The following is a 140,831-nucleotide window of genomic DNA, read 5'->3' as shown; positions in this document are numbered from 1 at the left end:
GTGTGTGGTTGGATGTGTGCGGAATTGTCCACTATAAGCTCCTATCAAGCAACCAAACGACCAATACGGACTACTGTACTGTCAGGAGTTTGACAGAGTTTAAACAAAACTCAAGGAGCTCCGGCTCCAACTTGTCAGCCGTAAAGGTATCTTCTTCTACCAGGACAATGCTCGCCTCCGTATAAGCGCATCCACGTTGAGAAAAAGTGGAGCTTAATTGGGAACTTCTCCAACACCTACCATATTCTTCTGACCTCGCGTCATTTGACTATTATTTTTTCAGACCTCCTGTAAAATTTGCTTAACGGAAAAAAATTTGGCAAAGTTCAAAGAGAGTTAGATCTTTCCTTTAATTTCAGAACTAATGCTTTTTTTTAATGGCGGAATTTTTTAACTTGTAGATCAATGGGAGAAGGTCATTAGACCGAGGCGGAGACTATATTGACGATTAAAATAAAAGCGTTTTCCGTGAAAAACAATTTTTTCCCTTTTTGCATAAGATACGAACAGACTTTCTCACCAACCTGATATAATAGGTGCCACAAAATTCATGAAACACTTGGATAAATGCCTTATACATATATAAAGAGTCCATATGTTTTTATAACTCAATATTTCATTATCCTCGATGTTATATCCCGCTCGATATTTTGAAATAAACTTGATGATCTCGCATAAGATGCCTCCTACCTCCTTTTACGCGATGTTCAAAGGCGACGATTTTGAAGTTTCTAACTGGACGTCAATCTATTCTCTTTAAAGGTACAGGATATGGAATAGGTTGATTGAATTTCCGTTGTAATGCTTTAATGTGTTTATTGATTTGTTCGCGATACATGCTGAGACCGAAGTCGATTGTGTTAATGCGTTCTTTATTATACAAAAAATAGTTTTTTTTATTTTACAAATAAAATATTTATAACTGTTACATCACGTTGTTACGTTAGTAATGATCGCAATTTGGCAAAAGGAAAGATGTTGATGTCGCTGTCTAAGGTAAAAGCGCCATGCGCGACATTTAATAATTAATATGCTCGATAATGGACAAATAATATGCGTTACAGAACTTTACTCATTAGGCTTAACATCACTGAACTCTTTTGGATTTTGAGTGGAAACCTTAAAATTCTCTAGGGAATGCAAGAGTCCCTGATATTATCAGAAGCATGTGGCGTTTTTGAACATCAACCTTGAATGAATCTAAGTTACATTTCGAAGTTAAGATTAATTATCTGAACAAGTATCTGATCTTTTCGTAGTGTCCTTTAACATAGACTATTTGCCAGTTTTATTTAGAACATCATATCGAATATTTTACCCTCACTCTTTCTATATAAGACTCTTTCTATAGAAAAATATCAACGATCTTTTTTCCTCCCTCTACGGCCATCTCTGTACCCTTCTGTACTCCATCGCCCAGATTTTTCACACCCTCTCCCACCATATTTCCTGTCGATATCAATATATTTCCGAATTCATCCACTCCTTTCCGTAACAAAAGCCTCTTTATATCCAACATTTTGGCAAGTCCTATCCCTCTGAATATATTATTGTCTTCCAGCTCATTAAATCTCGGTCTCGTTTGCCTTTTAAGTCTGAGCATTTCTTTATTAAGGTTTTGCAAATTTTCTACAGTTCCTTGAGCTTCTTCGTAGACTATTTTTGGTATACGAAGGATTCCGTCAAAAATTCCGCCCACCATTCCGCCGATACTGCTGCCGACATTGCTGCCTATGCCGTATTGTTCGCCTTGTTCGTTATAACCAGTTGCTGCGGGCACATTTATTTCTTCCAACTTGTTTTCAAGGATTTCTCTCGATATTTCTATCTGTTTTTCTGACAATGGTTCGGCCTAGCGATTTCAAACAAATAAAAGCAATTGTTTATATTTCAAATAAGTTTTATAACTAATATTATTAGATATAGAATAATAAAAATTGAAGTACTATATATTTTAAAAGACACTTATCATATATCATATTATAGAGTAATAAACTATATATTGTGAAACGCGCACATGTTACAACATAAGCTGGCAATGTCAATTTATAGCTTCAACAATTTAGCTTCTTTTAACAGTATACTTTACGATATTCTGTAAGTGCGGTAAATTTCGTTCGAATTTAGACTTAGCTCAGTCGTTTCTTGACACTCTCATTGAATCGTTAATACTTGCTTTTATATTATGATGATTATTATTATCACGACTTGCCTGAATGGTATAACACAAGGCCATCAGTACAATTGTTAGGAAAATGACACGTGCCATTGTGGATACTGTCTGATGAAGACGATAAAATTGAAAAATCGTGGAGGAATACCGTCAGTTCGATCTAATATCCTTATATATTTCTCGAAATTTATTTACCAGGCCTCTCGCTTGTATCCATGACTTTATTCTAGCGATTATTTGTCGACATGTTATTTAAAATGGACCATTTATACCAATTCGGTTGAATAGCGTTTACGCCTTGCACACGATAACGATACATCATACATTGAAATGGTTAATTATCGATTCGATGAAATCATGCCAAACATGGTAACGTCTGATATAACAGCGTTTTTTATTCTGATGAGGTGGTATGATGACGTATATCGTTGACTGTTCAAGCATGGCAGTCTGTGAAGAAATATTGTCAATAATTTATATTAATTGTCTACTGACTTAATCGATGATGTTTATTACGGCTGCGATATCTCGTGATACCGCGTGCAATGATAACTTCTCACTTATCATAGGCCACAAAATAGCACCAAAGAATTCAAAAAGTATTTGAATGAAACTTTTATACATAAGAGTCCATATAGTTTTTTATAACTCAATATTTCAGTATCTTCGAGGTAAACTTGATAATTGTCTTTCGACACGCATGAGATGCTGAAGAATTAACTAGCCGATAACAGTGTGCGTTGCAATAATCATGCTATAATCGAATGGTGAAGGTACTTTTACGAACCTGGCAATCAATATGAGTAAGCCATCTCATGACATCCTCTCGGCTCAATTACGATAATTCGTTAGCGAATTTTTCATCCAGCCTGCTTACAAAAATGCATTAACCGTGCGATAATCCGATTAACTGCGTGTAATGGCATGGAGTACTATCTATACAAATTGATAATTTAAAATATTTCTACGTAGTTTTTATTAATTACGTGAAACACGTATTATTCATAACGCAATTGCGCATTATGATGTACGTAAAATGTTGGATCATTGTTCAAACTTAAACTAAACCTATATATTTTCGACTGATTTATTTTCGACGTGCTGCGAAAATAAACATCTATAAGATGGCAAGTTTCTTATTTACAACAGATAATAATATCTTTCACACTCGGTACATAATTTCGTAACATTTGTGTAAATACACTCGTATCAAACACGTGCAGATCCTTTGAAAAATACCAAATCTGTTTCCAATCGATTTAACTAAAAATTCCCGCAAGTGGTTCGAGGAGTGCGTATGAAGATAATAAATGATGTTAACAGCTGAAGGTTATTATATGCTACGTAATATTGAATCTTTAGCTGTTTTCACTCTTAACACTTAAGAGCTTAGGCCATCTTGACGCATAAAAAATCGAAATTCCGTTTGTTGCTTTAAATTGAGGTTTACAAATCTAAATATAGTTTTGAAAATAATATACAAGTGGTTTGATTTGAAGATTTGCAGTTACAATCATTACCAATTGTGACCAATGTCGTGCATAACACAGCGAGACACAGAAATTTATAAAGATCTAAGCAGAGATGGTTTACTTGAACGTTATTTAGATACATGTATCCAATTAATAAGAAAGCTTGAATTGTATGATTTGAAAGTATGTCTTCAAAACGACTTTCAGTGGCCTAGAAATAGTTGAAATTACCAAATTGCAAGACTTTGAATGCGTTTATCTTAAAATCATGTTTCTCAAGCTACACGATAATTCGAAAACTATTTGTCTGATTTATATAATACATCGAATAATACATCGAAATATTCATAACTAATGTTTTTATGCACTGACACAGAGGTAGAAAAAAGTATTAAATCTTTTTTAATTAGTAAGAACCACGAGAATTTTCGACGGAAGAAGATTTTTCCTTAAATTTGTATCAATTCTTTATTTCTTCGAATATTTTAAATTGGCTACGTCAGTGCATAGACAAAAGTGTTCTGAACATAAATTTTTTTGATAATTTGGTTTCAGATAACTCTGCTCGGAGAAAACAAGTAGACCAAACCGTCTGATAAAATTCGTCTTGTAATAAGTTTAATTAATATTAATATATAAACAATATCCAAAAACTGTTTCTTGCTGTTTAAGATTCAATTTGACTCATATGTTTGATGAATTCTGTATCATTTTACTAAAATAAATTATAAAAAATGGACTTCATTGCGGGAGTTGTCCAGGTAGAAGGATTAATGCGATCATTTTGAGGACAGGTCTTTATTTGCAAATGACCAGATTATAATTGTTTAATACATGTTGATAGTCGGTAATGATTTAAGACTAGTTGCGAGACACCGTGTACGGTATCTGAAACCTAATAGATGTTCAAGAGCGCAGGGTCGTTGAATATCCCGATGCATTCGGGATCCTTGAAGTCGCTGTGCAGGATGTTCCAGTATCGAGCGCCGCTCAGATTCGGCCTGAGGAAGCTGAAGTTGATCGGACTGATGGCGTCCAGCACGCTACCGTACAAGACAGACTTGTTCTTCAAGGTGACGGTCACGACGTCTCCCGGCACAATGCAGTCGCTGCCTAAGACATCGATGATCTTTTCCCTGGGCAAGGCGAAGCTGAAGTTGCGCTTGGTAATGACTGTGCTGGTCGTCGACGAGACAGTTGCGGCGGGAGCCCGATACGCAGGGTAGAATCCTTGGCCATAGGGGTAGATCAGAGAGAATCTGGGGTAGTCGGCGACTCCGGAGTATGGAAGCGGCTCGGCCACATCGTTGATCGCGGAGACGGTCGCGCTGCTGGAGGCGGCCGCGCTAGCCGCCGCAGTCGTGGCGGGCGCGAAGCCGCCGTTGTACGGAAGCGCAGGGATTGCTTCCGAGACTGAAGAGGCGGACGCTGTGGCGGACGCGGCAGCTATGGTGGCAGTGGGAACCGGTGCGCAGTCGACGACTTCGGGAACTGCTTCCACGACAGCGGGTTCAACCACGGCAGAGCTCGCTGTCGCCACCGCCGTGGTCTCCGAGATGGAAACTGGAGCGGCTACCGGAACTACTATGGGTGCTTCGACAGCGATCGCTGGTTGCGATTCAACGACGGTGGTGGTGGTGGATGAACTGGACGCGGAGGAACTGGTGACAGCGGTATCCACAGGGTGGGCAATGGGCGCTACTGGGCCATAACCATAGCCGTAGCCAGGACTGACCCCTGGACCCGCTACTACTGGGCCGCCGACGGTGGACGCCGAGCTGGACGCGCTAGCCGCGGCAGAAGCTACTGTTCCGACGGGAACAGCGGCTGCTACCGGGTTTACGATAGGGTTGTAACCGTAACCATAGCCGTAGCCAGCTAGAGGACTGAACCCTGGACCATAGCCATAGCCGTAGCCAGCTAGAGGACTGACCCCTGGACCCGCTGCTACCGGGCCGCCTACGCCGACGGTGGACGCCGAGCTGGACGCGCTAGCCGCGGCAGAAGTTGCCGTTTCGCTTGCGACGGGAACACCGGCTGCTATCGGGTTATAGCCGTAACCATAGCCGTAGCCAGCTAGAGGACTGATCCCTGGACCCGCTGCTACCGGGCCGCCTACGCCGACGGTGGACGCCGAGCTGGACGCGCTAGCCGCGGCAGAAGTTGCCGTTTCGCTTGCGACGGGGACACCGGCTGCAATAGGGTTATAGCCGTAACCATAGCCGGGGCCAGCTAGAGGACTGATCCCTGGACCCGCTGCTACCGGGCCGCCTACGCCGACGGTGGACGCCGAGCTGGACGCGCTAGCCGCGGCAGAAGTTGCCGTTTCGCTTGCGACGGGGACACCGGCTGCAATAGGGTTATAGCCGTAATCATAGCCGTAGCCAGCTAGAGGACTGATCCCTGGGCCCGCTATTACCGGGCCGCCTACGCCGACGGTGGACGCCGAGCTGGACGCGCTAGCCGCGGCAGAAGTTGCCGTTTCGCTTGCGACGGGAACACCGGCTGCAATAGGGTTATAGCCGTAACCATAGCCGGGGCCAGCTAGAGGACTGATCCCTGGGCCCGCTATTACCGGGCCGCCTACGCCGACGGTGGATGCCGAGCTGGACGCGCTAGCCGCGGCAGAAGTTGCCGTTTCGCTTGCGACGGGAACACCGGCTGCAATAGGGTTATAGCCGTAACCATAGCCGGGGCCAGCTAGAGGACTGATCCCTGGGCCCGCTATTACCGGGCCGCCTACGCCGACGGTGGATGCCGAGCTGGACGCGCTAGCCGCGGCAGAAGTTGCCGTTTCGCTTGCGACGGGAACACCGGCTGCAATAGGGTTATAGCCGTAACCATAGCCGGGGCCAGCTAGAGGACTGATCCCTGGGCCCGCTATTACCGGGCCGCCTACGCCGACGGTGGATGCCGAGCTGGACGCGCTAGCCGCGGCAGAAGTTGCCGTTTCGCTTGCGACGGGAACACCGGCTGCAATAGGGTTATAGCCGTAACCATAGCCGGGGCCAGCTAGAGGACTGATCCCTGGGCCCGCTATTACCGGGCCGCCTACGCCGACGGTGGATGCCGAGCTGGACGCGCTAGCCGCGGCAGAAGTTGCCGTTTCGCTTGCGACGGGAACACCGGCTGCAATAGGGTTATAGCCGTAACCATAGCCTAGAGGACTGAACTCTGGACCATATCCATAGCCGTAGCCAGGACCGAATCCCGCTACTATCGGGCCGCCTACGCCGACGGTGGACGCCGAGCTGGACGCGCTAGCCGCGGCAGAAGCTACTGCTTCGGTTGCAACAGTAGAAGCTATTGGATAAGAGTCATAGCCGTAGTCGTAGTCAGCTATAGGACCCTCTAATATTGGACTGTCCAATACTGGACCGTTGATGTCGACCTCGCTAGTTGCGCTGGACACGGAAGTACTCACGGTTTCGGTCTCGACGGGTTCTCCTATAGAACCGTAGCCAACTTCCGGACTGATCACTGAGCCTAGGCCGCCTATCACTGGAGCGAATAATGTACCGAAGCCGTGGACTACCGGACTGATTGCGTCCACGTCGATGGACGGCACGAAGTTGTTGAAGAAGGGTATCGTCGACAGGAACGAGCTGACCGCTGAGGTCGACGTGACCGAGGATAAGCCGCTTATGTCAGATTTGAAGAAGTCGTGTATTCCGGACGCGAAGTAGCCGTCGTAGAAGCCTCGGATGGAATGGAGTATCTCATCGAACGAGTTGTAGTAGTCTGGGATGTAGATTTCGCTATCGTGTTCGGTCACAGCGGGCAGGATCGGTTCTGCGACCTCGTTCAGCGGAAGTTTCAGGCCAAGAATCTCCAGTAAATGGAAGTGTCCTAAGTGGTGTATCAAGCGCAGCAGGTGGTGGCCCAAGTGATGATGGAGAAGGATGTGCTCTAAGATGTGGTGCAGGTGTTCTCTAACCAGCTCGTGTACGAAGTGCAGCACCTTCAGCAAGACGTGGAAGATTCGGTGAATGGCGCGGAAGATGCCGTGGAACGGCACGATGTCGCAGATGATTCCCGGTAAGGACAGCAGATGATGGGGCTCCTTGATGATGGTCTCGATCAGTTCCGGAGTGTGGCGGTAAAAACTGCCGAAAAGGTCGCCTCTGAACTCGTCGCCGATCAAAGGTCCCAGGCTGACCTCGGATTTCAAGTGACGGTAGGAGTGCAGCAGGTAGTGGTGCAATATCCTCATCTCGCAGAATAACTGGTGGCTCAGCAAGCCCGAATGGTGCACGTGGCCGAAGTCGAAGGCTTCGACCTCGCAGGAGTGCGCGTCCAATCGTTCCAAGGGGACGTCTTCGAAGAAGTTCGCTCCCAGGATACCGTCGGATAACGCATCGTCGATATGACGTTTCAGTAATTTGTCGTTGAGTTTGTTGTCGGCATCGGTGGAGTTCTGCAAGGCATTCCGCTTAATCGCGCGTGCTTAATTTTATCATTTTCGAGTGAATCTAATGAACGTCTCGTGAGTTCCGATTTCCGTTAAACATCCCGGCAAGAAATGTATCGTCTACGTCAAATCGACGTTAAAAAGATCGAAATTGCGTCAAGTCGACGTCGATTCGATGTTCATTTTTCGCTGGGCTTGTGCTGACCGATTTTATTCGTTTGAATAATAAACAACATTTATCAATAGTTTCACTTGAAATAATTAAATTGATATGGTCTTAACTCGTTAGTAGTGAAATATTGATTTCTATCTTTCTTTCTACTGCAAATAATATAGTTTTATGCTATATTGCGTGTGAATTTCAGTCGAATACCTCTCGTAATTCTTGCAGCTTCTCGACCAAGTCCAGGTCCTTCGTGTACAACAAGGCGTGGACAACGTTGTGCACGTTTTTGAATGGAGCTGCGTCGACCTGCAAGAAGAAACATTAGAGTTATTCTCGTTCCGAGACTCCCGTTCTCTCAGTTTTCGGTAGTAAAGTAAAATTAATATTGTAATAATTACCTGAATATTTTCCTCAGCGTCGCTGTTCTCCTTGTGCGCACTTCGTTTCTCCTCACCCTTCTCGAGCTCCAGGCTTGTCTCCTTGATCTCTTCCATGATCGACCTCTTGTCGAGCGATTCCGACAGATCATCTCCCGCGGCATCTTTCTCAGCCGCGAGAAGATCGAAATGCTCGCTCTGATGCCTCTTATCGCGGAAGGTCTGTGGCAAATCGAGATGTTTGTCCAAGTTCTCAAAGCCAAAATCTTCCTTGATGGAAGCCGCCGAGCTCAAGGATAAGAAGGCCGCGAAAGCGAAGGCCACAAGGATTTTACACTTGTGCTCCATGATGTGTCCCGATGGGAACTCGATGACTCCGATTGCACCAGGCTGCTTCATATACCTTGAGGACCCTTATTATCACGTGCAGATACGGCACGAAGATCGTGACTGCATCAGGCAACATCGAAGATTGTTGGATGAAGAAGATCGACAATTCAGATATGAGCCGACGTTGCGTGAGATTATCCATACCGATCTGCGATGTTCCTCGTAACCGAGCACGATCTATCAACATTAGCACGGTTGATTGTTCATTTATTTGTGCTCGGTGCACCAACGCTCATCTCAGTATTCGCGTTTGTGAATAATCACAAATCAGCGCTCTAACGTGAAAGTATAAAAAAGCGTAACTTAAAGTGTGAATGTAAAAAAGAGTGAAGGGATATCGAAGATCGACGTATCGTATTTTCTCACATTTTTTTTTCATTTATTTCCTTCGTGTTGGATCGTCATATATTTTATTTTCGCATAAGACGAAAAGTACGGTCTTATTAAACGTAACTTAAAGCTCTACAGAATCTACAGCTACAGGATGGATTTTCACAAGCGGGAATTACAATTCTGTCGATTCTGCTGGTGAGTCCGTTTAAAAGTGGAGCGAAATCTCGATTATACGACCAATCCATTTTCGCTTCCGTTCTGAAATAAGATCAAATATATTAATAGTCATATATTTAAAGTACAGAGAAACGTTTGATCACTTGGAAAGACTTTTGTTATTATCCTGAAATGATGTAAAACCGATATATTACGTAGATAAATCTCAGGACGGTAAACCACGTGATCCAGGTATGATTTATTTTTTCAAGAGTTGAATGGGTAATAAATACTTTCAGGATACTTACGGATTGGACGGAAGCACTTGAAAATCGAAGTTGTAACAAGTTGGGATTTGTTCGGTCGGTGGAATCTGGATGTCGTAATCGTAGGATTTCCTAGGAAGTGAAATGTACGTGGCGATTTCCCGAGGCTGCACTTCGGGTACTTCAATAGAGATTGGATATTCTTGACATAAATACTGCGGTCGAGGCAGCGGGTTGATCGTTTCGTATTTCAATCTGAGCGGTTGATATAATTTTTCCGATGCGGTCTTTTCCGCGATTGCAGCTTGAGCAGGCTTCTGCACATTATTTCATTCGCGAATGCAAACTTAATCGTTACGTGAAGCTATGCGTTCGATTAAAAGACACGATAAAATATCGACGCCTTCGGAAAATAAAAAAAATTTGCAACTTAATCTGAATTTGCGTTAATGCGTGTTGACCAGAGTTAAATTAATCTTTATTTTTAACTGAGTTATATAATTAAAAAATTAATGATCTATAAAATTAATTAATTAAGTTAAAAGTTATGTAAGCAAAAATTAACTTAATTAAAACTCAAGTTAAAATTAAATTAACTTATTAAAGTTAAAAGTTAATTAAACAAAACTGTATATGTATACATATAGTTATATACATACATGTGTTTTTTACATAAATAACATTTTTATCGTAGATTAAATTTATGTGAAATAATGAAAAGATAGTCTATTATAAGAAATTATCGACTGTCTTGTGCATAGAATTTTATACAAAGAATTTCATACAAAGAAGAGCACTCAGAGAGACTAAAAGAAAGTTTTTCTGACATTATTTTTATTTATCTTGTTCTCTATTATAAGCAACTCGCGAAGACTTTAATAATATTAATGAATTATTTTAGCTTGTACAAAACAAAATCAATAAGTTAAAATTAACAACTTTGAAGTAACTAGTTTAAGTTAAAAGCAAATTCATGTAAAATTAACTACGTTAAGTTAAAAGCTATTAACTTTTTAACTTAATCTTTAACTGATTAACTAGTTGTTAACCAACCCTGGTATTGGCGTATTGAAAGAGAACGTTAGATTTCAATGGATCGATCTAATCGGTGTAATGTTTGCACGAGAAATGTCTTGACACTTTCACTGGTGAACTAACGACAAGGCAATTTAAGTATAAAAAATTTAATCTTTGATATTTTTTCTGTAACATCCGTGTTGCATAAGGTTATCGTAATTTATATTATCGCTTATAAAACTTGGGAAATAATATATTTCCACTGCTGTCTCTCAAGTCACGATAAGATACTAATATATATTGCCTAGAACGATAAGTTATCAATATATATATATATATATATATATACCTCGATCCTGACAGGCAGATATCGCGGTTCGGGACACGGTTCCCCGCGCGTAACTACTTTAACTCCTTCGTACGGTGACTCGTTTAGCTCATGAAACAAACCGTCAGAAAATCTCGGAAATGAGCTGACGCCAATAATAACAATGAAGTATCGTAATCTCAGTGCTGTCGCCATTATCATAGTGATTTACTGGATGCAATGGAGAGTGAACTAACTCATGTGTGGCATATCGCACTCTTGATATAGGAGTCTCGTCGGAAGTAAGCGCTTATGGGATGCTTCCTGTTTAGCGGAAAACAAATATCTCACAAAACCAGAAAGCTGAATTTAAGAACGTTCAACGACAAAATACCGACAAAATACTCTCTTTGTTGCGCGTTGTTTGATTAAAAGGTACGCGTTTCTTCCTCGTGGCGTGTCCGCGCAAAGTTTGTCACTTCCTGCATCACCCAGGCGGAATTACGGTCTTCATCGAGGAATTGTTTATCGACGCACAACGGAAAACGTCGTTTACCGATTTGCGAATTAATATACATCTTGAACTAGTAAATAAGTGAGTTCCGTGAAAACAAAAATTCTTACATAACACCAGCGGCTCATCCTTCATCGTTCATAACTCAGAAACCGGGATTGGAAAAGTTACTTTTTAAAAGTAACTAGTTACCGTTATTCACAAAATAACGTTAAAAGGAATCGTTATTATCTTCGTTACTTTATTTAATGTAAGTCCAAGAGTATGTCTATTCGTTAAAGATAAATTTATCAAAGACAAGTTAAGGATAAAAAGTCATATTTTCCAATGGTTTTTTGTTAAATAAAGTCGTTGAATTTTATCAAAACTCTGTATTAATTTTTAATAGGAGTTAACGCTTCATTGTATCGTCGTAAAAACATCCTCTGTATATACGAAATACGTCTGTTAATATAAAAATTCCAACACTATAATCGCTCTACTGAAAAAAAGTAATGTGTTGTATTAAATAAAAAATTTTTCAATATTTGAGTAGTCGTTCAACATTTTGATATTACAAGGTTCAGATTTTAAAAAATTGTTGCAGTTCCTCTATTTCAAATCGAAAAGACGTTGTTTTTTGATAAAAAGTAAAATAATCATCTTTATCATCGGATATTTTATCGTTGTTTGCGGAATTTTCTTTCGATCGGACGTCTAATAAATCTTCCAAGTAACTTGCAACAAGATTTCTCTCATCTTTGCTTCACCAATCTAATTTGAATTTCGGATGTAAACATATTGCGATTATTAATTCCTTTTTTTAAAACTGTGATAAATCTCAAAGGAAATATATTAAGTTAGTGATATGTACGTAATGTCTCTTCCTTATTATCAAATGAAATAATAAGTATTGTTTCTTTATTTGCAATTAATAAATACACATTAATCAAATAAAGTAACGATTAAAGTAACTGTTCGATGGTTACCGTTAAAACGTTACCAAAAATGTAACTGCGTTGCAGTTGTTACCGAAAAAAATAACGCCGTTATCAAATCGTTACTGGAAAAAGCAACTTGCAACGATACCGTGTTATTTCTAAACTCTGTCGGAAACTATCGTGATCACGACGTTTTTGCACCAAGATTCTCTGCCCCAATTAACACGTCCAGAATACGCTCTGTATAATGAACCGTAGAATTCGCGTTTTTAATAGAGGTCACGTTGTGAGATTTACGTCGTAAATTAATATTTCATTCGCTCGCGGTCGTTTCGCCCGGCTCCTCGTTTCGTTCACTTCGCCGCCTGTAACTTATGCCGCGTATGTAAATGAAATAAATCAGCTCGGATGCGTGCGTACGCATCGTAAATTTCACGTGCGCGTCCGCGAGGAAAGAAAAGAAGAAGAGAAGACGTTCGGACGAGTAGGAGTGCGAGAGAGCTCCTCCGTAGCGTCTCTAAATAGCAACCGCGTGGCGGGCCCGTTCTCACTCTTGGAGATACATTATGTTTCCTTCGTGGCGATCATCGTGCATCACCATGTGGTGCTTCCCTTTACTCGGCCGAAACACTTTATGACGTGCTGACGGTCGTGCTTTAGCCACGGAAGTTGAAGGGAGATTATAAATCTCATTGGCGGCGTTGCCCTGCGCATTCGCTGGCTATGCAGAAAGTCGTCCGACTTTTAGCGATACACCAGCAAACATTGTATATTCTTTCTTATATATATAAATTATATATATAAATATAATACTTGTCCTTGGAATATTATATTGTATGTACAAAAACTGATCGGTATTTAAAAAGTGCGGACAGCAAACATTGTTTTTTTTATTATATATATTTTTAACTATATATTGCATTTTTATATAACGGAAAATATAATATTTGTTCTTATAATTGTATTATATGTACAAAAACTGAAGACAGTGATACTACATATTTTACGATTGAATCAGTATTTAAAAAGTGCGAGTGATGAGGCATATTTGATCTTTGAAGTGGAGGGACTCAATTTGTCGGATAAGCTCTGAATTTGTTACAACGATCTGTGTGCATTTCTATTAGATTATTTATTATTATTCCATTAGATTATTTATTATTATTCCACGATTATTATTCCAAGTAGAACTTTCAGTGAACTTTTTATTCGTGGAACGGAAACTGTAATTATTATCAATCATTAGTCAGTTAAGTTTAATTTTATCGTTTTCACAAGAGGACAAATATGATTGAGGTTCCAATAATAAATTGCATTTGCTTAGCTTCGTATAATTATTATATTATCTGTGTAACAATAAGGTCATAAAGAGAGAGACACGGGACTAGGACTAGTATAATTTTGAAGGTTGTGCCCGTATCTAAAATCGAGACGACGAATGAGAGATTGGTCTTGATGATCGTGAGTCTTCAAACTGGAGGAAGCCATATCTTTGTCATTTCCTAAAAAAAAAAGAGATCACCTAGGACACATGACTGGCCCGTATTTCTGAGCGGTGCTCTTCAGTTTAGCGAATATCCCAGACGTCGTATCATCGATATCGTCTTCCTCGTCGCTCACGTCGTCCAGGTAGTGGCGAATGTTGTCCTCGCTCCTCTGGTTGTCATTTTCGTCCTCTCCTTCGATTTCTACGACCTCTCGATTGACCACGATTGTACCGGGAACGTAGCCGGGAAGCGGCGGTCCCATCGGACCGCAGCCTTCGCCGATAACGTCTTCGGTATTGCTCAAACCGATTCCGGAGTTTATTTGTCCGGACTTTGTTAATCTCCCTGGCATTATGAATCCGTCTACTGGCGCGTATCCTAGGTCTCTAAAACAAATTGCACGGGGAAAATGCGTGAATATTCACGAATGCGATCGCTGGATTGGTCTATCAGAAGAAAATGTCAATTTGAAATGGAGAACACTTGTCATCTACGTGGCTAATCCGAGGGTTAATCCAAGAATGCACCGACATTGCACATTTCTTAACTCTCCGCGCTTCAAAAATAATGTCGAATACTAAGAAGTTCGCGACGTGCGTTCAGGAAGATCGCAAAACACAAACAGCCGAGTTTAAGTAGAACGTCACGTCTGACAGGTGACCGATCGCACGTCAAGTATTTCGCTCACCCGTACGTGATGAAGTTCCCCCGCGGCTGGCTGGCGGTCTCTTCCTGATTTATCCTCTCGCGCTCGATGGCCTCGAGCTCCGCCAGCTTGGCTTCTTCCTGCTCGTTGTAAACGCCGAGGCTCACTGAAATCGGCGCCGCAGGTTTCAGCTCCACGATTGGCTTATCGAGGATCTGCAGCTGCTCCTCAGGTATATCCGACGGCTTCTTGCTGGGTAGCGATTCGACCGGCACCGTTCTGTGCCCAAATGCCAGCTTATCTTCCGGCACGAACCACCTCTTGTTGTGCACCACGGTGTACGGGAAGAGATTCTTGTAGGCCAGAGTGAGCGAGACCGCGTCCGCTGGTTGCCGAGGGTACGAGTAGTCCTCGGGAAGCTCTGAAGCACGCACGAACGAACGTCATTTCGATTCGGCGATCTCATCACACGCGAATACAACGGAAACGTACCGAGATCTTCGCCGAAATCGGTGCATCCGTTGCGATCGATCGGCTCTTGCGCGTAAACGCTCCCGTACGACGTGCCGTATCCACCGAACCTGCTTGTCCCGGAGTTCAGTTCTATGCCGACATTAGAACCTATATTAGAACCCGTGTACGATTTTTTTATCCGATACCAGCCTGTGTCGAGACTGCCCGTCGTACCTGACCTATCGATATTACCCCATCCGTCTTTATATCCCAATGAGAATCCGCTTGACGAGCTTGATCCGTAACTACTCGAACCACCGTATTTGTATCCAAGTGTGTTGCTGACGATGTTGGAAGTGTAGCCACCAAGGCTACCAGTCGTACCGATGGGACCACCGAACAGTCCACCGGTGCCGCTGTACGAGGCGAGTTTGCTCAAATCAGCTTTGTCGATTTGACCGTTGACCACGTTCACGCAGACAGGCTCGACAGTTTGTTGGAAATTGAGTTTGGGATACGCCGGGGTCACTTTGGTGGACACTTCGTCTCTGGTCAGTTTGTTCGGGGTGCACAAGTCGCCGATTGGCGGGAACCTGTCGAGTGAACGGCGCGCATGAAATATTCAAAGAAGATAGGAGAGTAGACAGTTTTAAAGTTCGGAAAAATTGTTTCCTTCATATTTCTCCGCCAGTTTTTTTAGTTTCTTCTCTTCTTTGCGGAGAAAAGTAAATCAACCGAACACACATGAATTCTTCTGAACGAATTTTCGCGGGCCCTCGAGGCAGAAGCCAAAGGAATCCGTGGAAAAATGACGAAAGAATGTTCAAACTTTTAGTTTCTTCCAACTTTTAGGTTTTTCCAAAATTTTGAAGCTATACAGAGGAGGAAAGAGAAGTAAATACGTGAATCGCCGATCAGCGGTCGATAGTTGGGATGAAGAGTAAGCAGTGCCAATACCTGGGTACAATCTGCGCCTGAGTGTTAGACGACAAGAGGCTGTTTAGTTCCACTTTGGACTTGCTCCCGCATCCGCAGCCGGACTCGTACTTCCTTGCGAAGGGGTCGAAGCTACTCAGGTCTCTTCCAACAGATCCTCCCAGAAAATTGACGGTAGACGAGGAACTCGCAGAGCTGCTGCTACTGCTACTGCTACTACTGTGACTAATACCACTACTGACTCCATATAATCTGCTAGTCTGACTATATTGAGAAAAGGGCACGACGTTCCCGGGAAACGTTGTAGTGGACCCTGACTCGCGCACGGCCGCTGCTTCGTTGATCGCCTCCGGAGTCGCGTGATACAACGGCTTCTGCACCTTAGCTGCTTTCACCACCACGTCCTCGCACTTGCAAGGGTTAGTACCTGGAGTTAAAAGTTTGAGACGTCGAGATTTGTATCGTTACATATTTTCGTCTATGCGAAAGTCGGAGCTGTATTAAAAATCTCCCCATCTCGAGGCTCCTTTCGAGGATTGATATCACTTTGAGCGGATGAAATATACGTTGTTTTGGTAGCAAGTTTAGGCCAATTAGTGATCTTGACGACGGATAATTTGCAATGGAATACGATTTACATACCTGAGCTTAAACCTCCTCCGCAAGAGGTGCATCCTAACTTGCGTGCCTGAGCAATATGCGTTATCGTCAGTAGCAAGGCGACCCTCAGGATCAAGGAGGACTTCATATCTGTCCCGTCAACAATTCTCTCTTTTTCTTCTTCTCTTCCTGGCGTTACATTTATATAAGTCGCCGGTTCTTCTGCGAGCGGGATTTCGCAATCGATCAATGTTTGTTTTCGACGGCTCGGGAATGCCCGAACACTTCCTGCTGCAGCGTTTCACGCGGCTGACTTATTTTGATTTTATCGTCGCTTCCTGAAATCACCGGTGTTCCAATACGCTTCAACGTCACAACGCATTTTATAGTTTCATGACGCACAACCGCGCAGGAATATCGTGATTACCGGTTTCGGTTGAAGAGGAAACAACCATCTCGTTGACATAATTTGACTTCCGTATTTGCAACGAAAATAATGAAACGAAATGCGGTAGAATTGATGTGGAGACAGTTGTGTACAGGCTACAGTGAATGATGAAAGAGTTAGGTCAAGGATGTTATTCCCATGATCGAGAGTAGTTTTCACTATTATGCGTTGAAAAATAATACTGTGAACATTTTAGATGAGACTTGCGAGATAAATCGTCAAATTGAGGAAAACTTATTACATAAATATAAATTAATATAATTAAAGAACATATACTACAAGTGCAGTAGGCAAATCAGAATTAATTAGATTATAAAATTATATAAAATGTTATAAAACATATCCTCCCTCTCTCTCTCTCTCTCTATCTCTCTCTCCCTCTCTTTTAAACTTTTTATTCAAAACAATTTATAAAATATTAAAAGTTATTACATGTGGTAAATTTGTATAAAAAATAAGATGACTCAAGTGCTTCGTTCAAGAAGACTTAACATTCCTAACATAAAAAAGATTTTATCTTCAAAATATACTTTATTACCGTTCGGAAACAAACTTAGCAGCCGATAATTATTGCAGCTACCTATACGATGATAAGTTTGTACTTTTATCTAAATTAAGATGCCATATAATTAAATGCGATTAAATAAAAGAGTAATAACGTGTTTTCAAAATGTAAAATACCAGTCATTTAAATTATAGATCATCACACACATAATTTCTTGAGACAGCAAACCAGCAGTGAAATTCGAACACCAAACAATATGAAAAAGTAATATTATAGCAAAAAATTAATATATTATCAAGGTTATTTTTACGTCAAAAAACTTAAATTAATAGTTATATTTATAATAGAAGTTATATTAAAAAAAAATATATGTAACATTATTATAAAAATGTTCAGAAAATACACATGAAGTCAACATTTCTAAAGGTTTTTTTATATTTTTATTTGTTTATTGTCGACGTAGATAGTGAAAAAAATTGGTAATTGAGCGACCCGAATTTGGTACAAGATAAACATTATATTTTATATTAATGTTCTAAGTAAGTACGCAAATGTTATGTACAGACATTTTGTAGCTGATTTTTTCAAGTTATATAATTAAATACTTAGATCCGTATTCTGAACGTGTTAATGTGCTGATAAATCAAATTACTAGTTGTTCTAAAGAGGAAATTTGCTATAAATATCACGCGTGATTATCGATTTTTTCTAATACAGCTGTTTTCACCGCGTTTAGAATACGAGCAATTCTGAGAATGTTCATATTTTATATTTTATATATTTTTGATTTGTCAGCATGCTAACATCGTTGTATATACGTTCTCGGGCTTTAATCAGCTAGAAAAGTGAAGCTCCAAGTTTTAGAATAAATAACATTCAGTGGGTTATAATTTTGAAACAAATTAATGATAATAAGATGGTTTAGAAGCATTTTACAGGGAAAAGCCTCCAGATTTCAGATATAATTACAGACATAAAGTTTAATTATTTTTACAATATTACACGAATATAAATCGAGATCCGTCAATTGCTAATATTTTTTATGAAATTTGTTGAGTATCGTGTAAGTGAAAAATTGCAAAGAAATGCTATTTATATCATTTGTGTGAAAACATGAACCTTCTCCTTTAATTTGCGTACTTGCAGGTTACGATTCAATTATTTTTCAATTGAGTTATTCAATATTGAAGTAAAAATGGAATTCTGAACTTTAATCGTTCACAGTAATTGAACGAATCGATGTACGGTGACCACTAAGCATTGAATGAAAAAGATAAAGTTCCCTCATCAAAGTGTATTCATCGAATTAGGAGATTTCGAGTTTGGTATTAGGAGAACACGATCAGCGAGGAAGTTACAGGAGGCGTTAAATCCTGCGAGCTCCTCGCACATTATATTCTCCCGCTAAGAATTTGTGAAAATTCCGCGCCACCGTGGTCTATGGAAATTTAGCTTGGTATTAGGAGAACACGATCAGCGAGGAGCTCGCATGACTTGACTCCTCTTGTAACCTCCTCGCTGATCGTGTTCTCCTAATACCAAGCTAAATTTCCGTAGACCGCAGTTCCGCGGAATTTTCACAAATTCTTAGCGGGAGAATATAATGTACGAGGAGCTCGCACAACTTAACTCCTCCCGTAACCTCCTCGCTGATCGTGTTCTCCTAATACCAAGCTAAATTTCCGTAGACCGCAGTTCCGTGGAATTTTCACAAATTCTTAGCGGGAGAATATAATGTACGAGGAGCTCGCACAACTTAACTCCTCCTGTAACCTCCTCGCTGATTGTGTTCTCCTAATCACAAGCTAAATTTCCGTAGATTCTCGACGCCGCGGAATTTTACTTATCTGAGTCATAACTACAACTTGAAGCGCAAATTTATCGCACGCTGAACCAGCGTCGAACGTAGTCACGTGGCTACACTCGACGCCGAGTTCAGCATCCCATGAATTTGCACCTTCAACCGTAGGGTTAACCACGGAGAATTGCAGATTGAGAATTTATTTTTTCAAAATTGCTATTCGTTGAATTTTAACTGTTTTAGAAATTGATGATTCGTATTTCTCCATCACAGTAGATACAATTCAACGGTCTGTTATTTCAGCAAAATTTACAATGAAGCGGTCAAAAAATATTTTGTAACTTTAAGTCTCTAGTTTCTCAGATGCTAAAGGGGAATATTGGTTAAAATATGTACTTGCGTGCCAGAAATTTTTTTGAATATATCTTATTAGAAACATGTTTAGTCATTTCATGTATATACATATATATTATAAATACATCCTCTTCGTCTCGAATTATAAATACATTTTCTGCATCATATAGTGATTTCATTAACATTAATATAACCAAAAAAACTATAATATTTATACAGTATTATTAAAATTACTCTCGAGATCGTTTACCAAAAAAAAAGAAATAAAGTTACTCCAACAATGTAAGTTTTTATTTGTTAAAGAAGTCCGATGCTCGTTGCCGCTGCGGAGGTAGATTGAGCAAGTTATCAGTGAGCACGGGTCCTTGCATCCGTGCGACACTGGTATCCAATTTCTGCGAAGCCGCTCGCTTAGCTGGTGTACTCGCACGCGGTGTGTTGGGTGTCCTGACGCCTACGGACGGGGTCCTCGACGATGGTGTTAGCCGGGGCGACGGTGTGCCCGAGATCCGCAATTTCTGGGTTGCTAATCTTCTCGCCGCAGGAGACATTGTGCTCAAACGATCTATAGTCGACCTCGGCGATGGCCTGAAAGATTATCATATCTTATGATCTCTTACGAATTTTCCAATGGTGTATATTACACGGTCAGATGTTTATTCATATCCGGTAGAAGCAAGAAATCATTAACACAACGTTGTTACGATATTTTGTAACATGCAACGCCTTCAAATATGTAGCTTTCAATGTTGCACACAACGATATTGTTGGCAATATTTGACCCAAACATTAAGAATAACATTTCGACACTAAGATTTTAATATTTCGAAATATTATATCATCAAGTAGCAGTTTAAAAACATTTACAATATATTATATGAAAATATTTATAAAATCTATATAAAATCAATATTTCGAAAAATTGATTTAGTGTTTCTTGCTTACTATAAACTAATGATGCAAATCACATGATCGTACGTTACACGAGCAATTGCTTACGTGGCTAATGACTTTCTGGCAGCTTCCAAGGCCTTGTTCTTTCGATCCCTGTGTCTCTCACCGGCTTTCTCTGCCAACTGTAACGCCAATTTCTCCCTTTTCGGCGGCTCTGCCATCCTAAAGGAAGGTCCCTGACTCGTCCTGAGCAACGGAGTGTCTCCACCGTCCAATCGGAAAGGAGTCCCTTCAATTTGACCCCACGTCATCAAAGGACTCTCGCACTCTCCCGGCCTCGGGCTCGGTGTCGCCACGAAACTGTAGCCGTTCACTTGGGGCGTCGCATTTCTAACGACCTCTTTACCGTCCACACCGATCTTGCCGTCGTTAGCCTTGGACTGTGACTTTGCCAGTTCATTGATGGTTTCTTTGTTTTGTTGTTCGTTGAAGGGATTTATCCTTAGCCTCGTGTTCTCATGCATCACCGTCTGCTTCTTCTTAGCCAGTTCTATCTTCTCCTCGGCCGTGGGCTCCACTCCATCGGGGATATACATGATGTAATTCTTATTCCTATAAGCCCAGCTGTCCACCTGCTTGGGCCTGGAACTCGATCCTTCGATCGCCAATGTCGCGTCGGTTGTGTTGTTAATAGCGAGCCACGCCTTCGACTTCTCTTCCGCCTCGTAGAGCCACGCGTGCTTCAGTCTACGTTTGTTTTCTGCTTCGACCATCATCTCTTCGAAACTAGCGTTGTCCTCGCTCGTGTGAGTGCTTAAGTAATCGTCCAGACCAGTCTTGTTCTCCTCTTTACCATCCTTCTTCATCGTCTCCGCGGATGCTTCTTCTTGAGCAGCTTCTTTTGGAGTATGCGGCAATTCGTCCAACTCGACCCTACGTTGAGGAGTCTCAAAGGTCGCCGGGCTGACTGGCCTCTCCGTGACGGGCCGGCCGGAGCTATACTTTGCGTACAATTCTCTCATTCTTTTCACATCGTTTTGCTCCAGAGCATCCAGGTATTGGTTCTGCGCCTGTAACCTTTCCAGGTGTGGAAAGAAGTCCCTCTGTATGATCTCACCCATCTTCTCGATGTACATATCTTCGTCCAGGATCTTTGGTTGACTGTACTTCCTCTTTTTCGCAGAACCAATAGGCTTCTTGAATATAGCTAAGTCCTTCATATTCTTGGCAGCCTCCAGGGCTTTGGAGCCTGGAGTATCTGTCACAGTGTCTAAGAGAACAGAACAATACGAACTATAACAACCTAACTCAAATCATCATCAACTCGGAAAAATCATCTACTTGACAGTTCGTTGTTGAGTGAATTAAATTAATGGTTAAATTTGCGATCATACTTACCATTCATTCTAACTGATACTGCGCATCCAATCTCCAGAAGTGAGGTTATGATAGACAGAATTCAAGCTTTACGTTACCGTTAACCCATGAACGGGCCTTCGCAACGGTGAAAAATATTCTCCTGTTGTGGATCTCGTCAATGCAAACTCGTACGCGCTTGGTCACGTCGTATTTCCTTACGCACAACGTTCCCGTGCTGCGAGATTATTTACACTTTGCTGTCGAAAGGTAACGCATGCGGATCAGCTGTGCGAAGTGCGACATTATCGACGCGAGACTACGCAGCAAATAGCGTCATCTCGCGTCATTCGTTCAACTTACGAATCGCGTGAAGCGGAAGTCAACAGCTGGATAAATTCATAACCTACATTTCTCGCGCGTAATAATTCATGTAAAAATTGAGGCGTAACATTATTCTTTTCCCCTGCGCGTTTTAACTAGGATCTCGTTAAATTATCCCAGGTAGGCAGAAATGCTGAACTGAAATGTTTTGTGAATGTTTTTATATATTAATATATTATTAATAGATAGATTAAGGATATAAAGATATTGATATATTAATATTTTTTAGCAATTAATATATTTTTTAAATAATTTGTTGTAAATAAACATAATCAAACTTCAAGATGTATATATTTTAATTAAAAAATGGAATTGTAACAGAGCAGCATAATTGTAATACTGCGATACTTTTGCTACGTAAAATATATATTAAAGGTTCTAAAATGTATGTTTTTTGAACGTTTCCACTTTGTTTGAATATAAACAAACCAACGTAAAGCGAACGTTCCTCGAACGTTTACGTGCTGCTTGGGTATGTATGATATACTCGAAGTTTCCTCCTTTTCGCAGTTATTTTAGATTTCAACTTTCGAGGAAAATGGCGAAAAGATACCGAAATATTAACTCCAAGCCAAGAACATTCGAAACCTTCGCCGATTCGACGACTTCTGTAATTGAAGGCTGAAGAAGCGGGCATACGAGTTTCTCTTCAGCACATGCACACGTCAGGTATCTTCCTCTCCTTCGCTCATTATTATATTTAGAGAGAGAGAGAGAGAGAGAGAGAGAATGCAGAGCATAAAATTGTAAATAAAATTCCAGCTGGAATTATAAATCTGCCGAAGTAGGTTAGAGACAGGATCAAAGTGACATGTCAAAGAGTTAAACGGCAGTCGTTCGAGCGCGTCGACGTTCCCGGGTTAATAACTCTTTCCTTCTATTCGCAGGCGCCGCGGCGAGTGCACGGCCCTGAGTCCTGGCCACTAGTCGCCGGTGATATTTTCGTCCAGCTGGGACAGCGGGATGGGACACGAGATATCGCCTCGCGCCTCGCCTCTTGTATTGCCGCGCTCGTACGCTCGCGTTCGCGCGAGCAAAGTGATCCGAGGCCCCGAGGTGTTGGGGAGCCACGTTGACAGACATATGAGGATTCCAGCGGCGAGATAGGATGTGCGTGCCGACTGTACGCCACGGCAGAAAACCTGAGAGCACCGCCAAAATGTACATCGCCTAGTTTCCTGCGTTTCCTCTCTCTCTCTCTCTCTCTCTCTCTCTCTCTTATAGCGAATATTTGATCGCCCACGCTGCACCGGATTAGTGCATACTAAAGGCCTGTTACACACAAAGTATACATACGGAATGGCATAAGCACTTTGACGATGAAATAATTCACGTGTACTCTCTGCTAAATCACGGTGACATTATTGGGCGTTTAATCGCTCCAAATCGCTTGTATGCTTTTTCATTTAAACAAGCAAGAAATATCAAATTGATCTTTCGAAACATTGATTTTATGTGGATTTCATAAACATTTTGACGTAATATTTTATATATGTTTTAAAACTGTTGTTTAATAATGTTAATTAATAATATAATATAATGTCTCTAAATATTAAAGTCATAATGTGGAAATATTACTTTTAACGTTTGGGTCAAATATTGTTAACGATAACAGGGTTAACGATAATCGGGTTTACTTGACTCGATATCTTTTTTTTAAATTTTTATTTCATAACTTCTTTTTATAGTTGAAGAATATTAATTTAAAAGTAAGTTAAAATCATTAACTAAAATTATGAAATGCCGAAACACTCATTCACCACATAAAAATATAATAAGAAAAATAATTTTTCCTGTTGTAGTTTATATGGATTATGGTCCCACTTAATATTATTATTCTATCTGATGTGTACATATGAAAGGCTAAAAATTGTATAATACTAAAAATTTCAATTTAAGATATGATACAGCATACTTGATTGGATAACAGCAGGATAACAGCTTTCAGCGAGCACTAAATCGGTGTAGTACGGGTGATCGAATTCGCCATTATTCTCGAGGCGGATGTTCCGAGGGAACCAAATCGATTGGTCGATCACACGTCGGTGGTCCAGCTCTCTCCGGGCAGACTGTCCATTGTATCCCGACAAATTCTGAAATTAACCAAGCAGGAAAACAGAGATAGAAATCGTTGGAAATTATCGGAGTCTCTGAGGATAGTGCGCGAGTTATGTTAACAAGCGTTCTCGTTATTTACAAGCTGATTAACAATGACGACGAAGCGCGCGGCTATTTAGCACGGTTTTGGTTTCGGCCGGGTAATTAGATGGGCGACGATTGGCACACTACTCGCGTATGACTTGTAATTCCGGATCTCGCTGTAAATTGCGTTTCTTTCTGTGCCAAAGAACCGAAATGTCGTGCCCTCCGCGTGATTTTATCTGCTCGCGCGACGCTTTGCTGGATCGTTTCCACGCCGTTTCTCCTCCTCCTTTCTTACGCTTTCACAGTAAAATAATTATTTTGCCGACTTTAAAATACTTGATAATAATAATTACAAAAAAAATTTGTTTAAATCAAAACATTTGATAATAATAAATATACACCGATAAGGAAATAGATAATGAAAAGAGAGCAAGGTGTATTTCAAGAGAGAACCGAAANTATATATATATGTATGTATATATCTCTGTCTCTTTTTTATTTGTAGACAAACGCGGAATCTTTACGGAAGCACGAAAAAGGTGGAAGACGGACATGTCTGTCGGCGAGAGTGAAAACTGTCCAAGCAAGCGGAGCACGCGAAGACAGACGCTGACCGTGAATGCCACGGGTGTCTAGAAGAAGTTTACCTTACGTCGTAAATAGAGGGGACGATCCTCTGCTGTTGCAACGTTGGCCAAAGCCGATGACGACGCGTGTGCGTCGCGTTTACTGCAATTTCAAAGTCCCCTCTGCATACTTTCCTTCTTGTAAAAAGTATACATCTCTTACATATTTTTTATAAATAAGTTATATATCCTATATATATATGTGTGTATATACACACATACAATGTATGTATATATATAAAATTTATGTATATCATTATTCGACAGACGATCGGCGGATTAATAAGAGACTCGAACGCGAAGGTAACTCCGTGAAAGTACTGTGAAAGCGTCCAAGTCGCGGGGAAGTAACCCGAAGAGAGAGAGAGAGTCGTCGGGATGCCTATCTTCGTCGATAGTCGAAGTTCCTCGGAGCACATCGAAACATTCACCCGTGGCGGTATCGTTTTCGCGGCGACGTTCGCCGCCGGGTTTAAATAACTACATAAAACGCGCGGGACCGCGGAGGAAAGTCAAAATACGACTGGAGAAGAGACTGGGAAGGGGGTGGAGACGGTGGCAAAAGTGGAAGTGGGCACTAGACGAGGGGGACGAAAAGGTTGCGGACATAAAGCGTAAACAGTCGAGGTGTGATTTGACGTGCGCTCCGGCCGTGCCCGCGCGCGTCCCGCTTTAAGAATCGTCCCGTGGAAGAGGGCGATGGCGATGGCTGGAATCTGTAAATCTGTCATTGCGGCCGTATTCGTGCGCAGGATATGAACTTCTGGCCGTCGTGTCGGTCGCGTCGCCCCGCGCCGCGATGCGTCCCCGGCAGACTCTGGCCGGTTGACTTCTGCGGGTTTCGATCTTTCCGAAAGTAACACGTGTCGCGTGCGAGTAACGCCAGCGAACTCGACGAAATCGCCGCCCTCGATAAAGAGTAGGGTAGACTGCGAAAATTAAACAAATAGAGGGGGTGATAATGGACTCCCGTCGTGAGAAAATGATTCTCCTCTGCGCTGTATGGTCAGCACCACGAAAAGGTCGCAACCCTGTTGAGAAAAATCAGATGGGAATCCACGTGGGAAATCCATGTGAAATCCCATGTTCAGCGAGAAATGAATTATCGATATAAACCGACATCGAAACAATAGAAATTACATCGAGTGGACGTCAAATCGATTCGGTTCTCGCTGGTTCTCGTTAAAATTGATATTTTAGTCATTCTCAGGAGATACATTTTCCCATTGGATGCGAGATACTTGGCGAAACTCGTTGAAAAAGAAAGTGTTGCAAATGCGTTTTTTCAAACAGAAAACAGCTGTTACGGTTTAATATACACCTTGACCGCCCAGAGTCTTCTTTCTCCCTCGTTCTCATTCTCAATTAGTCGCATGGGGTCGCATCCGCTGCGCGGAAGAAATGCGCCGACGCAAACAAAACGGAGTTGCGTTTGCGACGGTTAACGCCTATTTCGAATCGGTCTTCTTCGAAAATTCAGAAGGCGTTTCGAGCCGCTCGCCGACGACGTGGAAACTATAAAAGCCCCGCCACACCGTGTACGCGCGAATCGTACACACACGGGCCACGATACGCGGCGATGACGGATTCATGGGTAGCGGGATAGCGCCTTCCTCTAGCAGACGCACGCCCGCGTTTCCTCCTTCCTCTTTTTTCCCTCCACCTACCGAGCGATTCATTTGTCGGTCTTTGATCCGCGACCAACGAGCCACCGCCGGAAAATTAGAGAGATTTATTAAGCACTCTCCGCACGAGCACGCGCGCTGCCTGCTCCATTGCCTCTCGTCGCGCTCGGTCGCGTTTGGTAATTGACAGGACGCGTTAAAGATCGGTATCGGCGAATGAATGGCGATAATGAAGAAGCCGAGGGCTTACGATGCGATTAATAATTATCTTAATAGCTCGTTCCGAGATCCGGGAGAGAGAGGGAGAGAGAGAGACGCATTCTGCGCCGGCAACAGTAAAGCCTTTCTTTCTTTCTCGCATCGACAGTTTCCCAAAGAACATTGTGAATTCTTAAAGTATTCCTGAAATTTTCTCCTTCCTCGAATTGCAATTCTTTCAAAATCAATAGAAGAATACTATAAAAATGATCCAAGAAATTACCATGATTAGAATTCTTGAAAAGTGTAAAGACGAATTTGATTGCGGTTAATTCTTTAAAACAATGTTCTGCAGATATTCATTCCTTTTTTTAATTCTGTAAGTACCCAATTAAAAGGATCAATTGAATTCTCTTCAAATTTCTATTCGCCGCGATGCTATCTGGATTCTCGCATCGACGAGGAGATGACGTTTCTTTCGTTTTTTTCCCTCAATGTTAAACCGATAGACTACGTTGCCTTTGACTTTCCGACATAAACTCAGGAGAGGTGTCACCGATGGTGTCAGCTGACCCCTCGGGTCGGTTGACCTCGGTTAGTCGCGCAGCATCATCCACGAGGAAGATGAAAGAATACGGAGTGGCTTTTTATTACCGGCGCCGTCACGCGCCGTCGATAAGCGCGGCTTCTCTGTAGGCCGTGAGTCTCGCGGCTTTATATTACTCTCGGGTTAGGGTGTCAAAAGTACAGTGCGATGGGACCTCCCTTGTGCGGACCGCACAGTGTACTTTTACAGTGTGCGGCGTAACGCGCCGTCATTTCTTCGCGGAATAAGTTAATAAGTTAAGCCCGGACGTCGCGAACCGAGTTAAGTTTGACTCTTATTTTTAATCCTTTCATTTACGATCGCGAGCTAATCGTTGTTCATCTCTCTAATTTTGCGAAATAAAATGGTAAATTTTTTAATGTCCTTTATCACCCCTTTATTACTACTTTTTTAATCTTAATCGATGTGTCTCGCAAATTGCACGGTTCCCTGTAATGAAAATAATAATAACAAGAATAAAGCATGATAATGGAATATAAGTACATACAAAGAAAAAAAGTGCTACAATCGAACGTAATTAAAATGTTTTTCAGTCTCTTAATCAAGTAATATTTTTATCTCAATTTAAGCACATTTTGATGGCTTATGTAATAAATATTTACTTTGACGAAGTGATACTGTAATTTGTAAATGGATTATTAATTTTGAGTCAATTGTTCTAAATTTAGGAGAATATTTATTCGAATTATATAATAATTCTTTTTCATTAAAGAAACTTAGTGTTTCAAATTTCAATTTTACAGTATAATATTTTCCAAAGTTAAAATTCTGACATTCTCAATATTATAAATTTAATACTTGTCGGAATTGTTTTAACATGCACAAATAAATGTCTAATTATACGAAGGAGATATGTATATAGCAATTATATATTTCTACTTTTAGTACATAGGAGATATTAGCAATTATATATTTCTACTTTTAATACATATTTTCCAAGTATTGGAATAACCATTTTATTTGGACCAAGTAAATATGTAATGTACTGAATATTAATTGAATGTAGACATTTTTTAATCAGTATATATATAGCAGTTTTCTATTATAATAAAGTCGACGCTTGCGAAATATTATAGTTTATATATATAAGTACCAAAAGACCCACTTCTCCTCTTTTTCTTCTCTTCCTCCTTCAACTGGAGACGGGGACATTTTTGAAAATACGGATGACTGCAAAACGTTTAGCTCAGTGGAGAGATCGTTGGCGGTCATTAAGCATACGCCTATAATATGTTTACACAGCGTTGTTCCTCCTGTGCAGTCATCAATCACGGCGAATGTCGCGTCCATCCATCCATCGTGCTGCGGGGACTTCAAACATTCGAGTTCCTGTCTCACTTCATTGCCACTGGCTCGTCATTTCTGACAAACTTGACGTTCAGGTTTCTCGTGATTGTCGGCGAATCGTAAAATTGACAAATGATCCCGCGAAAAATTAAACAACCTTAAAGGTAAGTCACGCTATTATTAAATATTTGCATTTCCAATTACAAATTCAAACGTACGTAATATACGTACGAAGGGAAATAAAAACGGAGCAAATAAAGAAGCGATGAGCATTGTCAACATGTAGAAATTACATCGAAGAGTACTCGATCTCATAGGGAGAAGGAAGTGAATTCGGGGAAAATAAGTCTCGCGTGTGCGTGCGTTGCGTTCTTCTACTGTTTATTCCTTGTTTGGGCCATAAAACGCCCCTCTAATACTATCAAACACTGTACGAGAGTCTTAAAAAGTTAAACGTACAATGGCACGATACCCGGAGGCATAATTTATTAAGACACTTAGCAGCCACGCACTCTCACGGAGTGTCACGGCGCGTTTACTTTCCCGTCTTGGCTCGAGAACCTTTTAGGCTCGTTCGGCATTTGAGACACCCAGTATAAATAGACGCACTTTGCTCCTACAAAAGGCACTTTCTTCCTTGGCCTTCCGCAAGTTTGCCAGCATCGATCGGCCGATTCGTTTCTCATGAGTGATCCCGATTCGGGACATTCGGGAGAAAAAAATTTGCGTGTAGACCGACAATAGAATATTTGATGAAACAAACAAATTTACATGCCGACAAATCTTTGACTTCCGTCTGTTTTTTTTTTATTCATGCAGACGTGTGAGCAATTTGTGAAAGTGAATATTGCATATATCACAATGACTAAATGTAATCGTTCAATTTTAATGTTGTTTGTTTTGACGAAAACAACGTCGGATATCGTGTGATTGAGCCGATAGAAGAACGATCTTACTGAACGTAAAACTTAAAGATAGACACTTCACGTCGAATATTAGCGTAATCTTTGGTACAACAATCTTTGGTTAGAGTATCAAGTGTTAACATCCAGCGCAATGCCGTTATCCGTTAATTACTAAATCTTACCTCCGATTAAGTGAACTCGTATTAAAAAACCGTCCTTATACACAAAAATATAAATATACACTCGCTCGTGAACTCGTTTCATCACTTTTAATTTTAACTCGAAATGATTTTGTGACGAACCGTGCTTAGGCCCGCAAAAAATAAGCAGGACGCGCGATATAAGGCACACATCTGTTTTGTCCATCATGTCCCATTGTTCACAAGGCACTACGAAGGCACTCCGACAGCCCGATAATAAATACACGCAACGATCGTCGTGTGATTCACGAGAAGAAAGTACACGAACGATACGGCGAATGATACGACAATACATATTTACCTCACACTGTGTAAGCGCGCATTGAATCTTCGCCGATGGAAGTCCACACAATGCTCGGCTATCCATGATAAATAAGAGCCAAGAAGATGCAGATCGCGTTTCACTGAAACGTCTCTCACATTCTTCGTCGAGGACACGTTGGGTCTTGCACGAGGTTTGATAAGATCGGTCGCCGAGTCTTCGGCACGTACAAGAACTGATAAGAGAGATTACACAGTGACCGAAGAACAATCAACGACGATCAACGGCTTTCTTATCGCGGCCCGTAGAGCGAAGCGCCCGGATGCGTCGGATAATGGACCGAGTTGACGTGCGCCGACGGCTGGTGCCCATGGTGGTTCGGATAAGTCCAGTGGCCGGCTGCGCCGGGTGCACCGTAGAACTGGTGATGCTCCTGACCGGGTATGCCTGTGATCTGCATCCCCGGTACGGTGTTGTAACCCGCCGGCAGCACGCCGCTTCCGGCGCTTCCTGTGGCCGGCCTCTTCGCCGGATTCTGCATCCCGCTGATGGCCACGCTATCGCACTCGTCCGACTCGCAGTCCCGGAAGCCCTTAGCGAACGGGTTGCTGGCGATCTTCAGCTGCGTTATCCGGTGATTCTGATAGGCGGTGACCGCGGTGAATCGGGTCTCCGGGAAAGAGAATGTCTTAAAGTTTTCCGTACGTGGGTCCGGCGCCGCACCCGGCGGCGAGGGGGCGACTACCACGTGGCAGCGTGGCTGATAGCGGTGCATCGAGTTCAGGATAATCTGCAACAGGAAAGGGTTACATGGTCACGACTGACACGGGAGATTACTCGTTCATCTCGTGAAATACCTTATGACGTAATATCGGCCATTAAGCTCTCGTTTTTCATGAAGTAATGCTTTGTTTAATTTCGTGACATGTACGTTGAAGAAACAAGTGCTACCGTTCAAGTAGTGTTTATTTGATCCAGATAGAATGGTTATTCCAGTACTTCTTGGAAAATATTTATTGAAAATAGAAATATAATTGACTGCATATACAATATAATATTTCCCTCGTATAAGCAGACTTTTACTGTGTTAGAACAGTTGCGGTGAGTATTAAATTCATAATATTGAAAATATCAGAATTTATTTCGAGCAAATATTTACTAAGTAGAACATTCTAATTTAAAACCACTAGGTTTCTTCTCAATGGAAAAGAAGTAATTCTAGCAAATAGAATCTCTTTTTTCAATTTAAGGCCATTTTACTGTGCTCAAATAAGCATTTGTTATAAGCTATTAAAATATGCTTCAATTGATGAAAATATTGCTTGATTTAAGAAGTTGGCAAACAAGTAATTACGTTTACTTGGTTGCAGCACATTTTTCCGTATATGTTGTACCATTTCCTAGATCAAAATTTACACGATTTTGGACTGTTATAATTAGAACCAATTTAATCCCATTATTACAATCAGATATTGAATGTTGAGTATTATTGAATATTTATTTATTCGTGCGATTTTCAATTCTTATTGGTTATATATAACACTGAAAAATATAATTATCCGTCCAGGGAAGCGATAGAGCATGTCATGGACTGTACAGTTTGACGATAAGGTAACATGGCGTTACAAATGTTATGACAGGGCGACAAACACTCTCACGGAGTGAGATTTGATCGGCGCGCGTAATCCGGTAAAGTCGTCGTCTCACGAAAAATCGACGACGGGGAGAAAAAACGTCAAAGGGGGAGGAAGACGCGGGGTGAAACGGGGGACACGTGAGGCTCGAATTCGGCAGAAGGAAGGAGCGCCACGGGGGGGCGGTCGCGATGTTTGACAGCCAGAAGAGAACCGGTGACTAATTAGTGTAAAAACTAACCCCCGACCCGCAACCCGACACCCACGTCCTTCCCTCGCACGATCGCGCACTCACGCGCATATGCTTCACGATGGCATGTGTGTCACTGGGCCCCGAAGAAGACGTGCGTGCCCGCATCAACACACGTACGATACGTATATATCTTACACAGACAATGAGCAGGGGAACGCGTGTGGCCCCGAAAATCGAGAAGACGTTTCTACGAAGCGCGCATTTTCCTCTACCGGTGCTTTTCCCCGACGATTCTCTTCCGAGATCGGCTGGTCCCTTCTCATCTTCACGGTGATTCCTCGTGGTCAGCACTTGAGTATTGTGTTCCACACACTCGTGTTGTATTGCGAACACACCACGGGGAAATCCCACGCAAAACGCTTTCCCTACCATCCAGGGACCCTCCGAGAGTGGTCGGAATTTTTCCCAAAAATTGATTGAAAAATTTAATGTCGTCCGCGAACTTTTACATTCGACTTCAGATATCACCGTCGAGTGGCTTTTTATCTGAGTGAGGTCTATCTGAAATTGAATGGACAAAGAAGGAAAGTCTTGACTCTTTGGTAAACAAATTTTCATATATAATCATACACAACTATATAAAATCATATAGAAATCGCTTAGAAACATATAAAATCATATGTAATTCCTTATATGATTATATGTAATTTTACACGACTCTATACATAATTATATATATATAGTGCTGCCTGATTTCTTTAAACGTGTTATTTTACCATCGAAATCCTATTGTCGCGCTGCGTTCACTTCTCGGATATAAACTTCGGGATGCCTCCGACAGTTTTCCCCAGACATCGGAGGACGTCTCGCGATAGCGCGAGCGCGTCAATTAAGGACGAGCATCAGCAGGCATTCCCAACCCGCCCACGGATTTTTTACACGGCCCGGTGCCACATATTTCGGTGCGCAATTAAAGGAACAAACTGCTCTGTGTAACGGGAGAAAAAGAACGGCCTCTCGCCATGGGTCAGAGGTCTTCTCGCGCGAGAAGAGCGACACATTCTTGCGGAGGAGACTCCCCCCTTCCTCGGGGAGGAAACGTTTCTGTCGCAAAATAAATCTCATCTCTCTCTCTCTCTCTTTCTCCTGCGAGTGTATAAACTTCGACGCGCGATATACCACGCGGGCGAGTTTATCTGAAACACATCTTCGAGGAATTTACACGCGCAACGAGTGCTCTGTGAATAATGTAATAAACTCTCTCCGCTCGTTACACGCTTTGCGTTTCCACCGTGCCGATGGATTCTCGTCCGAGACGGGAAATGTTTGCCTCGGATAGATGTATTAATGAGTTATACTATACTAAGAGCGAGCATTAGCAGACATTCCCGGGTCGCCCACGGACCTCTCACGCGGTCCAAATACTGTGTACCCTTGAAATTCCGTTCGTTTATCGGACTTGAATCGACGGCCGATCGATGCGTCGCCAGGTACGTTCGTGCGAGTGTCGTCGCGACTCAATCGATTCGAGGAGGTGCCGCGTCAGGGCCGAGCTTTCAAAGAGGCGCAGAAGCGCGATAAGGAACAGCCAGGCGACAATCAGTCGCAGAAATATGAAGCGTGACATGATGACTCGCCGGCCTCCTTCGAAATTGCGACTGACACGTGCGCACACGGCGTCGGCATGTCGCCGTTTCGTTTCATTGGCATACCCGATACATCGCAACACTGAACCCATTTCGCGCCCGTCTTGATGGATTTGGCACGGGCGCGACCGCGAGGGATTATTTTCGGCGATGCGACGACCCGCAGGTGCATCGTGCGCGCCATCGAGAGAATTGAAAAGCGACCGCGGCGAGATCGGCCGACTTTGTCGCGCGTGACATTTAATGTCATCGAGGTTGACTCTCGTCAAACATTGTTTCAACTAATTGACGATTTTTAATTGTCGCTTGTTATCATTCGTCGATCAGCTTAATCGGAGTTCGGCGAAGTCACTCTAAAAGTCTCGATAATTAATTATCGATATTATCTAATAAAGTCGCTTTATATCGACGTTATCTTTCTTTCTTTAACTTTGTCAACAACTCACCGGGGTGCCGATTTATCGGAATACACTGTTAACCTCGTGTTTTCATCACGTGCGAAGTTATCATCGATGAGCGGAGATTTCGTTATCATTCGTTTCGACGAACGATAAGCAGCTCCGCCGGAGATTTCGCAATCGAGATCTGGAGTCGAGATCGACGTTGCTCGCCGCATTTGCCAATGTGCTGACCGCTGCTAATTCTTTCGGCGTTAAAGCGGCGCGTGTTACAAAGTGTATGGCTTCTTTCCCAGGCCTCTACGGTGTGGGTTTACGCTACATCTGTTTACATTACTTTACACACGATACTCTCGCTCTCGCCCGTGGCGACAGGAGGGTGAGATTAATACGCCGCAGACAGGATATCTCGAAGCGTACAAATAACATTAATCCTTAAGCGCGCCGCACCGTCAAACTATTGCAGTCTATTTTCCTACGAGAATAATTCTACCGCTTTTGAAACGCCCGGGGGAAAACAGCTGGAATAAAGATCTCGTTGAAAGAATACCGTCATTGTTCGGGACGCGCGATGAAATACTGTTGGACACTTAGAGGAATAAATAAATGAAAAAAACAAAGAAAACATTTAGAGCGCAATCTCGTGATTACACGTGCGAATGTAGCTCTGGAATCGTCGTGACACATCGATGCTAATAATATAGTGTATAAAAATATAAGAAAATGCAAGATTGCCGTAAAAATAGATATCGAGAAAAAAACAAGTTCACTCTGAACGGAGCTCCCGCGGATCGGAGAGGGTACTGAAGTCTCCCAGGAAATCCTCTATGTTTTCACGTACGGTCAATCGATGAATTTTGCAACGCAAATTCTCGTACCCAAAATATGTCTCTCGCACTGGTAAAAAATTATAATTGAATTAATCAGAAAGTAGACAATGAAACGCGTTTTCGTCGAAGAACCAAGAACTGAATTTGACAGAACAGAATTTCTGCTTGTAAGAACCATTATTATTGTTGAATGACAAGCTAAAAAACATTGATGTGCTGGCAATTCTTATTATTATTCATCGATTAGCTTAATCGGAGTTTAATTATTATCATGGTTCCTACAACCAGAAATTCTGTTTCCTCCAACCGAGGCGCGTTTGGTTGCCCACTTTCCGGTTAAACTATAATTTTCCATCAGTGTGAGAATGATTGAGAAACAAATTCTCCCATTAGAAACTTATTAAAAAAGAAAATCTTTTGTTGCAACCTTTGTGACTGACCGCGTACGATACTTCATGTTGTTCGCACGCACACGAGCGCGCAGCTAATTGTTTTAAGACAAGCACGACGACGCGAGACGCCTCGGTAGGGAAGAAAAGCGGCGAGATGAACGGGACGGATGAAACGTACGACCGGCGGTCTTTAAACGACGGTTGATCCCAGGGAAAACGCGTCGTAGCGATGCGACGCGTCGCGCTTCTCTCCGTAATTTCTCGCGAGCGACGAGCTCGTATCTCAGGTCAATTAAAGCGAACTCGTCCGCAAACGACAAACACGTGGAAGCCGCTGCATCTCTCATTCTACTTTATTGCGTAGGTGTGTGCTTTATGAAACGAGCGATGCGACGGTCGCGTGTGAACAACCGAGAGGAACGCAAGGGACACCAGCGGCGAACTTACGTCGTAATAAAATCATTGGCCGAACGATTCTGTAATGCGAACTTATATTTTACATAGTTGCTTCTTGTGACGCGCATCGCCGGATAGTTCAGCGAATAATTCAACGAGGATGAGACAAAAAGAGGGAGAGAAAGAATCGACACTCACGTGTCCATTGTCGTCGAGTTGATTGTTCGTCAGCTTCAGTTTGTCGAAGGAGATCGGCTGCTTCATCCAGTGCGCGCCGCTCGCAGGACTGTCGGGGTGCATGTGGATCCTGGGAGGTGACACCGGGTCAGCGCGACCCGCCACCACCCAGGCGCTGTTATGGAAGGCGTATCGGTATCTCTTGTCGTCGCACGGCACAAAGTCCATTACCATCAGGTATTCCGTATTGGGGTCCAAGCCGAATAGCCGACACTGCGATGATTAACGAGATCCCCGTTATTTTTCTCAGGTTCGTGAACTCACGGAAAAAGCTACTTTGTTGAAAAATGAACTTGAATTTTTCGTTGCTCGGGACTGGATAAAAACTCGGTTGCAGGAAGGGAAAGATTCCCGCAGGAGGTTTCTACTCGGTTAATTATTCTTAGTTGTCTCGAGCAGGTTTCAAAGCAAATGTTCCCCTTAGAGTAACAACGAGAGCATTTTTCGAAGAAGCTTCTTGTTGTTGCTCCAATGGGAAAGTAGCCTGATGGAGCTGAATGTTCACACGAATCGGTCACGATAATGGATACGTCACTTCTTATCACCGAATTTTTGTCTGATCCCTGTTCAGTTGTGGGAACTGCATTTCTTTTCCGCGCAATTAAAGGAAATCGTAATAAAATCGCACGTCCTCAGTGAACACCAATTAATTGTAACATAACGTCAACGTTATAATTTTCCACTCGACCAATGCAAATGCGATATAACGCGCGTGTTGTGTGAACAGTTACACCGTTGAGTGGGAAATTATAACATTGATATTATGTTATTGTTAGTTCGTGAGGTAGTGATTTGATTTTTCTATGCAAGAGTCACGGCACACGGGCGACTTATAATCACGTAACGATTCGTTCTCTTATGAGAAAAATCCCAATAAATAGAGGCACTCTATGGGATACTTGAAACGTTCTTCCCGCTCTAGAAAGCTTCCCCAAGCTTCCCTCGAAGCTCCTCATGGCCGAGACGACTTCTGCAACCTGAATCCGCGTGCTACCGACGGCGCGTTTCTCGGAGTTCGAACGAGCGACGAGGAACCTTCACCTGGAACGTGGGGAACATTCTCCGTCCGGCTTTCGTGACGATCATCTCGGTACCCAACTGATGGAATTCCTCCCAGAGCGGCTTCGCCTCCAAGGCGGCGCCGGCGCCGACCAGCGCCGGGTGAAGCGGTCGTTTAGCACCCAACTCCTCGACGGAGGACGCACCGTCGTTGCTCGGATGATGATCACCGTGATGACGATTGTTGTTGTTGCTGTCGTTCCGCGGCTCCACCGTGGGGGCCGACGAGGAGACCGGCTGGACCAGCACGGCGGTCTTCGTCGGATTGGGGCTCAGCGATCGCTTTCCTCTCCCGGCGCTCTGCAAGCAAGCTGAGAGAATGACGGATTCAGCACGGAAGTACTTCGACATTTGACCGAACGTGCGAAGGATACGAGTACCTCGCAAACAACACGATCTAGTTCACTCTCGCATCTTTCTTCCGGTTTCGTCTGAACCGCAGACGGGGGTGCGAAACTACGGATCAACTGCGGATTTATACATTGCAATTTTTATTTGACATGCCAGGAAAGCGGAAGCGAGTGAGCCTCCGGGGCCACTTTTCGCACGAGGAAGCTGCGCAGCAAGCGGCAACGTTAACGTTCGTTATCGTTTCTCCCGCGAAGGATTACTCGCGGCCGACCTTGTCGTACGCGGAGCCGCGAATTCAAAGTGAGTACAGAAATCGCCGGGAGACGACGCGTTCCTCGCGGAGCAGTCGTGCGGGACCGCTTTCTTTGTCCCCGAAGAAGGAACTGACAAGGCCCGTGGGTAGAATGCAATGAAAAAGCTCGGAAAGCACGACGTGCGCGGAGAGCGAGAGCGAGAGAGCAAAAAGGAATAGCCGCGAGAAACGCGCGTCGGCTTTAATGCGTCCGCCGCTTCGACGCGCCGGGCAAATCCGCGCGACGTCCGCTTAAAAGCGTCTCCTCTCCTCGCAAATCACTCGCGCGTACCTCGTCGCGGGGAACACGATCTGGGTGTCACTTTTGCATTCCGGTCATCGGGATCGGTCGACCGGTGGGGTGTAAAACTACCGCGGATTTACGCGAGACCACGCGGTTCACCTTCCATCTGCTGCATCGGCGACGGCACGGCCGGCAGCTGCTGATGATGATGCTGGTGATGGTGATGATGATGATGGTGGTGGTGCGACGGCCACTGCTGATAACAGCAATCGGTGGCAAGCTCATGTCGTTGCTCGTGCTGCGGCTGCATCCTCGTCGGTATCGGTATCAGTGATCACCGCGGCAGGAAACACGCATTATCCATGCGGGCCCGCGTAGCAACCCATGCCGCGACGTTTACCTCAACTTGGCGCGCACTGCGATTCGTCGACACATTTCCGGTATGGGGAACAATCAGACGAAGAAAGGAAACACCCTCGTTCGCCCTCGTGGATCCTCCTCATCTTCCGGTGGTGCCGCGCTCGACCGTCGGTGGACCCTTATTTCCAAAGGTGCGATACCTCTTCTTCAGCCGAAAGGAAGCGAATTTTATCGAGAATCATCATCTGGATATTTATGTACGCACACACACACACACACACACACACACGTCTGTATCACTCTTCGCCGATGATCGTTGATGACTGACCATTAATTAATTGTGAATATCTGCTTGGTCTAGAGACCGCTTCGCAGAGAACAGGTGTGCTTTCATCGGGGAACCATCCAGCTCCTCTATTTTCTTTTTTCTGTTTCCCCCCTCTCTCTCTCTGCCTCAGTATTAATGTCGCCGGTGGTGCGGTGTGAAACGAGCGATCTTCTTCAGCATCTCACGTGGCTCCTCATTGAAAGAAAGAAAGCCATCGGCTTTCGTCCGTCACGTTTCTTATCGCGCGGCCGCTCGTCGTGGTTTTTAGCACCCGCGCGACGATCCTGACCGACGAGTATCCGACGAGCCTCGACATCATCGTCGCAAGACGAGCGGGCGCTCTACCGTCAACAGGACTTGTCCGCACCTCCGTGCTCCCGATGCTGACAAGGACGCTCAAAGCCGCGCGCCTCGAATCCCCGGATGAATCAGAAAGAACTCGCCCGAGGCGACTACCCCGCTGGCTTATCATCAAGACATCATTCTCCGTCTCTCTCTCTCTCTCTTTTTCTCTCTCTCGACAGCCGAGAACGTGCCCTCTCTCCCGCATCTCTCTTCCCGGGCTCCTCTCTCGGTGAAGAACCGTCTCGCGGAAGAAGGACGGAGCGAGGGGCGACGTAGAGAGGGATGCGGAAGAAAGGAGGGCTTCTCCGAGGATCCTCCTACACGAGCACCCACGCTGGTCAGGGGTGGACCGCCGTGGGATGCTGAATCTTTGGCTCCTCTGCTTCGTACACCAGAAGGCGGAGTCTCGGTGAGCCAGAAACCGAGTAAGTGCAATGGACTCAGGAACGGGTCTTCGCGTCGTGGTGCCTGGGAATATCCGCTTCCTCCATCCTGACACACGGGCGGCGATAAAAGTCCGTCTTCGAGTCTCGCCGTCCTGAAAGTTTTCCCGAGCAATTAAATCGCACGAGGATCAAAATCGCCTCGAGCATAGAGTTTTAAACCGGGTCTTCGAGAGATCTCGAGAGTCTCGAAGGTACATATCTTGGGGACAGGTGCCTGTGCAGGGAAACGAAAGAGCTAGAGGGTCGCGATGAGATGCCGAAGTTCCAAGCATTCGAATTCAATTACAGATTGTTTTTTTTTCTTTTTCACATACTTATTTAATAATACTTGTACTACATACAGTATAGTGCCAAATGGAGTATAATTACGCTGTAACGTTCTTCGAGTGCACGTCTCGCCGCGTATTATACACGCTTTATCCCGTTAATCACAAAATCCTGCATTGTGTTAGTATATCTCTGATAATACTAATATATATGTACAACGTCCGAAAAAACGTGTGTGATGTATGTAGCGCGCGTAAGATCACTTTTCCGTTCCCCGTTTCCCTGAAACTTTATCTCAAACTCGACCAAATCCTTGGCAATGTGCGCAAAAGGGACGCAACGTTCGAGCTTTTTTTTCATTGTCTCTCGCGACGAGTGCCGAGAGGAATCTCAATTTTGGCATATCGAACATTACGACACAAGTCAGAGCCGCAACGCTGTGACAACGCTGTGTGTACGAATCAAAACGATTAGAATTTTACGCAAAATGTCGCATCTCCTCGTCTTCGGAATCACAGAGACCAGCGTAAGTATTCCTCAATGTCTCGCACGACTATAATTAGATCCGTCCGTTCCAATCACCTTTCTTGCGCATTATTCTTTTTTGCCCCCCCCCCCTTCCCCCTCCTGTCTGACACCATGTGCTTATTTCACCTTGGATAAAGATGAAACTGACAAATGAAAAATTGGCACTTCTCACGAGAATCACGAGCGGTGATCCGAAGTGCTAACGAGATAACAATTGGTGTTATCAGTTTAGCCCTTATATACGTATACGCCTTTCTGCGTGACGCAAGTAAAATTATCGTGTCTCTCTCTCTAAATACAATACAGTTAATAGCAAAGTTCGAGACTACGTCTATATGTACCTCCTGACGCGCGAATGCTTACGCAGAGAGGATATGAACGTTATGGACGTCACGTATTCGTTACTTTCTAAGCATCGAATAGTACCTGTAACATACGATACACTTACATACATACGAGATATTCGTAATGGACAGTGTGGCGCTATAAGAACTGTTCGCACTAAGATAGATATCAGGGTAAAACCTTTCCTTCTTCTCCAAGGTCGCACGTTCGAGAATCGCTCGCTGGGATGCCGGATATGTACATCTACTGAAGAGAGATGACAGGTATTTTTATGTGAATTTTATTTATAAAAAAGAAATTAATGTACAAGTATGACGAGGAGACTAAACATGATTGGTCTGAATCCGGAGTAAGATACTCACGTCGAGGTTTTTTTCACACGGATGCGTGTTCCTTCTCTTTTTTCTTTTTGCTTTCATATCATCGAGGATGGATATGTGCTTCGTGATGTGCACTGGGCTAATAGAAACTGTACTGACCATGATGTAGGGAGATCAGGAAAAACTAAATGAAAAAGAGCGTTATCGTGGTGAGAGTGAACCGTGATAAGGATGAGGATGATGATAATGATAATGATGATACGTCCCATGATTGGAGACCGTCTCGATAGCGAGAATGAAACCCATGCTGCAGGAGGACACATCTTCCTCCCCTTTTCTTATTATCTCGGAATTAGACGCCTATATTACGGTGACATCGATCGCTGTGCGATTCGCGCGCTCGCGCTTGTCTATGTGTGCCCGTTAGTCGCACGATTAATACCCTCCTAGATTTACAGATTATATAATGTTATTAAGACGTTTTTTTTTTCAGAGAAGCCTTGCCGACTGTAATAATCGCAATACGAGTGCTTTTCCGTTCGTCCCACGAGAGGCAAAAATGATAACACGTATATGAGTAGTAATTACGATTTGTCAAACGTTCTGACATTTGCCTTTAGGATGAAATCTTTCGTTCTCTCCCTATCCCCCCCCCCCCGCTCTCTCTCTCTTTTGTCCGCTCACTCACTCTCTTTCTCTCTCTACATTTCACGATTCATATAAATTGTATATTTATAAAATTGATGTAATAGTATGACGTAATAGATGTCGTTTACAAATTTGTGCAACTTATAGAAATATCAAGCGCTATAAATATCTATTATACTTTAAAGAATTATGTCTAGGCGATCGCTAGTTACTTGTGTATCGATATCTTCGTTAACGGCGTACTTATATAATGAAATGAAGCGAAATTGATATATGTGTGTATAAGTATGCGCGTGTATGTGATTCGTACGTGTATGAGACATTGCCCTAATTATCGTGTTGGTTTTCGTCACAGTGTGAAGTGGTCGAAAGAGATCTTAGCAAATGATGCTGACAACACCGATGAATGAATCCGAATAGCAAATGAACTAAAAGACACAGATGTTATGATTGACGAATGCGAAAGGTGAATTACAGTAAATATGGCTGTCCGTTTCCTCTTACTTTTTTGCAATTGTTATTAAGAACGTCGCGGCAGCCACATCGGTTTTAATCTTATCGTCGAGATAAATTGATTTTATCACTACTACAGTTTGTTTTTATACAGTAACACATTTAGCTACAAACATACGCTATCACTTACTACTTTCGACAACGATCTCTGTGAAAAGCAACGCCCCTTCAGATTTTCTGTTTCATGTATTCTTCACGATACTCCGTGACTTATCTCTGCAAGGCTTCGTAGTCAATTGAAAATAATAATAATAATTATAATAATATTGATAATAATAATAATTATTATAACTTTTTTTTCTCTCTCGCTCTGTCTCTCCCTTTCTTACAAGGACTTAACGTTATAACAGATGGTGAATCGGGGGTAGCGGTCGTAAGGTCCTAAGTGTCGCATTCGAAAAGATAAGTCTAAGGGTTTCACTTCTTCTTGTTCTTATTATTCGCGCCTCGTGGTGGCGTTACGGGCCGTCCTGCATTCAAACCGCCGTACGTGAATTTCCTCTTGTCGGCTGGCTTCAAGATTTGGAAACTGCACATAAGCGTCTCATCGACCGACATCATGGCACCCGCATTGTCGAATTCGCCACAGTAGTTTGGAGCGGAGAATAGTGTTACCAACTGTCGCTTGGCAAAGAATTCGTAGCCATCTTCCACTACCTATAATCATAATTTGCAATGCAACATTTTTACTAGAATTCAGACAAGAGTGTCCCACAAATATATATACATATACGTGTACACACACACACACACACACACACACACACACACACACACACACACACACACACACACACACGATAAATGTGTATATGTGCAAAATTTTACCTGATGGGCACGGCATATAAGATCAAAGTCATGTTTATGTAAAAACTTGGCAACGACTTCTGCACCAAACGTAAATGATACACCACGATCATTTTCACCCCAGCCCATAGTATCCTTATCGGGATCCGACCACAATAAGTCACAAAGTAATCCCTGATCAGGTACATCCGTTGGTCGCATGATACGCCTGATCTGCTCCATACTCTGCAGATCTGGACTCAATCCTCCATGGCAGCAGAATATTTTTTCATCCACTATCGCAGCAACAGGCAGACAATTGAAGCAATCGGTAAACGTTTTCCATAGCTTAATGTTGTAACGACGTTTACCTGGAATATTTTATTCACAGAAATGACAACCATTATTAATAAAAACAATTAGGTCAACGAGATTATATCGCGAGAAGCGCCATTTCTCTACTCGGAATGGAACTCACATTCATCATAAAATCCATATATCCTATTAATGGACGCACACTCATGATTTCCTCTTAACAAGAAAAAATTTTCTGGATATTTGATCTTATAGGCAAGAAGAAGACAGATAGTCTCTAACGACTGTTTTCCTCTGTCAACATAATCTCCTAGGAAGAGATAATTGCTTTCGGGTGGAAAACCACCATATTCAAATAATCGCAACAAGTCATAGTATTGGCCATGAATATCACCTAAACACATACAATTCATTTAAGTTATGTTAAATAATTAACATTTCTACTTCTTTAAATTTTGTATGAGTTTAATGTATTCGTCTACTTACCACATATTTTCAATGGTGCTTCGAGTTCTAACAAAATGGGTTGTGATAGAAAAATTTCACGTGACTTAAGACATAGTCCTCTGATTTCCACTTCTGTCAACTGAACATTTTTGCCTGGTCTGGCTCCTCGTACTATAAAGATGCAAAAAGGTGGTGTTTTAATGACAATATTAATACAAGTACTACAACTTTATATCATAAAAATTAACCTCATTTTCTAATATATACATACATGTATATATATATATATATATATTCTCTCTTTTATTTTTTTAACGTGATTATAATAATCTAAGTATAAAACAGATGAAAAAGTAGATATGTATTCCTTGTGATGACACATATTGCTATAATAGTACGAGTATTATACAATTTCATAATCAATTTACATCATCCTGAATGTTCTTAAGGTTTCCAAGATGTTTGTAGATAATAAGCTAAATAATATATCTTTTGGAAAATAAAAAACATAGAATAATTGCATATCATTTTATCAGCCATTTTGCAGTGAAAGAATCCATATAAATAAAAATATAACTCATCAACATAATCGTCCCACTAACTCAATTGCTCTTCTTATGGAGCAGAGAGCATTCATTGGCGGTGCTCTCCTATTTTTCAAAGAGTCAACAGAGCGCGAATGAATCAGCCTAGATGTCTAATATAGCTCATAAATATAATAAACCAACTCTAAAACCGTTCTATGACGTATGACGGTAGTGAAAAGATGAATTATACCGCGAGAGAGATAGAGAGAGAGAGCTCCCTCGCTCTCGGCCGAGGCGTGTACGCGGGTTGTCAACCTCGTTTTGTGTAAACAAACTAACGCGAGCAACGTCCGCCGCACGGCGAAAGTCCATGACAACTAGATGCGTACATCGGTTTTGTTGGCATTGCGTAACGACGGGGACGAGACAGGAGTGTCAGGGCGTTGTTTTGTCGTGCCCTTGAAAGAGCAGTAGGGATCGGTAAGTCGGGCGTCATCATCACCCCCCGAAGTCGTCGTCGTCGTCGTGGCACCATCGAGCAGGCGAATCACGGAAAGCCACGCAAGAAATAACGCGAAGATGCACGTACAAGATGACGCTCACGGGAGCGATCGAGTCTCGATGTTCGAGCCGCGTTGCGTTGTCGCCATCCCCCCCTTTTTTATTTCCGCAGCGCGAGACAGCGCACGGCGATCGACCAGTTTTACCTTCCAAGAGCCGAGCTATGATGTTGTCGATGTTTAACTTGTCGGTCTCAGCCATTGGGCCGGAGTCTCGGTGCGTGTTCCGAGCTTCACACGCAGCACCTTGTTACGGAGATGGCCGTCGATCCTTCCGGATTTCTCGATCTGCGTGCCGTACGACACTCGGGATCGGGCTCACGTTCAGAGTTTCGCACAAGGTACCCGCAATGGCCGCCCGGACAACCGCGCACTCCACTCCCTTTTGCCTCTTTTCCTCTTCCCCTCTCGTTCCCGCCCTTCCCGCACCGGTCGCGCGAGAAACGCTCTCACAGCCGTTCGTCTCGATCTCTCGAGCATGCGCGTAGCCGCGTTTTTTCGACGCCGGCGGCGAAACGCTCGTCGATGTTGCCAACGTGATGTGAGCTGTGCGACTAGATCAAAAAGAGTAACTAGCACGAGTTCGACTAGGGAGGATCCGTTTCTTCGCTTTAGCAGCACTGCGGTTCGGGTTGCCAGCGTTTATCAATTGCAGCCAATTACGACACAATACACGTTACAAAACTGGCCGTTGAACGTCTTGTGTGATCATCGGCGAACGTTTTACTTTGTACGATACTCCAGCCAACCGCCGAAGATGCCAGAAAACGTGGTACATATATTTCGCCGCATCCCATTGTCTTTTTTGTGCTTAATCTTAATTGGAGAATTATTCGGTTAATAACCCATTATTATATAGCATCATTGGCAATAGGTTATGTTCACGTTTCCCCCTCCCCCCTCTTTTTTTTGCGAAACCAAATCAGGAAACAAAAATTGTATATTCTTTAATAGTACAATCTAATTTTTTAAATTTTGTTATAGATTTTATGTGTATCCAAAAATGTCTTCCTTTATGTTGCATTTTGGTTGAAATATTCTGTTTTACAATTTGACACTTGAGTTTGAATGCTTTAAAGAGATATTTTTTTGTAAGATGATGTTTTCTTTTTTGTTTTATTTTTTTAAGCTTAATGGTGACCACGTTGACGTAAAAGGTGCCAACTGTGAACCTCAAGACAATGATGAAGAGAACACTGAAAATGATGTACACTTTGAACCCATAATATCTTTACCCTTAATAGAAGTATCCAACAATGAAGAGGACGAAATAGAGATGTTAAAATTGTAAGTTGATATATTATTGCACATATTATATCGAGTAAATTATAAAAATATTTTACGGAACTGTACAATATACATATACCAATTCTAATAATTTTTAGGAGAGCAAAATTATATCGTTATGATACATCCAGTAATCCAGCCGAATGGAAGGAACGTGGCACAGGAGAGGTTAAGTTATTAAGGCATAAAGTGAAAAACACAGTCAGAGTTGTCATGCGCAGAGACAAAACTCTTAAGATCTGTGCTAATCATTTTGTAACCCCATGGATGGAATTGAAGCCAAATTGTGGCAGTGATAGGGCTTGGGTCTGGAGTGTACTTGCTGATTATGCAGATGAACAACTCAAGCCAGAATTGCTTGCGATACGTTTTGCAAATGCTGAAAGTAAGTTTTGAAAGGATACGTTTAAAATACAAGTGACAAGAGATAATATTGGAGAATATTTTTACATTGATACGTTTTAATTTGCTATACAGATGCTTTGGTGTGGAAGGAAGCATTTGAGAAAGCTAAGAAGATTGTAGGATCCGAATGCGAGATTTACGCCGGTAAAAGCAATCCGGAACAGAAACGCGTGGAGAGTGACAGCGAGTCAAGTAGTGACGTAAGTTACAGCGAAAGTACCGATAATGAGGAGCCAACGAAATCGCCCGTTAAACATATCGACGGGAATAACACTACCTCTCAGCAAAAGGAAACTGAGAAAGAGGTGACGAAGTCAGCGGAAGATAAATGCGAAGTAACAAAGAGCGAGGAGAAACTAATCGAAGAAATTAAGAAGTTAGAGGTGAAAGATGAAGACGAGAAAAAGTAATGAACCCCGCAATATATCCACGGACAATGGACTTTGTTAACAGACAGCACATTCCGATATTATGTGCGCCAATGTGCATATATTACATGCCACCAACGCTTCATTATTCAAGCATTGAATATACATAGATACATTTTTTAGCGACGACGTTGTGGACGAGTTGAATAAATTTCCATGTTACTCGATATAAGATAGTATTTGTACAAGCGATGCATATTATCTGTGATTTTTTTAAACCGGGAGTAGAAGAGGAATCGATGCGAGATAGTATCTTTACCGGAATGAACGCGGGGGAAGGTGCGTCAAGCATTAGGGAATGCTGAACGAATAAATACAACGACAAACTGCACGCACAAGAAACTTCTCGCGTTTTATTTCTTATTATTCTAGAAATTACTCTTTCGAGAATTCAAGACGATTTGCGGATTATATCACATGTTCGTTCGTTTGTTAATGATTACATCGTGTATGCTTTGAAAAATAGCAAACAGCGTGTTGAGGAGACCGCAGATATTAGTGTGTGTGCGTAAATGTGAGCGTGTATCACGATATCGGTATAAAATTGATGAAATTTTTATTTACTTTGTTTACAATATAACATCTTAACCCACAACCTATCAAAATTGTCCTTTTCTTTTAGAGAATTTTCAGTTTTTTTGATTGTATGTAATTTTTATGCGATAGATTAAACTGTAGTATTACTTAACTGATTTGACAGATATCTCTAAATATAGAATCCTATACATCTATAATGCTTATTGGCCTAGTTGTTTTGCATTTATATCATCTATATAACAGGATAAAGCGTTTAATACAAAGGAACAAATCGCACGCAAGAGAGTGTCTCAAATAATATTGCATTTTTTCCTGTGCATATATACATACACATACAACGCGACAAAAAATAAATGTAAAGAAATACTGCGGTGTTTGGAATATCAGGCGATAGTAATTCTATTCCTATCGTCGCTCATATAACATTTTATCCAGCATATAAGATAATTCAGAGTAACAATTAAACAGTCGGTATTTGTACTGAAACTGAATTATCAGATGATGCTTGGATGATCATTGAAAAGTCGAATTTTCGCTAAGTCCTCTAAAGTTCGTCCCTGGCCGAGAAAGACTGCAAAATGTTTCGTCTCTCCTCCATCTTGCGTTTCTTTTGGTTCGATAGTTTTCCCTGGTAAAGAAGTCCCTGCACTCGCGTCTCTTCCGTTTGCACGAATATATCTCCTCGCTCCAAGATCTTCTCCATAGTTTTCACGTAAACTTTCGCAGCCTCTCGTTGCTCCTCTGGTAAAGTCTCCTCGAAGATTCTAGCCTTTTTTAATATTTCCTGCATAAAAAAGAAAATTATTAAGTATATATATTAACAGATAATAACAGATAACAAGTACATATTAACAGGTGAAATAATAAATATATATTAACAAATGAGATAATAATTAACAGATTTTTGCAAACTTTCCTGTGAGAAGTCACTTCTTTACTTTCCATCTTCTTTATGAAAACTTTAGAACTGTTGAACTCAACGCTTATTATCTGATCATGTCATACCTGTCTTTCTTGTTCTCCTGCAAGTTTGAATTCTTCGGCTAGCCTATCCAGTCGTTCCACACATCCTGGCAGACCCAGGTATACTCTCGAGTTGGATCGGATAAACCGTTTCAGATATTCGCCAGTGAAGTCGTAATCTCTCTCAGTGACGAATTTGAATGGCTTTGACTTGCCCTGCACGAACAGTAAAACTACCGGGAAGTCCTCCTTCTTGATATTATAGCGCTGTGCCAGGTCGGAGTTGTCTTTATCACCAAAGTCCTTCACGCCTACTGTCGCTACTAGAAGGTCATATGAGTCCCTTGTGTCGGCTGCTACAGTTGCATACTGCTCGTGCTTGCCACCGTATGGAAATGCAACATCGAACTTAACGAGCACTGCTTTGAACTTGGGGATCACCTACGACATTTTTTATAGCTGTCATAACTTAGATGCCTTAGAAATATTTTTCTTCTGCTTTCATCTTTTTTGAACATATATCCTTTAATTATTTCAAACTTTAATAAATGATATTTTAATAAAAATGCTTAGAAAGGTCATCTCTTATTTGCTTATTTATTTATTGAAAATTTCAAAAAATGCATAACATTTAATATTTCTCTGATTTGTTTGCGTTCAAATCGATATCTGCGCGTTATGATGAATAAATGATGGTTATGAATTAAAATGCGATGGGAACGGAACCAAATATTCGCCAACGTGGCCGATGGCCTGGTAACTATAGCAACGACGGCTGATCGCAATAAGAAGGAAATCACAACATGTTCGGTGTAGAGGATGAATATTAGCTAATGATACCGGATGAGTATCGGAAATTTTCCGGAAAAATGTAGGGAAAACATATAGAAAATATATAAGAAGCGTCAAATTACTCTCCATCAAAAATCCTACGAATAACTTTCTCCTCGACCAAACTTATACATAAATTATATACTATTTATAATGAAGTTCATATATATAAATAAAGTTGAGAGACTAGAGTCATTAAATCGATGTGTATTTTATAACATCGTTATATCAAGAGTCTCACAAGTTTCAATTATTACATCCGGATATGTTATATCTCCTCCCCGAGATTCCAGAAGTTTCCGCGATTCTCGTTACCTTGTCAAACGAGTAGGAATCCAGAGGAACACATCCTTTGCAATCCTCGCCGGTGGAAACGTGCGAACCGGCGACGATAAGAAGCACGAGCGTGAGGCTCAGTCGCATCATGATCTGCCAGAATTTCGGCGATCGAACAATCAAATAACAATCACACCTGCCGACACGAAGTCAACCGTCAGTCTTTTTGTTTCCTCCGCGAGATCGCACGAACGAGACTGTTTCCTTCGCGAACTCGTGGACGACACTCGCGGAATGCGCGCGCCTAACATACAAGCCAACGTGGCAAAGAATTCATTTGACAAGCTAATTCTTGTCCCTGTTGACGTTTACCGGTTCGGAATGTAAATGTAACTAATAGGTGCATTAACCTCTTGCGTCACGGCGTCGTGTATACCGGCTAAATCGTAACAAGTTGCACAGTCAAGATTCGAACCCGGAACTGAGTCGATATAATACCTGATCACACAAACCTCTAGTCTGATTCGGGTGTTTTCCGACATCGTCAGATGGCGCCAGGCAGACCACATAGGTTGTCATAACCTAAAACCACATCTAGCATTGTATAGTTTAATCACAAAAACACAAATCGGCGTTGTAAAAAATGAATTTAGAACTATTAGGTAACTATATTTTCAATACGAAAAGTGTATTGTTTAATTTTAGTACAAATTATTTGTAAATTTTCTCATAAGTTAGATGATAAAGAAACAAACCTTTGTTTATATTTTAGTTTAATAATTTTTCAAGTGTATTTTTTAATGTATGTAAACTTTATGATATTTATTTAATTTTAACGCTTGTATTTTTACAGAGTCTTTCGGACAAAATTATCCAGAGGTATGTGTTCAATGTTGATTATATTTTCATCTCAATGAAACAATGAGAGATTATGATATCATTTTTAATTATTACCTTTCTTTTATTAGGAATTTGATGGTACACTGGATTGTATATCTCTTGCTGTTACTTGTACATTTAATAAGAGAGGAACACTTCTTGCTGTTGGTTGCAATGATGGAAGACTTGTGATTTGGGATTTTCTAACCCGTGGTATAGCCAAGATTATCAGTGCTCATGTACATCCTGTATGTTCATTGAGGTAAGATGAGATTATCAGAATGTGTCTGTTTTATAATAAAATCAAGTAGAACAGATAGAGGAAAGTAAACATGAAGTCAAGACATAGTAAATTTATGGTATTTTTCAGTTGGTCAAGAAATGGTCATAAATTATTAAGTGCTTCTACAGACAATAATGTATGTATTTGGGATGTTCTATCTGGAGAATGTGATCAAAAGTACAGATTTCCCTCTCCAATATTAAAAGTACAATTTCACCCAAGAAATCTCAATAAATTTTTGGTATGTCCGATGCGTCACGCTGCTGTCATGGTTGATGTTGAAGGCACACACAGAGTTATACCACTCGATGAGGACGTATGTATCATGTGACACGTGTTTCAGACTTAATAGAAGGCAGATATAAAATATTTTTCACATAAGCTAAATGAGGTTTAGAAATGTATTTTCAGCATCAATAATTTCTACAAAAATGGAAACAATATTCTTGAAAATTATATCACTCTGATTTCAGAGCGACTTAAACATAGTAGCATCATTCGACCGACGTGGAGATTACGTGTATACAGGGAATGCTCGTGGTAGAGTTTTAGTTCTTGATGCTGAGACACTAACAGTGAAAGCCTCTTACAAAATTTCGCAAGGTACTGCCAGTAATACGGCGGTGAAGAGTATAGAGTTCGCACGGCGAGGCTCTTGTTTCCTAGTTAACACATCTGATAGAGTAATTCGTGTGTACGACAGTACTGAAATATTAGCGTGCGGCAAAGACGGCGAACCTGAGCCGATTCAGAAGCTGCAAGATCTTGTAAATAAAACGATGTGGAAAAAATGCTGCTTCTCCGGTGATGGAGAATACGTTTGTGCTGGATCGGCAAGGCAACATGCCTTGTATGTGTGGGAAAAGAGTATCGGAAATTTGGTGAAAATTCTACACGGTACCAAGGGTGAACTTTTACTTGACGTTGTGGTAAGAAAATTGAATTTAGATTTATCGTAGTATTTTTCTTTTCTAAAATTTTTCAACTATAATGTATAGAACGAGATTACAAGATATTTTCTTCGTTTCTATCGTAGTGGCATCCAGTAAGGCCGATAATTGCATCCATATCATCAGGAGTGGTTTCTATTTGGGCGCAGAACCAAGTGGAAAATTGGTCTGCGTTCGCGCCAGATTTCAAGGAACTGGATGAGAATGTCGAATATGAGGAAAGAGAAAGCGAATTTGATTTGAGCGACGAAGATAAGTCTGTGGTGCAAGGAGAGGAGGCTCAGGATGAAGAAATAGAGGTTGATGTCGCATCAATCGATAGAGTCGCCGCATTCTGCAGCTCGGACGAAGAAACTGAGGATATCGGCTCTCTTCAGTTCCTACCTATATCTCCAGATGTGGAAGATTCGGAAGACAATCAAGTGACACCGCATGAACCACCGCTGAAGAAACATCGTTCGCACGATATAAATTTACAGGGGGCACCAACCGATGGTAAAATTTCGACGGCGTAATTTTAACATGCGTATAGCTTATTTAGGAGCAAGTGAAACAAAATACTAACGTAATTTGCATTACAGAAACTCATCCCTTGTTAAATAAAGGAAAGGATAAACCAACCACGAAGAAGGGGAGGCCGAGATTGGAACACAGAAAAGGGAAATGATTTAACATATAAAATAATTGACACACATACACACACACAAGGAAATATATTTATTATTTATAAAATGACGAAAAGTTACAAGACTGTAATTTTATATGAATTGTAAAATTGGGTAGAATCAAGAGTAATTAATTATGTACGATGTAATCTTCCATATATGTATCATATAGAAATTTTTAATAACTTTATTTAGGAAAAAACAAATTCTGCCATTGTTAAGACTTATTATTATACATAGAAACAATTCACGTATTCTCTTTTCCTTGAAATAAAGTTTTAGAGTATATTGCTATACTAACGAAAGTTACGTAATTATTTTACATTATGTAATTATTTTACCTTCGTCATCAACGAGTTCTTTTCGAAGAAGCGCGTGCATTTGTTTCCGCGTGCGCCGTCGCCCGATATAAACAAAATCTCCCTTCCACTCCACTATTCGCGTCGACGGAATAACTGGTAAGAAACTTTAGGTAGTGCATCTCGAACTGCCCGACTGAAAAGGTAACTTTAAAGTGTAATGTTAATTTAGCAATGGAGATCTCGTGTGGGTGTTTTTACTAATATTAATTGTTAGTATCTTAATATTCTCGTAGCAGATACGAACATTATAATATTTGTTATTAATATTTTACAACATGAAATATTCGTTCGCCTTCGGAGAAAAGAAGAAGCGAACGTTTTGAACTCAAAAATATGTTCATCATAGTTCCTATTTTTTCGTTTAAAATCGAACTTTTTCCTCGTTTTTCGATTATTGTTTTCGTCAATTAAATAAACGCTGAGATATTTTTCACAATTAGAAAATTGCTCAGAGTTTTACAAGATTGTATCATTATATGGTATTCATTTTATCCTATTGCTTCTCAACCCTAGAACATTGAGATTATTATTTTATTTCAAAAAGGAGAGAAATAGCAAAGAAATAAGTAATAAATTTACTTATGTCTACATAATATGCGAAAGATTACGGCGTCTTTTAGGTCACTGAGTTGTCTGGAAGACGAGCAGCGTCTCAAAATGAGAACGTTAAATATGAAAGGAGAGCGAAAGAGAGTAAGAGAGAGAGAGAGAGAGAGAGAGAGAGATTCGAGCGACGAAAATAAGTACAAGGAGAGGAAGCTCAAGTCGGAGAAGTAGAGATTGCCTTTGCAAGAATCCGTCGAGTTGCGGCACTCCGCACCTCGGCAGAAGAAACCGAAGATATCGGTATTTTCCGACGGTCCTCTCGCTAGCTTTAGAAATGTCATAGTTTGACGAGCGAAGGCTTTGGCTTTCCGTGAAGTTCTCGTGAAGTTTGCGAGAAAACGGTCGCAGAAAGAGAGAAATAGAAGGACGGAGACGGAACGAGCGAGCATGTCGTTCCTCTCTAAAATTAGAGTGATGAGGAAGAAGAGAAGGGGATGGCCCCTTATAGAGCTTGGGACGCCGAGTTTGTGACCAGGGTTAGCAAACTGGCATTTTCTCTCTCCCGTCTCGGAATATCGGATTACTTCGACATCGTCGCGTCGGTGCACGCCGTCCGGTTCATTCAATTTCGACTTTTCTTCTCGTTTCTTTTTTCACCCCCCGCAAGGTGCGGCTCCGTCATATTTTTCTGCATTCGAGTGTTTTCCCTGCTTGCCCTCTCCTGCCCTCTCTTTCTCTGTCTCGCTCCTTCCGCTAGTTCTTCCGCCTCGTAGTGCGAGTTAACCGGTGAATCTTTTGGTTTTCCACTTCTTTCCGCTCCAGTGACTGTTTCTTTTTTTAAATTCGTCACATCGTGGATAAGTTATGTAAGTGACGTTAACGGGAGATCTCCATTGTGACGATTCCTTATCCCGATCTTAGGTCGATCGAGATAGTCCCAGATTACACCTGTGATTAAGTTGTAAGTTGTAAATGTAGTGATATAGTAGACGTAAATCCGTAAGTACTGCAATAGAATTACACGTGCAAACCCAGGCTTTCCTGTGTTTCTCTCCCATTAGATTCTCCGTTTCGATCTCGTCCAAAAATTCCTTAGACTCTTAAAATGGCTACTTTCAAACTCTGAAATGTTACGAGAGCTTTGTTGATAAATATTCGATATGTTTGTCGCGGAGTTGATTCTCGAGAAAATATTTACTGGGATTATACAGAGTTGACGAACACTCGTTAATTAATATTTCGTTTTGTTTCCGTGTTGCAGCACTAAACAACCGCCAACATGTCTGACGACGAGGACCAATACTCGTAAGTAACTCAGTTTTCACTTAATCGTTACTTTCGGATTACAATCGATCAAATTGTCGATTATTATTCACATTTACACTTTTTCAATCCGTAATTTATCTTTCATCATGAAATTACACCAACTGCAAATTCTAGCAGCGTTAAGTCAAATTTTAAAACATCACAAACTTCAATGAGACGCTCTTGCAAAGACCAATATGAATGCACCCCTTCGATTCTAGCAAGATGTAAGATAAATTTGTACATAATTTGCAAAATGAAATATTTATTAAGTATTGTAATATAGAGTACCTGCGTTGATACTGTTACCCTTTGAGATGCATACAGTAAATCGAAATGCAAGACTCAAAAGATGCGTCAACGACGGCTCCCAGATATGAGAGAATCCCCCACTTAGTACAGCTATGGCCCAAGATCACGGTTAAAACTCGTTGATCGTAGATCCCAATGTATAGAACATGTCCGAACACATCTAGAACACATCTAGAACATCTAGAACATATCGCCCACGTAAGAATACTTGAATACTGCCCATTGTCTCTGTGGCTTCGTCGTGTTTCAATGTGCTGTTCTACACTCTTTTCTAACTGTGCTGTTTTCAATGTCCGTTCTCTTGGTACATTCCCTTGAGAAAAAGAAGTGATTAGATGCGTCAGTAACTGATACATAAATGTTCCAATTAACTGATGATATTCTATCAGTGACTGATAGAACATCACAAGTTACTGACGCGAACTGATCCAACATCATCAGTTAATTGAAACATCATTTATCAGTTACCGATACAGCTGATCAGTACTTTTTCTTAAGGGTTACAACACGATCGTGTACGCACTCAAAAAGCAAAACCACATTTCTCTATGTTGTACTTTGGAACGAGGTTGCAGATTGTAATGGTACTCTCTCGCGAAAATGAATTTGAGCTTCGAGCAACTCCAAAAGCTTGAGCCCCCTGGTCCCCCCCCGCCCCTCGTATGTTACCCTTCTGAACGATCACCCTCACCGTGTTCGCCCCAACTAACCGGAGCTTTTTCCGTTTTCTCTTTTGCAGCGGCGAGGAGGAAGTCGAGGACGTGTAAGTGTTCACCTTCGATCACGTAGAATCCTTGTAATGTCTCGCTCCTGAAATATCTCTCTAACGTCTGGCTTTCGTTCCATTTTTTTCATTTCAGGAAGTAAGTCGCTGGAGTCTCGTAACGAGCATTGTAGAGCTACCGCGAAGACGCGTTGCGACGCCACGAGTTCGCTTCGGTTGTCCCGGTCAAAACCTCGGATTTCCGACGGTTCTCTCGGCGGAGAAATTCGTTGCGCTCGTGTCTCGTTCTTAGCTGGAAGATTTTCATCCAAATTTATTTAGCGTTTAGACTTAGATACGACCTTTTTTTTTTTACCAATCACAATCGCGCGAAAGAATGGATTTCTCACCTGCACTTTGTTTCTCCATGTCTACCTTCGTCCTCGTCATGTCTGTCACTATGTCTGTCGCCTAATCAGCCTCTGTTACCTCGCATTATCAACTGGGCAACGAAATACTCTGCAAAGTGTCGTTACGTTACATATATACACTTACACGTGTGACTGATTGTGCCGATATCCACGTTGAGTTTCTATGGTGATTTGTTTAATTGTCAAAATAAATCATGTATCTGTATTTTGGAAAAAAAGGTCCACTTCTTCAGTCTTCGATTACAGGAGTCTTAGGATTTGTAAATGTTCTCAAGACTCAAAAGTTCTCTGTGTATTTCTTTGATCACACTGAAGCGTTAATATATTCGTTTGATATTAAATACTCAAATAATCAAATTATTCCTCTAAAACTCTTGCGGGCTAGAGAAATAAATGTTGGATCTGTTCCTTCCAAAGCACGGATAAACGCATCCGATTGCGCGATACATGTTGAAACGACCGGATTTCGCGTAGGCCAACAGTCGAGGAAGCAATTTGTACAGAAAGAAAAAGAAAAGGAAGGCGCAATTTGGAGAGAGACGAACGATATAATTTACACGCCGATTATAATAATTTACACGCAGCTTTGTGCAGTCCTAAGTAAACGATTCATCACACGAACTTTATTAATGAATCTGTACTTTCTTTTTTTATAGGGGTAGGGCGTCCCAAAAGTAAGTTCATTATATATCGAGGTGTTCACGTCAATAATATATCCTTCCCTGTTCTTCGGCCGCTCTCTCACACTCCCAGAGATCCCGGTTTCCCCGGCGTCGATTAAATTTAATCTTCGCTTCTCTTGCCCGATTTGTCCTCCTCGGACACAGCTGCTTAAATTATACACGAAGATACAAATTTACCGAACTTCATTTGCCCACCAGGCTTAAGAACGATCAGTTTACGAGCCGAAGGCACGTTCGTATATATGCAACTGTCTCCGAAGAGGTCTCTGAATTGTTGGCTCGCATTTTCAGGCAACATATTTTAATACCGAGTTTCTAATCTTGAACTTTGTTTTGACGGAAGGCTAAGACGAAGATGGAAATCGAAAGAACGTAGTTAACGTGTAAACGCGCGATGATAGTAACGCATCTTGAACTTTATCCTTTTCTCTATAAGAAGAGAATGAGCTGAGTACCGTCTAAATTATAGATCAAAGATAATCGACGTCGACGAGACCGGCCGCCAGACCTTTAAATTTGTATCACGACAGGAATGAGATCGTAGCCTCACGACGTTTCACGTTCCGGCTGGCCGATGCGTCGCACGAGTTGGCCAATTTCTATCTATGCCGAGGAATCTTATTTCGAGATACGCGGCAGATCGAGCGATCATTGGCCTGTAGTTTTGGCAAAATAATAATATAATAGTGCATTTTCCGAAAACAACGTTTACGGACCTTTCATAAAGATTCCGCGGCGATTGCATAATGCGCGACGATACTTGAGCCGTTTGGTAGTCTGCCAGGCGTTTCGTAAATACATGCACAATAACGTAACGCGGTTTATTCTGAGACCGACGTCTGCTCAAAACGTATCATACGCCCCAACGCCGACGTGATCTAATTAATAGCTGACCGTTTAATACGTAGTATCCTCTAATATCACATACTTAGGCTTAATTTCTTAATGCGTTCTTTTTATATCACCCAAATAAGATTACATAACGCGATCACTAACGTGGTCGCTGGCACTTGGAAAAAAGACAACATTGTATCATCGGAGGAAATTTCTCAAAACAAATTCGGAGCACCACAGGAATGAATTCGATAGTTATTTTCTGCCGGAGAAATTGCGACCGCGCTCATATGCATCTTATATCGCGTCGAAAGCCAAAACTGCATCCTCAGAACTTAATTAGTGCCGTTATGGTGAATGAATCTCGATCCTGCCGGTGATACGTGATCATTCGTTGTCAGTCCACGAAGCCATCCTCTCCTAATCGTGTTACAATATGTCCCCCTCGTACTTTCGCGTCTTTTACGTTTTTTGCCTCTTTGATTAATAAACGAGTTTGATTAATAAACGAATTAACGTGTAACGGCGTTGTACGTAATCACGTCTTGTTCGAGTTACGTCAAAGTGATGTCATGTCCTTACATTTGAAGACTCGTTATTGTGCCCGATCCCCCCTTATTAATTACGTTGACCCTGTGCCATAATTGATTGGGTTGCAAGCAATAATCGTAATACCTATGTCTGTAGTTCCTGTCAGCCGGAGCGGTTTTACGCGATACTTCACGACACGAATCGCACGGAAAATATCGAAAGTTCCGAGCTCAAAACGCTTTCAGTTTGAATGGAACGATCGAAATCCCCCATAACGATCTATCTTCTCACATCTGGCATTTTCTCTGAGCGATCTGTCTTTCGAAACAAAGACCTGTGCTCCCGTATATTATCTCGAGTTGATCTCTGATTCAGTCCACGAAGTCGATGGAAAGTTTTCGAAATTTTTGAAAACTCTCAGAGTTAATTTGCTTCTTTTGCGGTCACTGACGGCCGAGAAATTCACCTAAACCACGTGGGATTTTTTACAACTGTCATTAATGCCATCTGCCATGAAACGCACTTTGGTTTCTTTTTCCTACATGCTTGCACATTACTTGCCTGATTCTTTTTTCTCTCTTCCTCTCTCTCTCTCTCTCTCTCTCTCTTTTCTCTTTTTCATATCACTTCTGACTCTTCCTCTCTGTTCCTCGTTTCACTTTTTCTCTGACCTCCCGTTTGTCCGTCCGTGTATTTATCTGTCTGATTGTGTCCGCTCACGTGTTGTCTGTGTGTGAATACGTGCGATGAGCGGCATTAAATAATATGCACTACGAGAGAGAATACGTGGATGAGTTGTAATAAACGAGGTGGGGACGTGGACGGGAGAGCCGCGTACTGGGTTCTGGAAGATCTCGAGAGAGAGAAAGAGAGATCTTCCAGAGAACGAGCTCAATCGTCGTGATTTAAAGCGAGTGACTTCTGTTTTCGCTCCGGCCTCCTTCAGGGAATCTGGCGAGAGTATCGAGTTTATGAAGGTGAGTACTGGTATCCGCGCGAATATATCGAATGCAGTGTCCAACACCCTCTGCGGTCGCAACCCTCGAAAATTCTCTTTTAAATCAATCCCCTTTTTATTGGCGATATTTTTTGTTGAAACTTTCTGTTTCGAAATCTGCCTTTGTCGGTAAAAAAATAGAAGTTCGCAAAAAAGACAGTAACGATTTGTTTGTTTCTTCTATCGCCTAAAAATTCTCAGGACAGGAAGGAAGAAGCATTTTAATTGTTTTGCTTTGGATCGCGAGATATATCGGCACGCTGCTTTATTTTTCTTTCGCATCGGGATACGTTGGGCCCTGGCACGATCGTTAGGAAGAATTTTAATGCGTATACGCGACTAATTCATTGTTAAAATAATGTAGAAACAAGAACAGAAAAGAAGTGAACTCGACGAACAGCTTAAAGAATATATAGCGGAATGGCGAAAGCAGAGAGCCAAGGAGGAGGAGGAGTTGAAGAGATTAAAGGTGCAGTTCTTCTCGATTCTCGTATTTTTCTTTCCCACTTAGTTTCTACATATTTAATGTTTTATCTAAAAAACATAACATAATGTTCTTTTCTTTAGGAGAAACAAGCCAAGCGCAAGGTCACCCGTGCGGAGGAGGAGAAGAGATTGGCTCAAAAGAAGAAAGAAGAGGAGGAACGTCGTCAACGTGAAATCGGTAAATGCGATTACCCCGATTCTCCTCCCGCACCCTTCCAATGAAACTAGAAACTCAATCGAGGCATCTGAATTTTTTCAGAGGAGAAGAAACAACGTGACATCGAAGAGAAAAGGAGGTAAGTGTGTGCAACTTTGTATCTCAAAACTGTCGTGCGATATTTTTAACGTGTAACCTTTAAATTTAATTAAAATCAAAAATTTTAATATGAAAATGTTACGATAGATTTCAAATTATACGATACGTATACTGTTTTACGTTACTTATCACATTTTAGGCGCTTGGAGGAATCGGAAAAGAAGCGTCAGGCTATGATGCAAGCGGTGAAAGAACAGAGCAAAAAGGGCCCCAACTTTACTATCACTAAGAAAGATCTTTCGGTGGGTGTTTGAACATTTAACTCGAACGAATTAAACTTTTTTCATTCTTACTGAAAATGGATTCATACAAATACAGGGCAATCTTTCATCGGCGCAACTCGAGCGTAACAAGACTAAGGAACAGCTCGAGGAGGAGAAGAAAATTTCCCTTAGCATTCGCATCAAACCCTTGGAAATCGAGGGTATGTCGATCGACAAGCTTCGCGTCAAAGCGACCGAATTGTGGGAGAGCATAGTAAAACTTGAAACCGAGAAATACGATCTGGAAGAGAGACAAAAGCGTCAGGAGTATGACGTGAGTTTTTACTTATAGCCTGCACAAACTGCACAAGCAATCGACAATTCTTCTAATCATATTCTTAAGGGAAAGAAAGGATGCGTCAATAATTTCCGTTCACGAAACAAAAATTAACGTAGTTCTTCATATATGTCGTAGCTTAAAGAGCTGAAGGAACGTCAAAAGCAGCAACTGAGGCACAAAGCTCTGAAGAAGGGTCTCGACCCTGAAGCTTTAACCGGCAAATATCCTGTATGTATTCCGTATCTGACTGATCGTATGTAAAAGCAAGAGAGGATTGATCTCGAATCGTTTCTTCACAGCCGAAAATCCAAGTCGCCTCAAAGTATGAACGTCGCGTCGACACCCGATCTTACGATGACAAGAAGAAACTCTTTGAGGGCGTAAGTATATACGCACGTACATTTCGATCCGTTAAAATCCACTTGACGATATTGATTCGGAACATAGGAATTAAATCCCCCAAAACTCTCATTCCATGATGCTCTTTATGCGAGATGATTTTTACACACAGTACCGAACATGTCTAGAGATGCTGTCAGGTACGAACATATTACCTAAAAATAGGGACTTCTATGCCCCGCTGTACAATATATAATAGACCGGACACAACACGATAGGAATGACCCCATGCGAAAATAGCGATTAGTGAGCCATATGAATCGATTGAATCGCAGGGCTATGACACGCTTTTAGCGGAGACCAACGAGAAAATATGGAAACAGAGAGCAGAACAGTTTATGAAGCGCAACAAAAGTGAGTCCAACCGTGATCCCTCTGTCACTGTAGCTTTATCGCCCTTTTGCTTGCCTTGTTGGTTGCATCCCCGAGATCTCATCGGCGATGATCGTGTATCTAATTTCTTCACTCGCTCTCCTCGTCGATTGAACGGTCGAGGCGTTGTTGTGTTCATTGTTTTGACGGTGTAACGTGGAAAGCACGGTACACCGTTCTTCACAACTGTACTTGTGCTCACAACCGACAGCAATTTTTTTTCTCGTGTATATTGCCCAGCACAGCGAATGGAAAGCATGAAAAATCACGGCAACGATCGCCACGAGAATATTGCTCACTCTAATAAAGTACCAAGTCGACGTCGTCTGTGGGTTTGTCACTTTATGTCTGTTCCGAAAATGTATGATACGCTCTCAGTGTGTTTGCCTTCAATCGTTACAAGGATGATTGTCTAATTCGTCTTCGTTCTTACACGAAATCCGAAGAAAGTCTGTCCTCGAATGCCGAGATCGTCAAATGTCTAAAATCGTAATTCATTCAGAGACGATTTCGTAAAAATCAATTATTGTGTAATTAATTTTCTCGGCTGTAATCCCCCAGCCCCGACCCTTTCGTCATGAAGAAATCTTTGCAACCCGGGGAAAAGCGACAATACGGAGAGAAGGGCCACAAAAGTCCACTTCCGATGTGTGAAAATTGCTCCTAGCATGCCGTTCTGTCCATTGGTGTTGCAGGGCCTGACCGACCAGCAGAAAGAGTTTTTAGAGAAACAATGGGCCGAACAGAAGGAACAGTTCATGGGTCGCCAGAAGAGTACGTATGACTTCGACTCTTGAAAGTTCGAGTCGGCATTGAACCGCAAAAAAGAAATAAAAGATAATTAACTTTGCATTATTACACGATTATCTGAAAATTAATGAGAAAGTAGGAGATTTTGTTTTAGTTATTGTTCCAAAGAATCGTTAAGAGTTTCCTCTTCTACGGTAACGTGTCTCGTACAACGCGTGCGTGTACGTAGATAATTATTTTTTCATTATTCATCATCGTGGAATTATGTTCACGAATTAGCACGTGTCTTTGTGTTTTATCACCCCGGATCATGGCGCGAAATTAATTCTCTGCTCTCTGCGAATAACAGCGAAGTTGCCGAAGTGGTTTGGCGAGCGACCGGGCAAGAAGGCTGGCGATCCCGATACACCCGAGGGCGAGGAAGACGTGAAGGCTACGGTTGACGAGGATCTCGATCTCGAAGAACCGCAATTCGAGGAGGAAGAGGAGGAGGAGGGTGGAAAAGAGGAAGGCGAAGAGGAGGAAGAGGAGGAAGAGGAAGAGGAGGAAGAGGAGGAAGAGGAAGAGGAGGAAGAGGAGGAGGAAGAAGAGTAAAATTTCCGATCGCTTCGGCGTGCATACGCAAATATTAAGAAAAAAAGAAAATTAAAAAAGAAGGAGAAAAACGAAAAAGAAAAAAAGGGAAGGAAACATAATTCAAATTCGGTACACGATCATTCCACAATCTCGTTTAACGTCTTTCGAATCGTCAAACGTAATTGGTGGAGCAGCAGTAGAGCGACGACGTTTTTTATCCACTTCCGGCAATACTTTTTTCGGAAGCTCTCGATCGTCAGCTCACGTTATCAACGGTTTCTCTTTAGTATTCAAACGATCAAATGAACCATCTCGGGCAACGAGATGAACAATGATTGCTATTTCCGTAGCAGATCATACCGTCACCAGCCGTTTGTAATTACTACGGCTACAATGCTATTACGATTGTACCATTACTATTATTACTCCTATTGTAATTATTACTATTATTACTCCTACTTCTATTATTACGATTATTATTATAATATTGTACAAACACGAGTGCGCAAATTATTAAAATAAAACGGTTTTATCGTATAAGACTCATCAAGGAAGCAAACTTCGCCTGCAGGTAAAGTGTGTACCATCTCGAGTTCTACAGTTACGTGTCTTGAAATAAAATAGAAGCTACAGTAAAGTGGCAGCATCTATCTAAGAAAGCCGATTTCAATATTGTCCATATTATATTTTCGAAACCAAGTTTATTCTCTTGCGCATAAATTCCGAACTGTCGTAAGTGACGAAAACACGTAAATATTTCATTTAATGTTTCCGCGAAATATTCACTCTGTGATATTATTTAACATATTTCCATAATAATAAGTACAGAAAACTTACTTTGAACGTTCCTAATAACGATAATTCAGGCACAAGATTACGTTTTCGACGGACAGAAATCGCAGAAAATGCGAAATGCCTCCTCGAATCCCTCCTGCCGCGCCATATTTGACGACAATCGGTGCCATGACAGATCTCGATATCATTATGGTAACGATGTATCGACATGGCAGATATCGAATATCATTATGGTAACGATGTATCGACGTGGCAGATATCGAATATCATTATGGTAACGATGTATCGACATCAATGGAGATTAAAATCCCTTTATAACTACCCTAAGTAAGGTAGTTTCCATTTCAACCATCGGATGTAAATATCTCTTCTCCACGATTAAATCTCTCTATAATGCAATACTGATTTTGCGATTTGTTACTATCTAAAGCTGGATAACGGTAAATCATTAAATCCCTCCCCGTAAAGTATACAGGCTTTGAATGATATCCAGTCGGGTGAGCGACTGTGCAACATCGAGGCCCATGAGTGACCGACAGTTGTCGCTGGTAGTCTCACGGCCGCCTTCGACAGCATTCGCATTCTCGGCACGGTAAACAAGTCGACGAATTAATTCGCCCCGCCGCGATTTTTCAGACGGGTGGACGTAAATGTGAAGGTTACGTGACGCTTCGCGATAATAATGCGTGAAATAACTGCAACGCACAGCGGCCAGGCTGAATGATGACGAGCGATGACGCGTATCGGCGTACCGGCGGATCGAAATAATGCGAGGTACGTAACGTGTATGCGCGATCAATAAATTATTCGGCGCAGGGGAAATTCGCGCTCGGAAGGAACGAGCGAACGTTCGCCGCGAGATGAGATCAAACTCACGCTAATTGATCGCCGAGAGTGATTTTCGCGCGTTCCGGCGCCGCCGATGACATTCGGTTTATTTATCAAGGTGTCGAAAAATGTGGCGGGAGGTGTACGTCACGGGATTCACCTGAATTTTGACAGAAGTCGAAGTGGGATTTGACATATTCACAGTCTGCGCTCTCACCGTTTGACATCGAACGCGTCTGATTTCTGTAATTTATCTTCGGGTTTTTCGCAAGTACGTTAAACGAATCCACGACATTAGCAGGTTCCGCCTGATTTTAGCGACGCGATGTCCAGGTTATTGCGTTGAGTAATATTCATGAGCGCATATTGAACTCGACACCGTCGCAGAACGTGATCTCTGCGTCGAGTTCTGACATAAGAAGAGAATATTTGAGAATTGCGTAAATCCGAAGATGCATCGAAGAGCAGCATCATTCTTTGAATTAGATAATTAGGTAACTAGGTTAATTAGGTGTGCAAATCTGATAGAATTATAATCTATGTGTATGTTGTATCTCATGGTATCCGAAGGTAGACAAGTATGAAATAGTAAACATGCCTCATGGCTGGAGGCAGGAGCGACGGGAAGCAAAGTGGAAATTTAGACAAAACGCACCAGTGGCATTGCCACCATCGTCTTGATCTCTCTGCAAAGCCCGGACTACTTTCGAGTGATGGATTCAAGAAGCAAAAGAGCGCGGAATACCATTGCACCATTGTCAAAAATATCAGCTTATTGCAAGACAACATACTGAGGTAAGACGAGATTATACAATGTATTTCTTTTCTTAACAAATATCAACATATATTTTTGCATCGTTGAGCGTCACGAAGTATATCTACCTGATATAATTGAGATTTTAAGGATATGTTATATAAATTGTAGTGTTAGTGTATCACTGTGTGAAATGGTATCAAGTAAGAATAAGTATGTGATGTAAATATCTAGTCGATATTTCTCAGAAGATTCTTGAAATTATTCCATGTATATCTTCCGAATTTAATCAATCGTTGCACAATTTTGTCTTTTGCATTTCTTGCAATCGTGTAGATGTAATCTCTCTCTACCTGTTTTACATATGTATAAAGCAAACCTGACCCTGTATATCTGAAAAGAAAATATTGCACCGAAACGTAAGGGGGCAATGCAAGACTGAAGGAGAATCTTTTATTGTAGAATATTTACGGATTCCTTGCATTGTGATCTTAATATTATACATGGTTATGAAGTAATACGAGCAAACCAGTGTATTGTTAGGACAAGATCACCACACTTGTATGAAGTTCTCAAGCCTTATTTTGTTTATACTAACAAAACGGTCCATTGCATTCTTGACAAAGTCGGACTTTTTCGTCAGATTGAAGGCTTCGTAAGGTATTGCCACATCGTTATCACATGTATAGAAGCAGTAATTATTGGGAACACACAAATACCTCCGTTATCCACGTCTGTCTGCATGCGTTTTCACCTGACACGACTTAGTATTATATTCTTTCAAAGGTGATGCTATTAAAAATATACAATTCTCTGCATGTTTCCGGCATTTATATAAGTTATATTTGTAACCGACAAAACGACTGATTGATTTGCATGAAATTGTACATTTCCATGCCCCAATTCTCTTCAAAAACAAGCAAGAAATACTTGGAATGATCTCTCATCCTTGAGAAATGGAACATTGCTTTTATTTTCTCCTCTCTTTACATGTATAAATCGATTGTTTTTACAATTTTACATATAAAAATATATTATCATCATTTTTGAAATTATATATATAAAATAAGTCACATCTTGGGAAAGCGACTACATACCTAGAACCTAATTATGGTAACTATAAAATTCCTTCTATCCCAAATATTTTTTGTGAAAAACACTTCTCCTTGCCTTTAAATGTAAGAATTATTTAGATAACCATTTTAGGTGATTTATCCTACATATTTACAAATACACCGTCATTTAGGGTCATCAACTAGGATAGAATTGTACAATATATGTGCAATATAAAAGCGATCTTTGCAATGAACCCTATATAATGTGATATGTTTTGTTGACATCTGCATATGATGGTGCACTGATGATAAATATAGGTGTGCAAATTTGATTGTGACGCACAAAACTTTCCGAGTCATTATAAGCATGCTAAACTCTCCACTTTACCACCTGTCAGAATTCGATATCAAAGTTAAGACTTCTGGTTTCTCGCTGTAGCTCTATTAGATTATGTAGGTATCTAATATTGTTATACAGATACCACAAGCGAATTTACAACTGCAGTTGTATCAAAATGGACACATTGTTATAGTTATTTCACATTTATTCAATTCGGTTACTTGCTGTTGGTCTTATACGTTTCCTCACCAATTGCAGGCTTCTGTATAGTAATCTGGATTTTACTCGAGAGGAGCAACTGTTGGTGGAAATTATTCTGAACGCAAGTTACGAGTGTCATTTTTTAAATGAATCCAACACCAACATTACATCTCACACCGATGAAAGGTTAGATCTGCAATTGCTTACTTTGTCATGTTCTTGTTTCTGTTGTTTTTTACCTTACAATGTTGCGTATTTTCTGTTCTTCCCACCATTTGTTTCGTATCTGGAGAAATTTGAACATGAGTCATTTTAATGATTTAAACTATTAAGACACTCAAGTGAGAGCGAAACTACTTTTTCCACAACACAGATATTATTATTTATATTTTATAAATTGTGTGTGTTATAGAATATGTGAGAAATGTTTAACGTCGAGTTGTGACGTGCATCAGCATCTACAGGAGGTGAGGGAATACGTTGTAGCGGATGCGACCACCATTTCGCCAGAAATGGCTGATTCCGGTCTGGAGACGGGTTCGATAAGTCCGCACGAGAATACGACGTCTGAAAACTTCAGCACGGACCTGGAGGTAACACAAGCGTACGCCTCTATTAACGACGACAATCCGGATCATCGGTTACGCCATGAGCGAGCGTATAACAAGGAGGGCGACTGTAAGAAGCCTCAGATGGACGATGAGCACTGTGAGTCACTTAACAACGGCGATTATCGCGGGGACGGCGTAACTCAATCCGAGTCGAGCAGCCATAGCGTGACGTATTCATCCTTGGAGGCGGAACATCAGCCTGTGAACCCCTCGGAGAATGCTCAGAAAGTGAAGCTGAACGCCGAAGAAATCTTTCAGTATGAGAGCCGAGTGTTGAGCGAACCGTTTTATGAATCGGACTGCGCCAGCGACGAGAACGAGTCTTTCGAATTCATCGAGTCTGTCCCCTCGGTGAGCGGCGATTGCGAACAGACTGACGTCGAGTGTAAATCCAATCAGAAGGTGCAGTCCGATGCCGCAGAGTCGGCGAGTAAAACGGAATTCGAGCGTGCTCGTCCCGCTGACGCGGCCAGTCAGAGCAATTCCTCCACGAGTGGCTATTACTTCATCGATGCGTCCACCTTGAACGACGAGGTGGTGGATATCGTGCCTACGAACGTAACGAAGAATCACTATCAATGCAACAACTACGCCGCCAGCAAGCCGCCGTCGCACTTCGCTTCGTTTTTCTCGGATTACATGACGAGCAACAAATCGAGCAGCGCCGTGGAGGAGCAGCCGTGCAAATTCACGCCGCTTAAGGCACCGGCTTTGCAGAGCGGCCACGAACGAGTGGCGGAGTTCGAACGGGAGCTGAAACTCACCGAGTGTCTGCACCCGCTTCCGGAGTTGCGCAAAGTGAAGCGAGCGGATTCCGCGTCGGAGGAGAAAGTCACGAGCAGACCGGCGGACAAGGAATCGCTGGCCGTGGAGATCAAGGAAACGGACAGCGGGGAGAGCGCGCATCCGTCCCCGTGTCCCGACAACAACACGAAGATCAGCAACGAGCGGAGCGTTGGCGAGAAAACGGAGGGCGATGTCGCGGCGGCAAACGAGGACAGGCGGCCGTCGCTCATCAGAAGGAACACATTCGAGCTTGACTCCAACGACGAGAAGTTGTCCGTTCTTAGGCAGGAGTACGAGCGCCGGCAGGGTAGTCTGGTTTTCCAAAGCTCCATTCCGCAGTACTCGGGCCACCGCGTGGACGGGGACTCGCTTTCCGACACCGTAGTTCCTCCGGTCACCGAGCCGTCGTCGATCAGCTACGCGTCCACTGTACAGATCGCCGCCAATACTCAGTACCCGGTATCTTATTTATCGTTAGACAATTGTAAATTCGATCGGCCGCGAGGAGAGGGCTACCTGCCGGACAACCTCGACAGATCGTGCGTCGTGTACCCCGTGACGAAGAGCGCCAGCGACAAGTCCATCGTGGACTATGGCGCGGACTCGGATGACGCGTCCAATCGTTGCAGCAGTAGCCTGCCGATCACCCTGGACTCCATCTTGGAGAAGGATAACGATCGGGCGGAGTCGGTGAAGAGAAAGAAACGCGACGAGGCCACCCCGATCATCTCCGGCGGCGTCAGCACTTCGGATTACTCCAAGCCGACGGACAGTCCCACCGTGCGCCGCAAGACAGAGTCCACGCCGATCGTGTCGGGTGGCTCGGTGATCATGAACAAGCCTGAGATCAAGGCGAAGCCCGCCCGAATGTCTTCCTCCATGACCGCCTGGGTGGTCGACATGAGCGACTGCAGCAAGGCCGAGTCCAAGAATCGCGCCAACCCACGTAACATGTCGCAGAGCTTCTCCACTTCCGAGTGCGTGAAGAAGCCCGCGCGGAGAGCCAATAATAACAACGAGAAGCATCACTGTAGCTTAGGTTTCTTCGTCAACCTAAAGGACGTCTGCGACGTCGAGCCAGCTGGGAGCGATCGTTCTTCGACTGAGGGGAAGAAGGAGCAGAACAGCAAGCCCGAGCATAGCAGCTGTAGCAAGCCCTACTGCGAATTTTACGTCGACATTTCAGAGGACGGGAGCAACGGCGCGAAAGCCAAGCCGTCCGAGGCGCGCGCGAAGAACGGCAGCGCTTCCGTCGAAGGCGTCGAGAAGAAGAACATCTTCTCGATGTTCATCGACCTGAACGACACGAGCGAGACGAGCAGCGGAGACGCTGTCGTTCCAACGCGAAGCCTCTCGACGATCCCCAGCAAAGCGGACGACAGCAGCTCGAAGGACAATAGCAGCGCCACCGGCGTAGACAACCAGTCGCCGCAGGAGCAGAAGAAAGAGAAGCCCGGCCCGGTCTTCATGTTTATCGAGTCCGATTCCCCTGTGGTGAGAAGGCGGACCTTGTCCACGTCGCGGCCGGCGTTCAAGCGACACTCGTGGAACGTGGACAAGACGCAGCCGGCGAGCAACGGTTGCGTGGCGAAGGAGCTGATGTTCAGGAGGGAACACAAGCGCGCGCACAGCATATCGATAGACAATCGCGGCGACTCCAGCCGGTCCCAGGCAAAGACGAGCTCGTCCAGCCACTCGTTGAGCGACGCCGCCAAGGCGGAGTCCTACAAGAATTGCAAAACCTTGTTGCAGGAGCGCGAGCACAACGCCAACAACATGGACACGTCGACCGAGGACGTGTTCGAGTTCGACGTGAGGGACACCCCGCCTAACTCTCACGTGGAGATCGAGAGCGAGGAGCTCCGCGCCAGCGTCGCGAACCGTCGCGAGTACAAGGAGATCATCGCCGGCCAGACCGAGAACCTGGAGGCGAAAGCGTACGACGACGAGTTCTCGGAGACGTCCGCCTGGGAGAAAACGTGCACGGAGAGCACGCAGAGCGCGCGGAAGAGCGAGACGTTCGACATCAGTAGCGGTAGCGGGCCTTCCCCCGACAGTGACAATCACGAGTACGAGTTGACCGATCTGCTGAACGGTGAGGTTCCAGTTGTCAACGAGAGACCGCAAATGGTCACCACGGGAGGCAGCAACAAGATATCGGAGACACGCAAGTCGTTGAACGAGACTATCAAGAAGATCGAATGCGAACTGAAAGAGCCGGAGTACAACGACTGCCGCGCGTCGAAGAAGGACGAGAAGATGCCCGGTCGTGGCTCGAAGAGCTTGCACCTGGACACCGACAGCAAGACGAGCTGCTCCAGCTTCGTGCGTCTGTCCGACTTGGACAAAACGCCGATCGTCAATCACGCGTCGGACGTGCTGACGGACGACAGAAGCTCGTATCGCATGAGCAGCAGTATCCCGGAGACATCGTGGATAGAGAGCAAGCTGGCGATGACGAGAAACAGCGGCCCGATCAGACCAGTGTCTAGGAAACTCGCGTCTGTCATGAGCACGTCTCTCCCGTCGAAGCAGAAGTCCCCGTTGGAGGATTTGACCGGCGACTGCGAGGGCGAAGGAATCATCTCGGAGTCCGATCTTAGCAGCATGCAGAGCAGCATGGGGCGTTCCGGCGCGGGTACGTACCGCTTAGTACTATGTATCTTCTTATAAAAATATGTTAATGTATCTATCAAAATAATTAAAATGTGAGATAAAGTGACATCGTTATATCAGAGAAATTTAAGTAGTTTGTTTTCCTTCTACAGGACGACGTTTTGTTTTCATGTTACGTGTTACGTTCTAGCGTTTATTTTAGCAGAGATCTCCATCGTAAAAATTTGATATCTTCTACGTCTCCGCACTAAGTTTGTGAATTTAATGGTTTGACATCCTGTATATTTTGTTAAATACCTGTGAATTTAGAAGGCAGCACGGAGGAGACTGAAACATCAAGTATAGCCGGCGCAAAGCCGTATAATAGATTGGGTGAGGATTTATTACGGATGTTCTTGGAAGAAATCAATCCGGATGTTACGATAGACGTAGCCGGCCGACACATAAGGGCACACAAATGTATATTGAGTTCTCGTTGCCAATACTTTGCCGCGATTCTGAGCGGCGGATGGATCGAGAGTGCGGGCAATGTTATTTCTCTACAAGGGTACGTGTCAACAATATCTGTAGCATAATCGAGAAGGAGAGGCGTCCTCTTGGTACGTCTTTTTTTTTATATGAAGAAAAAGGACCGAGAGACTTTAATTCATCGAGTATTGTACTTTTTAGACGACTAACTTGTGAATCTGCTTATAATTCTATTCCACAGATATTCCTACAATGCAGTTCATTTTGCATTATGTCATATCTACAGCGGAGAAAGTAATATACCAGATTCTATAAGTATCGTTGAATTAGCGACGTTGGCTGATATGTTGTGTTTAGAAGGTCTCAAAGAAGTTATAGAATACACGCTTAAGCTTAAATATTGTCATTTGTTTCACAAGGTGCGTGTGTAATATTATATTATATCCTGTAGAAATTTGATAAATAGATAACGTTCTTTTTATTAAAAAAATTAAGTTATTAAACGTTTGATAGGTATCTGCCTGAAGAAGTTTAAAATTGTAATGTCACTGTTATCTTTCAGCCTTGTCAGATATGTGCTGTTGGAGTGTTAGAGTGCATGCCGTTAGCGGCAGCGTATGGTCTGGATGAAGTGTATCGAAAATCACTGAGATGGGTTACGAAGCACTTCGTACGAATATGGCCGTGCAAGGCGTTCGCGACTCTTCCGAGAGAACTCATGGAGAAGTGTTATCGTCAACATATAGTGCACATGGTATGCATGTAGAAAAACTGTATATCAACTATAATGTCGATAAATATATACGTGCGAATCGCGTTGAATATCTCGTTTTATAGTAAGTTGCCACCCGAATTTCCATCGTCTATCGTGAAAATTTCTTTCTACGAAAATCTGAAAATTGACAAAACAGTCCAGCGTTTTCCAGCATTCTGCTAATTGCAATTCTTCTGTTCGTTCAGTCCACCGACAATGTACTTCAAACTATGATGGACTGCGACAAATTATTGGCGACCTTGCCCAATGTACGGTGGGCAGAGCCGGTGTTTCGGCTGGTGTCGAGATTGTTAGAGAAGTCGGTGAAATTCCTGTCGGACAACTTCGTGGGTGTCCTGGGGAATGAGAATTTCCAGTCACTCGGCCGCGAACTGACGTGGAACATCAGCCGCCTAGAGGATAATTTTCTAGCGGCTGTCGAACAATTGCCGCCCGAGCAAGCGTGCAAGAGTTACTCGAAGCTGAACAAAATGTTGATCGCGTCGCAAGCGGAAGATCTTCAAGATCGGATCAAGTGGGGACCGTTGTTCGTTGATTTCCTGCACAAACTCCAAGGTCGCGTGGAGAAGTGTCTGGTACGTGACGCAGCACATGCTGCAAGGACCACCACGTGGCTGAAGATGGATTTGGAGCTTCGCAGGAGGATACAAGAACTGGCATGCATCGTGATCTTGCCTAACGAGACCTCGAAGCGCCAATCTAGACCGTTGAATTTCTCAAAAGCAAGTATTACTTCTTTTAAAAAAAGCATCATCTTCTCCCTGCTGTATGTAGAGTCGGAAAGTGAAGTACTAAAATTAATTGCTTGACTTTTTTAACACTATTATCTCTAGCTTTTCCACAAAACTTTTTTCTGACAAAATCGTACTTTTTGTTTCTCCACATCGAAGGAGTCTCGTGTACCACCTAATCGCTCGACGATAAGTCGCAGTTTAGATTTAAAACGCTTCAAAATGGCGATCTCGGAACACAATGACAAAACCTTGAAGCAAACTAGTGCCCAAGCTCCAATGCCCAAACCAACGAAGAAGGTCCTATGTAAGCCGAAAACGGATCCGCTTGAGCGTAAAATGCAAGAGGATAAGCAAGTTACTAGCGAAACCATTAGACCAAAATCGTGGCCCAACAAGATAGAGGTAAGTCTTGCAAGCTCTAAGATATATATATATAAAAGTGTACCAGGTCAGGGTATCGTTTCACGAATGTATAATTTTTACTACGATAAAACTCTTGAGATTAGTGCACACAATTACAGGTGAAATCCAGGTATTTGGAACCGAGAAACAAGTCAGTTCCGAAGGAGAATGCACCTACGATGCATCACGATAAGATCAACGTGCCACCACGACGTAAGATTATGATCTCGTCGTCGGACTCGTCGCGCACTTCCAGTCCAGCGATGAAACGTGCGTCTGACAAGAAACCACTGGCCAAAATCAAGTTACCGGTGAAGAAAGACGTAAAGGCCCTCTCGTCGGATAGCCTGACGGAGGCAAACGCGGGTCGAACCGGCAACAAGAGAGATCTGATTAGCAAGAGCTGTGGTATTACGAGACCCGAGTCCCCAACTTTCAAACAGAAAGGCACCGAAATAGGCTTATCGGTCGACTCCTTGGAGACCAAGAGCAAGCCGATGACCACCACCAAGAAAAAGACCGCTAACAAGATGGACACTTCCATGTCTACCGATAGTCTTATGACGGAGATAACGGCGACTCCCAAGTCCATTGTGTCTAACAAACTGTCGCCTACGTTGACGAAAGTCGCGAGCAAGACGCAAGCTTACGATAGGTGAGATATAGGATAAATTTTTGTACTTATCGACCCTCGCAGGATGATGAAGCGCGGACTTACGTTAATCGTGTTAATCTTATTTACCGGTCTACAAACGGCAGGATGAAGAAAAATTCGCCGCCGACGCAGCAGAGAAGCCCATTAACAGTCACCAAGAGGACGCCGAGATCGCTGGAAAGCTCCACCGCCGCCAGTCGCAGCAGGGCCGCCGCCATCAGCGCGTATCACGGTTCACCGAGTTTGCGGAGGAGCTTGCTGGATGCTGCGAGGACGCCAGACGTTCCTAGCAAACCGGTGAACACGGTGACCCCCTTCAGGGCGCGGCAGATCGCGCAATCGAACGTTCTTCCCAATACGAGGAGAGAGAGGAAGGAGACGCAGAATTCGCAAAGTTCCGACAGCCCCAGCAAGAGATCCTCCCCGAAGTCCAGCGTTGCCAGTAAGACGAACAAATCGACAATCGTCACCAGCAAGAGAACGGTCAACGGTAAGATCGAGGACAAGGTGAAAAGGTGCCATAACGGCGAGACGCAGAAGCAACCCACAGTGGGCTCGAGATCAGGCACGTTTCTCAAGGATGAACCCACGATACTTAAGAAGGTAGATATTAAGTCGTCGCAGATCAATACTTAATGCTATTAATGGCTGGATAATCGAATTGGTAGGTATGCGCATTGTCGACGGGATATTTCTATCTATGTGCTCATACTGGGAAGTATCGCACATTATAAAAAACCTGTTGTCTAAGAGTATTAAATATATTATCGCCAGAGTGATTTCATTAACATGAAGAAGTCATTATATGAAATTTGTAAGATATTTAGTGAAATTATCTTGCATCGTGCGTCATGTTTATACAAATAATTCCAAGGGAAATTTTTTTTTTTTTTTTTTTTACAAAAGTGGCTACATAGTATTTCCTCTAATTAAGTTAACAATCATGATTTTTTCGTCATCGGTGTTTTATAACTTGTGTACTCCTGCATTGTCATGTTTTAATACATTCTCATTAATACGTTTAATGAATTTAACCTTAGTTAGCTACACTTATTTTCGAGACTTTAATTCGTCACACTTCGGTCCGTGAGACCGCTCGACTTTGTCGCCTTGTCATTTTCGTTCTAATTAGTATTTTTAAGCTTGTATTGTTGGAAATTGGGATATATAGAGTCCGAATAAGATGTTTATGATATCAGATCAAGAAGATTATTTGGGTTTAAACATTTTTATTTTTAATTTATTATTATAAAAAAAGAGTATTTTCAGAAATTCTCAAATGGTTTTGCAAAGAAAATAGTGTTCGCTCGTTCTAGTGGACACCTGATACTTCAAGGGAAAAATAGTACGCCACGTGAAAACTAGAAAACTAAAAACCGTTCAGCGGTCTATTGAACCGGAATATGGCGAGCTAGTGTTAATATACGTCGACAATATGCATTAAGTTTTTTTTTTTTATGTATACTTAATGAATGAGTATTGTGTGATGGAGGACTGTCGCTGGTAACTGCGAACGTGATAATTCCAATTGGGGAATCGTATTATATGTAAGATAGAAATATGTAATTCTAATTTAAAGATGCTTGGGATTATCGTTAAAGAAACATGGTCGAGCTGCATTTACTAGTTAAATTAGGAAATGTGTGCTATGATTATCTTTCGTGGCACTAAGAGCGACAATTCGAGTGATAGAGCAATTTTAACAACTTTTCAGTAAACAATTTTTCATACTTCCTGTTTATTTAATGATATAATAACGCAGGTTATAAAATCTCATTGGTGAATAATATACAGATTATCTTTGAAAAAAGAACATAAACATTACTTGTCAAATCTTCGTTCTTCGCGTAATTCGCACTCGATTTTTGCTCGAAAAAAATTCATTATTGGTTCTGAAGGAATCCAAATTTTTTAATTTTGTTTTTTGTCTGGTATTTTTAAGCATTTTTTTCTTCAGAAAAAAGTTTTAGTGATATTTGCGTTACACTCTATTCAAGTGATTGCACAATTAATTTTTGTGTTTTTATATACACAGACAGCTGAATCACAGGAGTTTTAACCTGTGTAAAAAATGAGAACAATAGTGCAGCAAAGGATTAGTAAACTAATTGGTATGGGGATATGAAATTACATGCAAAAACTGCATGATAATTCTACAAGAAATTTTCGAGGAAGAGTTTAGACAAGAACAGAGATTTGCGTGTGATGAGGTATCAAGTTGTACTTTTCTTGGATCACTCTGTATACTGCACAATTAGAATGTATGTGAGAAGTATGAAGAAGAAGTATGATCTTTGATTATGGACGGATATGTGCTTAAACAAAGAAACCTTTGACTACATATACACATTAATGTCTTGTAGTACTGCACATGCAGCATCTCGTAGTCCATAGATAAAAAAAAAAACGCGACCAATTACGCGATTTGTTTCGACAGTTCTTCCTTTGTACCACATATATACGCGCGCGCTATATCACTCCGAATTACTTTATAATAATCCGATATCAATTTTCATTAGATGCTGTTTAATTATTATTATTGATGTTGCCATTTTATCAACTAATTCTGATCGTAAGTAGGAAAACTGCAATTTACGTCGCTTGCAGTCGTTTATCGATAAATTGTGTATACACGTAACCGATGTATTTATTTATTAAATTTCTATCTCTATTTTGCAATGTACATTTTTATGCAATATTTGTATCTAGTCATTTATATATTTTAAATATTTACTTTTGTGTAATGTTAATAAATATATCAATATAATGTTAAATGTCTCAGTGTGATTTCAAATTTACCGTGCTCCTGGACAAGTTTTAACTGTTTTAAATAAGATGCATTCACTATAAATGTAATACATAAGAAAATTACATTGTATGTATACAAAAGAGAAATAATTCTTTATTTACTTAAGTAAATATATATTAAGTTAACGTACAACAATTATATCCAATATCAATAGAAAATTAAACATCCAACAATGTCCCCCTTGGTCTTGCACGTTTTGAATCAGTTTCAGAGGATGGCATAGTTTTCCGTTTATTCATGCCTTTTCTCTCCAATTGTTTTTCTATGATGCGTGCATTGTTTGCATATGAGTCAGCAACTTCTCTCTGAAATTAATGGCAAACATGGTAAGGATCATTTTTCAAAAAAGAAGATATAGATATAATTAAAATTACACAAGTTGAAATAATATTCAATGGAAGATATACTTTGCTTTCAAAACATAAAGTATTAATTTGAAAAATGTTTTATTGTAAATGTGATGTTACTTGTGTATGTGTTACACATCACATAATGTGACCAACTTACAGCTTCAATTTCATCTTCTTCCTCATCAATTGTAGATACAGTGACTGAACTGAACTTTCCCATGTTCTTAGTATGTTTTGTCACCATTATCTTTTTAGGCTTCTCAATAGCCACTTGATTATAAATATCTGTCATAGGACCTTCTCCAGAACTTTTTATCACAGAACCTTTAACTATAAATACTATATTTGCTGCTGGATCATGCTTGTAATACAGCAACAAGCCACATCTGCCGAGACATATAATTAATAAATATTCATTTCACAAATTTCCCATGAAATACTCGCCTGGTATTTATATGATATTTATAGATATTTATGCAAAATTATTAATTACTCTTGAAATGGTTAATGGAAAATATATGTATGTATAATTATCTAAAATATATATATGATACAATATAGTGATAAAAAATAGTTCGTACTTTTTACACTTCTGTCTATATTGCTTTTCGATTCCTTCTAGACGCTTAAGAAACACAAGTTCGTCTCGCTCTGAGGTCATTTTATGGGCATGTTTACTGCCATCAATAACTCTTGCTCCATCCTTCTTTCTTAGCGGTAACTTTTCAATGGCACAATCTATAAATTAAAATTCATAAAATTTATAAACATGCAAGTGTTTCATTGTTTCCTAACAGCCAAAGCGATATTAAGCGCATAATGTCGTATCTTATGCATCTCTTTTACCTGGTGTATAAACAATACTAACCTAAAATAAGTGTCATCTGTCCACACAAACAATAATATATATGCAATGGCTTTTCCTCACTATATTCTTCCTGATCTTTTGTATCAGAGCATATAATGCTCCTTGACACAACCTTCGGCATAATTTATTTAATAGTTTATTTAATGCCAATTTTAAAAGACAAGTCGCACAATACTAAACAAACCACTGTTGTGCTATTAGTTGCTCTTTCACTTCACTCATGTGTGACTTAATACTAACCTGATATGGGCTTAAGGCTTTATGTCTACGATGCTGGAAATCGGACAGAGATCTAATATTTATGTTGGTAGATATTTGAAAGGTACTAGGATTTCCAGTAATTTTTAGTAACTTTTATATCTGGCCAATAACAAACGAATATTGTCGAATGTTCTGATTGGCTATTGGATAGAGAATTTTAAGGGTCCCTAAATTTTTTTCTAGATACTCTAGAAATTCTCTATCTGACCGCCAATCGGCACATCAGCAATGCTTGCATAGATAATACCATCTTACGTCCATGATTGCGGTACTTTATATATCTAGTGACTTTACATCACCAACTTTTACCGACTGTAAAAACTTTTGCACGTAATAAGTTTTTAGTCACAACCGTAAATCCGTAAAAAATTGACTAATCACAGTTGATTATTTTTCGTTCGCAAGGAGAATAATCAACTATGATTGATGAATTTTGTTACGGATTTACAACTAGAAATTTCTCAAGTGCAAAAGCCTTTACGCATCGGTCACTTGATTTAAAGATGTAATTTCGTTTATTTGAATTGCCAATGTCTCTATCGATCAATCGAAACTGTGCACAAATTTTTGCACTACTTTCTTTACACTTAGTATAAAAGATTAATTTATTTACAAAACAAAAACTGTTCTTTAATGGAGACTCTCAGGTAAATGGGGACATATTAAAGTTTATCACAATGACATTCACAAAAATGCTTGCATAATATCTTTGTATTTTATTAATCAGCCAAGAAACAAATATTACTTACGTACAGGGGTATAATTTATATGGTGCGCTTTTAATAAATAATAATTTACGAGATATATATATATATATATATATATATATATATGTGTGTGTGTGTGTGTGTGTATATTTCTATATAAAGTATGATGAAAAGTCTATAAAACACCGGGGAGGGGAGGGGAAGGAAAGATTGTTCTGAATATTAATTTGAAGGAAACTTGGTAATGCGTTCTTATTATTTATACGCATCGCTAATCTTACGAGAACATATTCGCAAGCTACTTATAAAGTACACTTAACGTACACTTCTTCGATCATATTTACGCGGCATATCGATATCTAAAGAACATTCGCGCGATGTTCAAAGCGCCAATTATCATGATGCCTATATTGATATACGAGGCGTCGGAGCTCGAACGTAGATAAATGTGAGGGTAAGTGGCAGAAAATAACGATAGATTGTCGAACTTTACACAGGATACACCTATATTCAGCATCTATAAGAATCTAATACGGTTTAAGCATCTGATACGGTCCACTTTCGTCTCTCAAGCAGATCGCTAAAATACACTCATCGAACAAGGTTATTTCTACTCAGAGTAAGATATTTTACGCATATCATATCTCTCGGCGTATTGTTTTTCTTTTTGCGACAACAAGAAATGTAAACAGTAGTCTCAATAAGTCGGTCCCTTTTTATTTATCGGGGCGCAGTTTCGTCCGAATCGATGTTACATTCGTTATATGTATGTGTAAATGTACACTTTGCATGTCGTGATGTTGTTATTTGCAAGTGTATTCTTCAGTTCGTTCGGTACAGGTCTCGCAGTGAACACGGCAGCACCAGTGGAACTTGCATCTACATTGCCACGTCCTCGTGAATTGGTGTGTGTTGTAGCCCCGGCCGCAGCACATCAAATCGCATCCGTCAGTTCCTGAAGATAAAGGTATGTTCTTTTGTGTCAACGATATCATTGAGATTGTCAGCAGATATTATCGATATTATGGATTGTCAACGATATTATTGAGATTGTCAACAGATATTATCGTTAATAAAGAAATTTGTTTGTTTAGGATTGCTCATATTGTCGTATAAAATCCAACGATCTTGTATTTTCTCCTTTAATTAACATTCTATGGCCTTCACATTTCGCAGATGTTGCACGGCCTTTACTTGCACAGCAACAAGTAATGGAAATACCAAATTGGCTAGAAGGACTCCAATGCGCGAGTCACGGCGTGATAGAAATAGGTACGAGTGATGCCGGTTAAAGCAGATTGCCTCGTCACTCAAGAACCTGACCGAATATCGAAATAGAGAAGATAGAAGTACGAGATAAAATATAAAATAAATTAATAACTCGGCTTAACAAATATAAAAGACATACAACAAATATAAAAGACAACAAGAGTCTGAGATAACAAAAATTGTAATTCGGATTTTTTGCGAAAGCACATCAACATATAACGCGATATACAGGGTGTCCCAGCATAAGGAAAACATCTAAATATCTCTTTTATTTTTAATGATATGAGAAATGTGTTTAGAGCATAATTTGAGTGGTTTCGAAGGAGGATTCCGTGGAAATTCTTTTTACGGTTATTTCTTTCCATTGCTTTAAGATCTCCATATTTAGACTTCCAAGATATCTAGATGTTCTTCTTATGCTGGGACATTCACAGTAGATAAGATTTTTCTGGTTTCCTTTTCTTTTTTTTCTTTTTTTTCCTATCGGGTCTCGCATTCTTACCTTTGCTAGTACGATTGCAATATCTGCCTTGTGTGCCGAGGCTGCCCTGAGCCAGATCTGGCTCGCAATAATTGGGGGAGTTTTGTAGATAAACCAGCTCGCTTCTCTTTGGAATCCTCTTCAGACTCATACCAGAACCGCCGCTCGCTTTCGTCCTCTTGATGAGCAAGTGCGGCCTCTTTGGCTTAGTGGTCTTTTTCGAAGGCTGCCGATCGTGTCGCGACTTTGCAAAATCGCCTGGCTTGCCCTGAGTTTTGGCGTCGTTGCCCAGTATGGGCACCATTTCTGGCGACATGGAATGTGACAGCGTGTCCATGGTCTGCGAATTAGTCACGTGGAATATTTTTTCTAATTTTAAAATTTCAGAAAATCGTTTTTCCCTCCATTTTTCCGCGGATTATTTTTGTTTCCTACCTTCTTTACGGAAAACGATACATTTTTCAGATTTTAACCGAACACACATGAATTTTTCTAAACGAATTTTTGTACCCTTGAGACTCAAATCCGCGAAGAAACCCGCGGAAAAATGGGGAGAAACGGGGGTTTTTCGGAACCTTTAAACTATAATGCTTCTTATTCAAAATGCAAGCTAAAGCAATTTTCGTCGAATTCCAGGTGCAGAACGTGATATTGGAGTGACCGCGACATCGAGTTACGTTCGCAATCAGCCAGCTGACTTATCCGATAAATATTTAAAAGTGAGAGTTACCTGTACCGTTGGAGGGGGAGGCGGCGTAACGGCGATAACCGGACGAGCCCTGTAATACTTTTTCATCAGCGCGTCACCGATCTGGCGAAAACTAGGTAACGTTCTCCAACACGTTCTCACGGTGCACGATCCGGAGACACCGTGGCATTTACATTCCGTTTGTAGAAGAGCTTTAACTATCTGGAAAGAGAGGAACACGTTCGCATTAATAACACCATGATTTATCGATCTTCAATTTATGAACGACGATTGAGATTTTGTGCGTATCTTTTGCGACGTTCCTTGAATAAAGCGACGAAAAACATCAGTAGCTGCCTAGGAAAAACGGGACGAAAGTAAAAGACGTTCAGATTATATTATTACATATGCATAATTGATTTCATTCAATTGGAAAAAATTTCTCACCGGTAATTCGAAGGGAACAAACGTGGATGCGCGCAAACTCGAAACAAATCCCGCATATCATATCGAAACGGATTACAACTTGTACCCGATGATGTACGGTCGCAATGCACTCGGCACGGTGTATCGCGATTTGTTCCTTACATCATACACGCGTGTCGTATGCAAATTTCAAATCTGCCCGGCCGTAGCCTCTGGTCTCGGGGAACGAGAACTTATAATGCGCCCGATGAAAACGAATGCGTCGCCCGATACCCTGAATCATTATCAAAGGACAAGGAGATACGCATCGGCCCAACAAAGGGATTCAATGGCGTAGAATTCCGATTGTCACAATGTTACGGATAATTCACTCGCGGATGTTCGGTCTCCCGTGCAATCACGTCTTTACAATAGTCCCTCTCACACCGTACATGGGAAAAAAATCAAATTAAAAATGCACTCACGCATAGTTAGAGAATTGTACCAAATTCCATTGTATCAGACAATGTTACGTTGTTCGAATTTTGAGACAAATAGCATCCAATAGCGCGATAGAGTTGCCTTATTTTCAAAGTATTCGTGAGAAGGATAGTTTAGATGTCACTCAGAATCCAACGATTCCACTCCCGTACGCGGTCGAAATATCGAAATACAATGTTCCCTGAAGATGACCGCGTAACTGCACCACTGGCACACGCCTCGGGAAAGAGAGAGACGCGGCTCGATTAACTCGAATAACCGACCGAGTGATCTTAAACGATCGTAATCGTATCGAGTACTCATCTGTAAATTCCTGCGTGCTCGCCCGATTTCCGAGGCGGCGGGGCCTCATTGTATGTCCTTCGGCCGAGCGAACGAACGATGCGCATACGCGCACGCAGGAAACTGGTTTACATTTCGAATTATCCCGGTGCGGCGTGCCGCACGCGGGAGAGAAGTTAAAAAAATCATCGGGGCATAAAGTATGCGACGCGCCGAGGCGATCAGCCTTAAGAATAAATCGTTAGTCCCGTGTGAGTCCGTGGGGGCACAGGTGTGCAGCGAGTTTTTATAGCCGACTCGTAATAAAGCACATCGAAGAAGACGAAAGCTCGACAAACTTTCCCCAATTAAGCCGCCTCTTTCTCTCTCTCGTCCCGTCCCGCGCATAACGCGACCGTTTTTCATAAACGTCGCGTTTCCGAGATCGACGATCCTTCCGTGCGACAGCTGTCCTGAAGAGAAACGTGGAATTTTTATAAATCCGAAGGGACCGTTCACGAGTCCTCGACATCTCCTCGGAAATTTCTCACTCGGCTCTTTCTCTTGATCTACCTAACGCGGACACGTTGTATCGTTTTTTATCGTTTCACAGTGTGAAGTCGTTTTAATTAAAGTAGTAGTGGCGTAAAATGAGTTTTTTAAGGTTCCGTTGGAACTTGCACTGTATGTTGATTTAAATATGATCTAATTATTGGCGCAATTAGAAATCATTCGAAAGCCGAGATATTCGCAACTGAAAATGACACCTTTTATACGTATTCCTCGAGATCAATGTCCTATTTTTATCTTCTATTTTCAATTTCTTCTACTATATTTATTTAGGATTTTAACGAAAGATTTCTGTGATATTAAAGACTAGCATAAAGACATTATATAAGAATGTTAGAACTATTGACAGTTTTGTCTACCTTAATTTCCTTTCAAATTAACATTTATTATTTAAATAGTGAAATAAATGTATAGGAACGTGTAATTTTGTTCGATAAATACTAAATTTATCATATATATATTTTCAGCGCTATCACTATCTTAAGTGAATTTTGAAGCCGCAGAATGCGACATCGGAGCGTCGATATCATCGTCACGATGTACGACTATTCGCGTGAGGATCTCGCGTTAAGGAACGATTGAAATGTCGAGGAAGACGCGCGAGGTGAACGAGGAGGCATGAATCGCGACGCGACGACATTGTCTTCTCCGGGGTGATTGGCTCCCCGTGTGGGTTATAGGGCGATAAATCAAATTTGATAGCGTCTGGCTGGAGTGGCTGGCCCGAGCGAGGTGCTCGCCTCATTATCGGTATTACTACCTCGTTATCCGATCGCGGATTTTCCGTCGCGAGACATTATAGACGCTAATTTTCGCGTATATTTCTATGTAGAGTCGGTCCTCGGTAACAGACGAACGGCAGGTAACTCATCGCGAGTCCGCGAGCGTTAGACGAAACGGTTAGTTAGGTAACGATTGCAGGCTACGTTTTTCGCACAATAACGAGATCGCGCGTGTAATTATACGAAAGACGATGATTGAGAAGCAGCCGATGCCGTGTCATCGAACGCCGCCGTGTCTGATCATCGCGCTAAACGATTTCCCTCGTGAGTTACAGTAATTAGTATTGCTTCACGGCAATTATGACGCTCATTACATAGTTGTTGCTTGAACGTCGGCGCGTATCGCGCGTCCGTGTCCCATTCGCGAGAGAAAATTGTTGTTGGTTTTGCGCACTGAGAGAAAACATTTTTGATATTTCTAACTATAACCGCATGAATATTGTCAAGAGAATCACTTTTTTAGTAAGTGTTACTATATTGTTAGCGCATGGAAAAAAAATTGCTAGATTCAAGCAAATAATTACTTCAATATTTCTTAGCAAATTTCAGGTAGGCACTAATAATATATTTACTTAAATCTGTTTTATTTAAATAAAATAAACTATTGTTTTCGTAAAGAGCTACAGAATTAAGAAAATGTATATTCTCTCATTTCAAAAAAAAGGTTATCAGTGTAAAAACATGTTTATTAGTATACTATTAATACTCACCAAATAAATAAATATTTTTTACTTAGATATTTTTCTCTTAGTGCACACACGTTTGATTTCGCGCGATCGATCGCCTCCCTTTCCCTTACCTTTCTTCCGGCCTTGTTGTTGTGAAGGTTCATCAAGCTCCGGGCGTCTCCTTCGATCTCCCTCGCGTCCAGAAACCTGCGCGCGAACCTAACATTAAATTATAATATTAAAATTTACGCGTATCTAAGCGCCTCGCGCCACGTGACGCGTGGCGTCGTCGGGGCTGGCGGCAAGAATGCGCCGGGAATGGATTAATTAGCGATCCCCTCGATCAACGTACCTCATCCCGTACGTGACGTCCGCGCTGCAGCCGCCCCACTCCCAGCCGTTCGCCGGCAATTCCTTTCTCGTCCTGCAAAAGCGATGCGATTATCGTTTGATAGCAGTTTTACGCGTCCTGCGCCCTCGTCACGGGGGCCCTCGCGGTTTATTTACAGTTACCTGACTGCAGGTTCGCAACCGCAGGCCGTGATGTTGCCGCGGCTGCAAGCCGCGGTCACCGCGTATGTGACACCAGCCGAGCTTATCGCGTACGTGAAAGCTGCCTCCCTACTACCTGCGGATGAGCAGCGAGTATTCTCGTATTAGAGTCTCGTCGTCGATACACGTAGCGCGAGTCGAGTCCTCACGCGGAGCGCAAAGGTTGAAAAGGTGAAGCAAGAGAGGTTCTGCGTAGCATGTAAGATAGGAAAGGAAAATATATGTAGTTTTAATTTATTAGAGACACATGTTGCAGGGTGAAGAATGTGGTAAGCGCCGGGCACTGGCAACCCGTAGAAGAATCCATAAGCGTTTTCGACCTCTCTTTCCGGGTCGATTAATAATTTAACGCCCGCGGCAGCGTGTACGTGATCGTGGCTTATTCGAAACTTGCGCCTGAACCGTTCCTGGCGAGACACACACACACACACGCGCGATAGAAAGCACGTCCAAACTCGCCCCGTCGAGCGTTTCCATCACGTGAATTTACAACTAGTCGCCATCGGTACGCGCTAAGCGTGAGCGCAATTAATTACCTCCGCGCGCCGTGCTTTCAACTCGTTTACCACGTCGAATGAATTACCGTATGTCCGTTTCCTCGCGATGTCCATTTTTCACTCCATCATCGTCGCCGACACCTACGCGGTTCTGTCTCGTGTCCGACCCGGTTGGCGTTTTACTCTATCGCCGTCAAACTCGTCTGGCTTTAATTCGCGCGTCAGCGTCGCGTCAGTGCTCGACGCGCGATAATCTCTCATGCAGATTTGGTTAACACCGAATTCATGATGCAAACCAGTTTACCGAGGCCTCTCGCCGTGCGGGGAAATCTTTGTTCACGATATTTTTCCTTCTCTCTTTCTTCATCTTTTTCTCACAGCTCTCGCGATTATTAGATATCAAACGATCGGGAGACACAATTCTGATGAAAAGAAAAAACCAGGTGGGAATCCGTATATGAAATCCTTTATGGGATCGGCACGATTGCTTCTGGCGATTTGTGCCAAAAAACCACCAGGTCTTAGGTAGTTATAATTCACGTGGATTTTTCTTGGATTTTTAAAGTTCTATATGGATTCACGCGAGTCCCGTTGGATTTCTGTGGGAATCCACTTGGAAATTTTCAACAGGGAACGCACAGAAATGAATTCATTTTGAATCGCGCGTGACGCACCTCTTAGTTCGGCGCGTAGACGCACGATGGCGTTCGATTAGCGCGTTCGAAATCGAGAGGATATCCGGTCAACCATAATTACGGGGTTCGTCCTATATGCACACGGTTGCGCGATAACGCCAGTTGAGCCGATGTTTGTTGTACGTGCAGCCATAACTTACAGCCACTGACACGCGCCCGCCAGCGGTCGTGTTGTGAAAGTAAATAAGCTGGACGTTCGCGTATTCGCGGCTCGTTCGGTCTCGTTCCCTTCCGATGCGCAATCCTCGCGCGATCATCGCGCTCGCAGATCTTCGCGTCACGTCGCGACGTCAAGCTCAAATTGTCCGACGAGCTCTTCGTTCTCGATGAGGCGACTGTCACAGTCAGATCGAAGCCTGAGTTTGAGGTATCAAAAATGGACTCGCCATTTGAATTCACCCCCTTGCGTTGGAAATTACAGCGAATTCGATCATCCACGCCACATCGGATCAGTACGTGCTAAAGGCTGTTATACATGAATAATAATTATAATCAAATATTAAAATTATATATAATGCTCATAACATGTGTTAATCGACACTTCAGTATAAAACGTGTTAACACTTATACATGTTGAATATCTACTGAACATAAAATATATATTGAGATAACATAAACAGAATATGTTAAATTAACACAAGATGTATGTTAAAAATCTAATGTAAAAATGTTAACAAGAATCAATTTCCACACAAGTACAAAATGTTTCTTATTATATACGTCAAAGTGTTTATTTTGTGTCATTATATTTGGGTACGTGATGTAGCGACCTTTAGTGTACCTCACTAATCCGGTGTAGTGCAGGTGACCGAATTCGCTGCCGCGCAATCGGCCGCCATGATGAATCGGAGCTTCGTTTTTCCCGCCATATTCAGTTATTGCCGTAGTCGCAATATGTCCGCCGTGAGCGTCGCGTCTTTGGTCGGTAAACGATCGGACCCTTTTTAGCATTCTGTTCCACAATTTCCGTGTCTCACCGACGGTAGTTGACACGGGCCCGTTTTCGTGAGTAACGCGTAAAAGTATAATCCTCCGTGATCGCGGCTGGTGAGGAAACCACGATCGTACACAAGGACACAAACGACGGCGTTGCAACGGGCGCATCGGTCAAGCGGTTGATGAATTTATGCCGAGTGTTTATGTCAAAGGACGGCAGCACGGTCATCTATTTAGCGTCGGAAGAACCGGTAAGGGGTAAATTTATCGTTTCGTCGGCGTTTGCCATGGCGGCCGCCGCTTCTCTCTCTTTTTCTCTCTCTCTCTTCCCCTCTCTCTATCTCTCTCTTTCTTGCTTCTCCGATGGGCGGAGGAAAGAGAGGTGGCCTTTCCATAAATTCATTTCAGCTGTAAAACGCGAACGCGCCAAATGAGCGCCGCTTCCATATTAGGGCACGGCACATGACGATGCCGAAGAGTCGTTGTTCATGCCGAACGGCGAGAGTAGGCTTCAATCTATTTGCGCCATATATTATACATATACGCGGCCCTCTCTCGTAGACATATATGTGCGCGTGTGTCGCGTCGTTCGTGCACTTATTAACGTCGGAAAATATTGCGGAGCAGCGAGTAAAACGAGAACGGATTATCTTCGGAGCGACGTGAAATAGTGTCGTCGTTGAAATTCATTCTCGCCCGATGACTGCGCCGATTCCTGGCACGAGAGACGAGTACTCGGCACTTGACGTTTGTTTTCGAGACGGTGCTCTTCTTACGCCCGTTTTAGCCATCATGATTTTAATCTAATCGACGATTGGCTCGAATTGACCAATCGCATCAATCAGTTCAGCTGATTAGCTAATGCGATTGTCAATTCCGTTGGGTTGATCGCCGATTAGATTTAAGCCATGATGGTAGAAACAAATATTAAATCTATATTTTTAATTCACTTTTATCGATAAAAATGAGCATAGACCTTATATTTAGATTTGCGCGAAAACACGCCGCGATCGAGAATTATCGTATAAGCGATGGGTTATTCAAGAGAGACGGGAGTTATAAAAAAAAATATAAAAAAAGAAATAAGAAAAGGAGGACATGGAGCCAAAAAAGGAGCGGCCCGCAATCAATCGTCATACGGCAGTCTTTTAATTTATATCATCGCGTTTTAAGTGACTCGCGTAATAGCCGTACGAAATTTATAAGCCGCATCGCCGAACGTGGGCGATTATTTACGGTGATTGCGCGATGCGAACTCAAATTTAATAATGAGTTTGATCTCATTGCGGTCCTTCGTTTGCCGGGCCATCTATCTTTCGGTTACAATGATTTCTCGAGCGACAGTATTATTAATATGACAATAACATAAAACAAGCCTCAGCTCAGAAATTCGATATTTATTCCTTTTTAATGAATATAACGTCCTTTCACTTGAAGATACTTCAAAATGTTTTGTATTAAGGTTTCATTAGTCTAAAGTATTTTATGTTTGATCTCAGGCTTGGCTTTGGCAGGAGTGTTCGTCAGCATTCTGTTATCCCTTACGAAAATATTTCACCGTTCTTAGTTCACAAAAACTTTGAGTAGGAAAAGCGTGCATTCGGCTGAGAGAGTATAAGCCTGATTTTGAGTCGAAAAGCGGCCTATATTCTGTAAAAACGAGTGCTTTGATTAAGCTGCGCACACCTGTGCAAGAAACAGGCATAAAATTAATAGAATGGGTGAAAAACAAGTCAATATGAATAATAAAAACGGTGAAATATTTTGTAAGGGATCACCATCGTTGCCGTCCATTCGTCATGACATCACCGTCATCATCACCAACATCATCCTGTCATCGTCATCGTCGCCGATCATTCACAATGTCCATCGTCATCGCCGATCATTCGTCGTGTTACATACAAAATGATCAACAAATTTTCAAAGTCGTGTTCCGATCATTGCTGTGGTTAGCCCACAAACAAATTGATTCCGCGCGACTCTGTGCGAGAGAGGCTGTAGTTAGTCGCGAGAGACTAATTAATGCACGAGAATCTATTGAGCGGCTTGAGACGCCGCCGGCGTTAAAACTGGAACGGAACGATCCTGACGAGCGCTAAATCTCGCATCTTACTCCTCGCACACGTCGTGCACGCGCGCAACGGCGCAACGTTGATAGCGGAGTATTTCAAGTGATGATGCATCGCACATCCACCTACAATCGCCATATTGTATTGCTATAGCGGGGCCCGCTTTCGCCCGACGCCGTTATTATGCCCTCGCGATTTTATGCCCCGCGAGTCGACCTTATTAAAGGTAACGAGCTCGATCGTATCGTGCCGGGTAATAAAGTATTTCGCGTGTATCCGTGCGATGTTACCGCCACTGAGAGACGGGCTCGTATCCCGACTCGTTACTCGTCCTGAATAACAAAAAGGGAGACGGGGGATGATTTAATTCGACTAGAAAGGGCGCATCTCTCTCTCTTTCTCCTGCCTCGTTCCCACATGTGGAACAAGGGTTCGGCAATACATGTAATAACATATCTCACGTTCGTCGTAGAGCGGTCTAGTAATTCGATCTGTTTATCGAAGTTCTCCCTCGTACCGGTGTGTATCAGATAAACTCGGCGTAATTTAATATGTTCCACGGGTTCGCGCGCGGGATCCTGTGCAACCGCACATGTAGACTCGCGCGATTGTATCTAAGCGAATATCTTCTCCCTTTCTCTTGCTCTCTGATCTCCTAATATCATTAATTAATTGGCCGTAACGCGGCCAGTCGCATTTATCAGAACTCTTCGTTTCTGACCCTTTACGCGAGCGAGATACTCGGGACTCGTGTCGTAAACTCGGTGGGTGTACGATCTGAGAGAGAGAGAGAGAGAGAGAGAGCCAAGGTTATCGCCGGCGAACGAGCGTGTCTCGGCCACCACGCGGTCGGTGTGTTTCCGTCTTGTACCAGCTCGTGTCCGACAAGATCTTTATTTCGTCGTGAGAAAAATTTGTCCGCACGCCCGTATGCGGTGCCCGCGCGTTCGCGCTTTGTCTCCTCACCCACTTCTCTCCGGCCTGTCCCTTTTCTCCCGCTCGCTCGCGAGCTCTCTCGGGGTTAAAGGTTCGCGTCCGCGTCTCGTGTGCGCGCACGCCATTGTACCACGGGGAATCCTTATTGGCCTGGGGCGTTTGTCACGGGAGGACAGATCATTTGCTCGACACCCACGCAACCTATATCGATGGTAGAGCCATTGAGCCGCGCCACGACGACGAATGAAACGTGTCCTTTCTTTTTTCTCGCGTCGCTCGCGCCGATCCCCCTGCGCTCGCATAAAACTAGGCACACGCATACATACATACACCGTATGACACGTTGCATCGTTCGTTCACGAAGGCGTAACGCGCCCGTGTGCGCGTACGATTTTAATAAAACTATCGCGCGAGGCGTGCGCATCGCTCTTAGGTATCATATTCCGCCGAGTGTTCGCATTAATCAGGGTCCCCGCGATAACATCAAATTGCGGATTACCAGGGGAGAGATGTATTCGCGTTTGCGAACGCATCATTTATGAAAGTCCCTCGCTGATTATCTCTCCGCTTACACGGTAGTTACGTCTTGTCCGAGCCGAGTGTTATCGCTACCGAATCACACCGCGCGCGCTCGTCCTTCTTTCGCTTCGCGCGTTCGCTGCTCGTGCTTCTGTTCTATGCTTTAATTATTCCGACCTGGGGAAGGGTCGAACGATCGGTGACGAAGCGTGTCGGCTCTACGAGCAAATCGACGGCAACCTATTCCGGTTTCAGCGAAGGAGACGCGTTCACCTCGGCGTCGAGAGACACACAGAAGATTCTTTTAGATTCGCGCTTCGTTCGTTCGTTAAAGAGCCGCCCGAGATCTCTCCTGCGATCATCGGCAAGCAAAGTTCGCGTTAGTGCCACTGCCGCGCGTTCGTAAGAAACTCGACTCATCAGCGAGGGCCTTGGGCGAGCCACCGCGGAGAGAGTCCGCATTGCTCGCCGATGTAACGAAAGAGCCGGTTAATAATTAATGGCGCGGTTACCACCGTAAATCAAATTAAATGACAGTTCGGTAGTCCTCCGCGAGGGAGCAGCATGCGCAAATCGTGTGCAAGGCTGAAATTGTGTTAGAGAGTCTGATTGTCAGAAGTTAGATATCGTAAGCTTCTCTAATTATCGAGCTACCTCTCCCTTTTCTTCTTCATTCTTATTTTCTTACTTTATAGATGAACTTATGAAACATTATTTACTATCAAGCGTTTTTTACAATTGGGGGATACAAAAAATATCTTCATTGATCTCGAATTGAAATTTTAAATTCTGCGTTAAGTTTTCAAGTAGAAGAGAAAATGATAATAAGTTCACATTTGTAGCATCAAAGGAGCACAATAAGTGCTCTTTTAATGTTACAAAAGGAATTTATTCCTTCAAAGTCTAAATTTTAGTTCTACATTAAGTTTTCAAATGGAGAAAGCGGCAATAACTTCTCTGTTTGTAGCGCCAAGGGAGTATAATTGAAGACCTTTGAATACTTAATATAGAATTAAATTAGATTTAAAATAGGACTAAAATTTCGACTAGTTTCGGATAGTTTCACAATCTCCGATTAATTTAATCTGCTGATTATTCCACTGGAATTGACCAGAATCGTATTTGTCGTTAAGTAGAATTGACCAGAAATTACCAATTACGATTGACACTCAATCGGCCGATTAAGCTAATCGAAGATTGTGAAACTGGCCCTTAGTCACTGCAATTATGTTACCCGGATAATAATTAGGAACTAAAAGGTTAACGCGTTTAAATATCAATAGCGACTGCACGATTTAACGCCGGCGGTCGATTGTTTTCGTAGTACGGAGAGAAGTCCGAAGTTATTCATGAGATGTAACCTTGCGATGATAGCGTGCAGGGTGGAATATTTTAGGAGTCTTTCTCTCTCTCCCTCCTTCTTTCTCGCGATGGTGTGAAAGTAATGCACACGAGCAGGATGCCTCCTCTCGCGTGTCACGATGGACCGACACGACAAAGAGCAGCACGACTCTCCTCTTCGAGACAGACTAGCACAGTGCCGACTTTTACGGTCACATGGCCGTCCTCTTGCAATTTGAAGCTGCTCGTCTGCACCGGTTCAATGAATAATCATCGTTCAATCATCATAAACCGTCGTGCAAAGTAGCGATTACCGGATCAAAAGAAGATGACCGTGCTTCCTTGCGCGAAAGGACAACGAAAATCATTCATTACACAAGTGATTTTAAATAATATTTTAACGGATTTGACAAGAAGAAATACTCGAGTCGACATTTAGATCAATATTCATGGTATGTCATTTGATAAATAATTACAGCTTAATTAATTATTCATCTATCTGCGTTTGCACTTGTTACATTATTTCATACAACAAGGCACATGAATCTAGAAACCATGAAATATTAAAATAATTAAATAATAAATAATTCTGGAATTAATTTTTTTAAGACACACATACAATATTATCTAATATTCGATATTATCTCAATATCCTATCTGTATTAATTTTTTTATTTTTAATTTCCACGAGAAATTATATTAATTATATAATCTAAGTGCAAATAGAGTATGTGAGATAAGCAAATATTAAATAATTAATATGAATGAAAGTCGTCCGCGATATCGTCGCGAGGGCGGTAAATAAATTTTTTACGACGCTAACGAGGACCACCATCGTGGACCTAATGAATTCATATTCGACGGACGAGCTCATTCGACTTTAACGAATTGCGCGCGATCGTGATTCCATTTTACAGTTATGTCCTTTACGCGAAACGTGCAGCTTCGTCGGACGTCGAGCAGAAATCTGATAAGGGCAAGCACGCGATTCCTACTCTGCCGACAAGTTAAACTCAATCAGATAACGGGACAATTAACCAATTACTATAATTAAGACACACACCTCCACTTAGCATTTGTTCGAACCGAGTCGGGTCGTTGAATTTGCATTTGAATCCACTTCGGACTCGTGGTCGTTTCTTTTCGACGAGGGATCTCGTCTCTTAACGAGGCAGGCCGGCTTGATTTTTCTTAACTGATCCGGATCGCGCCAAACTACTATGCATGCTTAGTCCGACATTTTTCCTGATGATTTCTTACTCGTCTTTCGACAGTAATAGTAGTAGTAAGTTTACCAATAAGCGATCGAGATTTTCAGATCCGACCTACCGAGTGATTCACGAATCACTTTCTCGATCTACACTTATTCGTTTCTCGTCGGAGAATTGGGATTGTTAAATAAGTGATAATTTTCGATTGTAAAGCCTCGTTCTCTTCGTGTATCAGGAACTAAATCTGCGTTATGGTGGGTTAAATATCCCGAACGAATTTCTCGCGTTTTCTAATCGCGTGATAAATCGTACGATTGCTCGGGCCGCGAACAAAGACGCGACTCTACCTCGCTCTCAGAATCTGCTGGAGGTTCTCCTCGGGTACGTGGCAGGTGCCACTAGCCGTGATATTAAATAACGCCGACTAAGAGATCCCTACTATACAGCCTTGTAATATACTTAATGCGTCATTGTACGACACTCGTACTCGCGTGGCTGCGGCGACGGGGGGTCGCCTAGTATTAGTCGGGAGATCTATGGTCGTATCTCGTTTACAGTGTTCGTTACGTTAGGCCCGTGATTTACGGCTGTCCCGGCCACGGGATGACGACGGTGCAGCGGTGCGCATGATGCAACGCTCGCGGTGTCGCGCCTAAGTACGCACATTACACACGTAGTCGCGACAATATTAACATCCGGTCGATATTTCGCGATAATGAACTTAACTGTCAGTCTGATACTTCGGTAAACCACACATTGTGGGGCATAAGAATATCTTTATTAAAGCTAGATATTATATTCGGAGCTTCGAATTTCTGTTTTGCACGCATAATAAATAATATTTTCTGTCCTAAAGAATATAATTTTTTTTTTATATTGCATCTTGCTATGCTGCATATCATAACAAAAGTAGCATTTATTTTAAAGCGAAGTTAATCAGGTTTGTTGCTTTTTATTTGTGCTGTCTTTATTCATTTTATTTTGAAGACAAATACAAATCTCTGAACTGAACTAAAGACACTCTTTATAGATACTTCAGGATACTTAATCTTCAAACTTCGGCGTCAAATGTAGAATTATATCGAGGTTTCGAAGCTTCGAATATGTCGAATGATATTACTTCTAATATCTATATATCCCGTGTTTATTGCATTTTCTATATTACATTGTATCCGTCTATACAGCAATTGCCAAGATATTAGATACGACGAATACATCGGATATATGTGGGACATGCGATAATTACTCGGAGTTAAGGATTAAATTCCAAGATACACGCGTTTTCTCGAGGTGATTCGCGACTTAAGCACTGCAATTGCGTTGCTCGCGTGACGTCGCCAATGAGGCGTCGTCGCGTTTGTTATTACAAACCGCGCGAGACTTGCGAGATACCACTCTCGCGACTACCTGCTATCAGAGGATATGGGGGAAAAAAGAGTAACCCGCGGCTAACTCTCCTCGAGCGTTTTCCTGGAAGGTACTTATCGTACCGCTCCCGATGACCGGTTACATCTTAATAAGAAGGGCAGCGACAAGCGGCGCGAATTCATCGCCTCGCTCTCTCGCTTCGTTATTAATGGCCCCGGTCTCGTTGGTGATTTTCGCAGGGGCGCTTGGTCCTACACGGGGAGAGGGGGGGATACACCGGTGATATATTCATTTATTAACTAGTTTATTTATACGGGGCCTAAAGAGGCCTTGTATCCACAGACGGGGAGGGCCCCCAGGGGCCCTCGAGCGCGCCTCGGCACCGATCCATAACTCAATCCACGGATCCGCGCTCCGGTTGCCGTCGGTTTACTTTTCTACGCTCAAGTACGCTGAATTACACCGATCTCCTTCGTCTGGCCGCTCGCGCCGGTATCGTATGGCCTTCGGCGAGTAGATCAGCGCACGAGCTCGGATCGCAGCCCGTTTAGTTGTAAATGGAAATTCGTGTCTTCGCACCGGATCTTCCTACGATACTGTCCGGTGGCTGATGAATATTGCAGACACGACGAAACGAAGGAGAGATCGTCGGTGATCGATGGACGATATCCGAATTTACTCGGGTACGAAATCGTCCTCGGGCGTGCATAATCGAGCACCACATCGACGTTCCATCCGGTCTCGTAGTTATCCGAACGGAGTCGGAGCCTTGTGTATTTTAGTCGTGGAATAAATATCACTTCCGCGGATACCGCGAGCGACGAGCCCACCGATTGAGGAAGAAAGAGGGAGAAAGGGAGAGGAGGTGCACGGTAATTTTCTGTACCGATCATAAATTCTCGAGAGAGCGAGACTCCACTCTGCTCTCGCCGCCGCCGTCCCCGCACACATACGTACATGCGTACGCACGCGTCCCGTATTATTTAGCCCGGTTATTTTGCAGACGGCAAATACACGGGATTTACTCCTCCGTGGATGTTACTACCTCTATGTCCGTGAGCCGATGCTCGCTGTCGAGCCGGCCTCGGACGATCTTCCGAACAAATTAGCGGTAAGATAAAGCTGACAGAGATAGATCGACCCGCGCGATACGATTACATCGAGCTCTCGATAGCCCGCCTGCCCTCCTTCGATCGTAAAAGCCGGTCGATCGATATATACGATTCGATATATACGGCGGTAACGACGGCGCGCGATCACACGTGGGACGGGCCCTCGTGCAAATGTGGATCGTTAATTAAAGGGAAACAACAAAATAAAGATAATTAATTCTTCCAATTTTCAAAGCGGACGCTCTGGGAAACGGAGCTTCTGAGTGAGAAGAGAGAGAGAGAGTGAGATCGTCCCGCTCTTTTGTTTTACTCTCGCACGGGGAATCGCGTCCTCCACCTACCGGTTGTATCGTCATTGGCGCACCCTGTGTACGTTCAGTCACAGAACGGTTCACTGGGAAAAGAGTTTGATAACAATTACTAAACATTTAATGAAATAGTTTTAACTACACGATTTGGTTACTGTAACTGAACTATTTAGTTGAAACTATTTCACTAAATGTTCAGTAATTGTTAACTCCAAACTTTCTTTCCGTGTTGCAACACTTTTTTCTCAATGAGTTTCGCAACGCATTTCGCGTCCAATAGGAAAATGTATCTCCTAAGAATGACTAAAAAATGAGTTCTTTTAAACTTCAGACGCGGAATGCGTTCCGAAGTTTATACGCAGAAAAAAATAGTCTCAAATCAATGATAGATGTTCTCATATATAAGCAAGAATATTATAATATTTTTAGATTTTTAATCTTGAATTGAATGTAAATATTTGTACCAATATAAGTCCAATCAAGACCAAAAATCTTCTAAGAATATAATATTCTTGCTTACGTATGAGAATATCTATTCTTGACTCAAGACTAATTTTTCCTGTATAGAAAGGAAGTGTTGCAACCGTTTTTCTGTTACTGACTGTACACACACGTGCGTTTGTCGAAGCCGGCGTGCGCGCGCCATTTCGCACGCTCGTCCTCGCGATATAGCTTAATATACGTGTATATCGATGCAAAACAGGGGAATGCATCGGTCCCCGGCGCGGTGAGGAGGAGAGGACCGCAGGGGCAGGCAGACAGGTAAAGGCAGGTAGACGCAGGTAGATAGGTGTGTCCATGCGAGAGCACCGAGTGTGGGCCAGTCCAGTTATTTGAGACGGATAAGAGGTCGAGGATGAAAAAAGTACACGAGCGCGTGTGGAGCGGATATAAGTATACGGAAGGACGAGAGGGGAAAGGGTGATGAGAAAAAGGGAGGGAGAGAGAGAGAGAGAGTGAGAGAGAAAGAGAGAGTGTGTGTAAGAGGCTCTCTATCGAGTCCGACAGAAATTGATAAGGCGCTACATTAATGCTGCGTGGCCACAACGTCGATGTTATCCGAGGGTTGGGGGGGGGAGGTATGGCAGAAGAGGGTACCCCACTCGTCGTGAGCGAAGAGTACCAGACCTTCCCCTTTGTCTCCTCCGTCTTGATTCTCACGCCTTCGCCTTATCGTCCGTTCGCTGTGCGGTCCGAATTACTTTGTCATGTGCGCAATAAAATTAGCCCGCACGACGCGTTACTCGCTGATAAGGACGATAACGTGAAGAGATAAGCCGAAATATCGCGACGAGACTTTTGGCCGCTACGTTAGAGATGGGCCAGTCGTGGGAGCGATGCGAAATTAATGAGAGAGACGCGCCTCGGGATCGCGATGTGGTGTATCACGCGAGTTTTTGCGATGACGTCGGCGGGTCAGGAACCCGTCGTTCCATTCGTATGGATTTATAGAGGATAATGTACGGTCTGCCGTCGACGTAATGGATCTCTTAATTACGTCGTTTCATTTTGGCGATTAGGCGATCGCCGCCCACGCGAACCTCTCAGAAAGTCTCGCGCCCGCACGTCCCGGTCTTGCCTAATTTATGAAAATGTATTCACCGTGAATCGTCCGAGTGGGCCGTGACGTTTTCGATCGGCCTTAAGTAGCGTCGCGGCTCCCGTAATGAGCGGCCCTCTCTCGCCGACGGCGATCGCAACTGCCTAATTGCATTCAATTACAATCGTATCTATTATATCTTTCGATCTCGCTCGTGCTCGCGCGGCACGCGATTACGCGAATCAACGATAACCTGGTGAGAACCTGGAGAAAGTAGAAACACCTTGTTGAATGCTCGAATATTCTCACGAGATGCTAGAAACGAATGTCGTATTTCTTATTTGATATTTAGGATGCGTCCCAAAATGTTCTGACAACACTGACAGTATTGTTGCTGAAATCGGCATATTTCAATCGTTCCGAAATCGCTGGTAGGCTGTGACAGCAATAAGAATTGGAATGCATTTGCGGTATTATGAAATATTAGCAGACAGATACATTCACGATATAACTTATTTAAAATGTAAAGAGTGTGCAAAAATTAATTCGGAATTATAATCAACTTAACACCAATTTTAGTTGATGTACAATTATACGTATATTATTGTATATTATTGTAAATTTTATTGAAAATAATTTTAGAAATTTATTATCAGATGATGCAGAAGATTCAAATGTTTTAAAACTAATGATGAAAGTAGCCTTCTTTTCAGAAAGAATTTAAACAACATTTTAACAATCAGTCGCAATACTGAACTTGCACTATCTCGGGATAACGTGCGAAATCAACTGAGAGTCAGCAGTTTCCTAGGACTTGTTAAATTGCGTGAATAATTCAACTTTCGTTAAAAAAGCGACGCAGTCGGCGTAATAAAAGTTACAACATTTTTTTCGATAAGTTTCGCAATGCTTTTGGTGCTTTTAATAATAGAATTCATTTTTTAATAATACTCAAGAGATACATTTTCCTTCACAAAGTGTATTGCGAAACTCGTCGAGAAAAATGTGTTGCAACTTTTATTACGCCGACTGCACGTAATACTAGCTTGCAGCATACTGAAAACGATTTCAGAATGCAAACACAGTACTACCAGTACCGTCAGCACATTTGTTTATTACACAATGCACAACACAGCCTTATTTGTCTTATTATGCGAGTCCTAGACTTGACAGGCGTGTCTGGCCTTCCTACATCAGCTCGTACGTATGCAATCGTTCGACAAGTTTTAACGAAGCTTGTTAATCGCGTTTAATTTGAGTCCATCTATATGTGTGCGGATTATACGGAGTGCATAATGTGAGCGTTTTAAGAGCGGAGAAATATCTTAAAGCGTATATCGCCGCACTTAGCTTCGGCATGTCGAGCGGCCCCGTTAATTTCACTAATTAAGTTAGCGACCAACCGACCTACCCCCGTCTCTTACGTGCCTTATTTATACTTTTTTTTTTGCGCATTAATTTCTGGCTTTCGTATTTCTGCTCGGACTTCCTCGATGCCGCCGCTGTTTTCGCTTTATTCTGCTCGCCGGCGAGCGCGCAAATGTTTCCGCTCTTTCATCTTGAAAAAAACGTTTCTGAGCACGCCGAGCGATGCGCTTTTCTTCGATTTTAGATTTCGCGATATCATTGAATTAAAATTAGCAGCGGCAACGGAGATTCGCAATCTTATTAAATGCTCGGTCGTGTTTCCGCGACGTGATCATCACGTGTAAAAATTCTGTGCGCCGTTTAGAAGCCGCATAAATTTCGCGTGTAAGATACGTAGTCGGGAATAACGATCGTCGTTTCAACATGATAAACTTGTAATTATTTATCGGATAGCGACGTACGCCTTCGTGACTTACGCGAATATTCGCATGCAATTACGATAATTTTCCCTTCGACGTCTCTCACGGTGTTCTGTAGCCGCCTGTACGTTTTATTCAGTGTGGAATTCCAGAAGCCATAACCCGCGCGCTTCTCGATGATGACGGACGGGCCTCGTACAATGGCAACAAGACGGCTAACAAAATGCATAACCGTTTTGTTGCGCGTTATAAATCACAGCGCGTTTGCTAGGCTTTACTCTTCGGTTCCTCGGCGGCTTTAATCCATCCGGTTAATCATGAAAAATCGTCGTCCTGCTCCACCGCAGAGAGCGCGTGTATTCGCTGCACATTTCGTGTACAGAGTGTTTCACGTCAGGGTTTCGCCGTTCAAGAGCGGAATTCAATGGCAAAAGACATTCCAGCCGACCGGTAAAAAATCATATTACTGCGATTAGCTATCCTTTTGCCTCAAATTTTTTTTCTCCTTTTTTATTCTTGTCTCACCCCCTCTACTCGAGACGCTCGAGGATGCTCAAGCTGCGAAATGCGACATCCTGTATGTCGCCGAAGAGAGATCCTCGACGTGGGACGTTTATCCCCCGGCTCGCGTTTATGGTTTTTAACGTCGAGATGACAAATATGTCGTATTTAACGATATTTATGTGAACGGATCACATTAGCTTCCGCTCACAGGACCGGGGATTATCTTGTCCCCGAGAAATATCGCTTTCGCCGTTTGTCACCGAGCAACCTGCGTGGCGCGGCGCGTCGCTTGATATTAAGTTACTCCTTACGGCCGAAAATTAAGAGTGCCGAATACGGACGCCTGTCATATATCAAGCGCTCCTTTAAATAATTACGTGTTGTATCTCGCGTGGGATACTTGACCTTTCTTTTTTGCTCGCTTCTCTCGGTTATCTGCGAGAAGGCGTCGAATCGGGCGGATGTAACTTTATGCCAGAGCTAAGAAAAATTTTGAGAACATCTTACGTCAAGAAAATTGAAAGAGAAGGAGAGAGAAATCCCGAGAAATTTCTCCATGATTAAGAAAAAAATCGCAGGCACCTAGGGGGTCTAAAATGGTGCACGCGATAAATGAAGAAAGACACGTGTTTTCAAAATGTACGTCTCATATCAGTTTTTAACTGTACCAAGTTACGACGCGACGATCTCGGGCCTCGAACATAAGTTATTCGCGTGCTGCGTGCCCGGCGTGGAGCCTGCAGCACGACGAAACGGTAACACGAGAAACCGGACCCTACTTTGTACGGGAATGCATCTGCGCTTGTGTGGGAACGTACGTGTGGTAGCTCACTACCTTGCCGTTTCGCTGATTTCCATGGCGATAAAAGCGCGCTACCGCGGTCCCGCATCTTGTCCGCAAAATTCTAATCGCTATAAAAATGTGCTCAAGTGCCGGCATAAAGTGTCCTCTCGAATTAGCATTAGGGCGATTTGGATGAAGCGCTTAATTTCGGTATTTACTGAATCGCGCAGAAAAGGCAAGGAAGTTCACAAAAAAAAACATTAATCTTAAATCAATAATAGGAATATTCTCATATATAAGCAAGAGTATTGCAATCTTTTTAGAAGATGTTTGATTTGATTGCATTTGTACTGATGCATTACTTGCATTCAATTCAAGACTACTTTTAAATTCTTCTAAGAATATAATATTCTTGCTTATATATGAGAATATATATTATTAATTCAAGACTATTTTTTTTATGTGATGATATGATTGAATCTTGGAAGAAAAGAGTCAGTTCGGAGAGAAAATAGTATATCACTTAACGAAGGATCCCCTTCTGTATATATATTTTTAAATTTCTTTCGTAATTAAAAAAATTTTCAAGTCAACCCCATTGTCAGGTATAATGATTCGTACGAGCGGAACGCTTGTCTTGTTGCTTTACCGTTACACATGCATTTCTATTAGTCCACCATTGAATGTTCTATATAAAAATGTATATCACTCTTTATTTATTGGCCTTATGAAATTATGGGCTACGATACTCATACTCATACGCGAGGTGTGCGTTTTGATTTATTAACACAGCGGCCCGTTAAAAACGTTGAGATACACAGGGCTACAACCGTTGATATATTCAACTATTCGCTAGCCACGGGAAACCGTAATATTTTTCACGGTTAACTATATGGGCTCGCACGGTATATTAATTCGATCCCGAAATCGTGCCTTTAATCATTGGAAGTACTCTCGATAATTGGGGAGAATCCAGCGGTGGGACGTAAATTGATAGATCAACGATAAAGCACCGGGGATTCTTAATGAAAAGGTCATCATTATAAAATACGCGTGAGCTATCTAATAGAACGCGAGAATGATGTAGTGGCTATATGCCTGACTCGAAATTTATCGAAGATGTTCTGACACGCACACGTACATGTACGGTTCATCCGTGTATACTAAGTAGTAAGTTATATAATTTTATGCGTGTGTCTAGAAGGAAAAAGGAGGCAGAAAGAAGATAGAGATAGAAAGAAGACAGATAGAGAGATAGATGAATAGAGGAAGAAAGAGAAGGAAAACTGACGACGAATTTTAATATTTCGTCGGGGGGGTGTGGGAGCGTAATAAACATGGAGTACGAATGACAGAACAATTCTTACCTACTACCACCACGTGGCCAAAGACCTGATCATTGGCCACGTGGGAGCAGTTCCAACGATGATGCCTGAATTGGTGCCGACACTCGCGAAGACCCAGAGCGGCACCCTCGCCCACCGCGGGCATCGCGTGCGGCGCTTTCCTGCACTGCTCGCGTTGACTTTTCGCCAAGCCGGGGATGCGGCCGCAGACAGCCGCACCGACTACCACCGCTCCGACCACCCTGAAACAAAAAGATCCGTAGTCAGAATAAAATGCTAAAGCATGCTGTGGATGCGAGGATGAACTTTATCTTTTTTTCATCTTCAATCCCGCGTTAAATGTGACGATTCATTTACGGAACTATGAATTGTCGACCATCAGTCCTGAACAAGTAGGACCAACATTTAAAAACTAAAGAACAATTTAAAGGGAAACAATTATTGAGTCGCTGCTACACTGCAAATACAAATGTTATTTTAACTGAGGCTTTTCTTACACATTTCTTGCTGTTTTAAATCGCGTCATTAAACGGCAAGAAATGTGTAAAAAGAGCTTCAGTCAAATGTGTCATATTTAGGTATTTATGCGCGTAAAAATAACTTACTAGAATTTGCAATTTTATGATCTTACGAACTTTTGCAAGAACCTAATAGAGAAGTTACGCGCGCTTCGTATAATACCGTCATAAATTTTCCCCCGTATGGCCGCGGCTGATACGTACTGCGTACGAGGTTTTACGCATACGTGAGAGAAGCAGAACTTGAAAAATTTCACAGCCATCCGTCTTCCCTGTCCTTGTTTCGACACTTTGACGAGCAAGCTGCGAACAGCGATTAACAGGTGCTAAGAGCGATCTGCCGACAAGCTGAAACTCGATACCCGCAGCCTCCCACTGGTCCGTTGCGTAATTTATATCCCACAAAGCGAGCGTCTCACGAGCGTAAGGTCCAAGTGTCCTTACGAAGCGTGTCCCGTCTCTCCGTCCATGTTTCAATTGCCCTCCGCGCGGAGAAATTAGAGTGGTATAAAAAAGTATCACACTTGGATCACTCGGAAAGTGACTCGCAGTATCGTACAGTCCATTCGTCATCTCGCGACGAGCCATAAATATGCCTTTCATCGGGCCACTTACGATTCTGTTATTCCTTCCTGATCGGCAATGAAATATTAAGGCGCTCCGAGCACTCGCAGGGGTGAGTTATCAAGTAGTCCCCGGGACGAAGAGAAAGAGAGCGGCTTACGACGCGGTTTGCGGAAGGGAGAAGGATGGGCAGGTTGGATTTCTGAGAAGCATGAAATTGCGATGATTACACCGCGTCCCCGGGGCGAGAGTTATTTGCATTGGAATGCATCGCGCCGCTCTCGCGGTGGCCGAATCTCGCCACGTGGTGGGACGATGTACAGGGGCCCCGCGTGGCTCGCGCGAAAACGAGGGGTCGCCCGAAATCGCCCGCGGCTGGCTCTCGCGCATAAACGAGGAAGACGTAGACGCGCGAGAGGGAGGGGGCCGTTTTCGTGCGCGTCCCGCGACTCCCCGTCGTCGGGAAGATGCAATCGCGCGCGGGGCCCGCCGAGGTGAAGACGTCCCGCGTCGTTTTTCATAATAATACGACCGCCGCTCGACGGATTCCTCGGCCGTGCGCGCACCGTCCTACACCGTGTCCCAGTACGGGCCCCGTTACGTAAATTCGCGCGGGATATACACCAACTAGAGACACGAGGGCGTTAAATGTTAACGGCCACGCTCTTCCGATTAATTACGCGCTCGGTACGTCACTCGTTAGCCTTAATTAAACGCGGCTTGCACCGATACCTCGAAGGCATGTCACGGACGGTGGTAGCGCTCACTCATTTGTCTCCATCGCTCGTTACGCGGTTAAGGCGTGCTTTATCACGACTGCGTTCACGATCCGTCGCTTTCGTCGGAATTGCTTCACGGCGTGTCTCGTCTTTCTCGCTGAAAGAAGATCGATGATGCAGTAATTGTTTTAAACTTCTCCCACACAGAAAGTCGCAACTCTCTCTCTCTCTCTTTCTCCCTTCCCCTCTCGTATTAATCGGATTACATGAATTATTAAAATACGTATCCCCCCCCTGGGAGAGTTTGCGTAGCCGTGTCTTCTCTTTAGTATGCTGGCCAGGCACGAGAGAACAACCGACTCCGCGTACATGCGTTCAGCAGCAATCCACACGTAGCCATTAGCGCGTAATGTATAACATTACGCCCGCCTCATACGGAGGCTAATGGTGCGCTATTTGCAACAGGGTACCGCGGCACCGTTCGCCAACGACCGCTAAAGCCGCTGTCGGGACGATTTTTCAATCATGTCGCTCGTTTGGATTTTTAGTCGGTCTTCGCCGGACGCTACCGTTATCATCCCCCCGGTGGAGTTACAACCGACGAGAGAGAAAAATATATATTTTCAACAGCGATATCCGAAGGAAAGTTCGTCCTGCAAGAGAGATCACGAAGTCGTGATAACGCTTTTCGCGATCGGACATGCTCGACGTTCCGTCGCGAATTCGAATGATATCGATTTGCCTTTATTACAGCCAAAGATATCTGGCGCGCGATTTATTATCGTGATCAAACACCGTGCGATACACGTATCCCTCTGTCATTTGGCATTACCAATATTGCTCTAACAACGACTTCGGGCGTGTATGATAGAGGAGGAGAAGTACGATGAAACGAGAGGGAGCGCAAATTTCTGAAAAAACGAGGAAGTCGAGGGAAATGATCGGTCTCGCGTCGGCGATACCTCGATCGTAATAAGCTGTTGATAAGCTACTGTTAAAATGCTTTTGATACCGCCGCGCGGTACATAGGAAGTACGTGAAATTCGACATGTTTTCCCCGCAGAAATGCGTATCAATTCGTATTGCAGTAGGTCCGCAAAGTATCATTAGCGACGCATTCTTCGCTCAAGACACTCCCCTGCGAGGCTAATTCTCGGATATAAAATGTCGAATGCCTTCGCGTTTCTACTCGCACAGATGACGTATAATCGGCCGTATAATCTTCGCGAGAACTCGTCTAAACGCTTCAATCTGGCTCACCCCGAGACTTCCTTATCCCGCCGTGCATCGATCTTTACCGTCATACCGCGCGATTTCTCATCACGGCATTTTTCGGCGGAAAGTGAATCACGATCCGGCGATTCATCTGAGGACCGCAACCGCAGCTCGCGTTTTTCGAGAGGAACTTCCGTGCGGTTAGCCGCAGAGATCAAAATGAAATCCTCCCGCCACACCTTCGTGAATGATATATCAGTGTTGGATAAAGTAGTATTCGACATATTTGAAGCTTCGATATAATTTGACGTTTGGCGACAAAGTTCGAAGATTCGAGAACTCGAATTATTCGGAGATTCGAAACATCGATGTTGTTAATAGAACTAATTTTGGAGAGTGCAACAAATTGCTGTGATAATTAGAGAATAACAGTTTAACTTAGGTAATATTGAGACGTTCTAAAATGTCGTGAAGATATCTTTAAGACAATAAGGCGCCTAAAGGACGTGCGTATTGTTTGGATAAATATCTTTAATTCATTTCTGAGATTTTTGTATTTGTCTAGTTTAAAACAAAGTGAATGAAGAAAACACAACAATAAACAACAAATCTCGTTAATTTTATTTTAAAATAAATGCAAATTTTGCTATGCAGGACAAATTACATTTTTTCAGACGATAAATATTATTTACTATACTGTAAAAAAATTATCCATAAATAATGGTCCACTGATATTTTTGTGTTATTTTAACATGAGAATATGTTAGAAGGTACACAAATATATGTTAAATTAACATATTCTTGTTAGAGTAAAACAAAAATTTCAGTGGAGACGATCACGATTAAAAGTTCGGAAAATTCTAAATAATAATACAGAAGCGAGCAGAGGCACGCTCTGGAAAGGATCAATCTTAAAAGGAAGCTCTAATCTGACTATCGCTTTTGCTCCGGGACATCCGGCTTGACGTAAATCCCCCGAGTGATTCGTGGCGGTAGAAGTATTTGATAATGCTGGGTTACACGGCAGATTACACGTGGATTGACGTTAGAGACGTATAGTTGATACGGGGAATCGGTAGTGCCCGCTTTGGCGCTTCCCTTCGCTCCGCTCCGATGATATCTCGATAATAATCGCGGCGTGTGACACCGCGGGGGTTCCGCGGGACAGACAAGCAGGCTGTATAATACGACGAAACTGCGTCGCTCCGCTTGCTCGAATAACTGTAAATCTTTGTAATGGCTGGCGCGATGATATCGCAGATACCGTCGCGAAACGCTCACCCGCCGTATCTCCCGAAAGAAAAACGGATGTTTCGCTATCTATTTTCAAAAAAATCGCTCAACTGGCAGAGACATGATCGCGATCGATAAAAATTTACACGTGCAATTCCAGCGTTATTTTAATACATTCGACTGACAGAAAGTAGCACGTTCGGTAATCGCCTCGTTGCGAAAACGTATCAGAGACACGCCAGCCGAAAAAAGGGGGAAAAAACTTTCCGCGGTAATGTGCCACAATTATGGAGATAATGGATCGCTATTATTTTTTGCAAACTTCGCCTACATTGTAGAGATACCACGAGGCATGGATAAATACCATCTGCGTGATCAATCGCGTTTATCGCAGGGTATACTTAGGAAGGAGAGAGAGAGAGGTAAAGAGCGAAGGGGGGAGAGAACGGTAGGCAGTAGCAGCGGACTTAATAATTACAGAGGTCGGTACGCACGCGTGTCTATGTCTTTCGAGATCTCGATGCAACCGAGCGCGAGCCAGCGGGCTCAATTTAATTAACGCGCTCACATCGAGGATCTTTTATCGTCCGCTCTTATGCAGATCGCGCGTATTTTTCGCGAGCTCGCGGAATCGCTCCGCTCCAGGATACGGTTATATTCAGCAGGAACAGCATGACCTTTCCAAAGTGCAAAGTTAAGGATCGACGTTCATTACGCGTTCCTGGAATTTACGTGCGCACCTCCGCACAACGCGCCGCATCCTGATTTCGCGTGTCTTTATCTGCCATCGTGCGAAGAAGGGAAAAACGCTCGGTAAATTGCACGTTACCGGCGCGTTCGACGCGTTTCTCCGAGTCTCTCTTTCGTCATCGTTCTACCGAGCGTTCTACCAATAACGAAGCCGATACATCATCCTCTTATCTAAGTCCGCAGATGCACGACTCGCGATTGCGGCTGTGAGATATGTAGCGGAATCTCCCGCGTGTCCCGAGCGTCGAGCCCGCGTGCGAGAATGCAGACGCGGGGGATGTGTGTGTCACAGGTGTCTAACAGATGGAAAGATTAGCTCCTCCCGAGTCGAAATTTCAGTTCTACATTAAGTCTACTATTTAGTTTTATATTAAGATTTTAAAAGTTTTGTATTGTACTCCCTTTGATGTTATGATATTTCGAATCTTCGAATAGAATTCAGAGCTTCGAATTCTCGAATCTTCAAACTTCGGCGTCAAATGTCAAATTATATTGAGATTTCGAAATTTCGAACGTATCGAATAGTACTACTCCTAGTGCCTAAAGAGATGAATTGTCCCCTCTAATGTCTTTAATTCTCTTCTTTTTAATTAACGCGACCCTCGCTTGCATTCTTCAGTTAAGGATGAGTCCCTCTCTTTCGCTCACGTGATACTATGTCACCGATAATCATCGTGACGGAATTCGTTCAACCGGTACAACCTTACGCCCGGGACGAGCGCGCTCTCGTTGCTCGTTGCTTTGTCCGTCCGTTACTGTCAAGAAGTCGAGATACGTCCACTGTGGGCCCCGAGGAGCCTACAATGTGGATGCTTATCCGGCGTCAAAATTTCGAGACATTTTCTTAACGCAGAGACACCTCGGCCCGGCGGGATGGGAGTTCGCCGCGTAACACATACTCGGTCCTTTTTACCGAGAGATTTCAGCTCGACGATCCATGGCGAATGGGTTTTGAGCGCTCGATACGCCGTGACTAATCGAAAATGCTGGAAGGGTACCCGCAGGAGCGGATTTACGTTTCCTACCATTTTAAGCACTTCATGTTCTACGAACGAGCAACACACGTAACGTAACGAGAAATCGCGGGAAAAAAACGTCGATTATTTATTTCTCTCGACAATCGTAAGCGTATCGATCACGTACAGCATTGAAATCGATGTTCTTCGACGATCATCGTTATTTCTACCGTTCGCCATTTATTTTCCATCACGGGGAAGCTGGGAAATCCTCAGAGAATTCCATCTATTTTTGGTCCAGGTGTAAATGCGTCCCTGGATGGTCGTGTAGCATGCTCATTGGGATAGGTCCGACTCGTCTCTCGTTGCAACGCGGTGAGCAACAATGGGTCGCCACCGCGACGATATTCAAACTGCTTTCGCTCTGGTTACGATGACTACTTCGTCGCGATTCGATACGCCTATTCTCGTCCTTAGCTCGGAATTAAACGCGCCTCGGACTCCGTGACTCACGGCGTTACCGGTCGTTTACTAGCCGCGACAAAGTGATTCCCCGCGGCCGAAAGAATCGAGTCATCGGCGAATCATCGATAATCGCTTCCCGATAGATCCGTGATTCGCCGGCGTTAATTGTCATTCTCTTATTGCGCTGACGCGAGAGGAGAGAAAATATTCTCGGTGGAAGATAAATATTAGGCGCAACTCGTACGTCCTATTTATAATGCTTACATTTTAATAGTATTTTTTTTCTAGTCTAAGACATACGAGAGTGTATAATCGTACTATCCTTTGCTGGCACAAAATGCTGAAATCGTTGGCAAAAATTCTTGTCCGCGTTGTTAACACTTTACCGACCGCTAGCCTATTAATCGGCTTTTTGTCATCATTTGTCAGAAATCATCAAATTTTGTTGGAAGTATGGAATAATGGCAAAAGAAGCGTAAATATGATCTCAACTATACATTCTGCACAATTAACAGAATCCAGAAACAGAAGTAAAAGATCAAACGATCCCATACAGAAGCCTAATTCAATCGTAAATTATAACAAATATATGAAGGGCGTAGATCGCGCGGACCAATATCTATCGTATTATTCCATTTCTAGAAAAACAAAAAAATGAACTAAACGAGTTGTAATGTTTTTTATCAACTGTGCACTTTTCAATACATTTAAAGCATACACAATTCTCAACGGAAAAAATATTACGTACAAGAATTTCCTGCACAAAGTCGCAGTTTCGTGGATAGAAGATTGTGAAACTAATTGTACAGAACAAGATGACGATCTACCTAATTCTGAACCCACAAGAAGAACACTCAGATTAGACCATCCCGAAAGACTGTCGAATTTCGGAAAACATAAACTTATAAATATAGTGACCAGCGGTCGAAGTGTAAAACCTCAAAGACAATGTAGAGTTTGTGCAGTTCAAAGAAAAAGAAGTAGAACATGTTTTGTCTGTAAATTTTGCAATGTTCTACTACACAGAGGCGACTGTTTTGAACGATATCATACTTTTAAAAAATATTAAACTATTTCTTATTTGAAGTATGTCAATATATAGATTATGGTATATTATATAACTATTTAACTGAAAACCGTTGTAATAGATAAAATAAATATAATTTAGCATTAATATTATCAAAATAAAAGAAGTTATTAAATCTAATTATCCTATAATAACAGAAAGCGGGCAATTTTATCTGAGCATACGAAAAGCACAGATACTCCCGCGCGACAGTCTAAACCGAAACAGAGCCGGCGCCAGGGAGGATTTGCGGCCGAGCGGCCGGTCGGACGTGCGTATGCTGTTGAACCGCTAGCGGTCGGTAAAGTGTTAATTGCGCGCGCTTAAACACTAACACGTATGGCGATTTTCCGGGCAGTCCTTTCCAACAAACCATTTTTTCTCTAACTCGTATCGTTCCAGGGAGTGTAAAACTACTGTCGTTTGTTTGCATAAGCCCACTTGGGGCTTTCGGCAGAAATTTTAATTTGTACGAATTTTCGCGCTCTAATGATTAACCAATTTTTTTCTAGTCTGGGACACTCGGTAAAGTCCAAAAATACTATCGAGAATATTCAGTTTTTCCCGCGAGGTTATTCGGAATACGCGAAACGCAGATTTCTTTTTCCTCGCATCACACATTCGGTACCAACGATTGCGATTGAATTGATCTCAGCACCACTTATCGCTTCCCCTGACTTCCTTATCCTTAAGCCGGACAGGCGCTTATCTTAATACGCCAATTTAGCCGCTATATTTCATCATATCGATCGTTTAACAAGCGGTATAACGACTCGCCGTCGCGGTTTATCGCGGCTCGATTTCCTCGTGGATCCTCGTCGATGATTTACGGGCGCTCGGGACCGGGAAAGTTGAGGAGGAAGTGGGAAACGCTCGCGACGATTTGTTGCGATAGCCGGCGAAATCGCGCTTTTCCGATGATATCACGGCGATCCGCTCACGCATACATCGTGCACTGCGTTTTTATCTGCGGCGATAAGTCGGCGGACGGATACGACTTGATCCCATGCGACGGCCAATACGCGTGTCCACTTTGCATTGCATGTGCGCGATACGCATAGATAAGGATTAAGAACTTACTAAGTGGTCCCCCATGCGCATGCACCGCACACGCGTGGGTCGTTCCCACTGAGCCACGCGTTATTTAGTGGCCGACCGGGCGCACACGCTCTCACACACGCGTAGCGAATTGTATCGCCTTCGTATCTAATTCCCGTATTTATGGCGCACTTATTGAATCCTCCGGCTTCGCCTGTGTGTCGTCCCGCGCGTAACTCGTGTGGCCGCCTATGAAACGGCTAATAGCTGACGGCCGACGATCGATCGCGTCTTATTACGCGAAGGAAAAAAAAGAAAATTATTCCACTTCATTTGATTCCGTTAGAGCTGATAAGTGCGGATTCGTGCGAATTGGAAAGTAGCGAGAACCATCGCGCGATTTCGAGTCCCCTTGCGCAGCGAAGGCCCGCGGATGATCGCCGTCTCGATGAGCGTTCGTGAATTTATATCGCGAGACATTAGATACGCACACTTTGCGTCCGCGCGGCGATACCTCGGCACGCGGTATCGCGAATTCCGACGTTCCAACGTTCACTTCAATCCACGATGCTATGTCTCTACGCGTACGGTACGTCGCGTAGGTTGTCCTACGCACATGAAGAATCGCAGAGACATTTCACCTTCCATTAGCATTGAATACGAATTAAATTAACCCTCTGATGGAGAGAATTCTTTCGAACGCGCGACGACAGCAAAGGGAAACGAGGATCCAATAGCGAGCGACGAAACGAGCATTTTTTCCGGTGCGACGAATGTCACGATACGCTCGATATAGCGCATTTAATTAAAGAAGCTGTGAGGCTTCAGCGTCGTATTTCCAATTGCGAATCAAGGCCGCTCATAAATTTGATATTTGTCGGGCAAAATTAAATTGCGTTTTTATATATTTATTTATTTATTATGAAATATCCTGCTGAGTGAATTTATTCTTAAGACACGTTTACTTTACCGTCAGAATAAAATATAGTGTTTTCCTATATTTATTAATTTGTTCTTATAGCAAAATAATTTATAGATTCAGCAAAATAATCCAGCGAATGGCAATTAGTATTTTTAATAACTCGCTTTATTGTCCATGCAGTAACTGACAGATTTCGTTGCGACGTCATAAAAATTGCTATGCCAGCAAATTATTTTTCTCCGTGTTCGGATTGCACGAGCAATTAGATAATATTTTAATGTATATTCAATGCAAATTTCATTGAATTCTTTTCAAACTCATTTCACCATACAACCTCCTTAAATCAACCGAGTTTTCGATCGTCGTATTCTCTTCTACCAATTTTTCTTCTCCGCTTCTCGGTCGTGCTCCTTGCCTAAATACATCGCATGTTCCACCCTGTTACCATACATCCTCGTGCTCATTTTTCTCGCGTACACACGCACGCGTGCAACTTTACGGCTACTTCTGCTTCGATGCATCCCGCGCACGTAACACGATCACGACGTACTAATTATATCAGCGCGGTGGGCCCGACCGACATCCACTGCTCCTCGCTAATTGCACGCTCGGTGTGGCATTATTAATCGATACTTTTTAATCGACCGCCCTTATTCGTTCGGATGGCTCGCGCGAGATCAGCGCGCGCGTTATCCCGTAGCTATTATTAAAGCTGCCACTTTGGCTACGTTAAAGGAAAGAGTGATTTATCCACTTCGACTCGTCGTTCTCCCTCCCCCGCATATATTAAATTCATGTGCAGTTTCGAGTGCAGGGAGAACGTATCAAGATCGATGGACCGTAATCTATTTGAACGATGCGGAGTAGCTTCGTTTGAGATTACACGGATATCTCCCCTCGTTCTAACAGTCTCGGTTTTTCCACCTGAAATAATGTCCGTCGCCGGAAACCCGAGCAGGTCCCATTGTGCGACGCGCGAGAAACTAGAGAAACTTGTCGAACGTTCGTGTTCCCGGGCGCTCGAGAAATTCCTTCTATTATGACCCCGGAGTTATTGCCAGATAGGGGAGACGGTTCGTGCAGGTTTAACTGATCTCAGCGAGAGAGAGAGAGAGATAGAGACCAGCGTTTATACTTAGCTGGAGTTAATTAAAAGGATCCATCGACTGGCTCGGGGTACGAGATAAGATCGGCGTTGACGCCACAAAGAGGAACGTAGTCGGCGCTACAGCGACCTTTCTCGGGGTAGGTGAGAAATTTTGCGGGGTTTCACATAAATCCTATCCCGGTGCCTGCCTCGCGGATCGATACGAGATAACGTCGGGACATAGCGTTACTGCCTTAATGCCCCGGCGTCGTTCACACGTCTTACTGTTTAGCGATTAGCAGCGGATAATTAGTTTCTGATATATACAATATGGTGCGGTGAATCAACACGATTTGGTAGACGGAAAAAAAATCTGATCGCATTAACCACAAAGTGAACAACCAGATAGGTTGTTCGTTTTCGTTGAAGAGAATAGAATTTCTGGTTATAAGAACGTGTGACACTTATATCCTTACCGGAGATTCTGTTTTCCACAGTTAAAACTCAGTCTGTTCGTTCACTTTCTGAGTAATGCAATCGGAGTATTTTCCGTGCAGTTTCGAAAATCCGTCGAGTTCGCGCGAGTAATAGTAAAAGGGTGGGAAAAACTTGTCCATTCGTTCTTTCCTCGTTAATCGTTTCCCCTTCGGAATGCACAACGCCCCGCTCGCGTCCGGCTGTCACGATTAGAAAAAAAAAAGGTGGCCGGCGCGGGGAGCGAGAGAAGGATATGAGAGTCAGTCGACGAAAAAGGGGAGCGGTTCGCATAATTTCGCGATATTATCTGGGCGCGAACGTATCTGCCGTTCTCCGTGGAACGGTCCGCGCGCGGATTCCCACGCACGAAAGAGGAGAGCTCGTCCAATTTCGAAATTTCGGGCCGGGCCGGGTTAAATGTTAACACGGGAATTATGCTAATCGGTGCGCCCCGCCATCGGGACATTCGTCATCCGCCGTAGGCCGCGGTTTTCTGGTCGCTTTTTGCGGGTACGCACCGTTTATACGACCGCGCCGCGGCGTACGGAGGTGGTCCAGAAAGAGAGACGTATTTGAAAGTCTAATTTTTTTTACGATTTTCATGCTCGGGAGATCGAGATTCTCCTTCCATAAAGTCGCCGCCGTCGCCACAGCCGTCGTCGTTTCGTCTTCGCTTGTCTTCGCTCTCTTGTCTTTGTTCGTGCTTTTCTTACTTTCAGTGTTGCACGCATGCCGAATCCCCCTTCTTTCCTTGCTCTCTGCCTTATTATTCTGCGTCGGTACGGACGAATAATTTTTATAACCCAAACTGCCGCCCCCCTCCGCGCGTATATATATAATTTATCGCAAGACCGACATTTCTGCAAAATTGTATACGACTTTGAATGAAAACGGTGTATGGTCAATCACAAAAAGGTTCCAACATTTTTTAAATTTCGCAAGGCATCTCGTATCCAACAGGAAGTATATAAATGTTCTCTCCTGAGAATTAATAAAAAATTTTACTTTATTGGACAACCTGTCTTATTTATTTTTGTTTCTGTCATTCTTTTATTTATGTAAAAAAGGGATTTTTCCCGTTCATGCTATAAACAAATAAGTAAATTCTCCTATTGGACGAGACATACGTTCCGAAACTAATAAATAGAAACTTGCAGCCTTTTTATGAATGACCATATGCGTGTACGCAAAGAGTATGCAAATGAACATCATTAAATAATTGATTTTCATCGATAATGGAAGAGTCTACGCACGCGGAGAGGCGGTAGAAAAGATTTACTCCCACATACTGTACGGATGATACGAGCGGGCGGAGTGGCTAGCGATCGCCGGAAATTCATAACTTAGCATCAGCCGACGAAAGAGGGTTAATCGGCAAAAATACGAGACGAGTTTTGTCGCGGGCGGCGAAGGCGCCGGAGAACGGTGTTAGTTGAAATATAATTTCGTGGCTTAGCTTAGACCGTAGGCACCGTGGGACTGTAAATTCACGCTTGGAAATCGCACGAGCATCCCGGTTCCTCCCTCCCCTTCCGTCTGCGTGCTACGCGCGAACCACGCCCGTGAAACCGACGAATTCGACATTTGACCCACGGTCGCGAGAGCATTAACATTTGCGGGGACGTTCTCACGCGATTTCCTCTCCTCTCTCTCTTCTTTCGAACAGGTTGGATCGGGATCGTGGTCGCGATTTTTGGCAATTTTTTTTTTTTCGCGAGCAAAGATACAAGCGTATGCGGCGAATTGAAATTCGCTCCTCAGCCGATGGCGGGCCTAGGTGGACCTCGTGGCCTTTGTCGTCGTAGAAACCAGTTTGGAACTTTGTAATTCGTACGTTCGCGAGTGATGTATGCACCGCTTCTGGGAAACGGCGTCGTGCCTGCTTATTTCGCAGTGAGGTCGACCTTGCGAAGCCGCACGATAATCCGGTACAGGCGATTATAACACACGGTACGCATCGGGTATTTTGAATGTAAATTAAAACCGATCCCGAAATATATAACTCGCCAAAGACGAGGCTGCGCGCATAGACCATTATCTGCCGTTCCGTCGCCGTATAAAAACGCACGGGACAACGGTTCATTATCTTCAATTTGGGCTTAGATAAAAAAAGGCCGGTCGGCCTTTCGAATTACCACAGGAAGTCCCGGGTGTAGAACCTCGCTTGATCACAGATTGGCACCGCGGCGAGAACATTTGTACTAACTCGCGGTAAATGCCGTTCGCGCGCACGTAGGAAGAGAGAAGGAGAGGAAAGTCTCTCGCGCGCGCTGTATCAAGGTGCAGCAAGTGTGTCCCTCTCCGAACGGTGGGCGTTTCTTCTGATGATCAGAGTGGGAGAGGGTGGGTGGAGAGCGATATAGCAAGAGAGGGACGAGGAGGAAAGAGAGAGAGAGGAGAGGAGAGGAGAGAAGCGATTCAATTTATGTCTCGACAATGCAGCTTTGTCTCGCCAAATTATCATACATGAACCTACATACATAATCCCGTACCGGCGCATTATCATATCATAGCTGCGCATTAAAGTACCGGTTCCTCCCTGCTCCCTTCCCTCGTTGTATCGAGAGGCGCCTATGTTTATGCGATCGGCAAAAGAAATTGCGGGTCGCCTCATCGATTGAACTGCTCCGCCGACGGGTCCGTAAAGTACCTTTGATGTGCGACGCACGCCGACACTTCCGGTACGCCCAATGAGAAAGTACCGAAAGTGCGCATCGATCCAAGTAAAATCTGGGCGTCTCTTTTCCCCGCCACACGGATGAGAAATATCTGAACGTACCCTGAACGTTGTGTTTTCGAGTATTCATCCTTCGCACGGTGAATACATACATATAGCTGCACTCATGTACGTTGATACAGTATTTTGATTTTTTCCATCTCGTCGTCATTTGATTCGCTTCGTACGGGATCTATTGTTCTATTGTCAGTAAGCGAATAATAAAATCGGCGCGACACGCGCGGCAATGCCGAACGAATTATGCGAGTCACTCGACAACTTGAAGAAATCGTCGACGGAGCGACGCGTCGCGAAATTGGAGGCTGGGGAGAGGGGAGGGCATCAGCAAGCACCTCAATGACAGAGGAGATTTCTCAATCAATCCGTATCGCGCGCGAGGCTCTCGAGAGACTTGAAAATCCGACGCATTGACGGGATAATTACATGCACGTAGGCCGCGCGGTAGTAGTATGTTCATCTGTCAGACTCGCGGGAAGAGAGGAACCGAGGAAAAAGAGAGAAAGAGGGAGAGAAAGATACGAAGAGAGGACGCGCTTGGTAGCGCTCGCTCTTCTGCTACCGCTGGATCCGCCTCTGGCCACCCACGAGGATGAGATCGTCGTCGACTCGATCGGTTTAACCTCCGCGCGAATGTCCGCGAATATTTCCATTTGCATAATGGAAACTATATGTGCATCGAAGGAGCCCGACGCGATCGCCTTTCACGCCTAAACGCCGCAAATTCATTCGCCGCCCTCCCCGCGACAAGACGAGCTCGCCTTAGCTCGATAGGCATTCCGGCGGATTTGGCTGACGGTTTATTTCGTCCGAGATATCAAAGCTGCGAATCGACGATGCGTTAAGCCGAACGAGCGTGTGGCGATAGGTGATCTTATTGCTTGCTTCCTCCGATCTTTTTTAAAGGGTGTATCGATTCGATTTTATTGGAAAGGAGAGTGTGTGTGTGTGTACAGAAACACGCATAGTATTTTCTAGGATAAGAGCGGCTCAAAATCTCGCTCCCTATTACAGAAGATTTATTCCGGCAGGTTCCACGAAATTGCAATCGATGCGCGAATATGTGGGCAGGCTCGATTGTTTATTAAGATTGGCTCGATGACGAACGCGCCGTGGCGCATAATATGTGGGACAGCGAATAAGCCACAGTGGCACAGGGGCGAGTATACTCGCGACACGTACATACCGTGTGTACTTCATGCCAATGGGCTTTACAGCTTACGGTACGTCAACGTGCTTGAGCAAGCGCGATAAAGCGAAGGCTCGAGTTTAACGAAGCGCTTAATTCAAGGCGCGACCTTTATTGCCGATCGGAGTGCGTTATGCGTCGCGAAGTCGCGGACACATGCGGCGGCGAAATACAGATCGAATATCCTTTATTATTCGCGGGAATAAAACCAAGCGGCGAACGGCGGAGAAAGTGAAAGCGCCGTCCCATAGGAAATTAATTGCGCGCCGGCAGGGGAGGAGGAGGGAGTATCGTATTCGCGACTAATAACAGACCAAAATTTACAATAATCGCGGCGACACGATTAATCTTCTCGTCTCGATGAAAATATAACTTGAGAAAAATATCAGGTAGGTCCGCATGGAAAAACAGAATTAAGTACCATAGCTAAAAATTAGTTATCCATACAATTGAAATTTAATCACCAGGCCTAGCTCTTTAGCTGTGGGAACTAATTCTTATGACTATAGTTGCGCGGCTATAATCGTTTCCATAAACGGAAAAAAGAATTGACTCCCACAGCTAAAACTAGGTCTGGTAATTAAATTTCAGTCGTATTATATGAATAGCTAATTTTTAACTATGGCAGCTGATTGTTTTTTTCCGTGCACGGATAAAGACCTAGGCATCATATTTACATACCACATCATGCTTGGTACTCATGTACTGCTAAAACCGCGCACGGGGAAGAGGAATTAGCTGTCCACGTAATACAACCGAAATTTAATCGCCAGATCTAGTTTTTAGCCGTGGGATAGCTAAAAACTAGATACAAGCACAAAAAGAATTAGTCAAAAAAAGACGAGAAAAAATCTCACGTTACCCGTGCGAAAATTACGCGAACTAGCTTTTCGTTAAAGTCGCCCATCGCCCAGCGGGTCATGTTAATCCGCGAGACGTTGAGCGAGCTCTTCTGGTGGACCTGTGCGGAAGATGGGCGCACATGTCGGCCGTACCGCAGAAATGACTCATGTGAATAACTCGGTGTCCCGATAGTGATCAGCTCATTAAAGTCCCGCGGCAGACCGAAATACGACTTACCGGGACGTAACGGCGGCGATACGCACGGGACGGACGTTCACGTGGACGAGACGAGCTCGGCAGCCGCGGCTCGAGCGGCGGGCCAACTCCGGGAGGAGACTCACGTGCGATAGCACGATGGCGAGAGATAAATAGATAGCGCGGAGGAGTAACGGAGGTCACGGGTCTGACATTTCGGAACGTGTGATCGGAAGAGATACACTCGAGAGCGACGTAGGCAGGTAGATTCAGATAGCGGTAGAACTCGTTACGCTGCGTCTTCCCGAGAGTGTTCTTTTGTCTGACGTTTCATCTCGTTTCTACTGTCGCACGACTCTATCCCGCGACGGGACTGAGCGAATCCATGATCGCGTTTAATCGCCGATCGACGATCGTGAGGAACCTCGATCGACAGGACGGATGATGCGAGGTTCTGCGGCGCAGTTAAAAGCGTCACTTTAAAAGCATCTCTCTGAATCCCAATTGGAACCTGAGAAATTTTCTATGCGGGCGGCTATAAGAACGATTTCTTCGTGCTGACGAGGTTGCGCGTCTCGGACGAGACACTGGGAGGATGACCTTACCGTGCCGGCACGCAAACGCGACGTACACCCTGGACGTTAAGCGAACAGAAGCTATCCGGGAAATATAGTACGCCGCGCCAATAACGGTAAACGATCTGACCGAGGCGATCGATGTGTGATATTCCGGGAATACTATTAGCGGTTGCGTATTGAGAAGCGGCGAAGGATAGGCAGCAGGCGAGAGAGATACGCGGGATGCTGTTTCTACGCGTATTATAAATATGTCCGACGACTATCGCGCGGCTACCAGCGAGAGAGCCGCACGGGAGGAAATCAGTGGCTCGTGGCTGCGGAGGGGGACAGCCGGGATGGAACGTCGATGTTGAGCGCGCCGTTGGAATTTGATTTACCGCGATGCTGGCTTAATTGACAACCCCTATCGCGCTGATTGCACGGTAGGGAGTAACGTCGGGAGTAATGCCACCGATCGGCGATTCTTCCGTCTCGACTTTATAGGGAAGAGCGAGGAGGGCGCGATATGCGAAGAGCGCGCGCGTGTATACGCGAATTCCGGTGACAGGATAGATGATGCGAGGTTCTGCGCCGCTGAACGGCGCAGTTAAAGGCGCGACTTTAAAAGCATCTCCCTGGATCCTCATCGCACGGTTTAAAAGGCCGAGTCAATCGACCGGCGAAAAAGACCCGCCAATCTCCGGTATGATGTCATCTCCGGGACCCGAGAGGTTGCTCGGTTTTATTGATAAAACTTTATTCCCATCGATGGAAGAATGTTGCGCCGGCGGGAAAAATCGCCGGCGAGAGAGAAACGGCCGACGTCGTGTTCCCTCTACTCCATCTCTTCTTTCCCCGCGCCGACGAGAGACCGTTACAAAAATCAATGAATCGGCTCTCCTCTCTCCCATCGGCTTTATTAATTACTCGGAGAGCGTGCGCGTATCGAGACACAAATTATCGCTATTTTATGGCCGGAGAAATCGAAAACTTCTCCGCAGAGGCTGTCGAGATCGTTATCGCGGCCAGGTATCTTCGGGATCTGATCTCCCGGCAGGTAATGCCGAAAGCGTCTCTCCGTAGGAAGGCTTCGACACCCGGAGAGGTGGCGAAAATTTCAACCCTGGCGCCTGAAGATTTATGGCGCGGCTTCCCCGTGCGGCATCCTTCGCACGGGAATCACGCGCACGAAACCAGTTGTGAGAGAAAGGAAAATAACGCGGAGGATAAGAGAACCTTTCGTTCGTACGGGGTGTCAAAGTTCCTCAAACGACACGTTCGACTCTTCCTCGCTCGGTCGCTCGGCGATTAAGCGGTGACTTCTCGATAACCGATATCGCAGATAATCGCAGCCAGCCGGCTGCGAGGTGAACCGCAATCTCGCGCGTTGTAAAACTCGCTCGGCGTCAATTTCGTGAAACGCAAGAGGTACGCCCGACACGAACCGACACGGCGCCGACGTTCGGCCAGGGGTGTTATTACCATAAGCGGTCGCGCAAACAAACGAAAATAGCCGCAGAACCGCTGCGGTTCAAATCGGTAATGACCGGCTGTCGATGTAATTACGACGGATTAAAGTTAATTAGATTTGGCGCACTTAACGGTCATGCCGGCGAGATAGTTCGGCTCGCCGGTCACGCTCAAGCTCGCTCGTTCGCTCACTCGCTCGCTGCCTCGATGGAGAGTCTGTCGTAATAAACGGTGATAATTATAATGAAAGTGCGGATTATAGTGATTATCCGGAGGCGCGGGCATTCTCTATCCGGCGCGCACGGTTAATCGGGATAAGCGTGTTGCTCCCGAGTCACTCGGTAGTTTGAATATATTAAACTTTTGTCACCTCGAAAGGATCGTCCGCGTGCGTGCGCCGTTCGCCAACAAGCCAACACGTCCTCTCTCGCGCTTCCGCCTGGTAAATGTTGTTATATTTCGCGAATATGCGCCGTGGAGGGCGACGGAGAGAGAGGGAGAGAGAGAGAGAGCCGGTCGGTTCTTCTCCTCCCCCCTTTTTTTTCTTTCGCCAACCGCGGAGGAACTCGAAGATCCCGGCGTAGTGGGATCGAAGTTGTCGGTCCTCCAAGTGATTTCGCTCGAACGCGCTCGCGCCATTAGCATAATTTTCTATGAATTTGTAATCGCCGTGTGCGCGGATATACTTTTCATGTCAACGAAAGTAGATACCGGGCGCGATTTTCCCGTCGGCCCGGCGCGGTCGTAGCGCGCGTAATTTCTACACTGTGCACGCTCCAATACACTAAACGGCGAAATACCGTGTAAATAATGAGCCTTCAACTTTATCAGCGCCATTGGCCGCGATGAGGAGGAGCGTGTAATTATAACGTCCTCACCGGGGTCGATCAACGGGCGCTTATTTTTGGTCGAATGTTACACGTGCGCTCTCGGTCCGCTAGGTAGATACTTAAGCGCGTTCGCCAGTTTAAATGTAAATAGCTCCGTCTACCTGGCAAATTGCCCATGGCTGATCATATACCATCCGGAATGAAGAAACACGCCCTCCGCGTGTGCACGCGCGCGTGTTTTTGCCTCGTCAGGTTCATCGCTAGCTCGAGTGCGAAGAAAAAAATCGACGCTCTTTTTTCAAAGGGTCCGTCTGGTTATTCCCGCGTCGGTTCTCTCTCTCTTTCTCCATAATTGCATCGTGAAATCGGGAATCCGCGTTGGAAGGAATTCTTCCATCCGTTCCTGCGAACGTTCTTCTGAAGGGAAATCTATTATTTCGCCGTTTGATCGTTCATCGCCTGTTACTTTATGGTTATTCGATCGACGACAATGAGGGCGGCGACGCGCGACATCTTGATCGTGTGCCATCTTCGATTATGTTTGCGTGATTATACGCGATTAATCATAGCCGGTGATCTCCCTCGATCGCCGGGGGATGTAATTGCCCGCGAATCGTCACGCGTCCTCGGCTAGTCGTTGATCAGTTAGGGGCCCCCGTTTATGCAACGCGGACGTGCACGCAAGTTGTCATTCGTTAACGTCGTCCGCACGCGAAAGAGAGAGAGAGAGACGGGCTAATAAAGACATAGATCGCGCTAACAGCTGACGACGCTGCCACGCACGTTCTCCTCGTGACTCCAAGATAGGCGGTCGTAAATATCTGCCGGTTCTCTTATCCTACGTCTAACGTAATGGTGGATGATCGACCGGTGTCATTGTTCGGCAGCCCGGCCGGCTTGTAATCTTATCGGCGATAAAATTAATTTAACCCTTTGCGATCGGTGTTAAGTATATTACACTTTCCAGCACGGGCGTTAAATGATAATTCACAGCGCCAGCCTCTCCGCCGGGAGTACTCGGAGTGCTTATCGTCGGTATTTTTCCGGGGGCCCGCTTGGGCGGAACGATTAATGACCGACTCGTAATCGGCGGCCGTGCTGTCGCCCACGCTCGTGAATTTTCTCCTACGCCGCGCGCGAGAAGACAGGCGAACGAGCGGATTTTACGAGGTTTCCGAAGCGGCAACGGCAGCGCTTCTAGTCGAAGTTAATATCGACGGCAGCCGTTCCGCGTTGAAGGCGACGATTTATTAGAGGCGCTCCCGGCCCTCTCTACGGGCGCAATCAATTCGCGGGGACGATCGCGCCGGGGAATACCGCGGTATTTTTCACGTTAACTGTCGACCGCTCGATTCTCGCACACAGGCATTTACAGATATTTTAATGCCGGTCCCCCCTCCCACCTTTCCCGCTTCTTCGCCCGCGGTGGACGAGTCCTTTATGTAACCGCAATTCCTCGTTTCGCCCTTTGTCTCTCTCTCCTTCGCTCTTCTCGTTATGCCTCTTTCGGCCGACGTCTCCTGACTACTGGTTATTTTAATTGGATCTTCGTCGAAACTTTTTCGCCCTCATCCCTCTTCCCTCCCGGTCCTCATCTCCCTCGCCTCATGTTCCTCCTCTCTTTCTCCCGCTCGCGATTCCTCGAATACGCCTCCGATCCGGCTCCGATCGGTTTTTGTGTGCGTCGTTCTAAGGGACTCTCCGGGGCGAGAGAGAGAGAGAGAGAGAGGGAATCGATTGGCGCGATGCGCAGAATTCGACGTATCTCGCAGGATGCTCCAAGGATCCCCGCGCCTCGTTTCGCGCAGGTAGGAACGCTTAGCGTTTCTTCGTGCGCTTCGGGAGGCAGCTCTCGTGCGACCCTCGTTGCAACGCGTGAGTCACTTGATAAAAAGATGACGGGCGAAATAAAATTCCCGACGAATGAGACGCGACGCAGGTATGTTCCATCCCCGCCGGAGAAGAGCATCTCTCGCGTTCCCCGACAAATTTGTCGCATTTGCATTGTGAAAGTGCGCGACGTGAAGGTCCTACTGCGCTGACCGCGAAAGTTTGTGGGCAGTTTTACGACTTGGAGAACGACCGCGATAAGTTTCCACCGACACGGCATTCACGGCGTGATGAGGCGCGAATGGACGCGGGAATCGTGTCGTATCCGAGGCAGTCGGAGCGGTTACCGGCGCAAAGTAGTGTTGCTACTTATATTTTTGACGACGGCGGCTGATGAGCTCGTCTCGCTAGAAACCTGAACCTCGGGAATCCTCAGGACCGACTGCTAATAACGCGAAAATCCGGGAAAGTCAGGTGAAGCAGCTGCGTGGGTGCGAATCTCGCAAAGAGCCAAGCAGACTCTGTTACGCTACTTATCTGCTCTAGAATTTTATGCGACACACTTGGGGGTCGCTTTTGACCCCAGTCTCGTATTTTTCACAATCAACAATACTTGTAACAGTATAAGAATGCACTGTTGAAAATTAATAATATGAGATATGAAAAAGTACCTCTAGGAGTTGAAAGAGCCAAAGAAAAGTAAAAATAGAAAATATCGTCATTTTTAAGTGCGTGGGGTCAAAAAAGATCCCAGGTGGACGAAGATTAATGCTGTCTCTTTCTTTAGTAAAATTGAAAATTTCCAACTAGGCGCGTTATTTTCGAACATTTGTGCATTATGACCGCTTTGGAGAATCGTTGCCGATTCATCAAATTATCAGCAGTCATGATGCACAAATAACGCTCCAGATTGGAAATTTTCGACGCCACTATGCCTAAGGAAAAGGACAGCGTTAATGGCGTCTGCTGTACGATGCTCATTGCCGTATCAACGAAGCTGATTCCCTCGTGCTCGCACATTTTTTCTTTTTCAATTCAATCCAACGTTATGCTTCTCGCACGCGTACTCGCGTACGCACATACACGAGTAAACGCTTTTGGGCCGTTTAACAAATCCTTGGAGCTGGCGGACTCTTTGTCGACCGCCGTCGATGGCCGATGATGAGTCAGCGCAAATATGTGTTGCACATCGCCTTTTGTAACCATTATCCGCGGCCTCGGCTGCGTGGCGGACCGCCGGTCTTTATTTCGCTCTCAGAATAGCCCCGGCCGGGAATGATCTTCCGTAAATCCTCTCGTTTTCTTTGCGCGATCGAGCGCACCGTTGAGCACCGGGTAATAATAAGCGCCGGCGCGTTCGGATCACCATCGGCCCCGATGAAGACAGAACTCCACTACCGAACCGAACTCACCGAATGGTATTACCACTCCTCGCCACGGGAGGGCCACGGGTTCGGGGCCCGGGCTTACTTTACACCGTCGGATCTTAATTTAATGCCCGTCTCTTCTTTCTCTTTCGCCGGGCGGCGCGACGGACCGACGCGTCGACGTATCCTCGCGGAGGCACGTAGGGAGCGGAGCTACGGCCGCGATATATATCGTGTTAAACAGATACTAAATCGTTTCATCTCGAGACGCTTTCGTTAAGGACTCGTGTAATCGAATCGGCGAAAACGAACTTGACAAGGCATGCACGCGAGCTTTCTCTCTCTCTCTCTCTCTTCCTCGTCTCATCCGCGGCGTGAATAATTTCACCGCGGATTCATTGTCGTTAAAATCTCGTGTGCTCGCGCATGCACGTCAATTAACTCGACATCGAACGATACATTAAGCGAGCGAGTTTAATCGAACGGAGGGAGAGAACGGATGCCACGTTAAAGGATCCGGCGAACCGGAACGAAAGGATACACGTTGAGCGTTACGCATGGCGATCGCGAACGACGTGTAACCATTATCATAAACGTATTAAATCCGATCCGCGACGCGGCACGGCGAAACGTTCGATCCGTGGCAGTCCAGCTTCGGTCGCGCAGACATGATCGTTCAATTTCCACGCCATCGCGCCGGAAGATAAACGATCGGCGGCTCTCTCGCTCCGCGGTCGTATCGCCTGTTGCACCGCGCCGGCAGGATCCGACATGTGTTCCGGTCGCGGGATCTGTACGCCGGGAAGTGACGCGCACGCCTACCGGTGCCTACAATGTACGAGCCTTTTCACAGCTATTTGTAAACGTCAAGGGGTCCCTCGAGGTGTGCCTTCTTCTCAAAAGGCAGTCGTGTCGCGCGCTAGCGATAGCAACGAGGCTTTCGTAAGGTAATCCCGAGCGCGCGTCGAACTCGAGATCGACGTCGTGCGAAGGTGGAAGGTGAAATCCTCGTTCTCTCTCTCGAACCACCGAGACCTTCACTGTTAACCATTTATCGCCAACGTTGAAATAAAAATCCTACGTAATTACGAGGGACATTTCGAGCCACGTACCTTGAATTTCGAGATATTATCGCGAAGTACCTCCAAACTTGGAGATACGTACCGTCGTTCGTAATTACGTAGGGTTTGTATTTCAACGTGTACCTTCAACTTTGGCGATACGCATCCCTAGTAGCACAATTCATTGGCGATGCATTGGGCCAATATTGGTATTGATGGTCAACAGTATTTGATTGAACGACGCTGAGGAGAGGCGCGCGACCGGCTGTTACCGAGCGCAGACTCGCTCGATCCCATTCCTATCCTGTGTGGACAAGCAGGATAACGGGGGAATCCTGCTCGGGGCTACGGCGTATCCTCGTGATCGATGGAGACCCTTCCACACCTGCATATTACGCTCCTCGCGTACGATCACTTGGGAATCGTAATTTAGATTGATACCTGCGTCCCGTTAAGTATCGCGCGTTTAGGCAGGGCGCACTTTTATTAATGGGATTTCGAGCCACAGTGGATTATGATGGATCGCCGTCAGTTTAGACGGGAGATTATTATCTTTCTGATTTTCTCTCTCGTCGTGATGTATACGGCGGGGTGTATTGTGATCAATCGAACGCGCTGCGGTCTCGAGGGATGGCGATTCGTAATTGTTAAGGGCTTCCACACGGCAAAAGCCAGGATTATGCGTCCAGGCTCGCGCGGGAACGAATTAACTCGTGTCTCGACAATTAGTCACGCGATAACCCGTATTGCAAACGCAAAAAGGCGCATCGAGCTCGTTATTAAAGGAACACATATGTACGGCATGAACATATATACGCGATACGTTACGTTGTCTTCGAGGTTTAAGCCCGGATAACTCGGGGAACTTTTAATCACGTAAGAAGCTGTCACGTTACATCTCCTGAAGGTAGATACGATATCTGCGGCGACGACACGATGTGCAACCATGTCCGTATCGTCCGCCGCTCTGTCCTGCGTCATTAATTTCTGATAATCTATAACACGTTCGGCACGACAGATGCGTCGGACGGAGAATGCGTCGAAATATTGCGTTTATTAAGGAGGTTGTAAGGCCCGGCGTCGTATTTTCAGTGGCGCATATCAAGGGGTATACCACTTATAAATTTAGTATTTATCAAGCAGCATTGCGTTTTGTACATTTATTTCGCTACCCGAGTAATAAATGTTAATTTGAAACGAAGTTGAGGTAAACATATATACAAAATGTTACAAATACGAAAATATTGTTACTTTCTATTTTTCCTATATTAGTGCTATATTTGTACATCAGTTCATCTAATAAAGATGCACAAGTAATAGAAAGAGATATGTGTTTAAATATATGTAATTTTTAATTTAAGACTAATTTTTTCGATGTACTTATGTATATGTATTTCGAGTATTACTATAAATTATGAACTCGACACCGTTGTATTTAGAAATTTAAAAAATAGCACGCTAATCTCAATGAGCACACATAAAAAGTATCAATTTTTTAAACCGCAAATATCAGCTCTCGAACGGTCAATCTTATTCTAATTGCACGAGCAATTATATCTCAACGTATACGTAATGCAAGTTTCATTGAATTCTTATCAAACTCATTTCGCCATACAACCTCCTTAAAAAGATACCCCAGCTACTCCTCTTTCTTGCGCGCGCGCGCGCTCGTTTTCTCCTTTCCCCGAGTAACAAACTACCGCTTACTTTGTCAAAAGTTTTTCAACGATCATCGAGGGAGAATTTATCGTCGCCGCGAGAGCGCGACGACGGCGGCTGTATTCCGCATCGTAATTATATACGCGCGGATAGCCGCGTTCTTCGTCCCGTTGCTATGATCTCGTTCTCGCCGAATGCGCGGGATGGGACGATTCAGCGGGATCGACGAAATGATCTCGTTTCTGCGCGATGATAGTTCGATCGGCCTCAATTTACATGGCCAGCTTCATTCATCCACTTAGCGCGCTCATTACGCGGCCGATAGCAAAGCCGCTCGTAAAACGCAACGAGCACTCCGCGCGGCCGTTTCATACGGACATAACATTAAATTCGGTCAGTCCGCAATCACGCGTTGCGCGTTGCCGCATTATATAAACGTTTCGTTCCGTTCGGCATCGTAATTAGTTCTGAATGACGGCCGCGCTTGCGCATATTAAATCATTACGGTGCTTATGTAACCCAGGCATTAAGTTACGGCGGAAATACCAATCACCTTCGTTAACGCCGAACGATTTCGACGATCTCGAGTCGCCTGAGATCCCAGGGCTCGATTCCGTAACGCATAATACTTTCTATGAGACTCCTGTGTCTTACGTCGTCGGTGCCTAGAATGAAAAAGCGAATGCAGACGGGATATTCGACCTTACTCTCGATCGTGTCGACGGTACGTGTATACGCGACCACCTGCATTATTACTGCGACCTTATTGTGGCCGTGATAAAGTGGCGAAATGCCGATTTCGAAGGTCCAGAGCAAGCAATTTGCGGCCGATTTACCGCGCCCCGATCGTAGATCGCGCGTTCCCCCGATCTCGATGTTAATGGCGATCCCGTAAAGAAAATGTCGCGATATCGTTTTTATCCAGCGGTGTCGGATTCTGTCTCTCGGCGAAGGCCGAGAAAGAAAGTAGTTCACGAACGTGCGAAACGGAATTGTCCGTTAATAACGATGAAGGATAAGATAAATGCGTCGATCGCATTGCCGTGGATATTCGCCTCGGAATATATTTCTTTGTTCCTGCGAAACGCGCGAGAAGCCGAAGGTCCGGTCACTGATAATTGTTCGTCACAGGTCTCTAGTCTTCCGACGGTCGCTCGATTTTGACGGAGTGTGACGGGCTGTCGGCACGTGTCCGTGCCGCGCCTGTTCCGCGACTTCTTCCGTTGCAGCCCGTTTGCTCGTTACCTGGAGGATAGCGATCGCGATTGACGCTGCAGTTTGCAAATGGATTCTAGCCGCGGGCGACTGTCGATTAACCTTTTCGCTACGGTACGGTATAATCGAGGAACGTTCACGGCTTGCAACACGTTGTCTCTTCGAGATTATCTGTAGATACGGTAGAAATACATTGTTAGGGTAGATCGATCGTTTGTTCAACGTTTTTTCTCGCCTCTCGTTGCGGGAATTTTAATTGACGCACCCGTATCTCGAGACAGGGGGAGAAAAAGGCCAATGTGAATTTCACTATTTTTCAATCGCGAAAAGTCTTGCGCATTTAGCACACCTGTCCACAGAGTAGACACGTCGACTCTATATGGAGAAAAAGATTTCCTCAGGCTCAGTATACGTGTTTAACTTGGATTTGTTTAATATGATTACGATGTAATTTAATATCGAATATAATTTTGTTTGAATGAAAGTGTTTCACTAGGACAAATCATGTTGTTTGATAGAAAAATCAGTATTATTTAGAGGAAATATAATATTTAGTTTTCAGTAAAAGAAATTATTTCATTATATATTAAATATTGTTCCACTGAAATAAAAAGAAGTTATTTAATATTTTTCCCACATGCATATATAGTATCACATTTTTCAAGCTCGGAAAAATCCGAATTTTTCTATTTTTCACGATTTTTCGGTTTCTTTCCGAAAATGAGTGAAAAAAAGGAAAAAGCAGGATTTTTCAATTTTTTTCATGAATTTTTCTCGTTTTTTTCCCAAGCAAATATTAAAAAAGGCAGTTTTTTTTAAATATAGAAATATATTATTTAACGTAAAGATATTTCTTGTTTGAGAAGCTAAACAATTCCGTTTGTTGAATCAAACATCCTTTCGTTTGCTCCATTTCAAAGGACAGATTTGTCTCTCGATCAAAGAAACTTTATCGAATTCGAAAAATTTTTCTTTCCGTATAGATCTAAAAATTCTTCCGGGCTTCAGCCACAAATCGAAAAGTGAGGTTGGTCCCTTCTCTCGCACGGTGCGTGTACATTCTCTTAATCCGACCGAACGTACGCGATTATTTTCGATCTTGCGCCGCGTTTTATGCACCGCAATGCAGCTGAGTTTCTCACCTGGTTCGCCGTGGCTCCTGGATCTGCCCAAGAACGAGAAGGGCTATCGCGATGGTCGCGATATCACCGCGACGCATCTCTTACATCACAATCACCTTGTTGTTATTGAATGCATAAAACGGATGTGTACGCGACAAAGTTTCACGCTTCCGCGATCAGCGGCCGGGTGGGCGGAAGTCGTGCGAAACGGACCGACCCCGTTCCGTTGCCGGATCGGATTGGTCGCGCAGTTTCCGTTACCGCTCGACGACAAGCGCGGTCACGAATTCGTCGGCTTGTGTATCTCGCGTTTTACAACGTGTAACTTCTCTCTCCTCCGTTTGCCCAGCACGCCGGCCGTTCACGAGAGAGCCGGTCGTGAGAAGTTCCCGGAGCTTGTCGCGATTTCGATCACTCCACGTTCTCGTTAGCGCCCTGTGACGGCGGCGGAAAGCCGCGAGCGCCGGACAGGTGCGAAAGAGTCCAACTGCAGAGCCAACATTTGGATTTTCTAAAGTGTTTGCGCGCTTAACACTCTCTCGCCCTGCCGCGCGCCGAAAGTGTTTACCGTCCCCAAATATTCTTTCTCTCGAAAAAGGTTCGCGCTGACTAAGCGAGGAGCTGCCCACAGTTGATGCCTCCCTCGTTGCCGATAATTAAGATCGTAGATTCCGGATAGAGTCTGGAGATTCTCGAATTCAATCAAGTATCACGAGTGATCCGAGTTGAGAGTCGTGTCCTTCCTTCTTTGAGGCGGATCGCCGCACTATCGGTGGAATGTTACTTTAAGCGATTTACTCGATTCACCTTAATGAGGCGTGATCGAGCCGGACGAGACCTGACTTAGAAAGTCTATCCCGGTTTAGACGCGTTTATCCGGAGGAGACTCGGTTTATTATCCTAATGGGCGCACGACGGATGCGGCTCTCGTCAGCAAATCGACACCAATTAAAAAGACAACCGTGCGTCTTGATCGGTACACTTTATACAGTCGAGGTTTCTATCGCGAATGCGCGATCGCTCTCACGCGAGAATATCGGCCGATTGTCCTCGCGCAGTCCTTCGTCGTGGTCGTCCCGCAAACAATTTCGACGCCGGGGCAGCTTATCGGCCAGCTCATCATCGTTACTGCCGCGACGCTTAACGCGATCCTCTTCTCCGTCGATCGCAGCGAGCCGGTGCTGATGAATCGGTAGTCACGCGCTCGTTCCGCTTCGCCATCGGTGGTACTCGCCGGTCTGTACGCGACGAACGGCCGCGAAGAAATCCGCCGCTCAAAGAGCACCCTCCCGACGAAGAGGAGCTACCGGTTCTTATTGTCTCGTTGTCTTATTGTTCCGCCGTGTCAGTCCCTTTGAATCCACGTCTTGTCGACTCGGAGCGCCTCGCCGCGAACAAAGCGACGCGAGGAATATCCCTTGTCTTCGTCCCTGCGAAGCTGTTTCACGCGACTTCCTGTCCGAGCCTTCCCTTTTTTTCGCTCGGTACCAAAGCGCGCGCGAGATCGGTGATCCGTTCACGCGCGTTCCATTAAGCGTTTAGATCGATCAGCGTCGACGTCGTCTCGCGGCAATCCTCGATCGCTTCGAGAGCAACAATGTGATACAAATTCCAACAGTCGATCGTCCATGCGCACCGACGACACGCCAAAGCCGTCATCCTTCCTCACTCGTCACCGCTCCTCGAGGTCGTATCTCCCGGCACGTCGTTACTCATCGTCCGTCCGCTCGAGGCAGACGTCATCGCGCCAGCGTGTGAGACCACCGGATCGATAAGTGTCCTTTTCGCGCGCGCGAGATCCTCGAAAGGGCGACCCTTTCCTTCCTTTTTCCCGCGGCCAACTACGGGAAAACCGGAGCGATTCACCGGACGTGATCGAGCGGACGTCGTGTGGTGTCGCGTGCGGGAACTGGAGCAGAGGGTAACTGTGCAAGGTGTGCGCGGTACAACCTGGTGCTCAAGGTAACCACCACCACCACCATCACCACCACCACCACCACCAGCAGCAGCGGCGTCGGTGCCGCCGCCACCGCGGTATCAGCACTGCTATGACCGACGACACGGTCGGCGGCTCGCGACACTAAGAGTCGGTGGCAGCCGCGCTTTGGGGTTACTCGACACGCGGGGAGTTCGACGTGTAGCGCGCGTACACATGGGAATTTGAATGAGCGGGCAGAAAGTAAAGCGCGTTCGGTCGAGAGGAGGGCCCGCGATGGACTGGCCTCGGCACAACCCGAGTCCTCCTACCTTTGGGATCAGGTCCCAGCCTCTACGATGTTACCTCTACGATCCTACCTCAGCCTGTCTCGCCCTCTTTCTCGCTCTTTTGCTTCACGCTCGCCTCGTCTCTTGATCTTTCTCGTTTCTCTCTCTTTCTCTCTTTTCTTTCTCTCCCTCCCTCCCTCCCCTTCTCTCTCTCTCCCTCTTTCTCCAGCTCTCTCGCCGCTCTCCCTGTCACTCTCCCGTTCTTACTCTCTTCCGTCTCTCTGCTTACCTTCTCTCCGTTTCGTTTCCACCCGGTTCCCGCGTTCCCTTTCCTCCGCGTTGCTGTCCCGCGCGCACGTTATATCTTCGCGGCCGCTCTTCTCGCCGCTCTGCGCCGTTTCGCTTTGCTTTAGTTTGAAAGTTACCTGCCCGCCGATATTCTCGTACGCCAGATCGCCGTGTGTCTATATCCGCGAAATCGTTGCAGCCGTCAATCGCGCGTCAGATAGCTCGCTGATAACGCGAGAGACCCGAATTATTTTCGTCGTACAATGTCCGCCTTACGATGAACACCGATCCTCTCAGCCTCGCGTCGTGAACCGAACGAAGATATTAAACGCGATATAGAACGCATCACGATGGACTTTGTTGATTTCTTCGCCGGCACTCATAGTCGGATCTTACGTTTCAGACCGTCTTAAATGTAAGGCTCGACTATGAATACCGGTCTTTGTGTTTTTCGTTGACCTGGCTGCACGCAACAACCGAGAGCAGCGGAATGGTGGCGTAAATATCGAGCAAAGAATAGCAAGAATCATTCGCCACGCTCTTGCAGCTTTCGTGGCACGGTTACTCAGGACTCGGGCCTGTAAAGAGCGGGGAAAGGCGCCGGGCGTGAATTTGAATCGTTTAACGTCCGGCATTGGCTCGACAGCCCGATTAAATCGTTCGATTAATTGAATCCGTTCTGCACGAGCGGGATAATTGACTGCTCCGTACTACACCCACGTCCTCCGACGGGGAGCAAAATATTGTATCGTTATGTTGTGGCTCTTTTTAGCGCGCAGCCCCCATTGTACTTGAATTTATTAACTTTAACGTGGGCTTAGCCTCGCAAATTATAGCGCAAAAGCTTTACGAGCCGCACACAAGCGGAATCCCCGCTGTACCGATATAGCATCGGAGTGATAGAACAAATTGATCAGTTTAATTCGAGGCAATACCGTGTCTAACGTTCCGGAATATATATCGCGGCTGTAACGCGCAATTTATCACCCACACGCGAGGTCGCGTCTATATCGGAATTACATGTAAATAAGACGCGCGAAATTCGAAAGAGTTCCCTTCGTTACGTCTCCCGGGTCTCTCCGGTTGGTAGTTGAAGAGAACATCGTTTGGAGAATAATACCGGACGAATCGAAGTTCGTTAGCATCCCCGTGATGTTACGTAACAAAGGAGAGAGAGGCGTAATGAGCGATACACATCCGCGTGCGAAAGTTCGATCCTATCGCAGGCGTGTTTCGTTTCGTGGGTGGATCGGTCGATCGGTTCGGCGGACTCGAGGTGGAGGATGATGTACGAGGGGTGTGCCCTGTCTGAATGCCGCGGAATACATATCGTCGCGGCCGGGAGTACGCTCGAGATATGCTACTCGAAGAAACCTCCAAGTACAGTCTCGTTGTCTGTCGGGAGGAAGAGGAAGAGAATTTTTAGGGCGCGGCGATCTCGTCCGGGGCTGATCGTGCATTAACGTCACGATTAACGACGCTGGAATATTGCGCGTCAAATATAACGCTACGTTTAATTGGTACTTGGTAAGAAGAGCGTGTTGAAAGTGAAATGACCGTCTACGACAAACGAGGGAACGTGCTTGCATTCGGGCGAGTTCGCTCCTCCTTTAACGTCCGACAGTCAGGAAAGTTTCCCGGTGCCAGCCGAGAGCCGTTCGTGACATTGGAAAATTAATATGTTGCACTGTCGACAATTTTCTAGCCTTTATAGAGCCGTGACATGCGAAATACGAGCGATACGTATATAAACGGTGGGCGAAAGTACATACACACGGGGCGATGAGAATTTTATTCAGAGGACGGATCTCCCGAGTCGTCGCTTATGGACGCGGTTCCCTCTGCTTTTCGAAGAAACATGCATGCCGTATAACAACCGGAGGGGAGGCCCTTGAGCGAATTCTATTAATTATATATCATTACGTCGTAATTGTACGCCATATGTTTTCGGTTTTAAGGGGGTCTCTCTCGGGTTTGCCGTTCGCGTACGCGACCGACGATCCGGTGCTATCAAAACGGGGGGAAAAAAATAAAGCGACTCACCGACCACCACGATCCCCGGCAACGCTACAGAAAATATGCGAACTTCGTGTCTGAAAAAAAAACGGATGACGCTCCTGACGAGGATTCGCTAATGAAATTTGACATGTCGAATGGACTAGTAACCAACCATGTCGCGACGTCGACGTTAGCGGATGAGAGACGACGCGATTTGTAACAGTATTGCCCCATCATTTTATCCGGGTGAACAAACAACAGGAAACATGTCCGGCCGAGCAGAGTGACGCATTCGGCCGCCAATGAGCTCGGAAGAGAACTCATTCGTGGAAATGCGTTAAAATCTCGTGTTTTCCCTGCGAGTGCCTATAAATAGCTCTGTTAAAATTGCCTACGATCTTAGATAAGCGCTCGGTATAATTCGATGATTAAGCGGCCGCGCGGGGGGAGAAGGGCGACAATAGCATCGCGCCGGAAGCTGCGTTGCGTCACACGATCTTGCGCGCAGGTACACACGCAGGATGTGTAAAATGCGTACGGCAAGAGAGGTTTATACAATGTGTAGTCATTGTGAATTCCCGTTTTACGCTCGCCTTATCCGCCCGTCCGGTCCTCTCGGCGTCTCTTCCGTCGCGCGAGCGACGCGGGCGGCAGACGGACACCGTAAAAGTGTTTACAGCCCACCGTGAATTTCGAGCGCGCAGTTTTCACGCTGTAGCGCTTTAATGGGACATCATTAGTTTTACGATGACGGGTAATTTATATCGTCATTTAATTACGACGCTTTACGGACAATGCGACGTAATAATGCTGTCACCGGTGTCGCAACTATACGTCCGCGTCGTGCGGTCGCGTAGATTTATCACAAAGCGATCATCGAGGCTTTGTGTCCTTGTACATCTTCCTATGAAACTTCGACTCGTCTCTCTCTCTCTCTCTCTCTCTCTCTATCCCCTTGAGATAGCGGTCCGTTCCAAATAGAGTAAACACGTTTCCTTCACGGTGTCGTTACCAAGGGGCCCTAGGAGGGCCTACCTCAATCTTTTATATCTCGGCGGTGCACAATGCCGTCGGTAAGCCGAAACTGGCCGGCCCGTGTGGAAATACATTGTACTCGGCAAACATCTGCTCGAAATACAAACCGCTAGTAGAAACGCACAAAGAGATATCACGAAGCGGTGAAAGAGGATCACGGAGGAGCGTTTAGAGGAAGCAACGAAATCCAACGAGGATGGGGTGAACATCCCCGATCTAGGATGTGACGAGAAAGAGAAAAATAGGAACAAAGGGGGTGATTGAGTAATCCACCCTAGAGGGAGAGAATGAGCAAGAGTGGCATGAATGATAACGGCAAGAAAGAGATGAAAGAGAAGTTAGACAATCGGAAACCGTGCGTCTCTGAAGAAGGCGTTATTAATCATTTCATAGAGGCGCGGAAAACGCGCGCGTGGAAGAGGTCAGGCGCGATTTTCTATCTTCTGCCGGAAATCGCGCTCTCGTAAATCAAACGATGACGGAATCCGCGAGAAAGCGGTGGACTTCGTTAGAGAGTCCCCTTCTCACCCGGAAACCCGCGCCGATTACACACACGCACATGATCGTCGATTTCGACGATAATCGACTAAATCGCGCATGACTGGCGATCAGTCGCGGGAGGAAGCGAAGGCAGGGAAGTCAAAGTAAGAAGAGAGAGAGAGAGAGAGAGAGAAAAGCGGAGGGTTGGAAAAGATCGTTGGCCGTTCTCCTCTTGGTCATTGGTTGCCAACACGGCGAGAACGACTCCTTTCTAGCGTGGGTCGGCTGAGTATTTAATAGGAAGCAACGAGCAACAGGTACAAGCGAACTCGCTTGGGTTACGCCCATTCCGACGCGCTTCTCGTCGCACGGCCGCTATTTTCTCTTTATCGGCGTGGCTTTCCTCCCTTCTACGATGTTTCTCGCCGACCGGAAAGCGCCGTCATGAACCTGCGCGCTCCTCTCGGAGCGGACTCAACGTCGCGGATAATCTCGCTCTCCGCACGCAGCAGACTGGAAAACCGAAGAAGCATCGATGGTGACATCTCGTATGATCATAGAGATCATTGATATGCAAATTGTCGGTGTAACGTGTCCGCGATCGAGGATGAGTCGAGCGTTTCGAGCCGACGTTACGTGATCTCCTTACGAGATCGTACCACAACCAGGGTGCAAACCCGATTATTCTCTCCTCTCTCTCTCTCTCTCTCTCCCGTGTGGTGTATGCTTTATTAAATCCATTTAAGGAAACGACAAGAGACCAACGGCTGCTGTTGCGGTCTCGCAGTAGGTAGACGCTCTCGCGAGACGAAACCAATTTTCCACGAGTAACGATCGCCACGTTGATTGTTTTTGTTACCGACCTGCCCGGGTGCATGTATGTGATGCATGCGTGTATGAGAAAGAGAGAGCGAGAGAGAGAGAGAGAGAAAGCACAAGGACGGGTCTAAAGAGGGGGAGAAAGAAATTTTAAGGAGCGAACGAAACGGAGTTCCGTGATGGGCTCTCGGGGATCTCTTTAAAGTGCCGCGGTCTTCCGATAATTAGAGGGCAGCCATTGTTACACCGGGGCTCTCGAGTCGGAGGAAGAGCGAGTCGGGCGACGAAGAGAACGAAGAGAACGCGAGAGAGGAGAGAGAAGGCTGGCAAAGAGACGGCCGCGGAGACGGCGAAACGAGACTCTCGGCCGAGAGAGAAAAAAGTCTGGCCTACCCACGGAAATACATGATTTTAAAAGCCGCCACGCGATGGAGACGGTAAACGACGTGAGTGAAATCGAAAGAGAAGCAACACGACGCGTGAAGATCGTGAGAACGGGAGAAAATGACGGCGCGTCGAAAGCGCGCGCACGAGTGCTAGCACGAGGCGAGGAAACGCGACGGCGAACATTCGAGATAAGTGATTTAACGCTTTTGAAGCCTCGCGCGAGTGCTCGCGATAATACTTCTCACGCGACTACCTGATAATTGCGGGCGGGCAATAAACGCGCGAAATAAGCGACGCTCTCTGCGAGCATACGTGCGTGTGCTCGGTCCGCGGGGAACATAAGGAATAATAGTCGATTTTGACTATCCGGGTTCCCGAGTCTTTCGGTAGCCCTTCTGAGCGTATACGGCTGATTTCGGATTGATTTGTTATTATCTGTTATGGTTAGAAAGATCAATAATTTGTAACGTCTGAAATTAACCGCACATTTACACTGTTAATTTGAATCGGTAACAGACTCGAGAATTAGAGGTTTCGAGTCTTATCCGGACAAGCGTATTTTTCAAATACGATATCAATTAAACATAATTATAAGAATATTTCAGGCAAAATCACTGACAGTAAGAGTGGAGTTAAGATGATAAAAAGAAGTAATAAATAATATCTTTTATTGCTGTTTCTGCAATTAACTTTCTCCGTTGGAAACAGCTATTGACAGCAAAATTTCATTAATTCGCAGCGCTATACTTACAACTATAATCACTATCCGTCTGGCTGCTTCTCAGTGATAATATATTGATTGACAGTGCAGTTATTGAAAGACCCTGGGTAGACGAAATTGACGGCACTAGGAGAGAAAACATCGCGGTTCGAGAATGCAACCTTAGCGCGGACTTACCTTAGGAGCAAGCATCGGATCTCCCTCATTGTGTCGTATCGCGATTAAGCAACCGCCACATGTTTCATCACCACTGGCGAGATTACCTTCAGCTCGCTTCTTCGCGACAACCTGCGCTCCGGATCGAACCGGCCGATCACATCGGCGGGTAATCAGCGGCGGCGCGTCCGTCGTTTTCATAAATCATCGCTGCCGCGCGACGAACAAATTAGGCCGCTTGGTCCCGTTTGATAATAAAGCGCCGCTTTCTCCACGATGAGTATCACCGGTAACTCACGTGCGTTCGCCCGTGCACAGTCACGCGAGTATCCGGAGAAATTGAAAGTCTGCCGAATCTCGGCCGTCGCGCATCGCGACTCCTCTCCGCTAATAACGCGATAAATTTTGAAAACGACGGCGCGCGAGGGGACGCATCTTCCCAGGGTCACTCTCTCGGCATGGCTCGCCTTCTCGCTGGACACTTTTACACCTCGATGCGCTTGAAAACACCACCGTATCGGGAAACGCTTCGTCACGTCGGCTATCGTTCATACCCACAACGCGGAGCAAGATCGGTTACGCGAGCAATTGCGTTTGGTTACTCCTCCGAATCCGCGACGTTATCAGACCGATGCCGGATACAATTATAAACACGCGGCTGCGGTGAGTCGCGATACAGCCCGCGGCGAATGACGCGTACGGATAAGACGCGAAATTAAGAGCGACGACGTCGCGGACGAGAGTCTCGGCTGCATTATAATTGGCCCAGGTCCCAGCCACTGTTCCTCTGATAACAGGTTCTCCGGTTTTGGTGCACCGTTTCCAGCGACGGCCGTATCGCGCGCATGCGTCCCGTCCCCTCCTCCCCGACCCCGTGTGGACGTCCTCTTCTTTGAGAGGTCGTAAAGATAATGCCCACATGCTAGCCGGCAGCATCAGCACGGAAAATTTATCCAGATTCCATTTCAATGGAGATCGTTCGGCGCGATTAATTAACTTGACGGTCGGATCGGAGCGGCCATCATGAGGGCTGGCAAGCCCTATTGTCGTTGTTTACATGATAACATCGCGCCCGTCTCGAGGAATCGACGCGAGGCTCCATTTACACGGGGTAATTAGAGCGGACTTTTCATCGCTCGGACAATACCCCGAAATCGGACGGGGATTAATTTACCCGGAGCGTAAACTGAAACGCGGCTGAAAGCGAGTCGTGCAATAATTAGTAACGGCCGGCGAGGTATAACATTGTCCAACGCGTCAAACCGGATATCTCTCTCCCCGTCTCTGTCACTGGGGAAAAGATGCTGCCAATCGTAACTCAAGTTTTACTTACAACAGCAAAACTTTTTCAGTTTTGTTAGCTGCGACACCTTTTTTTTCCGTGATAGTATCGTGATAGAAAATCGGCGCGACGTTTTTTACAGATATTTTGAGAGAAAAATGGTTCGCGGAAGGAAATCGTCTCGAGTCGACGAGAGCGCTCTCGGGGATGCCTCGGTGCACCCCGAAGAAGAGACGCGATTGTGCCTCACTCTCTTTAAGTTAACTGCGAGCGGGTCAATTCGACGGTTTCCCCCGTTCCAAATATCCCTGCCTTTACGATCCATAAAGGGACGAACCTCGCTTTTAGTGGCTATTACACGAATCCCCGGCTTGGCGTAACATTTACGGCTTATGCACCGTGTGCGACAGTCGTTAAAACACATCGCGCGGTCCATATGCTCTCGGTGCGAGCCCTGTTTGCGTTTACGATTAGGCACATAACGTCTCGTCATTTTCCCCCGACTTTTTCCTCCGATCCTCTCGAACGACGATGCAGGCATTGTTGCGGCTTGGGCGTCTGTGAAGTGAGCCTTTCTTCCGATTTTCTTCAAACAAAACTATCTTCTTTCTCTCTGAACTGTATTATCACTGAGAAGCAGCCAATAGTCACTAGTGGCCATACATTGATGAAGAATTATAGTCGAATGACCAGAAAGTGGACAACCAAACGCGTTTTGGTTGAACGAAACAAAATTTCTGGCTGTGAGAACCATAATAAAACGGTTTCCATCGGTGTAATTATAAGTATAGCGATACAAATCAGTAAAATTTCGCTGCAAAAGTCTCTTAATAGCAACAACTGCTTCCACTGGAGCAATCTAACTGCAGAAACAATGAAAAAATATTTATTATCTTAACTACGTTTTTAAAGTATTGTCAATAATTTTGCCCGAAACATTCTTAATTATCTTTAATCGGCTTAATTTATATTGTACTTGAAAAACGTGCTTATCTTGACGGGGCTCGAACTTTCTACTATCATACGAACTATGTCAAATACGAAAATTCACGGCAATTCCATGAGCGACTCTTGTTTCACCTCGGCTTCCAAGCTTTCGGTGAAGCGAGACGACCATGCGCGCGCGTTGCGCACGACCCTCGGCTCGTATTCTTCCGTATGAATAACGCGACGGCACAATATGCGCAAGGTACACACGAGGGAAATACATCACGGTGCGCGTCGGCTCTTTGAGAGAAGCCCCGCGTAGGCGAGTCCGTTCGAACTTCCCGTATCTTTTCAATGAGAATCCGCACGACTTATTAGGCACCGACGGCAGGCTCCGTTCTCGGCTCCGTTCTCGTCCATTAACGCTAGAATCTAGTTCGTTTGCCACGGGCTAATCGGGCCGATTATTTGCGCGCATCGCGTCGTGCAGCTCGAAAACAAGAGAACCGCGAATGCCAAAAGTGAGACTGCTCTCACACGCTCGGCCGCACGTTTTCTTCTTTTTTTCACACAATGTACTTCACTCTAAGTCGAAAATTGCGATAAACTATTCCCTTATAACTCAGGATATAATTAGAAACAAACAGGAAACATTAGCGGAGGTTGGCTATTCCTCGTTCCCCGAGCGGCTCTGGTCTTTCGAATTTATTGCGTCAACGAGTTGATTATCAAGGAGGCGGTCAGAATTTACGCACCCGAGCGATCTCGCGTACGGCCGAGCGCTTTTTACGCTTCCTTCGTCAGCGTCTATGAATATTAATAAGGCTCCGGCGATCGACGAAATCCTCGAGAGCGCCGCTGCTCCGGAGAACATCATTTTCTTTTTCCCCCTTTTCACAGAACGCGCCATTACATTGAATTCAGTCAATTACTCCGGGACGAATTTTATCGCACGTAGGCGTCGCGCTCGTGTACTTGGGCCTCTCCACGAAGCTTACACTCGAAAAGAGAAAAGAAGCGCAAATGGAACAGTAGAATTTCCCCGCGCAATATAATCGTATTTCACCGGCGTCACGTTTGTTTGCGCTCCTACTTCGGTTTCTAGAAAGCTCGTGCGTTCTCGTGAAAATAGACTGCGAGGAATCGCTATCGATACGTTGACCGCGCGATCAACGCAGACTACTCACGTGGCAGGAATTTCATCTTGCTTCCTCGATCTCCTCCCGTACGTAGGATACGCGCGTGTGCGAGCTATCGAGGTGTAACGAGGACGCTTTTTGCACGGAAATAATTACTCCTCGCAATTAACCGCGTGTGTAATTAACTGATAAATTTTGCGTTAACTGCTCTCCATTACGCGCCGTCCAAGATTGATCGGCCCGAGATGGGCCGATATTTAAATCAAAAGCAATTTATTGAAGTTCAAACGCGCGGCATGCCGCGTTTAATGCGTCTGCTCTCATGCGCGAAACGTGCGAAATTGAGAGAGGCGTCTCGTCAGAGTAGTCTAGTCGAGTCATCCGATAATATCCTGTAATGAAAGAAGGATTTGGTGACAAGTATCGAAATTTGGTTAATATACGTCCACCGATATTCGATTATTGCAACCAAATAACTTAGTTCCGAATTCTGTATGTAGGGAAGAAAAAATATTTTACTGATACGGCAAATTTCTCAGTTGCTGTACGAACAGCAAAAAGGTTTGTTAAAAAAATGAATTGCTATTTGCTGGACATATGGACAGCAAAATAATTTTATTTTTGCTGAGCAAAATCATGCTTTATTGAAAGCGCGCCATAAATCAGTGATTGGTTATGCTCGATTAGATTGCGTATTACGTCCGGAAACGTATTATTACATTTCGTAAATCCGTCGCGGCACAGCGGCCGTTACCGTTAAAATAGGGACCGTGCATGCGTACGCCTCGAGATAATTATCTAATATTATTTATTTACCGATTATTACCCGCGATACCGTTGCGCGCCTGCGACGACGTTGGAAACCACCATCGTCCTCCCCTCCCGGAGAA

The 140,831-nt window shown here is 44.1% G+C and overlaps 13 protein-coding genes across 28 annotated transcripts; 4 read left to right on the top strand and 9 right to left on the bottom strand.

The window, feature by feature from the left end:
- Positions 1 to 4,540: 4,540 nt before the first annotated feature.
- Positions 4,541 to 8,947, bottom strand: LOC106741883 (mucin-19-like). Its single transcript, XM_014614284.1, has 3 exons — positions 8,621 to 8,947; positions 8,430 to 8,528; positions 4,541 to 8,062 (listed from the first exon to the last, which is right to left on the bottom strand). Exons 1-3 carry the CDS (start codon positions 8,945 to 8,947, stop codon positions 4,541 to 4,543), a joined length of 3,948 nt encoding a protein of 1,315 aa, XP_014469770.1.
- Positions 8,948 to 9,373: 426 nt separating this feature from the next.
- Positions 9,374 to 11,675, bottom strand: LOC106741896. The gene is made up of 3 exons (XM_014614310.1): positions 11,111 to 11,675; positions 9,787 to 10,061; positions 9,374 to 9,580 (listed from the first exon to the last, which is right to left on the bottom strand). The coding sequence occupies exons 1-3, from the start codon at positions 11,288 to 11,290 to the stop codon at positions 9,433 to 9,435; spliced, it is 603 nt and encodes a 200-aa protein (XP_014469796.1). The 5' UTR covers positions 11,291 to 11,675; the 3' UTR covers positions 9,374 to 9,432.
- Positions 11,676 to 13,928: 2,253 nt separating this feature from the next.
- On the bottom strand, positions 13,929 to 16,772 carry LOC106741898. The gene is made up of 5 exons (XM_014614312.1): positions 16,667 to 16,772; positions 16,046 to 16,451; positions 15,128 to 15,681; positions 14,678 to 15,056; positions 13,929 to 14,375 (listed from the first exon to the last, which is right to left on the bottom strand). The coding sequence occupies exons 1-5, from the start codon at positions 16,770 to 16,772 to the stop codon at positions 14,021 to 14,023; spliced, it is 1,800 nt and encodes a 599-aa protein (XP_014469798.1). The 3' UTR covers positions 13,929 to 14,020.
- A 3,053-nt stretch (positions 16,773 to 19,825) lies between these two features.
- On the bottom strand, positions 19,826 to 22,262 carry LOC106741887 (protein DGCR14 homolog). Its single transcript, XM_014614290.1, has 3 exons — positions 22,025 to 22,262; positions 20,732 to 21,896; positions 19,826 to 20,320 (listed from the first exon to the last, which is right to left on the bottom strand). The coding sequence occupies exons 1-3, from the start codon at positions 22,029 to 22,031 to the stop codon at positions 20,023 to 20,025; spliced, it is 1,470 nt and encodes a 489-aa protein (XP_014469776.1). The 5' UTR covers positions 22,032 to 22,262; the 3' UTR covers positions 19,826 to 20,022.
- Positions 22,263 to 29,214: 6,952 nt separating this feature from the next.
- On the bottom strand, positions 29,215 to 40,685 carry LOC106741924 (T-box transcription factor TBX10-like). 2 transcript variants are annotated; one of them, XM_014614370.1, is made up of 5 exons: positions 38,582 to 40,685; positions 38,053 to 38,458; positions 36,989 to 37,317; positions 35,909 to 36,160; positions 29,215 to 31,011 (listed from the first exon to the last, which is right to left on the bottom strand). In XM_014614370.1, exons 2-5 carry the CDS (start codon positions 38,201 to 38,203, stop codon positions 30,514 to 30,516), a joined length of 1,230 nt encoding a protein of 409 aa, XP_014469856.1. In that variant the 5' UTR covers positions 38,204 to 38,458; positions 38,582 to 40,685; the 3' UTR covers positions 29,215 to 30,513. The 2 variants fall into 2 exon arrangements, with proteins under 2 accessions (XP_014469856.1, XP_014469857.1); XM_014614371.1 differs by having other exon boundaries at positions 36,989 to 37,306; positions 38,053 to 40,685.
- Positions 40,686 to 40,776: 91 nt separating this feature from the next.
- Positions 40,777 to 45,058, bottom strand: LOC106741926 (serine/threonine-protein phosphatase alpha-2 isoform). The gene is made up of 5 exons (XM_014614373.1): positions 44,776 to 45,058; positions 43,581 to 43,712; positions 43,258 to 43,488; positions 42,822 to 43,150; positions 40,777 to 42,650 (listed from the first exon to the last, which is right to left on the bottom strand). The coding sequence occupies exons 1-5, from the start codon at positions 44,828 to 44,830 to the stop codon at positions 42,411 to 42,413; spliced, it is 987 nt and encodes a 328-aa protein (XP_014469859.1). The 5' UTR covers positions 44,831 to 45,058; the 3' UTR covers positions 40,777 to 42,410.
- Positions 45,059 to 45,213: 155 nt separating this feature from the next.
- Positions 45,214 to 47,436, top strand: LOC106741925 (ran-specific GTPase-activating protein-like). The gene is made up of 4 exons (XM_014614372.1): positions 45,214 to 45,400; positions 45,758 to 45,915; positions 46,014 to 46,300; positions 46,393 to 47,436. The coding sequence occupies exons 1-4, from the start codon at positions 45,386 to 45,388 to the stop codon at positions 46,728 to 46,730; spliced, it is 798 nt and encodes a 265-aa protein (XP_014469858.1). The 5' UTR covers positions 45,214 to 45,385; the 3' UTR covers positions 46,731 to 47,436.
- Positions 47,076 to 49,802, bottom strand: LOC106741927 (endoplasmic reticulum resident protein 29). Its single transcript, XM_014614374.1, has 3 exons — positions 49,395 to 49,802; positions 48,291 to 48,689; positions 47,076 to 48,069 (listed from the first exon to the last, which is right to left on the bottom strand). Exons 1-3 carry the CDS (start codon positions 49,503 to 49,505, stop codon positions 47,830 to 47,832), a joined length of 750 nt encoding a protein of 249 aa, XP_014469860.1. The 5' UTR covers positions 49,506 to 49,802; the 3' UTR covers positions 47,076 to 47,829.
- Positions 49,803 to 49,932: 130 nt separating this feature from the next.
- Positions 49,933 to 56,412, top strand: LOC106741921 (retinoblastoma-binding protein 5 homolog). The gene is made up of 10 exons (XM_014614359.1): positions 49,933 to 50,017; positions 50,209 to 50,234; positions 50,324 to 50,496; positions 50,605 to 50,833; positions 50,991 to 51,446; positions 51,554 to 51,962; positions 52,049 to 52,635; positions 54,302 to 54,345; positions 55,397 to 55,420; positions 55,518 to 56,412. Exons 1-7 carry the CDS (start codon positions 49,999 to 50,001, stop codon positions 52,132 to 52,134), a joined length of 1,398 nt encoding a protein of 465 aa, XP_014469845.1. The 5' UTR covers positions 49,933 to 49,998; the 3' UTR covers positions 52,135 to 52,635; positions 54,302 to 54,345; positions 55,397 to 55,420; positions 55,518 to 56,412.
- Positions 52,584 to 62,915, top strand: LOC106741922 (troponin T-like). Of its 9 annotated transcripts, none has more exons than XM_014614366.1 (14): positions 52,620 to 52,635; positions 54,302 to 54,345; positions 54,632 to 54,855; positions 56,448 to 56,465; positions 58,786 to 58,816; positions 59,201 to 59,305; positions 59,404 to 59,500; positions 59,582 to 59,618; positions 59,778 to 59,880; positions 59,957 to 60,175; positions 60,317 to 60,409; positions 60,481 to 60,561; positions 60,856 to 60,934; positions 62,052 to 62,296. In XM_014614366.1, the coding sequence occupies exons 5-14, from the start codon at positions 58,811 to 58,813 to the stop codon at positions 62,294 to 62,296; spliced, it is 1,065 nt and encodes a 354-aa protein (XP_014469852.1). In that variant the 5' UTR covers positions 52,620 to 52,635; positions 54,302 to 54,345; positions 54,632 to 54,855; positions 56,448 to 56,465; positions 58,786 to 58,810. The 9 variants fall into 9 exon arrangements, with proteins under 9 accessions (XP_014469848.1, XP_014469852.1, XP_014469847.1 ...); XM_014614361.1 differs by lacking the exons at positions 52,620 to 52,635; positions 54,632 to 54,855 and adding exons at positions 52,951 to 53,707; positions 55,397 to 55,420 and having other exon boundaries at positions 62,052 to 62,915; XM_014614360.1 differs by lacking the exons at positions 52,620 to 52,635; positions 54,632 to 54,855 and adding exons at positions 53,913 to 54,001; positions 55,397 to 55,420.
- Positions 62,916 to 63,626: 711 nt separating this feature from the next.
- On the top strand, positions 63,627 to 76,072 carry LOC106741948. 6 transcript variants are annotated; one of them, XM_014614416.1, is made up of 12 exons: positions 63,627 to 63,847; positions 64,472 to 64,696; positions 66,309 to 66,437; positions 66,664 to 70,286; positions 70,574 to 70,811; positions 70,974 to 71,151; positions 71,295 to 71,486; positions 71,693 to 72,229; positions 72,398 to 72,643; positions 72,748 to 73,298; positions 73,403 to 73,901; positions 75,334 to 76,072. In XM_014614416.1, exons 2-12 carry the CDS (start codon positions 64,503 to 64,505, stop codon positions 75,355 to 75,357), a joined length of 6,411 nt encoding a protein of 2,136 aa, XP_014469902.1. In that variant the 5' UTR covers positions 63,627 to 63,847; positions 64,472 to 64,502; the 3' UTR covers positions 75,358 to 76,072. The 6 variants fall into 6 exon arrangements, with proteins under 6 accessions (XP_014469902.1, XP_014469899.1, XP_014469901.1 ...); XM_014614413.1 differs by adding an exon at positions 64,220 to 64,395 and having other exon boundaries at positions 73,403 to 76,072; XM_014614415.1 differs by having other exon boundaries at positions 64,476 to 64,696; positions 73,403 to 76,072.
- A 106-nt stretch (positions 76,073 to 76,178) lies between these two features.
- LOC106741950 (UPF0428 protein CXorf56 homolog) lies at positions 76,179 to 77,564 on the bottom strand. Its single transcript, XM_014614418.1, has 4 exons — positions 77,326 to 77,564; positions 77,039 to 77,195; positions 76,615 to 76,843; positions 76,179 to 76,412 (listed from the first exon to the last, which is right to left on the bottom strand). Exons 1-4 carry the CDS (start codon positions 77,444 to 77,446, stop codon positions 76,266 to 76,268), a joined length of 654 nt encoding a protein of 217 aa, XP_014469904.1. The 5' UTR covers positions 77,447 to 77,564; the 3' UTR covers positions 76,179 to 76,265.
- Positions 77,565 to 78,908: 1,344 nt separating this feature from the next.
- On the bottom strand, positions 78,909 to 128,602 carry LOC106741954 (protein Wnt-7b-like). Of its 2 annotated transcripts, none has more exons than XM_014614438.1 (8): positions 128,526 to 128,602; positions 101,445 to 101,665; positions 84,432 to 84,546; positions 84,271 to 84,342; positions 84,050 to 84,137; positions 80,774 to 80,953; positions 80,065 to 80,383; positions 78,909 to 79,248 (listed from the first exon to the last, which is right to left on the bottom strand). In XM_014614438.1, the coding sequence occupies exons 1-8, from the start codon at positions 128,600 to 128,602 to the stop codon at positions 79,097 to 79,099; spliced, it is 1,224 nt and encodes a 407-aa protein (XP_014469924.1). In that variant the 3' UTR covers positions 78,909 to 79,096. The 2 variants fall into 2 exon arrangements, with proteins under 2 accessions (XP_014469924.1, XP_014469925.1); XM_014614439.1 differs by having other exon boundaries at positions 80,780 to 80,953.
- Positions 128,603 to 140,831: the final 12,229 nt, after the last annotated feature.

The sequence above is a fragment of the Dinoponera quadriceps genome, unplaced genomic scaffold (genome assembly GCF_001313825.1).
Source record: "Dinoponera quadriceps isolate SergipeBrazil2010 unplaced genomic scaffold, ASM131382v1 scaffold458, whole genome shotgun sequence".
NCBI classification, from domain to species: domain Eukaryota; kingdom Metazoa; phylum Arthropoda; class Insecta; order Hymenoptera; family Formicidae; genus Dinoponera; species Dinoponera quadriceps.
This window is presented reverse-complemented; position numbering and strand designations above follow the sequence as displayed.

Coding starts and splice junctions, on each gene's coding strand:
- LOC106741883 (XM_014614284.1), bottom strand. CDS start 8,947: ATGGAGCACAAGTGTAAAATCCTTGTGGCCTTCGCTTTCGCGGCCTTC. Junction 8,529..8,620: donor ACGCTGAGGAAAATATTCAG/GTAATTATTACA, acceptor TTCTTCTTGCAG/GTCGACGCAGCTCCATTCAA. Junction 8,063..8,429: donor AGCTGCAAGAATTACGAGAG/GTATTCGACTGA, acceptor AATGCCTTGCAG/AACTCCACCGATGCCGACAA.
- LOC106741896 (XM_014614310.1), bottom strand. CDS start 11,290: ATGATAATGGCGACAGCACTGAGATTACGATACTTCATTGTTATTATT. Junction 10,062..11,110: donor ATCTGCCTGTCAGGATCGAG/GTATATATATAT, acceptor AATAATGTGCAG/AAGCCTGCTCAAGCTGCAAT. Junction 9,581..9,786: donor CAAGTGCTTCCGTCCAATCC/GTAAGTATCCTG, acceptor ATCTTATTTCAG/AACGGAAGCGAAAATGGATT.
- LOC106741898 (XM_014614312.1), bottom strand. CDS start 16,772: ATGAAGTCCTCCTTGATCCTGAGGGTCGCCTTGCTACTGACGATAACG. Junction 16,452..16,666: donor CGGAGGAGGTTTAAGCTCAG/GTATGTAAATCG, acceptor TTTTAACTCCAG/GTACTAACCCTTGCAAGTGC. Junction 15,682..16,045: donor CAGGCGCAGATTGTACCCAG/GTATTGGCACTG, acceptor TTCACTCGACAG/GTTCCCGCCAATCGGCGACT.
- LOC106741887 (XM_014614290.1), bottom strand. Junction 20,321..20,731: donor GCCAGAAAGTCATTAGCCAC/GTAAGCAATTGC, acceptor ATAATCTTTCAG/GCCATCGCCGAGGTCGACTA.
- LOC106741924 (XM_014614370.1), bottom strand. CDS start 38,203: ATGCAGCCGCAGCACGAGCAACGACATGAGCTTGCCACCGATTGCTGT. Junction 36,161..36,988: donor GAATGTTCCCCACGTTCCAG/GTGAAGGTTCCT, acceptor TAATCATCGCAG/TGTCGGCTATTCGGCTTGGA. Junction 31,012..35,908: donor AACTCGACGACAATGGACAC/GTGAGTGTCGAT, acceptor TTCCTGTTGCAG/ATTATCCTGAACTCGATGCA.
- LOC106741926 (XM_014614373.1), bottom strand. CDS start 44,830: ATGGCTGAGACCGACAAGTTAAACATCGACAACATCATAGCTCGGCTC. Junction 43,713..44,775: donor CATAGCTCGGCTCTTGGAAG/GTAAAACTGGTC, acceptor GCATCTTTATAG/TACGAGGAGCCAGACCAGGC. Junction 43,489..43,580: donor AGCACCATTGAAAATATGTG/GTAAGTAGACGA, acceptor GTATGTGTTTAG/GTGATATTCATGGCCAATAC.
- LOC106741925 (XM_014614372.1), top strand. Junction 45,916..46,013: donor GAAATAGAGATGTTAAAATT/GTAAGTTGATAT, acceptor AATAATTTTTAG/GAGAGCAAAATTATATCGTT. Junction 46,301..46,392: donor ACGTTTTGCAAATGCTGAAA/GTAAGTTTTGAA, acceptor TTTGCTATACAG/ATGCTTTGGTGTGGAAGGAA.
- LOC106741927 (XM_014614374.1), bottom strand. CDS start 49,505: ATGATGCGACTGAGCCTCACGCTCGTGCTTCTTATCGTCGCCGGTTCG. Junction 48,690..49,394: donor ATTCCTACTCGTTTGACAAG/GTAACGAGAATC, acceptor AAAATGTCGTAG/GTGATCCCCAAGTTCAAAGC. Junction 48,070..48,290: donor CAGGAGAACAAGAAAGACAG/GTATGACATGAT, acceptor TTTTTTATGCAG/GAAATATTAAAAAAGGCTAG.
- LOC106741921 (XM_014614359.1), top strand. Junction 50,235..50,323: donor TCGGACAAAATTATCCAGAG/GTATGTGTTCAA, acceptor TTCTTTTATTAG/GAATTTGATGGTACACTGGA. Junction 50,497..50,604: donor CATCCTGTATGTTCATTGAG/GTAAGATGAGAT, acceptor GGTATTTTTCAG/TTGGTCAAGAAATGGTCATA.
- LOC106741922 (XM_014614361.1), top strand. CDS start 54,320: ATGTCTGACGACGAGGACCAATACTC. Junction 54,346..55,396: donor GACGACGAGGACCAATACTC/GTAAGTAACTCA, acceptor TCTCTTTTGCAG/CGGCGAGGAGGAAGTCGAGG. Junction 60,410..60,480: donor CTTTAACCGGCAAATATCCT/GTATGTATTCCG, acceptor GTTTCTTCACAG/CCGAAAATCCAAGTCGCCTC.
- LOC106741948 (XM_014614415.1), top strand. CDS start 64,503: ATGGCTGGAGGCAGGAGCGACGGGAAGCAAAGTGGAAATTTAGACAAA. Junction 70,812..70,973: donor AATGTTATTTCTCTACAAGG/GTACGTGTCAAC, acceptor TCTATTCCACAG/ATATTCCTACAATGCAGTTC. Junction 72,644..72,747: donor CGTGGCCCAACAAGATAGAG/GTAAGTCTTGCA, acceptor TCTTGAGATTAG/TGCACACAATTACAGGTGAA.
- LOC106741950 (XM_014614418.1), bottom strand. CDS start 77,446: ATGCCGAAGGTTGTGTCAAGGAGCATTATATGCTCTGATACAAAAGAT. Junction 77,196..77,325: donor ACAGATGACACTTATTTTAG/GTTAGTATTGTT, acceptor TTTAATTTATAG/ATTGTGCCATTGAAAAGTTA. Junction 76,844..77,038: donor TATAGACAGAAGTGTAAAAA/GTACGAACTATT, acceptor ATGTCTCGGCAG/ATGTGGCTTGTTGCTGTATT.
- LOC106741954 (XM_014614438.1), bottom strand. CDS start 128,602: ATGCGTCGCGGTGATATCGCGACCATCGCGATAGCCCTTCTCGTTCTT. Junction 101,666..128,525: donor CAGGAGCCACGGCGAACCAG/GTGAGAAACTCA, acceptor TTTTTGTTTCAG/GGTGGTCGGAGCGGTGGTAG. Junction 79,249..80,064: donor TTGCAATCGTACTAGCAAAG/GTAAGAATGCGA, acceptor CTTTATCTTCAG/GAACTGACGGATGCGATTTG.